Source organism: Meriones unguiculatus, chromosome 7 (assembly GCF_030254825.1).
Source record: "Meriones unguiculatus strain TT.TT164.6M chromosome 7, Bangor_MerUng_6.1, whole genome shotgun sequence".
NCBI classification, from domain to species: Eukaryota; Metazoa; Chordata; class Mammalia; order Rodentia; family Muridae; genus Meriones; species Meriones unguiculatus.
This window is the reverse complement of record NC_083355.1, coordinates 88,841,674-88,970,087: the sequence shown is the minus strand read 5'-3', so window position 1 is coordinate 88,970,087 and position 128,414 is coordinate 88,841,674. Positions and strand designations below refer to the sequence as shown.

The window sequence follows — 128,414 nt, the reverse complement described above, 5'->3', positions numbered from 1 at the left end:
TGGAGGAACAATACTGAGCTATTTATTTACTTTTGGTTTTTTGAGACAGGGTCTCTCTGTGTAGCCTTGGCTGTCCTGGAACTCGCTCTGTAGACCCAGGTAGCCTCAGACTCACAGAGATCCATCTGCCTCTGCTTCCCAGAGTGCTGAAGTTAAAGGCATGAGCCACCCCTGCCCAGCTGATGCAGGGCTTTTGGAAAAGCCACATAACCATAGGGTGTGTACTGGAATAAAAAAGGATACAGCAGAAGAAGTGGGCTTCATTCATCTCCTCTTAGTTCAGTACCTGCTGCTAGAATGTCACAAGCTCTCTTCAAACTGTCATCTGTGAGCATCCAGAGCCCTCTGAGTGAGAAGAGCTGGCTTCATTTGAAAATACCTGCATGTGGACACTCTTTTCAAGGACCTCACAAATGATTCAGTGAAGGCCCCAAATGAACTATGGATCAGTTGCAGTTTTACACTTTCAATTTATTCAACCAAGAAAAAAGGGGGGCTCAGCTGGATTTGCTGGAAATTGACAATCTGATTTTATTTTGAAACCACGGCTGGTAAATTGTACACTAATGGAGAGGCTTCAGCCAATGAGTAGACATGAAAGCAGAAGTGAGACTGTGCATACAGTGTCCATGTCCGAGACTCTAACAATATAGATCAACGAACGACTCAGCTCAGCTGAGGATATCACAACTCTTAACACAGGCAGAACTCTGGGAGAGGCTAAGATCTCCTGCTTGGCAGCTCAGGAGCCTTCTTTCAAGTATTCAGTCAAATACCAGGTACTGAGAAGAGACTTGCAGATATAAATGAGTGCTCAAGTCTGTCAACCTTAAGATAGGGACAGTTGATGGACTTGACCTAACCAAGAGAGGAATTCAACAGAGGTAAGACTGTCCAGACTGAAGCTGGAAGGAACATGGCAAGAAATGCACCAGGCTAGGAGCTAAGGATGGGTAAGGTGGAGAGTGCCAGGAAACATACCTTGATACCAGCATGGAACTGAATTTGGGACAATATTGAAGTCTGGACAAAGGTTCCAGAGACAGCACAGCCAAAGAGAATGACACATGCCTCAGATCCTACCACTTGGGAGGCAGAGGCAGGAAGCTTCTGAGTTTGAGGCCAGTCTCACATTGTCTAACACACACACACACACACACACACACACACACACACACACACACACACACAGAGCCTGGCTGACACTTTCATTCAGCCTTTGAGAACATGAGAAGCAGAATGCTGGCTCTCCGGGTTGCCATGGTTTTCGTGGAAAAACTGTGAGAAAAATACATGGGTGTTATTGAAGGTGCTAAATTTGTGGTAATTTGTTACTCAGCGTGGAACTAGAATCCACAATTTATAAACGGCTTCTCCTCCTCCTCTTTTCCCTCCTCCTTTTCCTTCTCCTCCTTTCTCTGTGCTTGGGGTCCAAGCACATCCTAGGCAAGTGCCCTACCATTGAACTACATTCCTGACCACTGTAAGTGGTAAACACACACACACACACACACACACACACACAAACAAACAAACAAAAACCAAACCAAAACAAAAATCCTTTTGTCTAAAAAAACCCAAGCCTTTCTACAAAGAGAAGCCTACCAATTACTTCGGACCAAACCTGCCAGACAGGTCCTTTGATACTCAGAGCATGGGCCATGGGCCATCAGCATTCACCAGGCCTAGTAAATCATTAGAAATGGTGCAACTCAGTCTGTGTTGGGATGTGCTGAATCAAAACCTTCACTCTAAGGTAGTCCCTGGTGGCCTGAGTAGATGTTAAAGAGCGAGAGGAACAGTTCATGTCTAAGTCAGAACCAAAGCTCTTTGATTCAGCAAAGCTCAAGTTTCTGGCCTGGCCCATCAGTTTTATCGGCTGTGTGACCAGAGACACATTGCTGGGCTGTGCTGACCTCCCGTTAAAACAGAGCAAGCGTCGCTGGCTGCGTAGGACTGTGGAGAGGAGTATCCAGCAGGGCAGTGTGTTTTAGCTTATTGTTACCCTAGCACTGAGTGAAGGCTTGATAACAATAAATGTGGATATTATTGGATTGGGCGCTAATAGCAAGGTCAATTAAGCATCAAAGGAATAGGCAAGCTGCAGCCGATGGGAGCTGGAAGCCTCCAGCCAACATCCTCATCTGGGACATACTGATGCTGAATCCTCGGGGACAGCAGAAGGCCATGACCTTAGTTTCCTGCCTCCCCCAACATCAGGCAGGGTCAGTCATGCACAGCCCTCAGAAGCACCTGTGGCCCTCTCCCCCACATCCCCTGTCAGCATTAATTCTCCTGGACTTGACCCCACTTAGCTAATGAGCTCTGTGCTTAGACCATGGAGAAGACTGTCAGAAGCCCAGGGCAGGTGATTTGTGTCCCTGAGCTCCAGTGGCAGCTTCCTCACAGAAAAGAACAGTGGATATGCTCGGGGGAGTCGAGCCATGTGGCTAGTTTCACAGAAATCTGAGATTCTGTTTTGTTTTGCTTGTTTGTTTTAATCCTGAAGAAAGCAGTGACAATGGCATTTGTCTCACCAAGCATGAGAACAGACATTGAGGCTGACAGTTTCAAATGACCCATACATAAGGCATCAACAATTCATTCTGGATAGGCTTAGCTCCCCCCCCCCCCCGGCTTCCCTGTTCTCAGCAATGTTCCTTCGGCTTTATTATCTTCTCCCTCCAAGCCAATGAGATCTCTATGGTTCAGTATAAGTAATGAAGATGATGTGGATAATGACAACAGTGCTCCTTTACAGAAGGCTCCAAGTGCCAGGCACTGCTCATGCATTATTTACAGTCCTTGTAATAACTCCAGGAAATAGACATTATGCTCCTTTTTAGTCATGGAAGGAAAACTGTTGGGCACAGAGAGGGTGAGTGGCTTGCCCAAACTTACACAGCAGATAAAGTAGCCTTGGATCCAATCCTGCGTCTCCTTGACTCTGAGGCCTGTGTTCCTCTCTGTCTCTACTATTTCCCCTGACCCTTTGTCTAGGCCTTAGAAGCCACTACCCAGTCAGCTCTTGAATTACCTTCTCCTGCCCTTCCCAGGACTGCGCTGCCTCCACCTGGCTGGCTCCTGGACACACATGGCACTCACCTACTTCAGGTTGGCCCACATACTCCCAGGCAGAAGTTTCCTAATCTTGCTGCCCCCAAGAGTATCAGCAGTGGTGGGGCACTCCTTCAATCTCGGCACTCGGGAGGCAGAGGCAGGCAGGTATCTGTGAGGCCAGCCTGGTCTACAAAGAGAGTTCCAGAACAAGCCAGGGCTACATAAAGAACCCTTGCCTTGAAAAACAAAATGCTGGGCATGGCGGATTATGCCTGTAATCCCAGCCTTGCAGGAGGCAGAGGCAGGTGGAGTTCTGTGACTTCAAGGCCAGCCTGGTCTACAAAATGAGTCCAGGACAGCCAAGGCTACACAGAGAAACCTGGAAAGGAAAGAAAGGAGAGAGAGAGAGAGAGAGAGAGAGAGAGAGAGAGAGAGAGAGAGAGGAAAGAAAGAAAGAAAGAAAGAAAGAAAGAAAGAAAGAAAGAAAGAAAGAAAGAAAGAAAGAAAGACGGGGAAGAGGGAAAAAAAAGAAAAACAAAACAATAATAACAAAAAAGAACATCTGCACCTAACCAACAAGGCACAGCCTGGCGCTCCCAGAGTCTGGGAGTACCTGCTCTAGTCAGGGTTCTCTGCATAGCTGGGACCAACAAAATACACAGGTAGATACTTGAAAGGAAGCTTCTTAAGGAGCTGGCAAGCGCATTAAGGGGGCCAAGAAGTCATCAGCATGTTCATTCTCTAGAATGCTCAGAGCATGGCTCAGTCCAAGCCCAAAGGTATCCAAAGAAAGAAAAGTAGAAGAGCAACTTTTTGGTTGAAGCCTAAAGCTAAAATACCTACAGAAGGGTCTGAAGTACTGAAGTACTGAAGGCCTGAGGCTGGCAAGCCTGGATTCTGATGAGCAGGGCTCAGGCGTTCGGGTAAGGTACCAGCTCACCTTCCGTGCCTGCTCTCCGTGTGTCTACCTGCTGGGGGTAGGTCTTCCCACCCTGTCTGTTCGGATTCACATGCCAGTGTCCTCTGGAGACACCTCCCCACCTGCACCCTAAACAGAGAGCTTCCTGGCTTCCAGGTATTTCCTAACCAAGTTATGTGGCGCCTAAAATTAACCGTCGGCAACAATCACTGTGTTCACTGCTCTGATGAAATAATTGGCAGAAGCAACGAAAGAGATGAAAGGTTGATCTGGGCTCAGTTTGAGTAGAATCCATGTGGCAGAATTCATGGCAGCTGGAGTGTCTGACCAGAGCTCCTCATATCTCAGAAGACAAGAAAGGCAAGAGGTGAGGAAAGAGAGGAAGTAGCTTGGCTATTACCCCAAGGTCAGCCTCCAGTGACCTTCATCCACACAGCCAAGCCTCACATCTTAAAGGTCCTATGCAGTGGTTCTCAACCTTCCTAATGCTACGACCCTTTAATACAATTCCTCATGTTGTGGTGACCTCCAACCATAAGATTATTTTCGTTGCTACTTCACAACTGTAAATTTGCTATTATTATGATTTGCAATACAAATATCTGTGTCTTCTGATGTTCTTAAGTGACTCATACGAAGGGGGTTATGACCCACAGGTTGAGAACCACTGTTCTCAACACCTGTTCAAGCAGTTGAAGGCTAAGAAAAACATGAGCTGGGATGTGTGTGCGTGTGTGCGTGCATGTGTGTGTGTGTGTGTGTGTGTGTGTGTGTGTGTGTGTGTATGTTTGTTCTCTTTCTAGACCTACCTGCCTCACGAAGAGGGCCATATACATCTCCTGCCCTAGCTCATGATTGCAGAAAACTTACTCCAAGGTCTTTCTGCTCCTGCTGTGTTCTCTTTTGAATACATTTTCCTTTCTTTCAAAACTATATCTGATTGCTGGGACCCATCCTGCAGCTCTCAAAATGATGCTTTGGCCGGCAATTATAACTACCCCCTCCCCAACTGGCCTCTATGACCCTTCCAAATTCCAGTCCTATTTTCCAGCCAAAAAGTCTTCCATCTGTTCTTTGTGATTTTCTGCTGGGCCTTAGCTTCTGCCCCACTCTGACAAAAATGCTAATTTTCCATTTTCTCTGCAACAGTTCTGTACCAAAACAAAACAAAACAAAACAAACAAACAAACAAAAAACAGTTTTATACCATCCAAGAGGGGTTTCAGAATTCATCTTCTCTTCAGAAATGGCCCTGATCTTGCCAACTGGACCTAGTGTCTTTGATGTTCTGCTGTGGTATTTTATCCTTATTTCTTTAGTAACAATCATTCTATGCATTTCTTCATAGCACATGACAGTATTTTTCTCCCCTCTCAGAGCTGTATGTGTTTTTGGATTTGGGTGGTTTCTCTTTCGCCTTTTGATAATCTTACAGTTTCTAACAAAATAACTCCTCTCAGTAAGTGCTTGATAGAGATTCATGGATTCATCAGCTGGCTGGATGGCTGGATAGGAGTTCATAGGCACTGAGTTGCTGTCTGAGCTTTTACAGCCAGGGAGCCATGGCAAGAGAACGTTGAATCATTCAGGGGAACAGCTGTCATAACCGCAGAGGGGACGAGTAGTTGGAACAAGTGAACCAACCTAGGGATAAAATCAGGCTGTTTGTACTCAAGCTTTATCAGCAGAACACTTGAAAACATAGGTAACAGATACTCCAGCAGAATTAATCAAACCTAGCTACCATCATAAATAAATTGATTGGCTTAAATTGAAGGCAGGGGAGAGGAAGTTTGGTATAGCCAGTATCTATCTATCTATCTATCTATCTATCTATCTATCTATCTATCTATCTATCTATCTATCTATATTTGAATGCCTCACAGATGTGCCTATAGCCAATCTGATGGAGAAAATATATCAGTTAAAGTTCCCTCTTCCAAAATGACTTTAGCTTGTTGTTAGGCTGACAAACCAATCAACCAACCAACCAACCAAACAACAACAACAACAACAACAACAACAAAAAACCCCACAAAACCTAACAAGCACACAATCCAACACTTCCCCTCCTAATTCCATCTCCTCTCCTTTCTCCCCATTTACAACCCACTGAGAAGGCCACATTAGTGCCTCCTTTATGTATATGGGTGCGTGGCCATCCACTGGAACATCAACAGCCTACCGGTGGCCACCTGATCAAAGAGAAATGACCCAGCAGCCATCAACTGCTAGTAGTTCTTCAGCTGCAGGTAGGGCCTCATGACTCCTTACCCCATTCATGTTAGAACGTTGGCTGTCTTGTGCAGATAATCATAGCTTCTGTGAGTTCATGAGTGCAATGCCTGTGACAGACCTATAAGATAGCATTTCATAGCCCTCTTCCCCATCTTCTAACTTTTACATTCTTTCTCCCCATCTTCCTCAATATTCCCTCAGCTTTAGAGAGGGGTTTGATATAGACGCCCGATTTAGAGCTCACAGTCCGTTATTACAGCATTTTGACTACCATGGGTCTCTGTCTTAACCACTACCTATTGCAAAAAGAAGATTCTCTCGTCAAGATTGTAAGTAGCACAAACCTATAGGTTTAAAAATAAATAATTAGAAGGCAATCTGGCTATTTCCTGTTTTGTTTTTTGTTTTTGTCAACTTGACACAATTTAGAGTTGTGTAGGAAGTGGATCCTCAATGATGAAAACGCCTCTATTAAATTGCCTATTTGCAAGTGTGTTGGGCATTTTTTTGATTATTGTTTGATGTGAAAGGGGCCAGTTTACTGGGATGGGTGCTACTCCTGGGCAGCTGGAAGGAAGAGGCTTAGCCACTCATGGGAGCAAGCCTTCAAGTAGTTTTATTCCATAGCTTCTGCTTGAGTTCCTGCCTTGGTTTCTTGGCCTTGCTTCCCTCAGCAATCAAGCATGACTTGAGAGTTTTTTAAAATATATATATTATTTATTTATTAATTATTTATGTAATATTCTGCCTGCATTGTGCCTGCATGCCAGAGAGGACACCAGATCTTATTATAGATGGACCACCATGTGGTTGCTGGGAATTGAACTCAAGACCCTATTAGAAGTAGAGCCAGTGCTCATAACCTCTGAGGCATCTCTCCAGCCCCTGACTTGAGAGTTTTAAGATAAGATAAAGTTTTTTCCTTCATAAGTTGCTTTTGGTCATAGTGTTTTATCATAACATTAGAAATCCTAACTAAGGCAGACGACATGACCATCTAGCAAAACAACTGTACTGGGTTTCCCTCTAGAGCTATGCTCTCCCAGCCACTGGCTCTTGATCAAGTTTGAGGTAGTGGGAATCAACTTCCTCTCTGTCACAGGGCTCAAATACTATTAGAAAGTGACTGGTCACTCCCAAAACATTGGTGCCAATGGCCCTTTCTAGCTCTCTGCTTAGTTAGCCCTGATGCTGCCTTCATCTTGAAGAAGGCCTCCTAGGATTTGGAAGGGCTTTGATTAGTTATCAGGCTAGTTGCCTTTTTCTTCCCTTCTACTGGAACCCTGTGGCTTTTGTTTGTTTGTTTACCCTTTATCAGTATGTATTAATAGCACAAAATAATTGTTTTTTTTATTATGATATTTCTACACGTGTATATATTTTGGTCAGATGCACCCTCCCATTACCCTTCCTTGCTTCATTCTGCCTCCCGATGATCCCTCTTCTATTTTTAATATCCCCTCTCTTTTTCATCATATTTTAGCTTTTTAAAATCTGTGTTCCACACTGAGAGAAGATATGTGATATTTGTCTTTTTAAGACTGGCTTATTTTGCTTAACACGATTATCTCTGCTTCCATATACTTCCCTGAAAATGACACCTTTATTTTATTTTTTATGGCCAAAGAAAACACTCCCATGGCCCTTTCTTAAAGGCAAGTAAGCGTATTTTTCCAGAAGTGTCTAGAAAAACCCACACACTTTAGTTATCTACATGTCACTATGAAAAAAATACCAGACCAAAGCTGCTTACGGGAGAAAGGGTTTATTTTGGCTCATAGTTACAAAGGGGATGCAGTCATCATGGCAGGGATGACAAAGTGAAGGGAACACAAGCCCAGATGTTCATGTTGTATCAACAGACAGGAAAAACAAACAGGAAGCAGGGCTGGGCTGCAAAATCTCAAGGAAGTACCCTCAGTGACGTACTTCCTCCATCAAGCCTCTACCTCCTCCTAAAGGTTTCATAACCTTCTCAACCATCACCAGATAAGTGTTCATACATATGAGCCTTGTGGGAGACATGTTACATTCAAATCGCAATACCACATTTGCTATTCCCTGGTCCAGTCAGCCTAGAGCTGCCTAATTCAGACCCTGTCCCAGGCAGCTGGGATTGGTTGGGACTCAGGCTATCAGGGAGGCCATCTTGGTTCTGTGGCAGAACCCATTATATGGATCCTTCTGGACTCATTACATAGGACACAGTGTGGGTGTGTGGGAGGGGGCTACACTTGTTCAGGGCTGCCTTGCCATCTGATGCTTTACCATCCAAAAACGTCTCATCACCACAGATCTTGCAATCATCTGCTGGCCTGAGTGCTTCTTGTCCAAATCTCCTGACTGGTCAGTAGGGTTTAATGAACACAGGCCTATTAGGTAGTGTTGCAAAGACAGAGAAAGAAAAGGAGACAATGCAGTGAGTTCAAAGTAAACAGAAATGTGTTGAGGGAAGTACCCGTCTTTTGAAGGCAGTACTCATGATACCAAGTTGTAGTGGCAACTTGAGTCCCTCCCTTCTTAATGTATTCCCATATTCAACTCTCAATTCCCTTGTCTCCACTTTTCTCCTTTCTTATTCCTTACCCTTTTCTAAGTTCAGGAAAGCTGTGTAGTGGAAATTAAGAATATAGTCTCTAAGGGCTGTGGCATAGGTCTGTGGCAGAGCATGTGCTTAGCATACACAAGACCCTATGTTCAACCCCAAGAGCCAATAAGTAAATACATTAAAAAATAAATAAATAAATAAAAATATAGCACCTAGAATCGGATTCCATGTGTGGGAATTCTTACTTTGAGCCCCAGCAGTGACTTTTAAACCATTATTTCGTTTTTTTTTTTTTTTTTTTTAAAGCTTCTGTTTCTCACTACTAAATCATACTAAAAGTCATGTCCATCTTCCTAAGATTTTTTAAAATAATGTGTGGATCAACACCAATTACAGCTGCTTGACCTTTCTTCCTTGTTATTGCCTGTGTAATATCTGTGTATGCGCATTCTACTGTGTGGGTGGTGTCTTCATCAATGGCTTTCCATCTTATTTAATGAGACAGGGTTTCTTGCTGGACCCAGAGCTTGCAGATTCTACGTCTGTTCTGTCCTGTGAACTCGATCTTTGCCTCACAAATGCAGGTTTTACAAGTGGCAGTCATGTTTGTCTGATTTTCATGTGGGTTCTGGGAATCCAAAATCCATGCTTGTGGGGCGAGCGCTTTACACCCAGAGCCATGTCTCTGGCTCCATCTATTCTTCTCTATTCATTCTCTTTTGATTGTATCAAACCTTCACTCTCTTCCGCGCTGTACTCCAGAGTTAGAGACACTAGGGAGCAAGCAGGGTTAAAGTATGTGCAGTTAAACATTCTTCTGAGGAATGGAATAGAACCATTTTAGTTTCTCTACTTCACTTCATTTTAATTGAAGTATTTAAAGGATGCTATATGAATATATCTAAGACAGAGATGGAAATGCACAAAACCAGTTGAGAGGAACACATGTGTGGTACATATGCAAGCAGAAGAATGAATGTTCTGTTCTGTGTAAAGAAACTCTCAGCTATTTCTAACTTTGTCTTGGCCTAGTGTGTTCAGCTAGTTAGTTAGTGTAGTTTCTATTGAGATCAAGACTATGGCTTCTGTTCCAGAATGTGACAGTCCTACTTTTATTTTAGACCTACAGTTCCTCTCCTGACCTTGACAAGCTGCCTGTGTCTTACAAGGTTATATGTTATAAGAAGTTTAAACCAGTGGCAGTAGTGGTGCCTTTAATCCTAGCACTCAGAAGGCAGAGACAGGCTGATCTCTATAAGTTCAAGGCCAGTCTGGTCTACAGAGTGAGTTCCAGGACAGCCAATGCTACACAGAGAAACCGTGTCTTGAAAGCAAACAATAACAACAAACTACAAAAACAAAACAAAGGAAAAAAGAAGAGGTTAACACAGAGCAAACCTACTACATTTGGAGGGAACAGCACAATAGGAAGTATATGATGTCTTTTGGATGGGTGTCAGGCATGTTATTTGTTTTTGAATAATATATAGTCTATGGTGGTAAAAATCTTTAAAATTTGATTGAATTTGGGGTTACCTAAGAGATCTACCTCTTGATGTATCTGTTGGGACATTTCTGGGAGGATTTCCTGAGGAGAAAAGACTTACCACGAATATAGGTGCTGTCGTCCTTTAGGTTGAATAAAAGGAGAATCCCAGATGATCCCTGACATTCTTTTCTCTCTGCTTCTTAATTAGCATCGAGGACCAAGCCATTTGCCACCATGCCTTCCTAGCCGTGGTGAACTGTAGTCCTCTCAGTGATGAGCCATGGAAGCATCTCGCTCCCTTTAAGCTTCCTTCTGCTAGGTATCTGTACATAGTAATGAAGGGCTAAGACATGAGTGCAGGATTAATGGAAAACCAGCGGGTTAATGTCAGCTCCACAGCAACTATCAACCTGTCAGAAAGAGTGCCACACTCTGTTCTGTGTATGTATAGGAGGCGCTGGGATTCAAGGGCAAAACCTCGTATGCCATAGACCAGCACTCTATCACAGAGCTACATCCTGAGCTCTGTTGCTGTCTTTACTGTTCTAATTCTGCCTAGAGAACATGTGAGGAGTGTCCTCTATCCATCTGGATTAGGAAAATAGACAGTAATGCTTCATACGGGAACTTTTGTTGCCTCTCCTCTTCCTAACACAGCTTCTCTCGAATAGCAATTAGGGAGCTAAGCAACTATCAACCGGCCAGGGAGCTGAAATCAGAGCCTGACTGTGCGCTGCACCATGACCCTGGTCTTCCAGACACTAAAATGGCTAGAAGGGTTGGGTTTAGAGAGAAGTCATATTCCTAATCCAGATGGATAGGGGACATTCTCTACCTTCTGTCTGTAACAAAGAAGCTGTATTGGTTTATGTATGTATGCATTTCACAGCAAGTTAACGCCTTTAGTGAGCTTTACCACGTTTACACACACACACACACACACACACACACACACACACAATCCTTATCTGTTGGGACTGTATGAACCTCAAAACTAAGCTAAGCCAGACAGAGTAGCGTATGCTTGTAATCTCAGCACTTGGGAGGGAGATGCAGGAGGATCAAGAGTTCAAGGCCAGCTTCAGCTTCATAGTTGGTCAAGCCCAGCCTGGGCGACATTAGGATCCTATCTGAAAAACGAACATGGGAGTTGAGGAGATGGCTCAGAACAAAAGGAGGAACTGAGTTCAGATCTACAACATCTATGTGAAAATCCACCTGTGCCTGTGAGTACCTGTAACCTCAGTCACAGAGAGACAGAGACAAGAAGAGCCCTGGGGCTTGCTGGACAGCAATCACTCAATTGGTGATCTCTAGACTCTGTTACAAAAAAAAAAAAAAAAAAAAAAGTTTGGAGAAGTTACTGAAGAAAAAACTTGATTCAACTTTAGACCTCCCCACATACTTATATATGTGAGCAAACAAATGTACCTGAGCACACACACACTTGAACTGAGCTGCAAACATACATCCCTCTCTCTAAATAATGGAAGAGTTCCCTTCTCCCCTAATGACAGTTAAACTTAGACAGATCTTATTCAATCTTATTCTTGTCACATCTGGGTAGAAAGATGGACAGGCCACGGTGGCCTGAACTGGTTTGGAGTGCATGAGCAATAAGACAAAACTTTCTCATCAAGTGAACTTTTAGGGGAGAATTCCCTATTTTACCACCTTATGTCTAGGTATAAGTTATGGGAAGGGGCATGTAGAGAAGTGTTTTCATGGCCTACCTATCAATCAAAATAGAGAGCCACCCAAACTGCTCCTATACTCAGACCTCAAAAAGAGACCCAGACAGTAATCTGAGGGCCTCTGTGCATTGTCATTCATATGCCCACTACTCCCTCGCAGCTTTATTCTGATCTTCTTTTTTTTTTTTTTATTAATAAAGACCAGAATATACTTTTTGTGTTACTTCACAATCTATGTGGCGTTTATTCCACTATTGAATAAAACTTTAAGAATGTGGAAATGCTCAATCCAGATAGTGACCCCATCTACTGATGGCCCCTCGGTGCGCTCACTGCAGGCTACGAATACAAGGGTGTCCAGCCAACCAGAGCAGGAGCCCCTGAGTGAGACTGTGGAAGAAAAAAAAAAGTATTTCTAGAAATCATATCCAAATGACTGTCAGGTTGAAAGGGGATGAGTGCTGCATTTTTCTCCTCCTGGATTTTTAAGATGGTCCTGCTTTGTAGCTCACATTGACCTCCAAGTTATACTTCTCTTGTCCCGGTCTCCCAGACAAGTGCCAGCATGCCCAGATGGGAGTGGCTGTTTCTGCCTGTCCCGCTGGAAAATGCCATTCTGAGCTTCCATCCTTTTTCATGCTTTTCCTCCAAGCAACCTTCCTTACTCAGCTCTCTTGAGGTGGTAGGTGTTAGAGACGGTCACTTACAGGTCTGCCAGTAGATTGTACAGACTGGAGACATCTCTGGGATGAAGCAGGGAAGAGGACCAGGTAGGTGAACACTACTGGGCTTCATCCTTTAGCCTTCATCTTAAATGTCAGTTCCCGAGTCTTCCATCTAAATTGAGTCACCCGTGACACACTTTCTTGGAACCCCCCAGGCCTTTCCAAGTAGCACTGATGGAAACTTGGCAGGTAATCAATCTCTTCCATTTGATTGGCTTTCCACTCTTGGCTTTGAGAAAGCTTTGTGATTCTATTTCTACCATCCCAGCTGATCCTCCTCAGCATTATTTCACTGGTTTCTTATCCCTCCCTTCACTCCTTAAGTGTTCCCCACCCCCATTGAATCTTGGGCTTTTCTCTCTGTGCTCTGTCTCTTGGGGTCTCATGCAGGCTCACACCTCTAAATACCATCTCTGTTCTTATGGCCTTCCAGGTCATGTCTCTGGACCCCATCCCACCTATGCTGCAGTCTTCTGGATTGCCCACAGTAGGTAATTTAGGCTAATAAGGGCCCAGCCCAGTTCGTTCTGCCTCTAAAACCAGCTCCTCTGTTCTGCAGTGGCAGTGGCAGCTCCCCCATCGCTCAGATACAACCCTGATGGCATCTGGGATCCTTTTTCTTCCCTTGTTCACTTGTAATTTATTGGCAAGGCTTGTCTACTCCACTTTGAAAACGTATCCATAGCTCACCCACTTCTTAACACACCATTTGCCTGAGCCACTGTCACATTCTGCCAGGGTTATTGCGACAGCCTCCTCCTTAGACTCTTGACTTCTGCCCTTGGCTTCCAGCAGTGAGAGTGACGGTATGAACAGAAGGACAGATCATTTGATCCCTTGCTTAAGCTCCCTCAGGGCTCTCCTTTCATGGCCTCAGAAGTGCCAGTACTCTCACTGAGCCTGAATCACCCAACCCTTGCTCACACTTTCCCTCCATGCTAAGCCGCCGTGGCTTTCCACTGACCACCTCCTTTCCTGGATGTTCTACATGGCCACAGGGCTAGAACAATCGCTCCTTTTAGGTCTTTAGTCATAAGACACCTTCCAGCTGATAGTAGTCCGTGCCTGAAGTCCTAGCTCTAGGGAGTATGAGGTAGGAGGATCATGGATTCAGGCCAGCCTGGGCTATATGGCAAGATCCTGTGTTAACAGACAACACCAAAACAAAACAAAGCAGCAAGAGCAACGAAAAAAATCAGGTCTCCATCTCAAGGAAGGCTTTGGGGCTTTCCTGTCCAAAACAAACCATTCTTACACCATTTACAATCTCCTTTTAGTTTATATTTTATGTGTATGTGTGAGTGCATGTTCATTACATGTATATAAGTGTCTGCAGAGGCCAGAAAAAGATGTCAGGTGCCCTGGAACTAGAGTTTTAGGCCATTGTGAGTCACCTGACATGGGTGCTAGAAACAGAACTTGGGTTCTCTGGAAGGACAGCAAGTGCTCTTAACAGCTGTGCCCTCTTTTCAACCCCTAAAATCTCCTTTTTGATTTGCTGTTAACCCTCAGGATTTCTAAGTATGTGTAGTTTACATATTCATGTCTTTCATAAATCCTCCACAATAGAGTTTTCTTATATTTTGAACATGTTATCCCAACACATCTGATATATCTTATCGCATGTTGGCTTTTAATATTAATATTTATTGAATGGTGACTATGTATATTCTTATGACCAACTGATCAGTGTTTCTGATTGCCCACGTGAGGTCCACCAGGAGATCTAATATCAAGCCTGATTCATCCTAGTATTCCTCTATCTGAGCAAAGGTCCCCGATTGGGTCATAAAGAGTCAGTGAGTGGTTTATTTTTTAACCAAACAATTGGAAATAATTGGCAGAAGGAGTTGATTGGAATGGAGAAAGATCACCCACCATCAACCTCACAGTTACAATGCTGTGCCAGCACCCCTTGCAACAGCCTCAGTGTCCCTCAGGGGTTTTGCGGTAAGTCATTCTTCTCAGATCCTCAAAGGCTGTCAAGTCGAAATAGACACGGTAAAGCGTACGTGGAGCGATGTGAAGCCAAGCTTGAAGTTTGGCTCCTAAAGTCCATGTGGATGGCAATACTTATGCATAGGAAAAGGTTCACTGGACCCCTTACATCACCCGCATGCTACAGATCACACCATTTTATGCGTTCTGTGCCATCTCAATAAATTCAGCACAGCCAGCTTTTTCTCTAAAGTTTAACAGATGGCCTAGGCTGTTTCTTTGGTTGAGAACCAGACGAAGCGGTTGGCTTGAATTTAAGGGCCATATTGTAAGGATGGGGGTTGCATCTCTATGTATACATTCATCTGGGTTTTCTTTCGCTGAGCAGAGTTGAATTCAAACTGCTTAAATGTTTGTGTACTGTAACCGCATTGTGCCATTTGGTATAGTGACTGTTGTCAGGTCCCCTTCACGTTTGTCCTGGATGGAAGGCCTCACGAGGGGAAGGAGGTGGAAAACAACTATTTTGGAGCTGTTGACGCAGTTGGTATGACAACTAGCAGAATGTCAACCACAATGATTCTACAAATTAAAAAAAAAAAAATCAGTCCCAACTGTGCACAGGTTGTGAATCCCTGCGAAAGGAGGAACAAGTGTGCAGCCAGCGCCAACTCTACGATGAGTGTAGGCACTGGGCGTGCATGTTGCCTCTTTGGAGTAGTTCACAGCAACCCTTTGAAGAGGGTGTCAGAATCCCAGACATCCTGTGGTGATTCTTTGCAACATCCAGGCAGGCGAACAGGCTTGGCCCATTGCCTGAAATAAAAACACAATGAGCCACAACACAATGATGACACTCTGAGCCCAGTATCTGAGGAAATGCCCTCCTCATCTTCCCTGGGCTGTCTTTCAGTCCACACAAGTCGGCCTTGCCGGGACGCCTGGAGACCTCTTTGTCCACCCCACTCACTAACGAGAAATAAGACAGTAAGAGTAAAGCGACTTGATCCAAGAGTTCTGCGTTATGAGCCTTGCTTTGTTGGTAGAGTTGGGAAGTTGAATTTCACTTTCACTGGAACTCATGAATTAGCAGGAACCACTCAGCCAAAGGGCTGGAGTCTGTGGTCACTTCCTATGCTTCTCTCTTGATGAACACGTTCTTCACTTAGTGGCCTAGTTTCCACCTTGAATAACTGCTTTTCTCTGGTCAGTTTTCCCTGGGAGGACTCCCACTAGACCACCATGGCTTGGAACAAGCATCCTGGAATATTCCACATCTCTCACTTTGTGTTCTTCCTCCTGCTTTATATTTCCTTTTAGCTTTGTTAGGTAACTTTTTATTTTTTTTATTTTTGCTATCTCCACCTCACCCCAAATCATATTTATCTATTGCCCATCCCCCACGTAGCCAATATTTGTTTTCTTCGTCTTAGTTACTTTTCTCTTGCTGTGAAGATATAGCATGACCAGGACAAAATATAAAAGAAAACATTTAACTGGGGGCTTGCTTGCAGTTTCAGAGGGCGAGACTATGGCCATTATGGCAGAGAGCATGGCAGCAGGCAAGCAGGAATGGCACTGGAGCGGTAGCTGAGAGCTTACATCTCATCTAAAAGTTGGAGTTGGGCAGCAGAGTGAGGGACTAAAGCTGGTGTGGGCTTTTTAAACCTCCAAGACAGACACGTGTTCTCTGACATGGCCACACCTCCTAACTGGTGATTAGGAGTTCTCCCTGTAGTGAGAATTTTGGTCTCTTTAAAAATACAGAAATGGTATAAGAATATGCTTTCGTTTTAATCCCAGGTGTGGGGATATGGGGCTGTTTTGCAGCAGCTGACTGTGATTTGCCTCGTGCTCTAGCTGGTTTTGCCAGCTGCGGGTGTGTGATATTTGGAATTCTGGGGATTTTTCAGAAGGTATATAAATGCTAGGGCCCCAAGAGGCAGGGTGGGTTGTTGGTTGATTGTAAGTAGTCATGCACAAAGAAGAAACAAGAGGAATTAGATACCCTAACAGCAAAGATCAAACTTTCCCCAAGGAGCTCAGCACCCCTAGTCAGCAGGAAGTAGTCTAATGATAACAGCATCCTCTTTCCTCTCTATCTTTTTTTCTCTCCTATCTAGTGTTAGGAGTTGAGGGGTGGAAAAAAAAAAGGAATCCACAAAGTAGCAGACACCGACCACATCTTCCCAAACAGTCCACCAACTAGAGATCAAACACTCAAAATACATGAGCCTATGGGCACCATTTTTATTCAGACCATCACAGCATACCTTTCTTTTTTAATCTACTCTTCCTTAGGAACCTGGTTCATCTTACCACTGACCTCTGTGTTCACAAGGACCAAAGGACTCCAAGTTGACCACACTGATAATGACAGAGGAAGAAAGAGGTGTGGCATTTTGGTAATTCCCATTTTCATATCACGAAAGTGGTTCTTGGGATCTTTCATTAGCTTTCCTCATGGGGCCCAACTAGTAAGTAAGTAGCATTGCTGAGAACTGAGTCTGGGACAGGTAGGCCCCAAACTGCTTACTGATTCTATTTCATCCCACTACTCAAGATTTCATTCAGTGGCGGTATTGGTTAACCATCATGATCAGCCATTGTTAAATGTGTGACTAGATAGAGCCACGTATGAGTCCTCAGGCTCTGTGTGCACGGGTGGACTCTTGTAGGAGTCACTATGAGAGTCTGGAAGGGTTCCCCCCAAATCATCGATGGTATGTATTGCAAATGCTTGGTCTGTGCACAGAACCATGCAAGACTTCAAGAAGACCAGCTCATTCAGTCAGATGACACGTAAGAGACTCCATGGGTTGTAATAGGCAGGGTACCTCCTGGTGATACAAAGTTCACTCACAGCGGGCAACTTAAGTCTTTCAACTACTAATCTTATAAAAGTGCCGCAGAGGTCAGAAAAGAAGAGTGCAGCTGTATAAACCCAGCAGGTGGGGTGAGGCCAAGAGCCATGTCACAGCTGCCTGAAGAGTGGGGACACACCCCTCTCCCTACTGGAGTTGTGGTCTTCAGTTGGGAGAAGCGGCCGACCATGGTGACCCATCAGAGAGGGACACCACGATAAACAAGCCATTCTTTCTGCGTTCTCTTCTCCTGAGGATGCCGCCAGTTAGCCCCAAGCAGAAGGTTTTCTGCCCGTAAAAATCGTTGCCCAGACGTAGCAGGGAATGAAGAAAGCTAGAGTGCCACTCGAGGCAAATGAAAGGTCTCAGTGTAGATTGACACACTACTTAAGTATATTTTAGAGATGGCAAATTACAAGAGTAGTACACCCTCATTATGCAGTATCGTTTTTATACACCCATGACCTCCTTTTATTAGGTCAGAGTCAACTGATAATGGCCCACACAAGATATTGAACTAGACAGACTTTCTGGCTCATACTAAGAGAGTGGCGGGTGGAAAAAAACACGTTTCAGTCACTCAAGCAGTGCTCTTGTTCTCTCCCTTTTCTGTTGTGTGGCTTCACTCCACTCTCATGGAGTTTTCTCAGTGCCCAATTCCATCATTTTACAAGTCTCTTCTCTTTCCTCTCACCTTTCTTCCAATCAAAAGGACGGCTGGACTCACACATCCGTTCACACAGTCTTGGGAATACTGTATCTGGCAGGGTTTCAAGGATTGTTTTTTTTCCTTCTCTCTCTTTCCTCTCTCCAGAGAGAAAAACAAAAGGGTAAGTATGTGGGGAGGGATTGGATCAGAACATTGTCTTTCTGGAATCTGAAGCTCTTTCTGGATTGCAGAAGTCACTGGAGAGAAACAATGTGCTCAGGGACGGGAAGAAAAGCTCTGGCTCCCATCTGTCCCCAGTCATCCAGAGAGGAATTTTTTTTCCATTGTCAGACAGGTTGCTACTCACCAAAAATGTTGCTTTTCTTCTCAGAAATCATATGGGTAAGGCAGGGAGATGTGACAAATTCACACAGCACCGAGCCAAGAAGGCAATGGTAAAATTCAGGGGAAAGGCAGAGGGAGAGGGAACTGACCTTTGGTCAGGATCCAGAACATTCCCTGGGTTCTGGCTTAAGCATGCAGCTCATGAAAGACTCATCCTTCATTGCTAGGAGTCTGTGGGATTGGGTGAGCCAATGTGATTTCCATTTTCAGCCAGTGGGCAAAATAAAGATGGGTTTTGTATAGACAGAAAGAGCCAGTTAATGAATGAACAAGACACTCACGTTGGCTTCTCCTCTAGTATGAAAGTGTGGGTTTAAGTGCTTGAGCATTGCTGGCTGGCTGTGTGCACAGGACAGATAGACCTGTATGTGCCTGCCTCTACGCTCCTGGATTTGTATTCTTGGCATTGTGAGGGATCCTCAAGAACATTCTTCCTCGATGGCTGCAGTTCTCAATCTTCCTAATGCTGTGACTCTTTCACACATTAATCATGTATTATTTTGTTGCTACTTCATACCTATAATTTTCTACTGTTATAATTTGTAATATAAATACCTGATATGCAGGATATCTGATATACAACTCCTGTGAAAAAGTTGTTTGACCCACAGGTTGAGAAATACAGCGCTCCTGGCTTCTGTGTAAAGCACGGACCAGGCTGGTTGGCAACTATGGTTCCTATCCACATTCTTTCCTCTTATAGGCATTTAAGTATACTTGTAGGTTCTTGCATTTCCTTTCTCTTTCTCGCTCTGTATTATTTAAGACTATTAATACATGAGTTGAATGAAGTTCCCATTGAAAGATGTGGACGTCTCACTGGCTGGTGGTAGTGCACGCCTTTAATCCCAGCACTGGGGAGGCAGAGGCAGGTGGAGCTCTGAAGAGTTCCAAGGCAGCCTGGTCTACGGAGAGAAACCCCGTCTCAGAAAACAAAACAAAACAAAACAAAACAAAACAAAACACCCATAGATGCTGAAGTCTTAATCCCCCGAATCTATGAATGTATCCGTGTTTGAAAATGATATTTTTTTTGGTCTGGAGAGATGGCTTAGTGGCTAAGAGCACTGTCTGCTCTTCCAGAGGAGCTAGGTTTTGGTTCTCAGTGCCCACATGGTGGCTCACAAACACTTGCCATTCCAGTCCCAAAGGATCTAACACCATTGTTATGGGTTCAGGAATAGCCACACACTGGCCAACTGGATACCAGACTCAGATTGATGGAAGTTTATTGGCCGCTAAACAAAGAAAAATATTGACCAACCAGGGACACAATCTGATCTCTGGAGTCAGAATGTGACATTGTTTGCTCCTAAGGCAGGTTTTTATAGGAAAAACTGGAACCAAGTAGCAACCAGGTAACAAAACTGTAACCAGGCATAAAAAACAAACCATAACTAGGTAAAAACCAGGTAACAAAATCACAACCAGGTATCCAGGTGTATGGAGCAACATTACATCATTTTTGCTAGCTAGACAAAGGGTTTCTAACTGACGGTTCTGCAGTTGGGGGACTTCATAGAGTGTCCAGGTAACAAAGTATACAAAATTTGAGAAATGAAACCATAGAGACATAATCATTAGAAGGCAGAGCCTGAGAACTTGAATTTAAAATGGCTTCTGATATGCTAAAGGCAACACCAGGTGTTAACAGAAGAGCTACAATAATGCTAAGAACTAAAACCGAACTCAAAGAGGGTTATAATTCTGTAAAAAGTGTAAGCTGACTGCAACAACCATTTTCTGGCCTCTATAGGCACTGCACATACATAGTACCTGGCCAGACATTCATGTAGTCAAAAACACCCATACATATCAAATAAAAATTAGTGAAGCAATGAAAATGGGATCTTTATAGATAATTAGGTTATGATTAGATCATCAGGAGTGGCACTAATCCTATACTAATGATGTCTTTACAAAACAAAACAAAAAAAATTACAGAAATTTGGACAGAGGAACAGCAACATGAAGCCATAGACAAATGTCCATCGCTATAAGCTAAGGAGTTCCCAAGGCTATAAGTGCCAGAAAAAAATGCAAGAAACAGATTTTCAAGGCCCTCAGGAGAGACCAGCCCTACCAACATCTTGATTTCAGACTTGTAATCTCCAGAAGTACAAGGTACAGTAAAATATCTGCTGGCGAAGCCACCCAGCTTACGAGTACTTTGTGAAATAGACCCAGGAAGATAACACAATGGATGCTGATGAAATCCATCGCAGCCTTGTGTCTCCGGGACAGAGACCAAAGCTCAAACAGTAACATGACTCATGGAGTCATAGAACCAGTTGGAACCAGACTCTAAATTTCCAGATTACCTTTGGCCTGTGGCTGGTCTTATTAATCTCTATAGACATCCATCGATGACTGAGAAGGGTGGGGAAGTGCCACCCTGCTCTGTCATGTTCAGTCCTCTGCTTGATTTTAATCATTTTAAACAAGGCTTTGTTTCTTTAGGTGGAGCAAGCGTGCTTGCGCTATGGCTATCAGTGTCAATGAATTTGACTTGTGTTCAGTGACTAATTGGTCAAAAAGCCATCAGACTTCAATGAGGTTGTGGTGAGTTGTTTATCCAAGTTATTCCTTGCATATGAAAATGAGCAGCACGTGGGATATGTCTTGAGAAGGCCAAAGACTGAGGCTAACGTTTTGGTGAAGCTGGAGTTCAGAGCCAAAGTCGTAAATAGTCACCTGTGATGGTGATCGTCAACTTGACCGCATTAAGAAACACCCAGTGTATCAGTAAGGAGCGCCTTTGAGTGTGGTTGTGTCTCTTTCCAGAGAGGATTAACTGAGAGGGAGAAACCTGCCCTGAATTGTAGGTGACTTCATTATGTTTGTTGGGATTCCAGGCTAAATAAAGAGGGGGAAAGGAGAAAGCCAGCGTCAGCATCTTCTCCGTGGCTTCTGATCTGTTAAGATGTGAGGATACTCCTGCCGTCACAACCTCCACCACACCTTCCCCTACATGATGAGCTAAAATAAATCCTTTCCCCCTACATTGCATCTGCCTAGTATCTTGTCAGAGCTCTGAGAAGAAGTAAGCTAGTGTCTCACTTGCCCCCTGTTGGCAAGTGTTGGGTGTGACGGGGGAGCGTCTCTGATACAGTCTTTATGGCTGTAGAATTAGTGATTACCATCCTGAGCAGGAAAGAGCTCAGTCTGCTTACACTGTTTCCCTTCTGCTTCTCCCAGGACCTAACCTGCTGCCTATCACTGCCCTTCCTGGGGAAGAGGAGGATCTATTCATCCATTGACACCTGACTCTGTTTTGATCTTGTGTCTCTCTATAATTAACCTCCCTAGTCTCCATCTGACATAAAGAGAACCAGGGCTTTTCTTTCTTTCTCTCTGGGTGCTAGGAAAACCCAAGTTCCCCCCCCCCCCACACACACCTGCCCCAGGTTTCTCCACATACTGGTCCCAAGCATCTGGGTCAGGCTGCTTGGAGAAGTGGTTAGTACTTGGATGTGAGCTGGGAGAGAAAGGCTGTAGGTATTAACACTGATAGCATCATTTTCTGAATCGGGGGAATCAAAGGAAAATGCTGCAATCCAGGCATTTAATTTCAGTGTAAACTTGGGCTGAAAGGACCGGGGTACAGAAACATCACAGCTGAGGGCAAAGGCTGTTTGGAGATGGTCATTTGTTAGCTGGCTTGAATTTTGCTTTGAAATCTGAGAAGTCTAAAAAGGAATTGTGTTGAAAGAGGGAAGTAGGAAGAGACAAGAAGAAGAGGCCAAAGCTGCCCTGTCTGCTCTGCTTTGGTCCCCTCTGGCTGAGTGTAGACAGCTAAAAGCTGACCTAGTTATTCCAGAGAGATTTTGTAAGCTATAGACGCCCAGAAAGCTGCTTTAGGAAGAGCTACACTATGATTTTAAAAGAACCTGATGTGTATTTGCTTTTTGGGGCCCTTCTTCCACACACACAAGATAATTTTAAAATGTATTTTATAAAACTATATTTGTATAAAGGTGACTATATTAACATTGCATCATTTTAGTCAACTTCCAGTTGCTATAGCAAAGTACATGGAGTCATCAAATTACAAAGATAAGAGGTCCTCTTCGGGCTCACAGTTTGGACATGCCAGTCCATGATTTCAGCCTGAGGTTAGACAGCACATTATAATGGATGTCTTAGGGTCATTATCAAAAGCAGATTTGGGGAGGAAAGGGTTTATTTCACTTCCACTTCCTCATCATTTCACAGCCCATCACTGAAGGAAGTCAGGGCAGGAACTCAAGGCAGAAACCTGGAGTCAGAAACTGAAGATGAGGCCATGGAGGGGTGCTGTCTACAAGCTCCTCACCGTTGGCTCGGCTTTCTTATCTTGTCCAGGACCATCTGCCTTGGGGTGGCACTTCCCAGAGTGGGCTGGGCCCGCCCGTATCAGTCATCAATCAAGAAAATGTCTACAGGGAATAGCCTAGGGCCCCACTCTCTTCTTCAAAGGCCTGTTCCAGTGACCTAAGGCTCTGCCATCAGACCCCACCTCTTAAAGGTCCTCAAACCTTTAGCACCTAGGCCTTAGGGAAACAGTCAATACCTGAAATACAGTACTTACTAAACTTTTTTTTTTACCCGGAAGTTGATGAAATCCTTCTGATTTTAAAGTATTTCTGTGTCCCTGAAAGAATTGATGGTCCTTGTGCAATACCACCATAACCACCAGAGTCAGCCCAAGCTGAGCAGGCAGAGAGCCAGTCAGGAAGGAGGCCACTGCCACAGCCTCTGATCGAAGTCAGGTCTACTCTGCCACCTCCATCATGAAGGACGTCAGAGATGCCACCATGGCACAGACCTGGACACCCTCCGGATGAGTGACATTGTAGACTCAACACACTTGCCTAAGTGGGGATGAAGGCGGGAGAGGACAATCAGGAGGGACAATTCACGAGAGCTGTCGTTTTGTTTTTAAATTAAGATATTTAATCTGATTTTTAGTTCTTCGTATCTTTACCCTTCCCTCATGTTAACTAACATATATTGCTGCAGAGGACAAGTGTAGTGTTTCAGAAGCCAGTGTCCCTCTGCCTGGCACTACTGTTTTGTTTTGTGTGTGTGTGTGAATGTGTGTGTGAGTGTTTGTGTGAATGTGAGTGTGTATGTGTGTGTATGTGTAAATGTGTGGAGATCAGGGGATACAGGGAGAGGGGAGACTATTCTTTCCTTCCACTGTGGGATCCAGGAACCAAGCTCAGGTCATCTGGCTTGGGAAGCAAGCACTTAAACTCACTGAACCATCCCCTCCCTACACACACACACACACACACACACACACACACACACACTTTTTTTTTATTAAGGTATCATTTTTGCTATTGTAATAAGTGTCCTCCTGTCCTAGTTTCTTTTCTATTGCTGTGAAAAAAAAAAAAAAAACCAAAAAACCTACAAAGGCAGCTTTCGAGACAAAAGGGCTTATTTCAGCTTGCAAGTCGAGGTCACGGGTCATCATCATAGTGAAGAAGTCAAACCAGGGACTTCAAACAGCTTGTCACATCACACCCACAGTCAAGAGCAGAGAAAAAGAGATGCACACATGTGCATTTGCTTTGCTTGCTCGCAGTTTGTCCACCATATACGGTGAAGGAGCCCTTGTCTGGGAAACGGTGCCACCCAGAGTGGGCTGGACCTTCCCACATCAAACAGCTTCTTTGTGACAGCTCCCCACAGGCATGCCTGCAGTCGACGATGTGGGCGGTTCCTCAGCGACGCTCTCTTCCCAGGTGATTTTAGTTGTGTCAACAAATTAAAGCTGTCACACACACCCCACTCGTTGGTGGATGCATTCTGCAGCCTTTATTCCTGGGCAACAGTAATGGGAGGTAGGGTCTATGGGATGTATTTGGGTCATGGGAATGGAGCCATCACAAATGGACCAATACCTTCCTCCTGGAAATGGGCTAGCCACCACCCTCTCCCTCCTTCACTAGCTTCTGCTTGTCTTTTCCCTACCCACCATAAGTTGAAGGTAGATGTGGTGCCGTGTTCTTTGACTTCCAGCCTCTAGGACGATGACTCAAAATAAACTTAAAAAAAAAATCTATCTCTCTGGTTTTCTGTTACAGCTATAGAAGATGTATAGGACAGATTTATTTATAGTAAAATTTATTCATAGTGAAGATCATTTTATTTAGTGTACAGTTCTGAGTTTTAACGAAAGTCTGTAGCCATACAAGCCCTGCTGCAGTCAAGTGTTATAACTCATCCTGACTCTCCAGCAGCCTTTATAGTCAGCCCTTGCTCTGGTGCCAGCGCCAGACAACTTATACTTTTGTAAGCATGGCACACCAAGGGTATCACACAGCACGTGGCCTTGTAACTCTGTCTTCTTTCACTCCGTAGGATGTATCTGATTCATTCAGGTGCACGGTTTTTGCGCTTTTAAAAAAAATATGGTTATATATGAATGGAATTGACCATATTCGAAGTTTTGAAATATGTCATTCAGTGGTATTAAGTACCGCTGTATCGGGACTCTAAGCCATGCTTTTTGGAGTGGTGTAACATCCAGTCCACAGCAGTTGACTTTCAACTAGGAAGTCCACCTGAGCGTCGCTGTCCAGAGTTCCTGCTACCCAGGCACTGAGAAGGCCTGAGTGGCACTGTCTAGGATTGGGATCAGTGACTGCACATTCAGGATGGCATGGCTGGCTAGAGTTTCTACCTCTGTTTCACCTCAGGGTCAAGACTGCACAAGTCATCAGTCACGTAGTCACACCTCCCACCCTCCCCCAGCTCTCTTGTCCCCAGTTTGACTCTCGTCACAAGCCCAAAGGCTCCAGCTCTTTAACTGCATGGTTGGTCTTTTCCTGTGTGAACAAACGTCATCAGTGTCACTTCGTTAACATCAACTCAGACGAGGTCCCAGAGGCCTCCAGACACTCAGATCACTTCGCAAGTTCTGAAGACTTAGTTTCCTTCCTGGGAATCAGGGAGGGAGAAGTTCAGATGGATTCTTTTTAATGTACACCTAACAGATCTGTTGTGAGAATAACAGGTTTATGCGGGCACTCTTCTGTTACATGCTTAGTAGGTATTCAATAAAGGATCCTCCTTGGATGCTGAGTATGGTAGCTTATAAGCCACTATGAAAAGGTCTTTGCGTAAGACATTTTTCCGTGTCCAGTATCATCTGTAAAAGGACAGACAGTAAAGCCTTCTGATGAGGAGGTGGATATTATCTTATAAATATCTCCTTTTGCCAAGGCTGCTATTTATACGTGAAATTGGCAATGGAGTCTCTTTTCAAATAAGACCTTTTAGCTATGAGAGAGATGACTAAATAGAAAGAGACTGCTGGGCTTGCTGGTAGACACCTTGAACCCCAGAACTTGGAAGTCACTCACAGGTGGATCTCTGTGAGTTTGAGAACAGCCTCATCTACATATGTGTGCATGTGTGTGCGCGTGTGTTAATGACTATGCTAAAGCTGAGATGTCTTTTAATTCACTAAGTTCAGAGAAAGTTGAACGATGTGTGTTCTTATCAATGACCTTTTGTATCAGTGGAAATATGGTAAAAAAAAAAAACCCATTGAGTTATTTGCATTGAAAAGCACGTACCCGGTGCCAGCAAGACAGCTTAGTGGTTAAAGGTGCCCTTGACAAGCTTGTTAACCCAGGCTCAATTCCTGAATCCCATGTGGTGGAAGGACTCCCAAAAGTTGTCCTCTGACCTGCACACACATGACTACAAAAAAATAAATAATTTATTAAGAAAAAAAGCCACCTTACATCTGAGCATGTAATAATTTCAGACACCTAAAAGCTTCCAGGTTGGGGTCCTTGATTGTGGAAGGTGTGACATGACCACATTTGTAAAGTCTTTTTTTTTTTTTTTTTGTAATGAATGCATTGCCTGCATTGCTAGTGATCTTTCCAATAACATATCAACACAGCTAATGTGAGTGTGCTTGTGTTTGTCTGGAAAGATGTTTGTTTTTTAGAAATTGCTTTATTGCGCCTTAGGGAGGCTTGATGACTTTAAAGATTAAAGGGAACTGCCAGCAGGGTGGAGATTCAGGCAGGAGTTTGGTTTGAGTCCAAAGACAGCAGCTGTCGAACCAGGAAGAGCCAGAGGAGGTTTGGAGGCAGTGTGCTGTAGAAACCGTTTTTTGCCTGGGAAAGGGTAGGGCCTTCAACAGATCGGGTGAGGCCTACTACAGGCTGGAGAGTAATTTGCTCCATTTAAAGTCCACCATTTTCAATGGAAAGCTTATCCCAAACCACCCTCACAGAAATGCCTGGCTTGCCTTGTCCAAGTCGGCAGATGACTGAAATCTGTATCTCCAAAGTGTGCTCACCAGGGCGATGTGATTGGCCCAGAGTGGTCCCAACCAACAATAAATTAGAAAATAAAAAGGAGGAGGAAGTATCCCAGATGCTCCAGGAGATTGCGCTAAGATGGGGGAATGAGGATGGTTCATTACATTTCTTGAGCTCCTGGCTTGAGGACAGGCCTGCTTCGGAGAGGAACTGGGGGTATTGGGGTACACCGCAGACTCAGGACTGCACAGAGCAGTTATCCTGGGACTCGAGCACAGCGCCCAGGTAGAAGGATTTCCCTGACAGGACAGAGCTGAGAACCGGAGATTTGAGGCTTCCCCTGTAATTTAACATTCAGCAAACCTAAAACGGAAAAGGTGGGAATGAGAGGAACGCTCTCATTCTCAGGATCAGCTAAGCTCACGGGGGCCCACAGAGACGCTTGCGTGGGTCTGCGCTCCGTCCTCTGCATGGTGTCTGTGGGACTCCTAATAGTAGGAGCGCGAGGGAGGGGGGTATCTCTGACTCTTTTGCCTGCTCTTGGGACCCCTCTTTTTCCTCCCGGGTTGCCTCGTTCAGCCTTGATTTCAGGGTCTGTGCCTGTCTTTACTGCATCTTTTGTTATGCCGTGTTCACTTACTATCTATCACTAGGAGCCCTGCTCTTTTCTGAAGAGAAACAGAGGAGCAGAGAAAATCCTGGAGAGAAGGGAGGATTCGGGGGAACTAGGAGGAGAGGAGGGAGGGTACGATGGGGATGTGCTGTATGCGAGAAGAATTAAAAAGGGAAAACTAAAAAGGAACACGAAAGAAAATAGAAAAGTGTCACCAAGAGGCTTGTCACAACACAGAGAGGCGTGTTCGGATCAAAGCCTGATCCTCTTAATGCAGAAAACATGGGCTTTTTACTCAGCCTTGCCAGACAAGCTGACGTTTATATTTGCCGTTTTTCTGATCTTTTTATCTTTTACCAGTGTTTCCTTTCAGGCTCTGATGGAAAATTAGCTTCGGCGACATTTTGCTAAATGGATGAGCTTCAGTGAGCTCTATTAAATCAGCCTCATAACTCAGCTGCCTAGTCCTTAATCACGTATTCTGCTCTGTCCTGCGTGGTTTCCCACTCGCCTTCTTCCAGCATGGTGTTATCCATGGCTGAACACCGTGCCCTTCACTGTAGCCCTCAGTGTGATGGCACAGGCTTGCTCCTATCTCTCCTCGTTCCTTCCTCACCATCTCTCCCTTCCAACATCCTCCCTAGAGCAGACTCTGGTTTAGACACTGCTTGATGCTCCCAGACAACACTCTGGGTCCAAATCTTATCTAGACACTTTTCATGGGTGACTCACAAGACTTGGGGTGCTTCCAGGAAGAGTGACAGAGGCGAGGTACTCCTGGCCCAGGAAATTCCAGTGGAAGATGTCAAAAGGATGGGGCTGTTGGAGGAGATGGAGAAAGTCCGGGCTTGTGGTGAGAAAGTGGTTAGGGAGGCCTCAGGGATAAACTTGGACAAAACATGAAGCTGCTGGGAATTTCTCTTCAGATACCCATGCTCTTTTCAGTTCTCAGAAACGCTCCAAAGTTTCAAAGTTTGTAACTTGTAGGTCAAAACCCCTTTGGGAGGTGGAATAAGCCTTTCACAGGGGTCACATATCAGATAGCATCTCAGACAATTATATTATGGTTCATAAAGTAGCAAATGATGTGGCAACGAAATAATTTTGTGGTTGAGGGTCACCACAGCATGAGGAAACTGTATTAAGGGGTCACAGCATTAGGAAGGTTGAGAAACATTATTCCAGAAGTCTGTTCTCCAAGCCTGCAAAACCTGGATAGGCAGTGAGATTCTGGGTCTGACTGTCCATGCTAACATTTGTTCAAGCTTACATTTAATTAGCTCTGAACCAATAACAAGAGGGCAAAAGATGTGAACAGATACCTCATCAAAGAAGACAGGAGGATGACAAAAAAAAAAAAAGTACGTGAAAAGCTGACAGATCTCATGAGTCGTTAGGAAAATGCAAATTAAACCCATAAGAGCTACCACCACATCGTTAACACATAGTATACTACATGGTATCACATAGCATATCATATTACATAGCCTGATCACATTGAAAAAGGGGGAATGCAAAATGGCTACTTTGGAAGGTTGGAAGGCTTAGTCAGTTTCTTTAAAAGGTAAATACTCATGTGCCATATAGCCTGGCCATCCCACCTTCTGTGTAAATATCCCAGAAGAAATGAAAGTCCATCATAAAAACAAAACAAAAAACCTGTTTATAAATGTTTTAGCAGCTTCAGAGCCTTGGACTGTAAGTAGCCCTCGATAGGTTGTTGCCATGACAAAATTCCTCAAGCCGTGCGGCTTAAAGAATAGAAATCGTGCCAGGCTTAGGTGGCTCATCCTTTAATCCCAGCACTTGGGAGGCAGAGGCAGGCAGATCTCTGTGAGTTTGAGGTCAGCCTGGTCTACAGAGTGAGTTCCAGGACAGCCGGGGCTACACAGAGAAACCCTGTCTCGAGAAAGCGAAACAAAACAAAAACAAAGGAATACCACCAACCAACAAAAACCCAGAAATTAATGTTCTCAGTTTTGGAGTCCAGAGAGTTCAAGACACTCACTGAGACTCTGTTGTGGAGCCTCCTCTTGGCTCTGCAGACGGCTCCCTTACAGGGTTGTCCCTCTGCGTGTGATCTGGGAGAGTGACAGAGCGTTTCTCCTGGCTTGCTCCTGCAGCCGTACGAGACAGAACCAGGCTACCGAATGACATCAGCTGAGAGGAACAGCTGATGGCAGCAAGCTCCGAGACCTCACGCCAGCAAGTGAGGTCATCTTAGACAATCCTGTTCCAGTCTCTGCGGAAGACAGTGGACTCATGAGTGATGCTGGCCGAGACTCAAGTACAGAACCATAAGCAAGTACATGGCCGTTCTAAGTGGTGATGTGCAGGGAAGCATAACTCCTACGGGCCAGCCATTTGTGGAGTCAACATTAGGTTCCCAGGAAGACTCTCAGGGAGTTGTGTCCGGCATTCTCCCTCTAACAGTGGGCAAATTGCTTGCCGTCTGCACACCTCAAATTAGTTTGCTTTTCTCTTATTCTTGATTTGGTTTGGTTTTGTTCTTTCATTTTTTAAAATTTTTTAAGATTTATTTATTTTATTATTTTTATATGCACGAGTGTTTTGCCTACCTGTGTGTCTGTGAACCACATATGTGCCTAGGGCCAGCAGAGGTCAGAAGACCACATCGGATCCCCTGGGACTGTCCTCTACAGAGGGTTGTGAGCCACCATGTGGGTCTGGAAATTGAACCAGGTTCCTCTCCAAGAACAAAAAGTGCTCTTAACCACTGAGCCAATTCTCCAGCCCCTGCTCTTATGTTTTGATAGGGCCTCACTATCAAAACTAGGCCTCACTAGGCTGTGTAGCCTAGGCTGGCCTGGAGCTTCCTATGTAGCCCAGGCTAGCCTTGACCATCCCCCTGCCTCAGCCTCCTGAAGGCTGTGATGACAGTCATGTGCCACTATACCTGCCTAGTTTACGTTTCAAACAGGAATGTCATAAAAAAATAACAAAACATATTATTTCTGTAGAATGCTTCTATATGGAGCTGAGTGGGAGTAAGAATTCCGGCTACACATTTAGTAAGTGTGTCTATTTCCATAGCTTTGGCTAATAAGGTTTCTTTGTTGGGCCTGTCCTTAAATAGACTCACTGTCAGGCTGTGCTGCTCTGACTTGCAGACGGTTCCCAGACTCCTTGTGATCGCCTCCTCACCCCTCACGTGCCTGCTCCGCTTTCCTCTCCCCTCCCCGTGTCCTTCCCGACATCTTTGGGGCAAACCGCTGCAGCTGATGTGTGCGCTGCCTCCCTCCTCCACACTGAGGAAAGCCTGCATCTTATTTCCGTCTCGGGCTCCTCAGAAGACGCTGAGGGTCGCTGGTGCGGCTGGTAGGCTGAATAAATTCTCCTGTTCAGCTGCCAAGAAGGGCTCACCCAGGGTAAAGATGGAATTATTTCACTAGAGGGAGGCTTCCGCTGGAGCGGCTGTCTGGGATGGGCTCAGATCCTGTTTGGAAGTGTCCACGTGGGCTCTTAGGTGACATAGAGTGAAAGCAAGTGACAGCCCACTGCCCCGGAGGAATTCAGCAAGTGGGGCAAGTCACATGGCTAGGGTTGATCTCATCCCTGGTATGTGCTTTACTTGGGGATAGGAAGAGAGGAATATTCACTGGGGGACCAAGAGTTCCCAACATGTGATGTAGATCTAACGACAACAAGGAAAGGCCACCATAGTCAGAATTAAGGCTAGAAGCTCTCCTGACCTAGCACCGGTCCCTGGAGTGAGCTTTGGCGCAATCACCACGTGTACAAGTACCACAAGGTAGAATTTCAGGAGCGCAGGAATCTGGAGGTGTGATCCCCCCATACACACACACACACACACACACACACACACTGTAAAATCCATGAGCTGAAATGGCATGGCGAGTGGCCTTTCTCTCTGTTCCTGTCATGATTCGGATACAAAGTTTCCCACCAAAAGGATCGTTTTGAAGCTTGGTCTCTTGCTAGTGAGTTGGTGGATACTCTGACTGAGGGGTGATTGCATCGTGAAGGCTCTGACCTCAGCAGGATTCATAATTTGATGGCATTGATGGGACACAATGGGATTGGGGAAAGAGGCGGGTCACCACTGGAAGACTCTCTTACTCTTAGCTCCCTGCCCTCTGTCCTGCCTGCTCTGCTCTGCTCTGCCATACCATCATGCTTTCTTACTGTGAGCCCCACCCCAATGGGCTCCCAAGCCAGTTACAGGCTCAGACCTCTGTAGCTGTGAGCTGAAGTAAACCTTTCCTCCTTTGTACCATTTCTCGTAGCTTATTTGATGCAGCAACAGAAAACTGACCAGCATCATCCTGTACACCGAGACTCTTCCCACTGGTGAAGAGTGTGGGGTACGGAGCTGAAGGTTCAGTGTACAGGTCCATGTTTCCCCAGTTACTTCCGTGAAGACAGTTGCAAGGCTTGATGGGAAGAGCTATCTGTGCATCTTGCTTAGAACAACGGCTGGTAGAGTGTCAAAGGTCAACAAACTTTGGTGTCATGTGGGGTTTTCCTTGTTAAGACATCCCTGTAGCTCTGTAGTTCAGGCTGGCCTGGAACTTCTACTTCAGCTTCCAGAATTCTGAGGTTGCAGGCATGAGGCGACACTCCTTGCTGGCCGTTTGTTTCCACACTGTGGGCAAGGTTGGCAAAGTCCCTTTAATTCGGCTCTGTCCTTGAGGTGGCAACGGCTGATCCTTGGGCTTTCTCTAAACAAGGCATGTGGGTTAGCGGGACCTGCTGCTTTGCCATGACCTCCATCCACAATATGTACTAGTGCCCAGGATGCTGTGTCAGGGCCTGTTCTGTCCTGGGTACGCGCTATGACCCTATGTCTCTATCAGCTTATCTAAAACCACCAACCAGGGGGAAACTAAGATGTTCTTCAGCCTCAAGGTGGCTCAAGATGGCTCTCATATATAGCCGAGGATGAATTGTGATGGCTCATCTTGTTTGTCAAACTTAATTGTACCTGAAATTAACTGAAACGCAGGCAGCTGGACACACCTGTGAGGGATTTTTCTCATTGGGATCATTTAAGGTCAGAAGATCCACCCTGAATCCGGGACACACCCTCTGGTGCAGCCTATATAAAGGACATGGAAGAAGGAAGCTTTTGCTTTTTGCCTGCTTGCCCTCACCCTCACTGTCAAGTTTCTGTCCCTGGGCCATTCCTTAGCTGGTGTTACAACCTACCTCTTCGGGACTGAAATGTAGACTGAAACCCACAGCTCTCTAGGACTTCCCTGGAACTCCAGGACCAGATTGGGACTGCTGAGATATGCAGGCCCATAGACTGATCCTTGACTCGTCTACCAGCCATTGCTGGGCTACTTAGACCAGAGGCCATGAAAGCATTCTAATAAATTCATATGGTTATTCTGTCCTTTCTGTTTCTTTAGAGAACCCTGACCTAATACAATGATCTTGAACTTCCAATGTCTTGCCTCTACCTCCAAATGCTGGGATTACAAACATGTACAACTTCTAGCTTAGAAGTAGCTTGTCTCCTCTCTCTCTCTCTCTCTCTCTCTCTCTCTCTCTCCTCCCTCTCTTACTCTCTGAGTCTCCATTGCTCGGAGGAGTTGTGAATTTCTTGGCTTCCATGACTATGGGCACACACCGTCACACCCGTCTTGACCCTGCTTTTTAAGTCCAGCTTTGCATTCTGGGTTCTGACTTTTTTCCCTTTGGAAATGATCACAGGTTGCTTGGCAGAAGAGAGAACAGGTGCAGAAGGGGCTGATGGTGTGTGTGGGGGGGGATCCATACAAATAACAGACTCACTGCCCTGAAATAAGCTTCAGCCTTCAGCCAAGTGCCTTGTGTAAATTTCCATAAATAAAAATTTAAAAACATGGCAAATATAGATCCATTAAAGGGTCTCAAAATAGAAGCCTGGATGTGGCTGCAATTTGGGTAGGGGCTATGATACAACATGGCTCTTCCATGCTTTCCTTTTTTATTTCCACTTACGAGTGAGGATTTTTATTTGGTGTATAAAAAGATTCTTTGGTTGGAAATAGCTTATTGGCTTATTTGTCTCAAATAATCTTTATCTTTTGAGTGATGGCTATAGATTTGGAGGAGCAAGTGGGCCCAGGAAAGGAGTTACTTTGCCTCAGGGGCAATGGGAGGGGTCAAAGTTCAAAGGGTTGCGCCTCAGCTCAACTTGATTCAGGTTCCTTCTAAAAAAATTTTGATTGACCAGCATGGGTTTTTTGTGTGTGTGTGTCTGTGTGTGTGTGCGTTTGTTTTGTTTTGTTGGTTAAAGATTTATTTTTGTGTGTAGGAATGTTTTGCCTGTGCACTGTGGGCATGCTTGGTAGTGCCCTCCGAGGCCAGAGGAGGGTATTGGCTTAGAGGGCACAAAGGTCTTTGTGCTCACAGATAAGCACTTGGGGGACCTGGATGTCAGCACTCAGGGTTGGTCCATCAAGGGAAGGAATGTGATCCCTGTTACCTGCCCAGAAGTCTGGAAGTGGACAGGCTTTCTAACCTGGTGACTTTTGTGCTATCTTTGTGGTTAGAGACCATTTCTGGCATGGGATCTTCCCCCAGACCCTTATTATAAATTGTTTTTTCTCAGCCAATCTGCAGAACCTATCTCTACGGACTTTACAAAGACTTCCAATGTTGTTACACCTGAGCTTCATCTTGCTTTGTTCCTCAAGGGGATCTGTGTGTGCTTTACTGTGCATGTAGGACTGAGTTAATTATCACTGGAAGAGTTTTTCACCAAATTGTCCTGTGCTAAAATATGCCTGAGAGTCAAACCTCAGAAGTTGGACCCAGCACAGCTACTGAGTCATGGTGAACTGAACTGTCATTTTGCCTCTTGCAGCTCATCTCTCTGAAGTGCATTAAGGTGACAGATCCCCATCACTGACACTCAGTGTGGGCCGGAAAAGATAGGAAAATATTTTCTTTAAATAAAAGAGGAGGATAGGAAGTTATCTTGGACTCTCTTCAGAAGGACCATAAGGATCCTCTGGGTACATCTTGGCAGGGGTCAGTCAGGCCGAGGGGTCAGGTGGCTTCCAAAGCTGCCCTGAGGCTGCCCCAAGCACCCCCACCTGCACTCATGGCCTTTGCCCATACTATACACTGGGCTAAAGAATGTTGATCCAATAAGGGACAGTAAGCCTTTAAACTATTAATGGGGCAAACCCTAGCCCCAGAATCAAGGGGGAAATAAATCTCAGCATGCATTGATCAGTGCCTCCTTCATGGGGAAATGAGACAGATCCAACTTCTATTACAGGAACAATTGCAACTTGGACATTAATCAGTTAATCCTTGGAATTCCCCTATTTTTATAATTAAATAATTATGTTCAATAATTTTGTAAATGAAAAGGCAAAAAATAAATTTCAACTGTTATATGATCTCAGGGACATAGATGTTACTATGAAAACAATGGGGGCCCTCCAGTCAGGGCTCCCCACTCCCACTATGCCTCCTCAAGGACATTTCATTATTATATTTGATTTAAAAGATGGAATTTTCTCTTTTCCTTTACATCATGATGAAAAGTTTTACATTCTCTGTTTCTGCTTTAAACAGTCAACAGCCAATGACCCAGTATCAGTGGAAAGTTTTGCCACAAGAGATAAAAATATAGCCTCACTATATGTCAATATTACTGTACACAAAGCACTTAAGCTGGTGCTGATTAAATTTCCGGGGGTATTAGTCATTCATTTTATGGATGACATTCTCCTCTCATGTTACCCTAATCGATACTTAAGTGAATGCCCAACTTTCATGGTAAATAAACTGAAACACAAATTTTTAAACATAACTCCAGATAAAATTAAAAAAGCATTCACCATATATTTATTATTAAAATATATTATTATGCAACAACAAATTTGCCATCACCCTCACAGCTTAAATCTTCCCAAACAATGTACCCTCAAATACATAGGAAAAAAATTGGGTCCATGTCAATTGGGTATGTTCTTATATGCCTCGTACTACCAAAGATTTAGCTGCTGCTAAAACAGTAGGTCATAGGATGAATCGGCTACTTCCTTATCAGTTACTTATCCTGCCTTTGTTCTCATCACCCACTGGAATTATAAATCAACAAGGTATTATAGAAATGTATGCATGTCATAGCTTTCCACAACAATCTGTAACTCGGTATTTACAAGAAACTATAGAATTAATAATGATGGGAAGGGATGTCTTAAACCACTTACCGGTAAGGAGCCACCAAAATCATTGTGCCGTTAAATAAACACAGGTTGGTTTGTTTGTTTTTAATAACTGCCAAACTGTATTTTGTCAACTCTCCCCCCCTTTTAAACAATTTATTCATTATCTATCCCGATTTCCCTCAGCTCTTCCCAGTCCCATCCTCCATCCCTCTTCCTCTTTATCCCCTTCCCCTAGTCCACTGAAAGGGGGAGTTCTCCTCTGCCATCTGCCCATAGCTTATCAAGTCTGATCAGGACTGCCTGGATCCTCTTCCTCTGTGACCTGGCAAGGCTACATCACCAGAGGCAAGTGATCAAAGAGCAGGCAATTGAGTTCATGACAGAGGCAGCCCCTGCTCCCCTTCCTCGGGAACCCACAGGGAGACTGAGCTGCCAATTGGCTACATCTAAGCAGGAAGTCTAGGTCCTCTCCATGCATGGTCCTTGGTTGGTGCATCAGTCTCTGCAGGATCCTCTGGGCTCATGATTTTTTAGCTTTGTTGATCTCCTTGTGGGGGCAAGTTTGATTATTTGTTCCACAATGATCATAATTGGCAGGTAGCATTAGCACATTACTTGGGATCTATAAATAGTCATTATTCTAAAGCTCCCCTTTTAAGAATATTTGAAGATAGTCCATGGGCATTACTTAAAATTACATCTAAAAATCCTATAGAGATAACTTTTAATGTGTTTACAGATGGCCCTTCAAAGGGAAAGGAGCTTATGTTTTATATATAAATTCCATATCCTTCACACACACACAAAAAGCTTGTATCCACCCCTGGTTGAACAGCTCAACAGTCTAAACTCGCTGTAACCGATCAGCTTTTAGCAGGCTTTCCATTTGTGCTCAAACTGCTTCTCTTTTGGAAACTGCAAGAGTTAGCCAGGCAGTGGTGGTGCATGCCTTAAATCCCAGCACTCGGGAGGCAGAGGCAGACAGAGGCAGACAGATCTCTGAGTTTGAGGCCAGCCTGGACTATGGAGTGAGTACCAGGACAGCCAGGGCTACATAGAGAAACCCTTTCTGGAAAATCCAAAATTAAGAAGAAGAAGACAAAGAAGAAGAAGAGGAGGAGGAGGAGGAGGAGGAAAAGAAAGACTTAAACCCAATCCAACTATTAAAGCTATTTCACAATTGTTTCTGTCCCTTCAGACATCTATATAACAATAATCTCAATATTTTTTCATTACTTATTTTCATGCTCCTTCTCATCCGTTCACACCCACTAATGCTCAAGCCAATGCATTGGCCTTTTTTTCACATATAACATTCTTATTTCAGTCCCCTTGGGAAATCTCATGAACTTCTTTATCAAAATACAAAGATCACTGCAAGTTTAATTCTTTCTACCTCATGAACAAGCTCAACAAATCATTGGAGCCTGCCCTTTCTGTTCTTTTACCCCACTGCCACCTGCTGGTGGAATGAATCTTTGAGCGTTAAAATCTAATGTCACTTGGCAAACAGCTGTTACTCATATTCTGAATTTTGATGTTTAAAATATGCTCATGCAACAGTTGATACTTTTTAAAAATATGACTGTTGCTTCTGGTCACATAGTGATGCCATTATCATTTATTACACACCTTTCCCTTTCCAGGGAAAACCTTCCAACTAAAAACTGAGAATGGTCCTGCTTATACCAGCAAACGCTTTAAGAAATTTTACAATTACAAAATATTAATCGCATGACTGGAGTCCCTTACAACCCACAGGGTTAAAGCTATTGTGGAAAGACACCATGAAATACTTAAACAACAAGTTTTAAAAATGAGAAGGGGGAATATGCACCCACCCAAATCCCCACATGCTGGGCTATATTTAGCCATGCTTACTTTAGGTTTGGGGGTTTTTTTTGTTTGTTTGTTTGTTTTGTTTTGTTTCACTTTAAAGGATTCTATGCTTTCTCTGTTGCCCCAAATAATTTTTCCCTAAAGGAGACACAGTACGTGTTAAATGAAAGCTCTAGAGACTAATCAGTGGAAAGGATCCGTGTTCTTCTACCATCAGGGGAGGTTTACACTTGTGTCTTATCAGAAGATGAACAAAGCCCCAGATGTTTTCAGTTCCCATACATCTGAGCAGGTCAGCATCCTGGAGAACACTGGGCAAATGAAGCATCTGAAGGAAGACAACAAACACGCCAAGAGGAGATATCCCAAGAGAAAGAATAAGCTAACGACTTGGGGAGGCATCAAGACTTTAACGCATCAAGATGACATCTTGGAGAGACAACAAGGACCCAATGCTACTGACCCCAAAATGATGTTACATTTATTGACTATATCATATGTTAACTCTCAGCTTGTCACTGCAGGATCCAAATACTTTACTTCTTGGCCTGTGTTTCTTTAATGTGTCAGATTTCTCTCATATTATCAATGATCAAATTGATGATCTGCATAAATAGATAAACACAGTCTCTCAAGTGACCTTTGAGTGGCCATCATCATTGAGATGCCTTTCCTCTTTCCTTCAGCAAACAGATGGCCTCTTTGGGGATATTGTTTCTAGCAGGCAGGGGCAGACATGATTCAGATCCTGGAAACCTCTGCTTCTTGCTTCCCTTCCTCTCTGGACCTCTGCTCCATCCTCCTCCTGCTGCTCTCATCTGGCAATCTTTGGTTTTCTTCTCACCCAGAGTGAGACTGGATTCCCTTCATCCTGTTCCAAACCCAGAACAAAGGTGTCCAGGAGCTCACCTGATTCCATCCCATTCTCTCAGTTGCATGCGCTTAGTTAACCAAATGGTCAAAATGGTCGGGTACCATGGGGAGGTGCCTCTCCTCCCTTGTGGATTCAGCTGTAGGAGTTGTTTTTGTTAAAAGATTTGTGCAGACAGCTCAGCCAGTGTTTCCCACAGAAGCCGTGTAAAGAGGTCATATCTGCTTACATTTGTAGAGAGCCTCACAAACAGCGCACACCCTTCATTTCATTCTTAGAGTAACACTGAGAAGTGAGAAAAACAGGTATTCACTTGTGTGAGAGTGATTGGGTTCTGCTATATTGCCCAGGCTGGCCTTAGCGTCTTGTGGCTTGAGCCTGGGAGTTTGCACTGTGTTCAGCTTGTAGAGTTCTTCCTTCTAGGTCAACCTTATTCCACTCCTTAGGTTCTTCTTCTTAAATCTCTCCCTTCTCTCCTTGACTTGAATTTTGAGAAAAGAAATCACATCTCACTAACCTTTGCCTCTGGGCCCCTCTGCTACAGTCTACAGTCTACCGGCTACTTCAATGCCCAGTCAATGTTGGGCATTGATTAAGCTGAGTTTCTGCTTTCCAGGTGTATCAAGTGAGGTCTAGAGTTTTAAGTGTTCATTTCAGCACAAACAGCCAAAGAGACAAGATCCAGTGGTTACATAGTGGACTCCACAAGGTTCCAAGCTAAGGAGACGTCCCACAAGGTCCCTGACATCTCAGTAGGACTGGGTGTGTTTGCAGGAAGCAGGGAAATTCTAACTGGATGGTGTGAGGGGACTGGGAGATGCAAGCCTGCTGGCGAAGGTGCTGTGGCCACATCTGGAGTCTGGTCTCAGGGCGCCAGCAAAAAGTCTCTGTGAAGTCACAGTCTCTCAGGCTTCTTTTCCTTGGTAGCTGGCGGCATCTGCTCCATTGCTCAGGCCTGGTTTTTCAGAGACAGGCAAGACTTTGAGTTGTGATCTGGTAGAGTTCTTAATGCAGGTCTGGATGGAGCCACCTGCGGGAAAGAGATTTCCCTGGCTATAGGGACACAAGTCAGGGCGGCATCTTCTGGAGTGCTTTGCCCTGCACTGAAAGGAGTCCTCCCGTCCTCTCTCTGTCTCCCTGTCTCTGTCTCTCTCTCTCTCTCTTTGTCTCTCTCTCTCTCTCTTTGTCTCTCTCTCTCTCTCTCTCTCTCTCTCTCTCTTCTCTTTCAGATGTTGAGTCCCCATCTCAGATCCTACTAAGGTTAGAATGTATTTACACATGAAGTTTCAAGTGTCATATCACAAACAGAGAGAAGTCGAGGCAGGGGAGATGCCAGCAGGATGGGGGAGAGGGGAGAGTGAGGATGAAGGCTTCAACACCATGAAGACTCCCCTGGCTAGACTGGTGGAGGGTCCCTCATCACCAGTAATTCTACGCCCATACAGACCATAGGCTCCCAGAGCTCTGAGAAACAGGACCAGTGTTTTCAGAACAAATGGAAGGAGCCAGGGTGGGTGATGCTGAGGGATCATCAGGATAACGGCTGTTGTACTATATTCTACTTTCTCTCTCACCTCCTGCACCCCCTCACCCTCAATTGTCTGCTGTCACGGCCTCAGGAACAGGTACAGCAGAGTGAGAGAGGAAATGTGGTGAAGACTGAAGAAAAACGGAACATACCCAGGCTCAGGTGAATCCCAGGAGCTACTCCAATTCCTCACCCTGTGTGGAAAGGGAGGGAGGGAGCGATGAGAAGAGTCACCGTAGAAATAGCTGGAGTGACAGGAGGCAAGTGTGTGCAGTGCAGGTTATTAATAGGGGCGAGAACATATATTTACAACCAGTGACCTCGATGAAGGGCAGAACAGTCACCTAGATGTATCAGAGATCCACACAAGAAGACACCCGCAAGCTTGCAAAGTGAGCTTTCTCAACCCATTAGGCTAAGGGGTGTAGGCAGCAGAAGCAGGAGCCTTGGTGGTTGCTTGCTCAGGCTGAGGAAGAAGAGGAGGAGGAAGAGGGGAGGTGCTAGTCTCTCATAAGCTTAGCCTCTGTGGTATTCTATTGTCCCTCCTACCTCTAGCCTCACGGAGGAGGAAACTGTTCCCTTTACTTGTTTCATCCTGGGGTGTAAATGTTTTTATTTCCTCAGGTGAGGGGATGAGATGAGAGCCATACCCAAGCCTTACAAGTACATGGCTGTGCTAAGCCCAAAGCATTTCTATCTAACTATCCCTAAGCCTGGGCTTATGCCTGGAAGTTTCTAGCCTTTTGTACAATCTAATTTGAAAGCCCTGACCTTAAAGGCTTTAGCTTTCAGCCTCTACCTGCTAACTTAGGCCTAGGATGTTTTCAGCCTCTGAGACTACTGCTGAATAAACTCACTCTTTCTAGTTCTTTCTGAACTCTGGCTGGCGGGTTCAACTCGGTTTTTCTAGCTCAAAACTCCTCTCCAAGCCGACTGATTCAATCTATCTTCTCTCTGCTTCTCACTGAATTGCTCTGCTTGGGAAAACTGCCTCTGAACTCCATGAACTGAAACTGTATGAACCTGACTGTACTCAAATGAACTGTAGCCAACTGTCCTGTACTCCCAAACTATTCTGTACTGTCTCCATGAACTGTCCTGTTTACTCTGTGCTGCTCTTAAATAGCTTCACTTTCCTGTCTATTCTCCTGAGAGTTAGGTGTATCCTATCTCTGACTCATTCTGTCAAGTCTTTCTTTGGTTCGTCTCTTTGTCTGCCCTTCAATTAGACATCATTGTTTGGGATTAAAGTTGTGTACTAAATTCTAGCTAGAGGGATTAAAGGTGTGTTTCCCAGCCAGAGGAATTAAAATTGTGTACTAAGGGCATGTCTGTATTCTGGCCCTGTTGGCTCACTTAGACCTAAGTCTTTGGATGTGATCCCTTGCCATAGTAGCCATGTTCTTCTACACTGGGGCTTGGAATCTTTGGATCTCTAAACACAAAGGCAATGAAACGCAAACTCTGGTGTGCCTCCCAAGAGTAGCTAGAGAGTGTGAGGGGCAGGCAAGATCACTAGTCAGGAGCATGAGGCCCAGACAAATTCCACAGGTCCCAGCTTGTCCCTATACTGGTAGAATTTTAGGTGCTGAGGACCCTAAGGCAGGAATGGAGGGCTGGGCCTGGGGTGTATGGTCTTGTAGGCTTGGGGGGCAGGGAAGAGAAGGTGGGTTGTAGGAGGGGTAAGGCTGATAGGTGTAATGTCACAGTTGGCAGCTAGGCTGGCTAGGTTTGTATTAAAAGGCTGAAGAGCAGCCTAGTTCCTCACATCCATGTGGAGTCCTGAAATAGGGGCCTCCACAGTAGATGGTGATTTTTACACAGAGCTCAGCTGTGGCAGGTTGAGCTTCTTGTGCCTAAACCTTAGGACTTTGATCAGAATTGCTGAGTCCCTATTCTGGTTGCAGAGCATGCCACTCCTTTGGCTTAATTGCTCTGTGTCACGGTTTTAATCAGGGTTAATAAAAATACTTGCTGCATACATTTTTAGTGACTAGAAAAAGTATGGTACCAGCCTGACACATTGACTGGGTGTCCCCCAGAAAGTTATTTTTGCTGTTATTCTCCTCCAACTCCAGAATTTTTTTTTTCCTACCAAGAGAAAGCCAATAGGTAACAGGAGACATATGATAAAGCTTGGCTTAAGACAAAAGAATACTCACCAAGGGCATGCATTTGTAACCTGTTTCTGCTGCTATAACCAAACACTCCAAGCTAAGCAAATTTATAAAGAACAAAGGTTAAGTCAGCCCAAGCTTCTGAAGACTGAGAAGCTCATGGTGAGTGAGCTACATCTGGTGACTTTTCTGGCTTGTAGGGACTGTGCAGAGTCCCAAGTCGGGCAGGGCGTCAGAAGGGGAAGGACAGCAAGCGTGTCACAGAAGAGCTGGCTGTGACAGCAAAGCCACTCCCCTGGCAGCCCATTAGTGTCTGAGTGGATTAACCCACCCCTCATCTCCAAACGTGACTCTGGGGAGTAAATTTCCAACATGTGAGTTGGTGGCGGGGGTGGGGAAAGCTTGAGTCAGAGGCAGGCACCCGTGGCTGCACGTGTGCTTCTAGACCGCATAGCAAACCCTAGAAGAAGCAGGCGAACCCCAGCAACCTGGCTCCAAAGCCCATGCGTGGTTGGTATCTGTGATGGCATTTTTCTGACTGAAGATACTAGAATTCTGGTTGTCGTTAGATTCGTGGTAGTTGACAGGAGAGTGGTTTTGTGTTTTAACTAACTGAGAGTTATGCACGCCTGGTCCTCAGGAAGCCCAAAGTCACTGTGCCATCCTGGGGAATACAGTGAGAGAGAAGATCACACAATTTGGAAGTAACTGAGCCTAACCTGGGCAACAACAAAATGCAAGCACAGAAGGAACACGGGCCTTCGGATCTTTACATCTCCATCCTTAGTAAAACATGAGCCACGGGGCTCTATCCAGATGTCCAGATGATAGACAAACGTCCCGAGAGGCTAGCCACTGTTAGAAGACTCACATAGAAACGGTTTGAGTGAGAATGGTCCCCATAGGCTCATATATTTGAATACTTGGTCTCTAGTTGGTGGAACTGTTTGGGAAGGATCAGGAGGAGGTCTGTCACTGGGGATGAGCTTTGAGGTTTAAGAGCTTTCTCCCTTTGCTGCATGCTTGTGGGTGTAAGCTCTCAGCTACTGTTCCAGTGCCATGCCTGCCAGCTGCCATACTCCCCTCATGATGGTATAAACGTTAACCCTCCAAAGCTTTAAGCACCACATAAAAGCTTTCTTTGATAAATTGCCTTGGTCATGGTGTCTAATCAGAGCAATGGGCAAGTAACAAAGACACATGTCATCCAGGAGAGGCAGAGACATTCATAATCACGTCGTTGGGTAGACGTTTGGAAAACCACACGTTAACATGCAAAGTATGTTATCATTTGAGCCTGAAAATCTTCTTATCATTCTTGTGTCCATGGTAGTTTTATGAAGCCAGAGTCTTTCCTGATTGCAATGTTACGATTCAACAGTCCTTGGCTGAACTCCAGACCTCTATAATCAACTGCCTATCTGACATGCTCAGTTCCTGTATTAAAAGGTCACTTTGTCAAGAGGCCTTTTATGGCCACTCTGAAAGGTAATGTTTTATGTTCTCCATGCCCACATTTGTTCCTCTCTAACATTTACGTGTCTCCCTTTGGGACCTTGTGTGTCTCCTTTTGGAATATGAGCTTTATGAGTTGTGTGTGTGTGTATTTTGTTCACTATTCTTGAAACCACGTGCTTTTGTATACACTGTACTCATGTGGATAAATATTTGGTAAGTAAATGAATGGGCACAATTAAAAGATGGGAGACCCGGGCCCAGCAGGTACAGGCAGTCAGTACTAAGCCGGACAACCTAAGTTCGATCCCTGAAAGCCACACAGTGGAGAAAGCTGACTCCTGCAGGATGTCCCCTGACCTCCACATGTGAGTGCAGAAGCTCATAAATAATACATGGAGACAAAACAAAACGGAGAAACCTCAAATTAGCTGGTGACACGTTAGCAAGTCACCTAAACTGCCCGTATTTTTGTTGTGGTTGTTGTTGAGATAGGGTTTCTCTGTGTAGCCTTGGTTGTCCTAGACTCACTTTGTAGACCAGACTGGCCACAAACTCACATAGAGCCACTTGCCTTTGCCTTCTAGAGAACTGGGATTACAGGTGTGCGCCGATGCACCTGGCCACTGCCTGTATTTTGGTTTCTTTGCATGAAAATTTGCATATTTAGCTCTAAAGCTCTCTTCAGGCATATCCTGAGTTGAGCTGAAAACCTGGGGGTGGTTGCCAGAAAGGTGCAAGTGCCAGCAGTGTTTACTGCCTGTCTAGAACTTGATTTTTTTAAAGAATTTATTATTATTTATACAGTACTCTGTACTGCATGTGTGCCTGCACACCAGAAGCGGGCACCAGATCTCACTAGAGATGGTTCTGAGCCACCCTGTGGTTGCTGGGAATTGAACTCAGGACCTTTGGAAGAGCAGCCAGGGCTCTTAACCTCCGATTTCTAACGAACCGAAAGGGTGCCATCTAGTGACTTCTAAAGTTGGTAGAAGAACTTTAACTGGAAAACTTGAATCCAAAAAACCCAGAGACGTGCCATACCTCTCAGCGCCACACGGCGGCGCAGTCATTCATTATTGTGGCTATGTCGTGGTGATGCTGTGCCAGGTTCATTACGAAACAGCTGAGGCCACCCTGAAATACGAACAGGGACAACTGTGAGACTTGCTGATTAATCAGATTACATCGGTCTGTTAAACAGCAAGTTAAAAAAAAATCTTTAAATTGATGTTGCCTCAGATAAGGCTTATAAGCATAAATCTCATAACCAAAGAGGGCTTTGATGCTTAAACTAACCCTCACCCTCCAGCCCCCCCCCCCCCCAAACCAACATGATTTAAAATCAAGGCAGAAAAAAGCTGAAAATTCAAAGGAAGGTCTTTCAGAAGAGGGCATCGGATCCCCTGGAGCTAGCGTTACAGGCAGCTGTGAGCTCATGAGTTGCCTGGTGTGGGTTCTGGGGAGCCAGCTCTGGTTTTTGTCGACAGTAGAGCAGCACACACTCCGAACCGCTGAGATCTCTCTTCAGCCCCCATCTCTTTTTAAATTTTAATTGACAAAAAAGTTCAGATACTCAGGATGAACAACATATCTTGCGATTTATAGAATATAGAGACAGGGTACATCAAATTAGTAAATGTAATTTCTGCCGCACACGCGTGGTGCCGCCGCTGAGGACACACCATACCCACCAATTTCCAAGTATAAAATGTATTTGTTGTTAATTACTGTTCAGCTTGCTTTACGGTAGATCGCTTGCTCCTTTCCCTCAGAAATCTTGTGGGCTCTGAGCAGCATCTCCCTGATCCTCCAGCTGCTGTTTTACTGTTTCAGGAACCGAACTGTTTCAGGGTCTGCGTGTAATCCAGATCATGTAGGTGTGCGTGTTTCGGAGTCTAACATACTTTTTCTACTTAGAGAATCTGTACATTTTAATGTAGACACTACTAGATAAGGCAGGATGAGGAAAACAACTGCTTCTAAGCCCCTTATCTGGATGAAGGAAACTGCAGTTCACGTTCTGATACGTTCCTTTCAATAATATCGATGAACATTATTTCCCACAAAATTACAAGTATGTTTCCTCTGGGTTTATTGAATTTAAGATTCTGGAATGCAACCTTGTTTTCACTTTGTGCGATTATTTCTTCAGGCATTTTATCTTCTTTACAATTACGTACAGGGAGGAATTCTTCACTGGACTGTCTCTCGATTTGGTTGGACCTTTTTGACTGAAGAGCTTATATGAAGTTTTGAGTTTCATTTCACAGAGAGCTGTCCCGGGGGCTGGCTCTGTCGAGAGTCTGGATGAAGCTGCGAATCTGTGTGACACCCACTCCTTGATGAAAGGCTCTCATCATTGGTAAGAAGCAGCTCTCCCAGGAAGGGACAAGCGAGGCAGCTCTTGTAATCTGTTTCTTTTCTGAACCAAGGTCTTCAAGGGAGAGAGCAGAGAAGAAAGGAGGGGAGATTGGTTACCACATTGAGGATCCAAGCAGCATTAATTCTCAGCACAGAAGAGCGAACACACTATCAATTACAATGAGATCTATAAGCGCTGTCCAGAGACCTCTTGGGAGTCCAATGACCCTTTTACAGGGGTCACCTAAGACCATCGGAACACACAGATATTTAATAACGGTTCATAACAGTAGTAAAATTACAGTTATGGAGTAGCAACAAAAAAGATAATTTCATGGTTGGGGGGTCACCACAACATGAAGAACTGTAGTAACGGGTCAAGGATCAGAATGTTAGGGAGATCGAGAACCACAGATCTACAGAAACCCCATGTTATACACCTGCCTTTTGTTAATAATGAAAAAACTGGGGAAGCGGCTCCCTGGATGCATTCCTCTTCAGCTAGGAGTCTGAGCCAGTGTCTGTGAGGCGCTTAACTTCTGTCCCATCACCCTGCTGTACACTCTCCCAAAACATCTGCCTCAAGCCACACTTGATATAAAGCAGAGTTTCTGAATTCAGAGCTGGGAGCTCCTTCCCTAAGGTGAAGACTAAGGGATGTATCATGGACTGTGTTAGAACTGCTCAGTGTCTGCTTGAGGGATTTAAGCATCAAAGTACTCATTTAAAGTTGAGGGAGGGGGCTACAAATCAGGACATACAATAAATAAATTGTAAAAATAATAAAATAAAATAAAAACAAAACATTCTTCCAAGCCAGGCACCGTGGCACACGCTTGTAATCCCAACACTCAGGGAGGCAGAGGCAGATGAATCTCTGTGAGGCTGAGGCAAGCCTGGTCTACAAAGGGAGTCCAGGATAGCCAGGGCTACACAGAGAAACCCTGTCTTGGAAAACACTAACAAACAAAAACCCCAAAAACAAACAGGCAAGCAAGCAAGCAAACAAACAAACGTTCTCCCAGTACACTCCACTAGTGGGAATGTAAATTGGCGCAGACCCTATGGAAATCAGCACGGAGGTTCCTCACAAAACTGAAACTAGGGCTGCAGCTGTGACCCAGGCAGTTCGCACATCCTGTTTATGGCAGCGTATTCACCATAGCCAATTACCATAGCCTACGTGTCCATCCTCAGGGGAATGGATAAGCAAAGTGTGGGGTATGCACGCAACAGAGTTCAATTTAACCATAAACGAAATCAGGTTGTTTTTTTCAGGACCTGAAAAAAAAGCGGTGAGATGGCTCAGTAGGTAAAGGTATTTGCCATGCAAATTAATGACCTGGGTTCGATCCCTGAGTCCACATAAAGGTGGGAGGAGAGAACGGGCTTCACAAAATTGTCCTCTGACCTCCATGTATGTACATCTGTGCGCACACACACATGCACACACACACACACACACACAGACACTAATAAACAAAATCTTTTAAAAAGTTTGCATCATTTGCTGGAAGGCTTAGACAAACATAGTCATATTTTTTCACTTACAGAGCCTACACTTTATATAGATATATCATACCATATATGTATAAACACACGCACACACAAATAACATGAAGGAGAAGGGCAATTGGGGAAGGCAAACTAGAGGGGAGGGAAGAGTGAAGAGAAGAAGGGGAGGGATGAGGAATATGGTCAAAGGCAAATGTTACAGACGTCTACGAAGCTACTATGAATACGTGCCAATAAACATTAAATAAGATGTTCCCAGAAAGAACCAACGGGAGGGTGGCAGTCACTTACTGAACTGAATTCTAGGATCCATGGGGATAATTAGGTGCTAGACTCTGTGCTAAGTAGAAATCACACATCATGTCTCTTCATCAGTCTGGGAGGCCAGAGAAATCATGTTATTAGCCTTGAGTTTCATGTGAGGGATCTGGGACACAGGGAGCTTACCTTGCCTGTAAGCGTCAATCAGAATTCAAATTCAAGACCTCATTCTCTTATGGGCCCTTCTCTTTCCTCCCTCCCCTTCTTTTCATTTCTCTCCTCATGCCCACCTTCCTTATTTCTCAATTTTAATTTAGTTTTCATTGTTTGAGAACCACCTCAGCTTAGCTCCTAGTCAAGACCCACTACATTCTAAGGTGCGTTTGAGGGTGGACACCGAGAAAAAGAAATATGGCCGCTGGCGCTGAACAGCATCCTTTGGGTGTCTTCCTTGTTTAACTCTATAACATCCATACAAAGTGTGTTCTGCTACTATACCAATGAGAAAACAGCTTCAAAAGCTTGCCCTGCCATTTTCTTCAGTGAGGTAGCCGGGGGAAAGGTGCCTGTGCTCAGCAAAAAGCCTTCATGGTGGGACAGACAGACACAGACAGACAGAGACACAGACATACACACACAAATGTAGAAGGGGGACTAGTTGAGAATGGGAGGAGAACAAGAGAAGGCAATGGGGGTTGATGATAAAAATATATTATATACAAGCCTGAAAGTGACATAATGAATCGTATATATTTAATGAAACACACATATAATTATTTAATGAAACATATATAATTAACACAATAAAATATAATTAATAAAGATAATTATAAAACCTTGTCTTGTACAAAGTCAGATTTTTTTTTCAGACTGCAGTCAGGATAATCGCATGATCTGATTTAAGTCTAATGCCGACTGAGTCACTGACGGACACTTGTCTTCTCCCTGATTGGTGCTATTCTTTCCAGTGTGGTAGAGAAAATGTTGCTTTTCTGAGCAACATTCATCAACCCCCAGGTGAGGAGCCTAAGGCTGGCAAAATCACAGTCACTTTACCTCAAGGCCCTACTCATAACTTCCTGGTGATTCAGCTAGGCTGGTCAGACAGGGAGGAGTCTGCCCATCTGTCCCCCAGTGCAGGGCTTACAGGCACACACAGCCAAATCTAACTTTTTACCTAGGTGCTAGGGATTCGAACTCAGGTCTTCCTGTCTGTGGAGCAGGCACTCCTACGCACTGAACCATTTCCTTGGCCCGGTGATAACCTTCGTCTGCTCTACAAAACCCAGACTTCCTAGGCTTATAGCCAAGTCAGCCATCAGGTGTGACTGTCCAGAGAGGCGACTAGCCCTGTGCCAGGCATTCTGAGATGCCAGGAATGCTGTGAGAAACAAGTCAGACCGGTTTCCACCCGTGCATCAAACACCTTTGTCATGAAATAATTTTAAATGATCAATTAAATAATTATTGTGAATCAAATAATTACAAAGCCTTCTGCAATCTGGTCTCAATAGGTCTCCAGCATTTTTTCTTATCCTTTCATGCCATCAACATGGGCTCACTGTCCCACCATTTCTCACCTCTCTCTGCTCCTTCCCTCTTTCCTGCTCCACCCCACACCTCTCTGGGCCAGTTCTGTTTCTGCTTCTACCATGAGGCCCTGCCAGGCAACTGTGGTCTGAAGGATCTTCCCCTGGTTTGAATTCTTAGCACTTATCCATTTGATAAATATTTACAGAGTGACGTGTTGGAATGTTTGGTGAATGACTCTTGATGAGGTCCTAAGTGCACGCTGAAGTGTTAAATATTTAAATTGATCAGGGAGTTAGCTTTCCTTATTCTTCGGGAGCAAGGATTGTTCTTTTCTGCTCCACGGAGAGGAGGTGTGTGGAAATGGGCAAGCAAAGGAATGAAATGACAATTTAAAAAGTCCCAGTTAGGCATAATCCTACTACTTGAAGACCCACACTTAACTGATTTCTTCTTCCTACAAATATTCTATGCGTTTTGCTCACATTTCTGGTGCCCGTGGAGACAAGTCAATAGACTGTCTGATCTCCAGGAACTGAAGTTACAGGAGCTGCCAGAGTGAGCCATGGGAACAGAACCTGAGTCTTCTGAAAGACTCTCGATCACTGAGCCATCTCTCCAGCCCCTTGTTTTTTCTTCCAGTTTTGAATTTTAATTTATTCATTTTATATCCCAGTCAACCCAGCCTCCCTCCCTGACCCTCCTTCCCTTACTCTTCACGGAAGGGAGTGAGCTCCTCCCAACCACCCACCCCAGCCTATCAAGTTGTGTCAGGACTGAGTGAAGCCTCTTCCCCTGTGGCCTGGTGAGGTAGCCCCACCAGGGGCGAGTGATCGAAAAGTAGGTACCAGAGTCCATGTCAGAGCCCCATTCCCTTTACTAGGGAACCCATAAGAGGACCGAACTGCCCTTTGGCTACATCTGTGGGGGGGAGGGGGGACTGGGTCCAGTCCATGTGTGGTCCTTGGTTGGTGCTTCAGTCTCCACAGGACCCCTGGGCCCCGGTTACTTGGCTCTGTCGGTCTTCTTGTGGAGCTCCTGTCCCTTCTGTGACCTCTCCAGCCCCTCTAGTATGTTTTGTTTCTTCAGCTGCTTGGTAAAACTCCTTTTTCACACATACGAAAATTTTATTAAATAAAATATTTAAAACACTGATTATTTTCCCTCTCCCTTACTCTTGCTGGTGGAGTGGTTTCATCTTAACATCGGAGAATCTACACAGACTCACGCTTTTCCAGTTTACTGGCCCTCCCTAGACCTGAACATGTTGGACCCTCCTATACATAACTTGAACATGTTAGGGAATTTCTTTCTGGGACTCGATCCTCGGGACCTTCTGGATTCTCTTTTGAACAGCACATCTCATCTTCTTCCTAAGCCCTTACATGTGCAGCTTCTACATTCACAATGTAGTCACAGTCGCCGGCAAACCACTGCAAGTCCGACCTAAAATACCTTTCTTTCTCTCCACGCTCCTTCCTTCAGGGAAGGGCCAGCAGCAGTAAATGTTAACTGCCTGCCCGAGGTCACATAGCTGCCTGGCTATTTTCCCAAATTGCTCCCGTTTGCCTAATAATGAACCTCAAATTAAAATCAAACGAAATTAATAGTCTGGCCGGGCACGGTGGCACATGCCTGTAATCCCAGTATCCAGACAGCTGTGGCAGCAAGATTGTCAGTGTGAGGCCAGCCTGGGCTACACAGTGAGATCTTGTCTCAAAAAAACAGAAACAAACAGTGAAACACTGGCCCTTGCTAAATAAACCACATCTATTCCCGTCTTGGAAAGCGTAATACAGTTTGGTAGATATCACGGCTGTTTTGAAATATAGAAGTCATCGCTATGATAAAAGCATATAAGATAGGTTAAGGTCCTCTTATCTTGTTCTTTCTTAATCTTGGGAGGCGGGGGAGTGTAACAAAAGGACAAAGCATAGGTCAGCTCTTGCCCAAGAGTGGCAGCACCAGCCTTTACTCTGTTTTGGTCCTTGACGTGATGTATAGCCAGTTATCAGGGTCCTAGACACAGCCGACTCCACAAGGCAAGAGCAAACCAGCCGGTTTCGCACGACTCCCCGAGACTGCGGAAACCCCACTAGGTGACTTCCCCTTTCGGAATTCTAACAACGACGGCCTGGAACGTCTTCTCGCAAAGCGTACGCAGTCTTCATTAAGGCCAGCAGAAAAATCCCAGGAGTTCTTCTATCGTAAGCCATGAGGTTCCTGGATGCGAGTGTGCGCGTGGAGGCGAGAGGGGACGGAAGCCGGTCCCCACGGTCGACCAGGGGGGAAGCCGACCCAAGAGCCTGGTCATCCGAACCTGAAACTGGCGCAACCCGTAGGACCAAACGGCTCAGACAAAGACGAAAGCGCTCCGCGACCCGCTCCCGCCGTCCGAACGCCGGCTCCGTCTCACCTTCCGGAGCTACCCAATGAGGCCGCAGCCTCCCCCCCAGGAAACGGACAGCCGCGGCGGGCCAATGGGAGGACGGGCTGGCCGCGGGGGCGGGCCCATCCCGGAGGCCGCGCCCCCGGGTCCGCAGGGCTGGGGCGGAGCCAGACTCGCGTCAGGTGGTCGCGGGCGTGCGGGGGGCGGGGCGCACGGGGCGGGGCAGAGAGGGAGCGGCCGGCGGGCGGCGGGCACCGGCTGCACGAGCAGGTGGGAGCCGCCGAGGGGCGAGGCCGCCCGCGGGGGCGCCAGGCGGCGGGCACTGCGCCGCGCCCCTGTCCGCGGTGCGCGCTCACGGTGCGCACCGGGCGTCCTCGGCTCCCTCGCGCCCCGCCTGCTCGGGCCCTACCTGCGGCGGCCGTCGGGGGCGCGGAGCCCCCAGCGCTGCCGAGCCGCATGAACAATAGGCGGCGGCGGCTCCCGCGGGCGGCCGCCCCGCACCCTATGGACCGGCCGCTCCATGGAGTCCTCCAGATCGCTTCTCGGCTGCCTGGCGAGCGCCGCTGCCGCCCCGCCGGGGGAGGATGCCACGGGCGCAGGGGCCGAGGAAGAGGAGGACGAGGAGGAGGCGGCGGCCGAGCTGGGATCTCACGCCGCGCTGCCCTACTGGACGGCGGTGTTCGAGTACGAGGCGGCGGGCGAGGACGAGCTGACCCTGCGGCTGGGCGACGTCGTAGAGGTGCTGTCCAAGGACTCGCAGGTATCCGGCGATGAGGGCTGGTGGACCGGACAGCTGAACCAGCGGGTGGGCATCTTCCCCAGCAACTACGTGACCCCGCGCAGCGCCTTTTCCAGCCGCTGCCAGCCCGGCGCGGAGGACCCCAGCTGCTACCCGCCCATTCAGCGTAAGGAGAAGGCGGGCACCGGAGTCCGGTGGGGAGGGGAGGATGAGGCCTGGGGTGGGCGAGGAGAGGTCAGGGGTGGGGAGCGACTGGCCCGGGCTTGGGTGGGGAAGCGGGCTGTAGGGGCTACAGAGAAGCTCCAGAGCCGCAGGCCCTGCCGGGCACACTGGTCTTCTTCACCTTCCTCGGATTCGCTCAAGTATCAACTCCCGAAACCCCAGCACGAGCCTCCGTACTCCCCACCTCCCCTTCCCCTCCCTCCTTGTGCCCCTCCAGATCTGGAAAGGTTTCTGGGGAGCAGGTGGTTACTGTCATCAGTAACCTTAGTTCCCCAATCAAGGACCTGGCGGATCTCTTCTGTGGCTTGTCCCCGCCTCTTAAAGGTATTTGTCCAGAGAGAAGTGGAGGTGTCTCCCGCCTGCCTGGGCAGGCTCACAAGTCCCGGAAGCTTGTGTGAACTCAAGAGTCAGGTGCCTTTGAAATCTCGTGTTGATTTCTTGGGCTCTCGTACTGTATTTCAAAGTTGTACCTTGAGGAGTCTCACCGCAAAATGTGTGTGCAGAAGGTGTGCGTGTGGGGGCAAAGCCATGAGTGTAGAAATAATTAGAGGGAGAAAGTATGCCTGTCCCTCGTGGGAGTTCAGGATCAGCAGGTACAGTGGTTAAGTCCTTGTACACAGCCTAAGTCCTCAACAGACATATGGTTCAGACAACGCATTTTTTTTTTTCATCCTAGATCCTTCCCTATATTTGGCATTGGCCAAATCTCAGAGGGGCCAGGCCCAGGGTTCCCTCCTAGGGTCTTTCTCCCTGTGTCCTGGTTTTCACCAGTTTCCCAGGAACCCCCTGTTCCATGCCCGTAATGAAATTTTTTTCATTTTTTTTTAAAGGAGTTAAATTGCCATTGTAATTCCTTAATCACTTGTACATATTTGGTTATTTTAGAAGATGAGAATCCCTCCAAGTACAGTTTATAGCATTTAATAGTTTCCATAATTCTAATTAGAAGGCATTCTTACTATATTCATAGTAATTTGTTTCTTGTCTTATGTACTTACATACTTTGCATCCTACTTTATAAAAAGTAAGTCGTTACGAAGGGCTAACTTGTAAAAAAAAAAAAAGGAAAGGGCTAACTTTGAATATTTAGTTTTAAATTTTCATCCGCAATAGTTATCTTTCTGACTTGTTTTTACATGAACAATTATATTATTTGAAGATAAATTTTAAATGTAATCATAGCTTCTTAATCCCCCCCGCCACCCTTTGGGCTTTTGACTGTCAAATTGTTCAGATCTCTAGTTCTCCTTAGACGTCTCCCCTTTCATTCAAAGTTTCTTGTTTATACATTTTGATGTTTATAATGCCTGGGAATAACAAGTCACTTTAGATTGTTTCTAGGTGCTACATATTTTTGGCACACTTTGGCAGTACCAGTCCTGCTTTGGTGTTTGGAATTAGTCTTGGAGATGAACTTGGTTCTCTGTGTAGCCCTGGTTGTCCTGGAACTTGCTCTGTAGACCAGGCTGGCCTTGAACTTGGAGATGCACCTGCCTCTGCCTCCTGAGTGCTGGGATTCAAGGCCTGTGCCACCACTGCCTGGTCCCAGTGTGGTTTTGAGTGAGATTTTGAGACTCTTTGTGGGCGGAGTTCTGTGATGTTTTTAGGGACAGCCAACATGAGTGTACAAAAAGTCCACGAGCGGCCCTCTCCATTTCCTCAGCATCTTGTGCTCCGGCTGTCATCGCAGTCAGGAGCAAACATGACTTCGGTTAAAAGAACCTTTCCGCTGAGTGCCAGACATGTCAGCGGTGTGCTTCGTTCAGAGGTGAATCCCTGTAACGTGGCCAGGATTTCCCTATTGTAATAGGCAGTGCCTTGGCTAGGGTGGGTCCTGAATCTGGAACCCAGATGGGAGGATCTTGTGCTTGTGGAAAGAACTCACCTGAGGAGCTTGGCATTGAAAGTTCCGGTAAGTGCCCTAACTTCACCTTGTGTGTGACTGGCATTATTCTTGATAGCTCACAAAGCTCCAGCCAGAAAGCTCACCCTTTAGTACTTGGTTAAGTATGTTAAGTACTATGTTAAGTACCAAGGGCTAAAAGGATGGTAGGAGGGAGACCGGTGGAGTAAATATGAAATTTCAGTCAGTGCTTTGGAAAGGCACGAGTGTCTCGCTTGGGACTTCTGTTAGTGTCACTCAGAAAATAAAGATGATTGACAAAACTTTGTCCCCCAGGACTTGGAATAGTAAAGCCACTGACATTACTTCCCCCCGAGTTGCCCTTTTGAACTTCCCCTCTGGGGCTCACTGCATGTGATGTGTTCAGGGTTTCATATGGAATACCTAAGTCTAGTCAAGCAGGGAGAGTCAGGTTTGCTTTTAAGTGTCATTTTCAAGTGAAAATTTTGCTTCAAGCTTTGTTTCAGAACAGGAGGGGAAATTAATCTTTTCGTCAAAGGAAATAGGTACTAGTGATATCATAAGCCATTTTACATTCTGTTTTTATCCCTCCACTGTTAGAACCAGGGGTTGGCTCTCCACGGATGACAAATCTATATAACCTGGGTGCTCTCTCATCTTTTTTTTTAAAAGGTGAAAAAAATGTAAAGCCCCAGGTAGTCACCCTGGGAGATACATAGCTGTTAAAGTGTTTCTTCTATCCTAGTGTCAGTCTGCTTGCCACACAGAATTAAGGTCACCGTTAACTTATATTTGTTTCTCCTGAATCTACCACAAACGTAAGGATGCAGTTTTAGATATGCACAAGGCTTGTGTGTGTGTACATGTGTGCATGGGTGTCTGCAGATGCACATGCTCATGCTTGGAGGATCCTGGCCGTGCTCTGATGATCTCTGCCTTGTCGCCTTGAGTTGGTCTCTCACCGGTCCCGGAGCATTTTCAGCTAGACTGAGGTCCCAGTGACGCCCCCCCCCCCCCGTCTGTCCCCTGCGCTGAGGATACAGGTGTCTTGGCCGTGCCATTCCTTTCATGTGGGCGCTGAGGATCTAAACTCCAGTCGCCCAGCGAGCTCTCTTACCCACCAAGCCATCCCCCACTGAGCCTAGGTTTTTGTTGTTGTTTTCGTTTCTTTTCATTTCCTTTTCCTTTTGACACAGGATCTCACTGTGTAGCCCAAGCTGTCCTTGAACTTAAGATCCTCCTGCATCTACCTCCTGAGTGCTGGGATCACAGCTGTGCATCACACATTTGGCTTTGTAGGTAACACTCTGAAGTGAACAAAGTATACCATTCCCTTGCCCCCACGCCTCCAGGATGGGCCTGTGCAGTCAGTCTCCAGAGCATACAATCCGGAGGAAATAATATCTTGACTCCAACATGAAATCAGGTTTTGTTGTTGATATTCCTGGAAATAGCCTCCCCCAGAAAAAAAAATTTAAAAAATGTACTGAATGCAACCTGATGACCTGATTCTTGCTTAAAACTAGGTCTTGATTGGAGCAGAGAAGGAAAGGAGAGCCTGCATGCTCTCTGCAACTGAAGGTCTACTTCCTGGAAGCCCATCGAAGGGACTTCTTAGCAGGGAGAGAAAAAGAAAGTCCTCACTCCCCCTTCTGGGTTGTTTTTGTCTGTTGGAAAGCTGAGTTCTGTACTTTTCTTGCTGGCTTCCTTATGCTTCTAGGGAAAAGCTGAGCTATTGGGAAAAGCTGAGCTCTTAGCTTCCACACTGAGAGGTCACCACTTTTCCTTCCACTCCAAGGGTTTGTCTCCGCAAAGCTGCTAGAGGAGCTGTCCTTTTCAGCACCCTAGACCAGAATCTCATCTTTTATACTCTCAGGCGGTTAGGTAAACATTGAACACCTACTTTGTGTTGAGAACTGTGCTTCAGAGCGGAGAAATGGAGAGTCAGTAAAAGAGAATTATTATAGTTAATTAATGCAAAGACTTTGTTGAAGAAATAGGCTGATCAATACAATTCTTTGAAGAGGCATGGAGCTTTTCACCAATGTAAGGGCTGGTAGAAAAAATAAAAAATAAAAAGAACATTCCTTGCCTCCGAAGACCAAGTAGACATGTATTTTTCAAAGGGGTTTCTAATCTCTCTCTGCTGCCAGCATGTTTTCTCATTCATGTGGATGACATCAGGCAAAAGTTAGTAATTAGTCAGGATTCATTTTTAGGACTCAGAAACATTGAAGCTATTTTAAGCAAGAAATGGATTCAGCACAGGAAATTGGGTGCTTGCAGAATTGTTGGCTTGGAGAAGAGGCTCTTCTGGAGAGCGCTCTGGGCAGTGCAGGACTGAACCACCAAGACCTTGGTATTGTTCTCACAGACAACGCTCAGCATCTGGAGCTGCCTCAGGAACATCCTGCTGTGTCTGCAGCCCGGAGGATGGCAGCCACTTCACTATGGATCATTTATTTGCACAGCTACAGAGCTGGTGACTGGACGCTGACATGCTGCTGCAGACTGCCATTCTTGCCAGGAGAGGCAGCCAGAAAATAGTCTCCATTTCTCTCTCTCTCTTTTTTTTTTTTTTTGCAAATCTTGTGTGTCTCTTAATTTACATCCAGTAACTCTGCAGTAAGGGATCCTGGGATTTGTAGTTTCTTAGCTTTCTAACCTCTGGTACTAAAAGGTGAGGTGCTAGAAGGATATTGGGATAGGTGCCGATTGCTACTCTGCAGCTTCTCCCATGTCCTTTTTTTACCTCAGGAGGATCCCCCTCCCCAAGAGACACTAACTTTCCCCCTCTTCTTTATTTCATGTTATCAGGGACTAAAACCAGGACAGTGTAAGTACTAAGCATGTGCTTGCCTGCTGCACTTGGAGTTCCACTGCATCCTCAAGGGGTTAATTAGCCGCAGTGAACTTTGGGGATCAAGATGGACTCTCCTTCTTGTGTACATAATATAGTCCATCTGACTTTTCTTGAGGGTTTCCTTGGTGTAGATAGACAGTTGCATTGCAAAATACAAGTGAACACTGGAAGACTGAAAGTACTATAATTAAGCAAGAACAAAAATCTGAGTGCCACTAGCATCTAAATGAAGAGTGAGGTGTGATGGGGCCGGCCACACAAGAACAGTCATCCAGTTTGCTCTTGCCAAAATCTACAAATGCATCTTTGTTTTCCTAGGTTTGGTTTGGTTTTTCCTGGTAAAGCATGTGGTTGTTCTCTTCCGGAAGTCCTGCCCACCCCTTTTAAACAGATCTAGATTGTTTATGCCCTACCTAGGCACCCACTAAATATTTGGCCCAGTGAGCACAGTGGTGGCAGACAGAGTCTGTCCTGTGGTTGTCATAGAGTCACAGGTGATAGGCAGTGAATGAGTAATTAACTAGTGATAACCTTGATGAGTCTTGCAGAATGGAGTTAGCTGCAAAGGCATTTGATGAGCTTGCCCACATTTGGTCTTGAGGTTAGGGGAAGTTTCTCTGTGAAGTTGGCATTTAAGTTCACATGTGAGGGATGAGTCTGAATCAGCTGAAAGAGAACAGAAAACAGGGCTTTAGGAGAAACACATGAAGCAGGACTGTGTTCAGTTCTTAACGTCAAATCTAGCCCGAGAGTTGTAATCACTGGCACCTGTCTGTGAAAGCTTTTGCCAACGCTTCTGAAAGTGTATCCAATACCTTAGGCTCAGATTCTAGACCTCAGAGGCAGAATGAATTGTTGAGGTGACTGTCAGGGATTGGCCTCAGGCGCTGATGTTCCTCACGTGGCTCCTTTCCTGTACCTCTTGGGAACCAGACCCTGAGGGAACCAGATCCTGGAAGTGTTTCACATGGATTCAGTTTTTTCCATGTTCAGTATCTCTGAGGCTCAGCAGGTTTGTGTCACTGCAAAGGCCCCCTTAATGGTTCTTTCTTTTGAGACAAGGTCTCCATTTAGATCAAGCTGGCCTCAAACTGGCTGTGGAGCTTAGGTTGACCCTGAACTTAGGATTCTGTCTCCATCTCCTTAGTGCAGGATTACTGGCATGCACCACCATATTGCTTTCTATAGTACTGTGATTAAACCCTGAGCTTCACGCATGCTAGGCACTACTGACTGAGCTGCATCCCAGTCTCTTAGTGGCTCTTTGCTTCAGGCCAGCAGTTCAAAACCTGAGTCTCAACCCCTTTGGGAGTCAACTGACCCTTTCATAGGAGTCACATATCAGACATTTTCATTATAATTCATGATAGTAGCAACATTACAGTTATGAGGTAGCAACACAGATAATTTTATGGCTGCGGCCAGCACAACATGAGGAACTGCAGTAAAGGGTCGCACATTAGGAAGGTTGAGAACCACCGCTCCAGATTTTCTTTTCCATTGTATTTCACATGGCTTTCAGAGTCGGTGTCCTTTGTAAACCACAAAACTCCCCTTCTGAAGGGTACGTACGTGGCCCTTGTTTCTTATAGAGTGTTGTTAAGCCTTTCAGAATTGCTCAAAAGCTTATTACCACCAGGTCACCCCAACAAGCTTGAGTCTTATCTGTCTTATCTCATCCCAGTACGCACAGTCCAGCTGCTGCGGACTTCCTGATGTACTTCACATGTCTTGTATCCTGAGACCCCATGTTCCTGCTCATGTCCTTCTCTCTGCCTAGACTGCCCTTTACCCCATCCCTTTCATTATTTGTTGAGATCCTCTTCTCCTCTTCTAGGGCCCTCTCACATATCCCTTTCCTACTCACCTCCCCCATCCCGTTCTGCTGTGGGAGTCAGTGCCCTTCTTTATTTACTGATCATATTTCTACAGAAGCTGTTTGCAAACCAACCTGTGCGCCTGCTTAGCCCTGGGTTGTTGCTTCCCACCACTAAGAACAAATGAACCCAAGCGATTTTCAAAGAAGGCTGTCCCAGTATTCCCTCGAGTTAAAATGAGGTAGCCGGCATACAAGATTCTTCTGATAATCCTAGTAGGATGTACTTTACAGTAAATACCCATTGGGCATCTATTATTTGCTAGTCATTGAGAATAATGCTCACGGAGCTAACCACAGTCCCTATAGCTTATGGAGTTTTCTTCTTAGTGGGGAGGCAGAGAGGCCCGTTTACCTATGGTGGCTTTGTTTGCCCATCCAGTAGTTGGTTATATGGTGTTCAAAGTACATTGCTGACTTTCTGTTTTATTCTTTCAGTGTTAGAGATTGATTTTTCGGAGCTAACCCTGGAGGAGATCATCGGCATTGGGGGCTTTGGGAAAGTTTATCGTGCTTTCTGGGTAGGCGATGAGGTCGCCGTGAAAGCAGCTCGTCATGACCCTGATGAGGACATCAGCCAGACCATCGAGAATGTTCGCCAAGAGGCCAAGCTCTTTGCCATGCTGAAGCACCCGAACATCATTGCCCTCAGAGGGGTGTGCCTGAAGGAACCCAACCTGTGCTTGGTCATGGAGTTTGCTCGTGGAGGGCCTTTGAACAGAGTATTGTCTGGGAAGAGGATTCCTCCGGACATCCTGGTGAACTGGGCCGTGCAGATCGCCAGAGGGATGAACTACCTACACGATGAGGCAATCGTCCCCATCATTCACCGAGACCTTAAGTCTAGCAACAGTGAGTTTGGCGAGCTGGGCTGGGCTGGGATGTGAAGAGCAGCCACACCCTCACTCTGTGGCTTTAGTAGGCATGGGTCCCCAGTGGAGCCTATATCAAAGCATTCTACCACTGAGTGATGATGTGGAGAAAGAGGAATGAGGCGCCTGAGCAGTCTGGGGTAATTGTGAACTGATAAGAGCAGGCAGAGTTGCAGTGTTTTAAGTCTGATATATTTATTTCCTGCTTGTGAGAAATGTGTATGTAATCTCCCAAAAGAAGATATCCCCTTCCTCAAGTAGCAGAGAAGGCAAACCTCTACACCTGTCTACATTTTCACCTCCACATCTCAGCTCACCGGAGAGCTGAGAAGAAGGGTGTGTGTTTAACTGTGTCCCTGTTCAGGTGGCAGTGTCAATTTGGAGAGTGTGACCTGTCTGGCATTGTTTTAGACCTCCTGTTAGCCCAGGGGTGCTATTAATGAATTCCATAACTAGTGTGTAATTGCAGGGAGCCGAGAAGTAACTGTGTATTAAATACATGGAATCCATAAAGTGGCCTGTAAAGTCAGTGTTAGGTGTAATTAAATGGTAAGCTGGTAGAGACTTCAGTCTTGCACGTGGGCTGGCAGAACAGCTAGGAATTTGCTTCCTGGTGCTCTCTCTTGTCCAGGCTGACTGCAGAGAGGATGCAAGTGACTAATGGTTTGTGTGTAAGATTTTGAGTACTATGTTCCCGAAAGGAGGGTATTTCAGGCAGAGAACTTTGGGGCTGACATAGGCTCTTGGGACTCCTCTCTGCATCTGTCTGTTTTGAGCCCAGTTCTTCAGACCTTGTTTTCATTTGACCTGTTCCTAACATGAATCATTTTTTTCGTCAGTGCTGTTGTAAGTCTGCTTTCCAAAAATGAATTCGCAATTTGTTGTAGAGAATTAGAAAATGCAAAAGAAGGAAGTGTTTGCAATTCTTTTCCTTAGTGAGAATGGGTATTTTTGTTTGTTTTCTTTCTTTTTGGTTTTCTGAGACAGGGTTTCTCTGTGTAGCCTTGGCTATCCTGGAACTCACTCTGTATGTAGACCAGGCTGCTTCAAACTCTGGATTTGCCGACCTCTGCCATCCAAGAGCTGAGGTTAAAGGTGTGCGCCACTGCGTGCCCAGCTGAGGACGGGTGTTGACATTTAAGAAGTGTGTGTGTGTGTAGAAAGAGAGCTATAGAGAGAGACACTATACTTTGCAGTTGCTTTTAAATGGCCTTTATTTTCGTTATCCCTTCAGTCTGAACTTTCTTTCCTCTTAATAGAAAACATCCTCTTTTCGAAAATATAAACAGGTATAGAATTTAATGGTGGGTGTGAAAGATTTGAGTTATATGACATAAAATCTTACCTCCCCTTTTTTCTTTGCTGTGATTTTATGTTGTTGTTTTTTTTTATCCTTTCTCCAATACTCCATTATTTATATATATTTATTGAATTAAAACTTTTGGTGACTGATTTCAGCCCAGAGGTTGCTTTAGGCGGTGGGAGAAGAGGCAGAAGATGCATTGGTAGAAAATGTGATGTAGAAACTGAATTCTCTAACTTTTTCTTCTCTCCTTACCATTCTGGAAGCTAGGTAGGGCACGGTGATGTTACATAATTCGGCCCATTGAGAAATCTGGGCCAGGATAATGGAAGTGTCAGAGTTTAAACTTTGACCATAATCTGAAGCTACATGTAGAAGGTTTTACCTTCTACAAGATTATTGTTGTGAAAAAAAAAAAGGCTCTTGTGAAGACGTTGCCTTGCCAACTTGTGCTGTTTGTAGGAGAGGGCTGGAGTCTTTGGGTCACTTTCCAGGAGCCAGGGCTCTGGTTCTGTCTGTCCTTGAAAACAGAGAGCTTTCAGGGAAGGCGTGAGCTTCTGCATAGGGAGTGTCTGAAAGGACTTTGTGCAGGCATAACTGGGATTGCCCCGTTGGTGCCCATGTTGGTATAGGCTGTAGATCTTACATGTGAGCAGTAGTTTGTGGAAGGATGTTTGCCTGGAATTGTGTATGGCAGCATGAGCCCAAAGGCAGCATCACCCCATTGTAGTCATTTCAGAAATGGTATGTTGCCCACTTTGTTCATTGCCTCCATTTTGGGAATTGTGACTTCTTCATGTTTTTTAGACATGGGGACACTCTTCTGTTTTCTCTTTGTTTTTATTAGGGCTTATGGAGGGTTGGATATTTGGCAACTGTCATATGAGGGCAGAATACCAGAAAGTGTATGCTAGTGGAGCTTGAACTGGTCAAGAACAGAAGATGGCTGTCTGTGTACAGAGGAGAAGGTAGCAGTGGCATCAAGTTGTTAAGGTCCTAGTAAAAAGTGGCCGATGAGAATGTTTTCCTAGCTGGGTCACCTCCTGCTCGCATTTGCTGTTTACTGCCAGTGGGCTGTGTCGGGGTAGAATGTCTTTTGTTAGTATGTGATTGGCACTGGGTGTAGGTTGGACTCAGTGAATGGCAGCAACTGAGAGATAGCCTCAGCTGCCTTTGAAAAGAAGTCTGAGGGTTCCAGGGCAGCTGCACAGTGTGCTCAGGGCTCCAGGCTCCTGTTTCTTCTGTTTCATCTCAGCACCTAGCTTTCATCCTCACTATTTCCTTCTAGTCCAAGATGGCCATGAAGGGTACCCATTATTTGATTGAGGTACTGGCCTGAAGGAGGAGGAAAAGAACAAAGGGTCTGCCTCCCTCAGCTGAGTCCCTGCCCGATAGCTGCCCAGAAGCCCCATTTAAATCCGCTTTCTTGCATTAACGGGCTTGGAAATAGAAAGGTAGCCCCACTAATAATCAGGGTCTCTTACCACAGATGAGCGTAGAAGAGGCAGACGGCAGCCTTTGCGGTAGAGGCTTCATATAAGGAAAACCATTATCTCAGATGTTTAGTATCCCACAGCCAAGGAAGTTATCCAGGCCCTGAGATGGAAAACTTAGGCCGCTTTTAAAGTTAATGCCCATGTGCTTCTTTACTATATTACATCAGCAGCTTGAACATCATGCTGTAAAAGTACTTGTAAAAAGCCACTGCCTATAAACATGGATCTATGTCTGCTTCAAACTGGGGAGACCAGTTACATGTTACCAGAGGCACTGGGGAGTGTTGGTCTGGGAAAGGAAGGCTTGTCTTTGGGGTAGGTGTGCATTTAGCAAAATCGCAGTTGAATAGTTCCATAAAAAGTTGCAGGGTGTAAGCTGGTGAAATGGCACAGCAGGTAGTGGCACCTGCTACAAAACTTATGTTACATAGTTGGTGATATAGCTCAATGCTAGGGCTTGCCTAGCAGGTCTAGGCCTTGGGTTCAAGCCCAGTCCTGCCCAAAATAAAAGTCAGATGAGACGCTTGAAAAAGCTTTGAGAAACATAAGGACTTACAAGGACAGGTACTGTTACTACTTTATTTTAATTTAATAACATTTTCCTTCTCTTAAAACACACATACACACACACACACACACACACACACACACACACACACACACACACAAAGATCTGGAGAGATGGCTCATAGGTTAAGAGCACTGGCTATTCTTCCAAAGGTTCTGAGTTCAATTCCCAGCAACCACATGGTGACTCACAACCATCTATCTATATTGTGATCTGGAGCCCTTTTTCTGGCCTACAGGCACACATGTGGGCAGAATAGTATATACTGAATAGATCAATAAATCATAAAAAATCTTTAAAAAATACAAAAAAGCAAAGATTAAAACAATATGTTATTAGTTTTTTTATATGTTTATGAATTTTTAAAATGCCTACCTTTCTTATCCTTATAAGCATACTGCTTGGTATGTGCTTTTCTTCCTGGTTTTGTCAGTTTGTTCCTGGGCCCTAGGCTGATGCTTGCCCACTCCTGTTGGACAGCAGGGGTATCTCCCTGGTTTTTTTTTTTTTGGACAGCTGGGCATCTCACTGTTACTTTGCATGTCCCTTTTGTAAATATTTTTAATTTTTTTTATATTTATGAATAGTATCAGCTGGCTGGGCCATAACATCCACATTTGGTATTCAAGTTTGATTTATCTCCTCCTGTGCCTTCAGTAGGACTCAAGTAAGGTTGGTTTTGTTTGTTTGTTTGTTTGTTTGTTTGCCTCAGTTTTTAACATAGAGTCTCCTATAGTCTAGGATGGCCTTGAACTAGCTCTGTAGTCAAGACTAAGCAACACATTCTTCAGTTCTTGCAAAGGTGAGTAGAAGTGTAGTTGGCTTGGTTTGGGGCTAGTTATACTTGTCCCCCGCCTCCTTTTAGACGACAGCTTGACATTCTTCTGAGGTTCTTGCTGGCCTGTCCATCCTCTCCCCGGAGCTGGTCTCTGTCCCCCAGCACACACCCTGTCTTTTGCTCCCAGCATAGGTCCAAGAGCATGCCACAGCTCTCAGCATGTGCATATATAGAATGAATGAATGAATGGTTAGTTTAACTGGATTATTTATAGGTTCTTTTTGTTGTGTTTGTTTTTTTAGAGACAGGGTTTCTCTTTGTAGCCTTGGCTGTTCTGCTGTTCTGGACTTCCTTTGTAGACCAGTCTGGCCTTGAACGCACAGAGATCTGCCTGCCTCTGCCTCCCCTAGTGCTGGGATTACAGTTGTGTGACCCTGTGCCGGGCCTATTTATGGTTTCTTAACATGTAGAAATCCGTTTATCCAAGGGTGTTATCCACACCGCACTTGCAGAGTTTGCTTTTAATTCTCACTGTAGTCCCCGGGCCTTGACCTTTTCTGTCCACGTGCAGCAGACTGCTCTGGGTGCCTGAGGGTAGCATTATGCAGCGTATTCACCCCCACTTTGAACGCCTCTGCCTCCTGTCTCCATGTCTTCCTAAGTGCCAGCCTGGCTAACCTGCTGTCTACATGGGTCAGTTACTGCATGCAGGGCCTGCTGCTACAGCTGCTACTGCTACTGTGACGCTGGACTTGCTGTGAGTCTGCTCTGGCCAGCCTCAGCTCGTCATACAGACCTGGAGATCACTTACCAAGCCCTTCGGACCACCCACACCCTGATGTTTGACTGGCTGCTTCTCTTACAACTCAAAGTTCATGCTCACACACCCACGCCCCTTTCCTGTTCATGTTTCCTGCCGCTTTTCTTGGGGTTCACAAGCTCAGGAAGATGAAGATGACCTTTTTATTTATTTTTATTTTTTCAGCGTGAGGACTCAGCTGCCATCTCTCTCTTGGCCCTGGAGTATACCTGGGCCAGATTTTAGCCAAAGTGTCTTCCCAAGTTTCTGTGTAGGATCTTCCATGGCTGAGAGTTCTCTGGGTGATTCACAAGCCTTGACTCCAGCATTTTGTTCCTAAAGTCCTGATAAGTGACATTCTTGTCTATAGTTGGAGCAGGTAAGGCATAGGCGCCCTGGATTGGGCCAGTATGGCCTCACACTTTTCTGGAAGAGGATGAAGACTATTCTTAAAAGCCTGGCAATGGTGGCACATGCCTTTAATCCCAGCACTCAGGGCAGAGGAAGGGGGATCTCTGAGTTTGAGACCAGCCTGGTCTACAGATTCAGTTCCAGGACAGCCAGGAATACACAGAGAAACCCTGTCTTGATAAAACAAACAAACAAACAAAGCAGATTTCTTGTAGGTGAATAAAGAAGAAACCACAACTGTCTCAGAGTGGATATAGGATTCAGCAGTGTATTATGTGCAGAAACCAGCTCTTCATCTTCTTGAGAGGTTGGCACTAGTAGCTTTGTATATGCCTCAAGAATGCTTACATATGCAGGCAAGGCAGCTCAGTATGTACATGTGCTTGCCGCCCAAGCCTGCCCTGAGATCTACCATGTAAAAGTAGAAGGAGAGAACTAACTATACACTTTTCCTTTGCCCTCTCTATGCATATGTGGTATGTACAGGTGTGTGCCACACATACACACACACCATATACATACAAATATATAATAATAAAATTTTAGGAGAAAAACAAAAGAGCACATCCCCAGTGAGACACCCCAGTGTGACCACACTCATGTACTTCAAATCTCTCTCCATTCTTCTCTTTGGGGTTCATTGCTACACTCTATTACCCTCTTTTAAAGAGTCAGAAAATACTACATTTTTAGGATTTTACTGGGAAAAAGTATACAAATAGTAAAAAACAAAACAACAACAACAAAAAACCCTTAGACTCCTGTAACCATAGGAGGCTGTATCAAAGTTTAGCTAGTTGCTACCAGGCATGTCCCAGAGCCTTGTGTTAGGCTAATGGGAGGTACTTTCTATAGCCAAAAAGCATCTGGAATCTAATAAAGCCAGAGTGAAGGAAACGACAAGCCAGATGAACATGACTGTGCAGAAAAGAACAGTGTGGCCAGTGGCCTGACTGGCAGGGATGCTGATTTCCCCTTTCCCAGTGTTTCCTGGTGCTCTGCTGTACTGATATGCCTGCTTACCAGCCCATCTAGCCTCCCTGCCTGTCCCCCCTCCTTTGCTTTGGTAGCTCTAGAGACTGAACCCAGGACCTTGACTTGTACTTTCCCACTAAGCTCATCCTGCCTTTCTTTGGGTGTTATCAATTCAACAGTAAGCTAGAACACAAGCTTAGGCTCTGCACTCAAGGAGTCCCCTACAGGGCCAGAGAGGAGCACTTTGATTAAAACAACTCCCACTAACGTTTAAAGTCAAGGCGAGTCAGTGACAAGAAGGGAGGTGGGGACATTGGTACCATGAGAAAGATGACCAAGGCACATGCCTCAACCGGGACATTGTGGGATTTCCTAAGGACATTTTACAGGAGAGTGATCTGAGGAGCAGTTGATGACTAGAAAGTGGGGAGAAATGTGACTAAGAAGGTTCCAGAAAGAGAGACCTCCACACCCATGTTAGACTGTGACTTGGGGAGGCTTTCTCTTTGGCTTCTTTTACTTCAGTTCTTGACTGTGACCATGAGAGTTGAGGAACTACTGGGCCTCAGCAGTGACATTGAACTCTTGGGACCATCAACTCTGTTTCTCTAGACCCCTGCCTGTTTTTCTTTTCTGCTTCATTCTTCAGAGGATTCCTTACAGTTTTTTACAGCAGGGAAGGAAGTAGTTCTAGACCTTGGGCATCATTTAGGGACTAGCAAAGCCTGCGCTGGAGTTGGGACAGAAGGTTGCCTTGTGTGGAGGACCATGGGAGGGATTTCTGGGCTGTGATTGGGGATTACAATTTCAGGTGAATCTTCAAACTCTTTCCCTTGCCTCTCTGTCTTCAAATTTAAGCTACTACTGCCTTGTAAGTTAAACATGTTCTTTTCTAGTCCCATCCCTATATTCTTTATAAACAGAACGGGCAGTAGGTAGTGATGACCACCATTTTCAGATGGCTTATGGTCTCATCATTGATCAGGGTCAGAATTTATAATAAGACAAGAGCCTGCCCTTTTCTCTCCTTTCCTTCACATCTCTTGGATAATTTTCTATCCTTAACTTGGTGCTTCACTTTATTATCTCTGTGACGACCCTCAGGGTTGCTTGTGGACACAAAGCCATGAAATCAGCTGTCTGGTATAATCAGAAAAATGTAGCCTCTTCTGTAGGCACAGAGAACACAGCTCTTTAAAGGGAGTTCACTGTGGGAGTCTGGAAGCCTCCTGTAGAACCACACTCTGGCCCTCTCACAGGATTGTTAACATAGGGCCGATCTACCCTAGACCTCTGCAGTTTTAGGTTTGTTTTAGGGCTAGAAGGTTTAGGTTTTATTAATACAAGTATTGGAGATGGTCATCGTTAGACCTTAAATTGGGCATTTGTTTTAGAGGTGGCCTGGGACAGTGGAAGGAACTCGAGTACCAATCGCATCCTTGAGATCAACCGGCTAGGTATTGTTGAATGCAACTTTCTAAGTTTCAGGACACCTTAAATTCCCTCTGTGAGAGGTTTGGATGAGACAGTGTCTGAGGTCCTTCCCAGGACTGGAAGTGAATGTCAGTGTTGTCCTGGGTGCGCAGTGACTACACGTTTTATGTGTATACAGCAGACTGCAGTATGCCCAGATTCCCCTGTTTCAGGACCCCTTGCAGGTTTTGGGGCCTCCTAAAAGAGACCCTTTGCTGAATTGTTTAATGGAGAAACAGTTGACTGGAACCTGTGTGTGCTCCTGTCCCCATTGCTGCTCAGGCTGTGACAGATGGCCTTGCGGAGACAGAATATGCTCTGGTCACATGAATCATGATGGGATTTACAGCAGACCAAGGACAGTTGTCATCCTGAAAGCAGGTCGCAGTTAGCTGACTGCCGCTTCTGTTCTTGGAGCTAAGCAAGGGCCATCAGTGGCTCAGCGTGGCTCCCACTTTGACTTAGATTTGCCCTTTCCACCCGAGTCAACACTCAACACAGGCCTTCCTCACACGGGGCTCAAGACCACACCCATGTTTTTAGTTGTGTTTTTTTGTTTGTTTGTTTGTTTTTGTTTTTGTATCCTCACCAACATAGTATCAGGAGGACCTGGGGCCCTGTGCAGGGCACTGTAAGAATAACAGAAATTAGATATATTAAAAGCTGAATTGCTGGTTCCTTCTCTTTCCTGCTTCCCCAGGCTTTACCCTCTTTCTGGGAGATTTGGAGGTTTTGATGGAAAGAACAATGGCTTGGGAGTCAGACAGATTTGGAATCCTGCTTAACCTTTTTTTTTTTTAAATCAGCTTGACAGAAACTAGGGATGTTTGGGAAAAGGGATCTTTCAGCGGAGGAAATGCCTCCATCAGGCTGGCCCTTAGGCACATCTGTGGGCATTCTCTTGATTGATGACTGATGTGGGAAGCCCCAGCCCGCTGTGACTGGTACCTCCCACACACACACACACTGGGGAGGTGGTGCTGAGTTATATAAGAAAGCAGGCTGAGCAAACAATGGATAGAGTAAGTCAGTAAGCAGTGTTCCTCCATGAACTCTGCCTTAGTTCCTGCTTTCAGATTCCTGCTTTGAGTTCCTGCTCTAACTTCTCTTAATGATAGACTGTAACATGGACCTGTAGCAAAGAAGGCTTTTCCTCCCCAGGTGGTTTTTGGCTATGGTGTTTATCACAACAACAGAAAACAAACAAGGGCAGACCAAATCTTAATACCTAATACCGCCCAGGAATCTTACCTATAAACTGTAGACAATACAGAAGACAGTAGTGGGCTGGAGAGAGAGATGGCTCAGAGCTTAAGACTGCTCTTTCAGAGGTCCTGAGTCGATTCCCAACAACCACATGGTGGCTCACAACCATCTATAATGAGATCTGATGCCCTCTTCTGATGTACAGAAGACAGTAGCAGTGTGGAATAAGATAGACTGAACCCAAAGCAGGCACCACGTTCAGTAAATTGTGCCGTTTTTCTTTTCTTTTTCCAGGAAGTGAGAGAAACTCACCCCATCTCTGAGCATTCCAGGTAGACACAGGGTATAGTTGTCCTTGGCTGTGGACTGCTTTACTGGAGTCAGGCCCTTCCTCCCTTCTGAGCTGGCTGGGTTAGGTTTCACTGCCACACAGAGGCAAGCCAGTTGCAGAAGCTGCAGCCTGATGATGCTGCTTGGTCCTCTTGTGGAAGAGCCCCATGGTTCTTGTTTCTTCTGGATTCAGCCTTAACCCAGAGTGCTTGGTCCCATGGAAAATGCTCTGTTAGGATCTTTGGTCTGATAGAGTGGGACAGCTGGCCAGTTTCTGGTTCTGCTAGACCCTCAGTTGGTAATTAACATACTCTCACTCCTAGAGGGAAGGCAGGGATCTTGGCTCTGCTGCCCCTCCTTCCTTTGCTGCTGCAGTCTGTTACTAAGGTCAAAGAGAATGCCTCTTTTTACATCTGGCCACCCCATGTAAGCCTGTTCTACAGTCTCTCTTTAAGACTTGGAAATAATCAGGGTGGACTGAAATTCTCTATTTCTTTCATTATTTTTGTGGTCTTATTCCGGAAAGGAAGTCTAGTGTGTTTGGCTATTTCCATCCCTGTGTGTAACAGCTCCCCAAGTCTGCAGTGCACAATATCTACTAGGTCCCCCAGAAATGTTTGTGGTTTTAAGCACTGGAGAGTCCAGTCCTGTGTTTTCCCCTGTGTGCTCAAAACAGGGGCATCCTTCAAATTTGTTATTTTTTTTTTAGAGCCCTGTCTTAGGCTGTGAACCCCCTTTCCTGTGGAGATGACTCACATGAGCTGTCACTGAGTCTGGCTTTGTGTCCCCTCTGGCCCTGCTAGCTGAGGACATAGTCCATGTGCCTTGTTTTTGCAGATGTGAACTAAGAGTAATTGTAACATCCCCTTTCACAGGATGGAAGTGAGGATAAAGTAGGACTGCCAAGGTAAGCTCGCGGCAGTACCTGACACTCAGGGAGCACTGTCTCTCCCCCACATCCTCCTCAGCTGCTGCCCTTGCTGTCCAGCATTTAGCCCACACTGCATGCTGGTGCCTTTGGGATTTTGTCGTGTATTTGAGGTTTTCTGTGCTTTGGTGTGCTCTTTCCAGTTTCACTGTAGATTTTAAAATTTCAAAATGTGATATAATCCTCACACAGCTAAAAGACAGTACAAAAATTGACACTGCCGTCCCTCCTAAGCCACAAGTTCACTTCTAAGGATCAAATGGCAATCAAGTTTCCTTTTCTTTTTTTTAACTTTTTATAGATTCATTGTGATTTTCACATAATGCGTCCCAATCCCACTCATCTCCCATACCTTCATATCCACCCCTCCACCCTTACAACCTTTCCCCATCCCCAACAGAAAATAAAAGAAGATAGAATTAAAGGATATTGTCCTGGAAGCATAGTGTGTCACAGTGTGCCACAGTATACCATTTTGTCCACACATCTTTACTTGCTGATGTTCATTGCAATGAGTCATTGGTCTGTTTCAACGCCCCTGGCTCCTGCTACATTGTCAGTACCGGATCCTCATGGGGACTCCTCCGATACCCTGTTGTTACCCTGTGTCATGCCGATCCTGCTTTGGATCTGTAGGAGTGGCCCTTTCACATGCTCCAGCAGTGGCTCAGATCTGTGGGGTCTACCATAGATCTACCCCAGCTATGGATCTGGGCCTAGGAGGTAGCTGAGTTGGTCAAAACCCACCATCCTTCTGTGCTCATGCCCTCAGGGCTGCTCACTTGCCCCCGTGCCACCAGGGTCAGCTCTACTGTGCTGCCCAGGTGAGGGGTGGGGCCGGCTCAGCACAATGCCTCAGGTGGTAGTCTAAAGCTGGGACATCAACTCTGGCTGCCATGGGTCCATGGTCCCAGACATGGTCCCCAGCAGCATCCTGGGTCTGGATGTCCCCATGGCCTCTCAGATCAGCATGTCCACCCTTAGCAGCACGGCCCTCAGACATCCTCATGGTCTTCAATGGCAGTACAGACCACGGACGGACATCCACTTAGCCTTTGGTGGTAATTGGGCCACAGACATCTGTACAGACCCCGACGGCAGCAGGACCACGGACCCAGACAGGTCCTCCTCATCTCTGCCTGTTCCATATCACCATTGAGTCTCCAGTTCCACCCTTCTCCATAGTGTACAAACCCCTTGCCTTTGCATTCTCTCTCACAACGTAGTCCATCTTTCCCACCTCTCCATCACATATCACACGTTTGTCGGTCATAGTGGCACCTGCAGCAGGTGCTTGGGAGTCTTTCTTCCAGCCTCCCTGGGTCTCTGTGGCCTGGGTAGGCACTTGGGCATTTTTCTTCTGGCTGCCACAGGGTCGACCCCTCAAGTTTTCTTTTTGTCTCCATTTGATAATTTTTTTCTATGATAATATAAGAATCGTAATAAAATTCTTTAAAAAATCATCTTTGTTATATTCTTCTTATAAGAATTTTTAAATCAGAATTATTGACAACAGAGGCATTACTGCTTTTCCCTTTTCCTTTCCCTCTTCCCTAGTATTGTGCATATTATGTAGCAACTGGCATACAGCAGTCCTGGTGTTTAGCATCATCGGTTCCAGGGTCTCAAGAAATCTTACTCCCACCTCTTTCCCCTAGTTTCTTTCTGAGTAGACTAAACTGCTTCTATCAAGTTGCATTTGTTCTTCTTCAACCTCTGTCTGTCTGTCTGCCTGCCTGTCTGCTGTCTGTCTGTCCCTCTCCCCCCCTCAGTTTCTAGTCCTGGCTAGGCTGGAACTCACTATGTAAACCAGGGTGACCTTTAACTCACAGAGATCCACCTGCCTCAGCCTCCTGAGTGCTGGGATCAAAGGCGTGCGCCACTGTGCCTGGCTTGAGCCTTTGCTTTTGGTTCTCTTTTCATAAATTTTCCAAGAGCCTGGGACTCTGAGGAAAGTGTTTCTTGGATTGCCTTGTGTTGTCATAAGCCTTAGTGTTCGCCTCTCGTCCTGCCCACAGGGCAAGACTGTCCACGCTTCTCTTAGAGCCATCGGGCCTCAGGGCACCCATCAGTGACTCATCCTTTATCTGTGAATCTTTGTGATGTCTTTCCGGTGAATGTGCCTGTGAAGCAATGTAAAAGCCAAAAATGTCGACATGAATCCAGTGGGCAGACACAACTGTCCATATCTTTATGTGCAGTTCTCCTGTTCTTGTCTGCAGGCCTCATCTGCCGTCTAAGTCATAGTATACTTGCTTCTGAACACTTGCAGTTTCTGGTTTCTGTATCCTGTTAATCTGAGGAAGAAGAAGAAAAAGACCACAGGAAAATGGTGATAAGTCATAGTTTGCGTCATTCATGTTTTCTGATAGGAGTAGTGTATGGAGCCTTGTAGCTGTGATCGAAGTGACTTGGCAAGGTCATGCAGGTGGCATTCCTGGGTCCCTTGATGGTACTTTAGATTATTTTAATTAATTGTTGTTATTAATATTGCGTGTTTGCCTGCATACATGGGTTTCTGCAGAGGTCAGAAGAGGTTGTTGGAGTCTCTGGAACTCCGGAGACTCACAGATGCTTGTGAGCCTCAGCATGAGTGCTGAAAACTGAACCCGAGACTTCTGCAAGACTCTTCACGGCTGAGCCATCTTTCTAGCCTCATTTGTTTGGCATCACAGTCCTGTTACCTTGCCTGGAGCACAGTTAGTTCCAAAATGTTGCTGGTGATAATGAAAAGAAGATCCAGACCCCACCCTAGGAATTAGGATGCATAAGAAGGCCTCAAAAGGCCAAGGTCAATGATGGAGAATGAAGCGTATGTGTCCTTCTTGGTCACTAACACAAAGTTCATCATTTTTTTTTTATTGTGTTCTATGGAAGGCTCATATGTTCACAGCTCTTGTGGGTGGTATGATATTTATGAAAAAATGTTTCATTTGTTCAGGCAGTAGAGTCCTGGTTACCTATACACAGGGACAGGAATGCTGGGGCAGAGGAATAATTATCTCTCAGCTCTTGGTTCAGTTGTATAAAAAGCTGTTTCCCCTCTTAGGTAGAAAACCTGCCTTTCTAATTACAGTTAGTAATAAGACTGGCTTGCTTTTTTTCCCCTACACAGCAGCTGGTGAAAAGGGAAAAGAGACCCATCAAACCCAGGGGTTGGCTGTGAACTCCTACTGCACAGGCAAGCTTTACTCATATAGAGTTTTCTTCAGAAGATGTGATATTATTTTGATTTTCTCTAGCTTACACACACTGTATAGGAAAGGCCTGGAGATGGGGAAGAATAACCATATTTGTGGGATAGCCTGGAGATGGGGGTGAAGAATAACCCTATTTGTATTTGGTTCTTTAAGATATTGCTTGAACAGCTAGGTATGGTGGTACATGCATGCAGTCTTTGCACTTAAGAGGCAGGAATTCAAGGCTATCCTTAGTTACCTAGTGAGTTCCAGATAAGCCTAGCCCACATGACACCTCATCTCAAAGCAACAGGAACAATAAATTTTAAACAAACATAAACAGGTTGCAGAGAGAGAGAACTTAGGCAAAGACCAAATAAGCCAGAGAATGAGAATGAGCCAGAAGATTAGAGCAGATTGCTAGAGTTAGTTTGAGGCCAGACAAAGCAATTCAGAGGCTGAGAGAAAAGCCAGATTGTATAAGTTAGCTGGGAGAGGAGTTTGAGCCAGAACAGCACAAACTCACAGAGTTGAACCAGCCAGCCCAGAGCTCACTAAGAACAAGAAAGGGTGAGCTTTTTAAGGAGTAAGTTTTGGAGGCTGAAAACATTCTAGGCCTAGGTTAGATTGTATGGAGGTATGGAGGATAGAAGCTTCCAGGAGTAGGCCTAGGTTAGCAGACAGAGGCAGTAATCCTCTGAGATTACAGTTAAAACAGGCGAATAAAAGTTTTGTTTTGTTTTAAAACAAGGCAGGTTTTGTTTTTGTTTTTTTCCTCCCACTGGATTTATAAATCCAAGTATGGATTTATAACCCAAAGCCAGGCCTTAAGTACAATTGGAAAGGAATTGGTTGTCCCAGTAACAGCTGTTGCCAGTATTGTACAATTGTGCATGACTTGCTGTCAGTTTGCTATTGTAGTTTGTAGGGTTCCCATCTGGGTCAGATTGTTGATACCTTTTGTCCCTCAGCAGCCTGCTTGTATCTTCTGGCACTAAGATAGCCAGGCAGCAGGAAGAAAGCTCCTGTCTCTGTCCCAGCTTGACTTCTTTATTCTTGCAGTCAAGGTGTAGAGTGTGTGAGGCAATGAGATCTAATTGTCTAGTTCTGGTGGGTTACCAGGAGCGGTGGTGGGAGCCCCTAAGACTTTCTCAGTCATACCTGGTATTGGGATTTTTTAAAATAATCAATGGCTTTTAGAAGCAGCATTATAATAGAGCCTTTCAGAGTATCTATATGTGTATGTGTTTATATACATATCTTTTAAAACTGTGTTATAAGATACTGCATTTTGTTATGACATTTTAAACATATCTATTTTTAAACTAAAATGGAAATTCATCATTCCCTTTCCCTTTTCTCTCCCAACTTCTCCTATGGCCCACCTAAACTTTATGGCCTCATTTTTCTTTAATGACCCTAGCCACTGTGTATGTGTGTATATATCTATACTCATATGTATACACCCATAAATATGTAGCTAAATCCTGCCGAGTGTCTGTGTAATGTTGATTAATTGGTAATTGGTATTGGATAACCAGTTAGGAGGCTATCCTGGGAAAGACTCATTCTGTCTCTCTCAGCAGTCACTAGTTGCCTGTAATTTTTTTTAGTTGGGAATGGGACCCTGTGAGAGTTCCTCTTTCCACAATGGCCTGTCTCTTGGTGTTGTCCTTGTTTGAGTCTTGTTTAGGCAGCCAGATTATTTAGATATTATGGGTACAGCTTCCCTGTCATTCCTAGGAGGCACAGTCTCACAGCAGATTTCTTGGTCCTCTGGCCCTTACCTACCTTCTTACCACTCTTTTTTTTTTAAGATCTATTTATTTATTTATTTTATGTATATGAGTGCTTTATCTGCATGTACACCTGTACACCTGCATGCCAGGAGAGGTCCTCAGTTCACATTATAGATAGTTGTGAGCTACCATGTGGTTGCCGGGAATTGAACTCAGGTCCTCCGGAAGAGCAGCCAGTGCTCTTAACGGCTGAGCCATCTTTTCAGCCCTTCTTACCAGTCTTGATGAGTGGTGGGGAGCTACGTTTACCCGTGAGCATAAGGCTGAATATGTAGAATGCAGTTGCTGGTTTAGTAAAGTGGTGGCAGTAGGTTCTCCTCAAAGATCCAGAACCTCACTAGCCCCAGGCAGTTAACTGGGTTTCCAGCACCAGGCGTGATTTCCCTTCTGTTGAATGGGCCCTAAGTTCAGTTAACACCTGTTGGTTATTGCCAAGTTAAGAGTTCCACTAGTGTTCCTTTAGGACTCTCTTGTTACGCTGTTATTGTCCCTGTGACCTTTTTTTAAAAATATATTTTTCTATTTGTTTTGCTCTGCCTCCCTGACCCTCAAAAGAAATATTTTAAACCTCTCCTTTTCACCTGGGAGTTCATTCTGGATGGGGAAGAAGGCATTAGAACATTTCCGTAGCAATTTTTGAGTACATTTGTTAGGTCCACCTGCATTCCTGGATATTCTACCTTAGCAATCAGTATGATTTTGAGTTTACCCAACCGTGCTAATTGGACATGTTGGTTACTTACTATATGGGAGATTGTTGCTCTAGAGATGGGGCCAGGCCATAACACCGAGGGCCTGCCCTCCCTGCTCTAAGGATTGCCTTTTGGGGAAGAAGGCTTGTAAGAGTATGTTTGGAGGGAGACTGGAAAGGTGTTATACAAGCTTTGCCTTCCTTCCCAGTAGGCACGGAGATGTGAGAAAAGGCAGAAAAGCCACCACGGCATAGTGTGAAGAGCAGAGCTTGAGGCCAGTCTCCCTGCGCTTGTTTAGAGAGGATAAGAATGATTCACAGGGAACTTCACTCTGGATGTCACATCTTTCCACAGCCGCTGAAGACACACTGTCATTTAGAATAGCTCCCAGTATGTGGTAGGCCTCCAGCCTTTGCATCTGGGCCTCCTTGCCCCTGAGGTCTGTGGTGTCTGTGGTGTCTGTGGTATATGATACTGCTTCCACAGCCTTCAGGTCCTTTCTCTTCCCCATATCCTGGGTGATGTGCAGGTGGCAGCCTGGAGGTTTGCACTGTGTGTGAGTTATGGTTCTTAACCAGTTGATTACCTGGAAGTCTTCATGAAAACCGGGTGTGCTTGCTGTTGCCCCAGTGTTGTAGGAAGTACAGTGTGTCATCTGTCATCTACATAGCATAGACATTACTTCCATCACGTTCTTTCTGTCCTCTGAGCATACTATGTAAACACACCCCAGACAAACAGAAAACTATGTGTCATAGCACAAAATAGTTTGCCAAGGATATATGGCCTTGGAGTTAGCAGAAGGAAAATTCAGAGTAAGGCCTTGGTGGAAGAATTAGGCCTTAAAAAATGGGGTAAGATTTGGGAGATATAGGTAATAGGGTGTAGGCAACAGGGAAGGGGGCTTGCCCCAACCATGATGGAGCCAAGTGTTCATTGATGCCATGCCACAAAACAGGAAACTCTCAAACATGAAATATTGAATATGACCATGATACTTCCATATAGGTAAGTCTTCGTGCAGACTATTTCAGTGTTGTGGGTGCTGAATCAAGCAGTCTGGCCTTGGGCAAAGCCCTCAACCTCTGAGGGCCGCCCCTACACTCCTTTTTTTTTTTTTTTTCTGTAATGAGGACAGTGCTACTATTAACTCAGCATTGTAATGAGAAGTAAATGAAGTTATGGATGTAAGCTATTAACATAGTACCTGACACCAAGCAAATGCTCCCTTATTACAGATTTTATTTCTAAGAACAGATAGGAGTAAACTTTCAAATTGTCATCTACTGTTTTTATTACCATTGCTTCAAAATCAGCCAGCCAGAATAAGAGCCTTTTATTATGCTCTTGGGCCCTAGGGTCAGGAATTTGTAAAGGGCTCAGTAGGATGTCTTATCCCTACTTGGCGTCCTGGACTTTGGCAGGAAAGACTCAGAGTGAAGCCACAGGTAGACACAGGGATTGTCATCCATTTGAACATTGTTTCCTGTCTGCCTGGTGCCAAGACTGGGAGGCTTTGAAGGCCTTGAAGGCTATGAAGGATCATGGCCATGGCCCTCTCAAGGACCTTCACCTTCTGTGATAGCTCAAGGCTGCAAGCAAAAGTGTACCCACGAACAAGGTAGAAACTGCACCGTCTTTTCTGACATGGCTTAGAAGCTGTGCAGTACTGTTTCTACACACTCCGTGGTTACAGGGAGCCTCAGGCCCAAGCGGAGTCCAGCGCAGAAGACCCACCTCCCAGCAGAAATGCTGAGGTCATACTGGAGAGAGCACAGAGGGCAGGAGATGCATGAATGTGAAAGTGCATTCTTCTGTGCTCACAAGGAAGCAGGGCTTGCAAGATCCCGGGGAGTCTGTGAGCAGCCACACACCAAGTGTCATGTCAGGAAAGAGGAACATGCTGACCAAACCATCGAGGATCCACTTTACTTCCTCTTTCTTGGTTATTCTTATCCTGTTTATAGCTGGGTGTGTCCAGGCCTGAAGAGTTGAGCTGCCCCTGGTCAGTTTGAGCTGGTAAAGTGGGAGAAGGAAGCAGGACAGGAAGGTGTTTGAGGTGATTCTTTTTTTCCCCTTTAAGACAGCGGCTGCCTGGAAGCCACGCTTCTGGCTTTCTGTTCCCCACTAGTGATGTCTGTGTCTAGCTGGGCTCAGGGCGCAGGCCCCAGCTGTGTTATCTGGGCTTAATTTACACAAAATGGCAATGACTGTAGATGTCTAAATTGACATCTTTTGAAGAGGTTGTATTTTAGGATGAGAGAGAGGAGACGCGTGCGGGGAGACTCGGCTGGACAGCTGGCTCCTGCTTTTCTGTTTGAATCACAGGCAGCTTTTCCTCAGCAGTGTGTGAGCCGAGGGAAAGGGGTACACTGGCCGAGGAGGAGATGAAAGTGCAGTCCCAGGAAGCTGGGGATGGCCAGTGTCACTTTTCAAGGCTGATGCATTTTGACACCTATAAATATATCAGTTCCCTATCTCATCTCCTGCCCTCCAGCTCAGTAGGGCTGTGGAAATCCACGTCATGCTCTTGAGTCACATGGCGAGCACAGGTGCTACACATGATGAAGGCACACACTCTCTTCTGTTTGTTTGCCCTGCTCTGGTGCACATGTGTGCGCTCTCCATGGCACATATCAGACACAGAAGCCCCAGTATCCAAATCCTGTGAAGCAAGTCTCAGACTGAGTCTTCCAGGAGCTTCCCAGGCTTGGGAAGCTTGATCTCTGTATATGAAATTAACTGTTGATCTCTTTTTCTGCTCAGCCCCATCCTCAACCAGTAGTTGGCCTCGGCCATTTTATTACTTGCTGTTCTCATCACTGAGACAAAATGGCTGACTAACGCAGCTTAAGGAATGAAGGGTTTGTTTTGGCTTACGTTGAGGATGGCATGGCTGTGAGTAGCTCCAGTAGCAGCAACAGGGGCCTGAGACCTCTGCATGCAATACATCCAGGCAGATGTGCAAATGCCACAGCCCATCTCATTTCATCTCTTTTCCTTGTTATTCAGGCCAGGACTCTAGCCTATGGGATGGTTCTGCCCACATTCAGAGTGGGTCTCCTCAGTTAAACCTCTCTGGAGACACCCTTACAACACCCTGAGGTGTGTCTCCTAGGTGATTCTGAATTCAGTTAAACCAACAGTGAGGATGATCCATTCCAACGGTCTTCTATACAAATGCCTGTCTCATTGCAGCCATAGTGGTTACACTGAAACATGGATGTAATCACTTCTCCTCCCTGCTTAAAGGCTCACACCAGTCTGGTGTAAATTCTAAGCTCTTTGGCATGGTTTGTGGTCCTTTAGTCCTTTCCCTGTCCACTCCACCTCCTACTCTCCTGAAGGATTGAACCCAGGGCCTTGCATACTCTACCACTGAGCTATATATTCCTCAGCCCTGCTTTTCATTTTTTATCTTGATACAAGCTGAGTTCCCCCATCTGGCCTTGGATTTGAGACGCCCCTAACCCTAGTCTCCCAAGTAGCTGGGATTACAGGTCTGCACCACCAGGCTCAGCTTCTCTTCTTCACAAATGTTCTGCTCTTGATGCAAGGGGTTACTTGCTGTGTGTCATCACACTCACCTTACCCATTGGGATGGAATCACATGATTCCCTCTGAAAGATCAGAGTGGCTTTCTCTTGATTCTCCTGGACCAAGCCCCATCCTTTCTTTGCGGCTCAGAGAGGATATTTGTCTTCCTATCACTCCTTCCTCTGCAGTTCAGTTTCCTCAGTACCTTCCACGGTAGCTGTTCAAACAAGGGCAGATCACGGATGAGGTAGACTAATGTCATGAGAGGAACAGGGCACCCTGCTTCACAACTTCCTACTCGTGAAACTTAGGGGAATAACTAACTGCCACAGCTTCATCCACAGATGCAGTTTAGAAAGTATCTCTCTCAAGGTGTTCACGTGAGTAAATTATGTGAAGATGCTCCACATGGAATAAGTGCTCAGTAGAGAGCAGTGATGGTGATGATATGACTGCACAGCCAGCGTGAGCGGGAGAGGACATGTGAGAACAGGGGCTGCTCCTTCCTGTTTGCCTGTAGGGGTCATCTGTAGGTCCCTCTAACCTCTCCTCCCTGTGCCTACTGCTGATCTTCCAGGGGCCAGACAGCTGCTTCTTTTACTTGCTGGTCTGTGAGTTCCCAGGGATGAGTATTGTCTTGAGAGGAGCCTTATATTCTTAGAGTTACAGCCTGGATTTTTCTCTTGGTTTTAGTTCTGATCTTGGATAGGGACTGTATTTTTAGAGGCTCTAGCTAACCCCAGAGCCCTTTGAGCCCTGGTTTTCTCCTGGATAAGGAGGGGGTGCCATGCAGTTTGCAGGGTTGCTGAGAGGCTCTGCAACCTCTCATAGTGTGACATAGTGTGGAAATGAAGTTCCCAGACTGCCCCCGTGATGTAGAAGGCATGCAAGAAAGAGTAGCTGCTGCTATTATTGTTAAGTGACCCCTTCCCAATTGAGTGGACACTGCAGTTAGGCAGGGTGGGGCTTTGACTTTTTAGTCATTACTTTTTGAGGGCAAAGCTGAGTAGGTTAAAGGTCAGCATGCTAAGCAGATGACTTCCTGGGTAGAGGAAGGGCCTGTGCTTCAGGGCTCTACCCAGCTACCCTGGTGACTTCTGTTAGCGTAAGGATAGCTGTCCAACGTCACCCTCCTCTTCCAGCTCTTAGTATCTTTCTGCCTACTCCTCAGCATAGACCCCCAAGCCTCCAGGGATGATGAAGGGTTTGATGAAGATATCTCAGGAGGAAAAAATATTATATGACAGAAAAAAAAAAAGGATGGGTGAGGCTGGGACATGAAAAAGGAGGAGGTGGAGGACATGGCTACTTCTAAAGTATGAAGTTGTTTTTTATTGTAGACATGAGGAAGCAAGCAGGCAGTGGAATAATCCAGACTGAACATGGCCTGCAGACTAAACCAGACCATGGGAGGAGGAGGAGGAAAGCAAGAGAGGAGCCACTGACCAAGAGAGGTGGCCTGGGCCACGAGGCCAAGAGACCAGTATAGCCAAAGGCTGGGGTCAGGCTCAGAAAGGGAAGCAGAAGGCCAGCCCCTGTGAGAGAGAAGTTTAGGGAAGGGGCAGGGTGAGGAGTGCTGGGAGGAACCACATTTACTGAGATTCGGGGAGGAGCTACAAGTACTGGGTGATGCTGGTCAGCATCAGCTTTGATATATTAATAGGTACTTTGGCCGTTTGTCCTGTTTTCTGAGACCTAACAGGATGGATAAGTTTATCTGCCTCTTGTGAATGGTGTATAAACTGATTGTTCCATGGTATGGTTAAAGGTGGGGAGAGATGGGAGTGGGGAGAATATGAATGAATAGGAGAATATATAGCCAACATAGCAGGGTTGAGGAGAATGAGTAGCTGGGGGAAGGAACGCCTATAAGCTGGAGGGAGTTAGGGCAAAGGAGGTGAGGAAGGCAAGGATGTTAGAGCATGGACTTTGAAATGTATAACAGGTGCTTGTGTTACTGAAGGAGCCTGGTATGCTTTGGTATAGCTTTGGTATGCTAGTAGGCACCTCAGTCCCTTCTCCTTTTTAGAATTTGGGGAAATGGAGTTTCCTTTGGACCTGATGAATGGAACCTCTCTGGGTGGAGTGAAGGAGGTTTCTTGCTGGGGTGGGTGGGCAGTGAGTAACATTTCTTCCAGGGTTGGCTGAGGCTGGTGGTACTCAGTGGGGCTGGAGTCCGGAGGCCTGAGATCTGATGCCTGCACTTTGTGTTTGTGCTGTGTGCAAGTGTCAGTGGTTGTCACCACCCTCTCAAGGCCCTTCCTGCTGTCTGAAGGTAGAGGTCACTGGTTAAGACACATTTTAGAAAAGAGGATGGGTAATTTGATGGTGATTTGTGCTGGCTCTCGGAGGGCAGTGGATCTTGGGAAAGGGTAAGCGAGACAGGAACTGAGGAAGCCACAGGACAGGGCCTTAGAGGTCAGTCTTTTCTTGTTGTTCCGACAGCCTAGGGTCTGAAGAACTGATGGGAGAAGATTCTGGAAGTCAAGAAAGAGGAGGCCCTGGATTGATAATGTCTGTTTTGATTCTGAGCTGTGTTGGGCCTGCAGGTTGTACATTCCCATCACAAGAGGGACATTCTCCTAGGAAACAGAGGCCTTCAGGGTCCTAGGAATTCCTCGGCTTTGTTCATTCTTATCCTTGCATTTGTGAGCATCTTAGATTTGGCAGCCAGCACAACACTGATGTTCTGATGGTTTGCCTGGATTTGCCAGGGAGAGCATGTCATGTCGAGTTTGCAGGGTCTAGCCATACTACTCATAGCAAAACTCAGATCATCTCTAATGGCTTGACACCTGGTGTAAGAGGATTGCTTGTCCTTCCCATCAGCTCTGTTACTCTAACTCTCAAGCTATGTGGTTCAGCACATATTTGTCCAGAATTGTGCCTGGATGCCAGTAAGCGTTTACTACACCTGGCCAGAGATTCCCAAACACTTCCTTCTAATCTAGGTATAAAAGGCTGGTACAGAATAATACTCAAGTAGTTTGGTTTTAGGCTAAGATACTCCCCCCTTCCTCCCCCAAAAAAGTTCCAGTGGAAGGAGCTGTGTCGTCAGGAGTAGAATTAGTGTTGTTAATAATTTTGGTAGCATCTCTGCTAGTTCTCTTCCCATTTAAACACAGGTTTTCTTTCTTTGCCCTCTCAATGAGAAACACCAGTCACCTAGACAGTGCTCAGCAGAAAGCCACCTGCAGTGCTGGTGTGTCTGGCAGGGATGCAAGCACTCGTTTGTTTAGATGTTAAACTTTAGAACATAGTATAGGACGAGGTCCCTGCCCAATTATATATGATCTGAGGCTGTCCCGTGACAAGAAGGTGGCTCCAGTGCTACAGAGAAAATGAAGGGATTGTAGACATAACTGCTCAACATTTGGCCAGTGTGGAGGGGCATTGTGGAGTGCTGGAGGAGCCAGAGTGACATTCCAGGCCTGGCTCTTCCTCCTAGATATGGAAAAGCTGCTTAACTTTGAGCCCCAGCTTTCTTGTGGGTAAAATGGTGATGCTATTCAGCTTGCAGGAATGCCAAAAAGAGTGGCTCAGGCACCATGTATGTGGAAGCCCTGTGCTGCAGCTGAGATATAGAAGGCATGCAAGAAACAGTAGCCACTGCTGTTATTAAGTGACTTAAAATTTGATACTAATAGAACTACATGTAGAAATGTGATGAGTTTGACAGTATGGATAAACATTTAGATTTCCATTACAGAGAGATCTCCAGCGTTAGCATTTCAATGTGTGTCTTTCAGGGGCTTTTCCTGTGTGACAGAAGACAGACAGACAGAATAGCCAAAACCTAAAGTGAACTATTATTTTTGCATACTCCTGTTTTATTATAATGTAGTTACAGATAATGTTAAATTGCCTACTGTATTGTGTGTGTGTGCGCTTGCTTTTATATGTGTGAATGCAGGCACATGTGTGTCATGGTGCACATTTGTTTGTTAGAGTATAGCCTGGGGTGTCAGTTCGTCTTATTTGAGACAGGGTTTCTTTGCTGCCTTTCTCCTGTATGGGCCAGGCCAGCTGGCCTTCTAGGGATCCTCTTGGCTCTGTCTCCCATTTTCCCACAGGAGCCCTAGGATTAGGGCTCACGCGCTCACACTGTGTTTCTCGCTTCTCTTGGGGATTCACACTCAGGCCCTTCTACTTTCATGGCAGGTGTTTTCACCCACTGAGCCAGCTCCCCAGCTGCTACCTTATCTTTTGGACATAATTTTTATTGTAACTCAAGGCTTTGCGCACACTAAAGAAATGCTATGCTACTGAGATGCATGTCGATCCCTGATTAAAAAAAGAATTTTAAGAAGCACATAGATAACCTAGGTTAAAAAAACAAAGCAGGTCACTGTCGACTAGGTATCTGTTTCATGTTACTAACATAGTCTAATTAAATGTAAAGTTCAAAGTGGCAAAATCTCTTTAAGGCAAAACAGAAAAGTAGCCAGACTCAGTGGTATGCACCTGTATCCCCTGCTACTTGGGAGTCTGAGGCAGGACGATTTCATAAGGCTAGCTAGTGTTCAATGGTTAACAGTGAAAGGCCTTCTTAAAAAACGAGAGAGTCGGAGCATGTCAATTCATGCTTGTAATACCAGTACTTTAGAGGCAGACATATCAGGAGATCAAGGCCATCCTTGGCTATGTTGTGTGAGTTAAAGGCCAGCCATGCATGCATGGGCTCCTATTTAAAAACAAAACAAAACAAAAAACCAAATAAACAAAAACAGAGGGAGGGCTAGAGACAACCAAAGCATATACGTGGCTTACAATAGATAGTGAAGGTCTCTGACCTTTTTTTTTATTTTTTTTATTTTTTTGCTGGTTAGTCATCTTTGTGAGTCCTAGTTCAATTTCTTTTTTAACACCCAGTGCTTCGCGTGGGGCCTGATTCATTTGGATTTTCAATATACAGACTTTTTTCATGTAAAAAGGTTTATATCAAAACTTATTATAGAACGTGACATAATACTTTAAAAATATACAGCGGAAGCATATGTTTCGGGTTGGTTCATTTCACAGCAGCACAGAGGGGCTCTGCTGATCTCAGTTCTGAGCTCTGGTACACTGGGATGCTGCTTTTGTTTAGTCGTGGAGTTTTAATCCATGCATGGTTTGAATGTGAAATGCCCCTCGCAGGCTGGTGTTAGAACATTTGGTTCTCGGCTGGGGGTGCTGTCTGGGGGAGCTACATGGAGTGGAGATGGCAGAGTTGGGACTAGAGACATAACCAGGTTCCGGCCCACACTCTGTGCTTCTGCGTGCTGATCCTGTGTTAGCCATGCCTTGTACTCCCACTGTGGTGGGCTCATCCCCTGAGCCGTGAGCCAGAATGAACCTTCCCCCAGAAGTTGTTTCTGTCCAGTATTCTGACACAATGATGGAAAAAGTAAGGACACAGAACATTAGTCCTGAGAGACAGAGCTGTTGCTATGATGAGCCTGGCTGTTCAGTTCAGCCCTTGGAACTGGTTTGTGGCAGGAATGTGGAAGAGTCTGAAGCTGTCGGCTGCAGATGCTGTAAGCAGAGCTTAGTGGGATGTTCTGAAGACCAGAAAGTAGATAGAAATGTAGACAGCAGGACAATCTCATGATGTTTAGAGGAGAACAAAGACTGCATTTGTGGTTAGTGTTTTTGTCAACTTGACACAAGCCAGAGTCATCTGGGAAGGTAGAATGCCAATCGAGAAGATGCCTCCATCAAATTGGCCTATAGAGGGCATGGCCCACTGTGGGTGGGCAGTTGGTCCTGGGTTATATAAGAAAGCAGGTTGAGCAAGCCATGAAAAGCAAGCCAGTAAGCAGCACCCGTCCATGGCTTCTGTTTTGATTTCTGCCTCAAGTTCCTGCCCTTCACCAGGGACTGTGAGCTATAAGATGAAATGAACCCTTTCCTCCCTGTGTTGCTTTTGGCCGTGGTGTTTATCACAGCAATAGAAACCTAACGGGGTTGGTGCAATATCTTTGTTCCATTCACGGCTCTGCTGGCTGTGCAGTATGGTCCTGGCTTGATGGTCCTAAGATGGCAGCACTCACTCTCCTTTTCCAGGCCACACAGTGCAGGGGTGGGTGAGAATCAAGGGCCAGAGGCCCTCAACTGCATCGCACTGTTGGTTAACACTGACAGTTAACTGGCTATCCTTGGAAGAGAGAGACTGACTGCATTGTGTTGTAAGTCACCATGCCCTTCTGGAACCGTGAATAAGTGGATCCTGTTACCATGCGGGGAGAGAGAACAAGTGAGGTGACCAACAGTCGGTCACAGATTTCAGGCTCTTCCTGTCATTAATCCCAGCCCTTCCATAACAGGCTGCCAGGATCGCTAGTGCCATGCAGTCCATTTCTGCTTTGTTTTCAGTTTGGCTTCTCTCACCAGAAGTGCTGACTCCAACCTTCTGCTTTAACCCTTACCTCGCTGTCTCTGTGCCTCTCTCTTTCATTTGTTAGCACCTCTGGAGTTGGAGGCCAAGGGTTGTTCAAGCTGTGGATGGGAAAAGGCAACAGGCAGGTGGGTCTTTTAGGGGCTGTGATGTGCTGCTGAATGGCTATATGCGTCTAGAGAAAGTGTGTCTAATTCTTCTGTGGTGTGTATGTGGTGGTGTGCTGAAGTGTAAACTCTCATAAGTGTTTCTATTAGGGCTGCACACTATAGCATGGTGGTCTGGAGCGTTGATTGACATTATGTCTGCATTCTGCTTTTCCTGTGGACCAGCCTGTTTGAATTCCAGTCTTCCACATTTGAAAGTAGGCTTAGTAAAATGCCCTCCTGTTTGCTGAGATGATTCAAGATGGCGATGGGTGTGAGTCATGTAGTGCAGAACCTGGCACGGAGGTCTCGTAACCACTAGCTGGGGTATGCTTTCTCTTCTAAGTTAGTGCACACTGTAACTTTCAGTAGCATCCCAAAGATGCTTCCTAAAGCAGAAGGGACATAGTTTAATAAGTTAGAAATTATTAGTATAGCCTCTTCGGTGATTAATGGAGGGCCCTAGAACAAGTATTTTCAGCCCAGTGCCTGAAGAAATTTAAAAGAAGCATCCTCTGATGCCTTGATATATATATATATCACAAACATGTCTCCTGTCAAGTATCTTGTGCTCTGTGCAGGAGAGGCCATTGTGGTTCAGCTTTGTTCCTGCTGAGACCCAGGGGAAGATCATTGCATTGAGTGCTCCTGGCCTTGCACTTATCTGTTTGCTTATCTATTCCAAGAAGGGGTGGATCCTTAGGGCCCAAAGACTCCATTTTCTCCACCCTTCCATGGGTCTGAGTGCTTGTGGAGAAGCCCGGCTTTGCTGGCTATGCAGGTGAAACTTGGTGAGACTCTGCTGACGTGAACCCAACCAGGGCCCCAGCTACTGCTGGCATCTCCCGGCCATGCTCAGGTCGCACCACACCTCTGCTGGAGCCTGGAGTCAGGGAGTCTAGGCAGTGAATCATTTGCCCAGTAAGCAAGTCTGGTCTCTCTTGGCCTTGCCTAAAGAGATAGAGTGGGCAGAGGGCCAGGCCCGGGGGAGCTGGGGGATGTGTCCTGGTCGTGCTGTTGTGTCTGGTCGTGGCCCCTGGCCAGGCTCTCCCGCTGTGCTCTTGCTGAGTCAGGGCAGAGGGGCTGCTCCGTGTTAGCAGCAGCTCTGTGGGCACTCACGACTCCTGGCAGTGGCTGTGGCTGTGGGTCTAGATCATCCCTCTTCTTCCCTTGTGCAGAAATGAAGTTCTCAAATGTCACCTTAGGGACCCTAAAGGCTGCAATGGCGAGGGCATGGGCTCTTTGTGTCCCTCTGGCATAGAGTCACTTCCCTAACATCTTTACCCTTGGAGTTTGGGTTTTTCCATTCTTATTTCAAGGCAGTTGGCAGAGCTTGACTGAGCCCTAGGAAGACTGATAGTGCTTTCAGGGAATTACAGAATGTCAGAGGTAGAGAAGTGGAAGTCCTGGAGAGGATTCCACAGGGGTAGCTCAGCTCTAGGGTGGACCCAGCATCCTGGGTCCATGTCTGTTTCTGTTTTCCTCTTCCTTCCTGGTATGGCTCAGAGGGAATTCTCCATTAGGTAGAAGAGACATTGATGCTGTGAGTGTCTTCTTTCCTCCCTACCGCTTTCCTTCCTTCCCCCTTCCCTCCATCCTTCCCTCCCCTTCTTTCCTTTTTCCTCCTGCTATAGAAGTCATGTGCCCGTATGAGGAGGATGGTACCATGACACCTCTTCTACGCTGTCTCAACAGTTACTAACTCACAGCTCTTCTTCCTTCTATCACGCTGATCATTTCTACTCTTTACCATTTTGAAGGAAACTTTAAAGGAAACTTTTCAATTCACGTGTAAATATTTCAGTGTGTACCTTTAAAACCTAAGGAGTTCCTCTTTGCACACAAGCACAGCTATGTGCTGAATCACAACAGAGAGCCAAGGATGAGCCTGACTCAGCAAAGTACTCTAGAGACTAAAGCACTGACTGAAGAAGCCCTTCAAGAGAAAGGAAAGTGGCAGAAAGCAAACAAAAAGACAGGGGACAGGCATTAAACCTATTCTACAGAAGCAGCTGTTGCCAGGAGCATTTGTGCTTCTCACCACCCCCCAAATGAGAAAAGGAGAAAGAACTTTTAGAACTTAGAAAACCATGATGGGGAATAAAAGCACAATAGAAGGGTCAGAATACAGAGCAGCAAAGCTCAGAAAGAAAAGGAGAGCAAAGAATATGAAAAAAGTAAGTGAGGAGAGAGAAGGAGTGGCTGTCGAGATAGCTTAGCGCATGAAGGTGCCGGCTGGTAAGACTGACGGCCAGAGTTTGATCTGCAGGCCCAACATGGAAGGAGAGAACTGATTCCTGCAGCTGTCTTTGAATTTGCACTTGCATGCTGTAGCATGAGCATGTCTACACATGTGTGTATATACATATATATGTATATATATGTGTGTGTATATACGTATATATGTATATATATACATATATATATATATATTTTTTTTTTTAACTGGAGAACTAGTTCATGAAGCCCATTACCAAGCTAATAGGTGGTAGAGCCTTTGGGACCCAAGGCCGGGCTGTCAGAAGTAGATGGATAAGAGCAGGATTTAAAAGGCTGTAGCTCAGCTTCAGGGTTGTAACATGAGGACCCACTGCTTCTCCATCCTCTGCAGTGAGCACTATGCCCTCCCCACCATGGTGGACTGAGGTCCTCTAAAATGGGAAACCTGTATAAAATTTTTTTCCATCACATTGATTTCTGCTGTGTATCAAGGCCACAGGCTGCTGAAGTAACTGGTACAGCCATGCCAGGCAAAATCTCCGAATTATCCCTTCTTCTGTAACTTCTACCCAACAGTGCACCAAGGTGTGTCTGTCAATCATGGGGAACCCCTGGCTGAGGTGTTACTTTCTCTGACTGCTCATCCCCCAGTACTTGTCAACATTAACATGGGGAGGCCACAGCCAGAGCAAATGCACAGGTACACCTCACTCCATAACTGGCTAGGCAGGAGGCAGTCCTTGCCAAGCGCCTGGCCTTAGGCACGGTTTCTGGAGCAGAGTGTCAAGGGCTGAAGAAGAGAATGAGGTTTTTACCCTCCAGGAGTCGGATCCCATGGCATTCCAGAGGAAAAGATGATAGACACTTCATGCCCTTGCAGGGACTGTTTAGACATGTGAGCTGTTCAATTGTGTGCAGTTGGTTTTGGCTGCCGAGGAAGAAATAGTAGTGGGAGAGCAGAGAGCAAAAGTTAATCGGCTGTAGCATTGAGGAAAAAGAGTTAAGCTTAAAGAATTTCTTTCTTGCCTCTTAATCATATAGTACAGATGTTAGAGAACAAGGCTATGGGGGAGGGGGATGTGGATTCTACCCCTATCCCCACCGGTCTCCAACTGAACACAACTGACCCAATCTTTTCACATCTCTCCTGACATGGATGAAACAGGGAGGGTCATCCTCCTGCTTCTTAGAGATGAGTAAAGGACTCTGAAAGATGATGTCAGTAAACAGCTATGTTCAGTTACACATACAGCATATGATCCAAACTGAGTAGCTGTCCTCTTTCATGGATAGCAGGAATTTATTACAATGGAATATTATTAGCCATTAAAATGAATATGGTACCAACAGAAGCTGTAATGTGACAAACCTTGAACACACTAAGTGAAGACAGATACTGTACTGTAGCATTCTGTTTTCTGAAGTATTCACAAGAGGTAAATACACGGGCTCAAAGCAGATGTGGAGGTAGTAGGGCCTGTGAGGAGAGAAGGTTAGGAATTGGGATCTTTGCTTAGTGGTTACAGGGCTTCCTTTTGGGTGATGAAAATGTCTTGGAACAAAGGGAGGTGGCAGCTGTGCAGCGCTGCAGATGAGCTGCACTCTGCTGGATGTTGCTGTACGGTGCTTGCGTGTGTGCTTCACATTTCATCTCTACTAACTCGTGTACAACAGCAGTGCAAAGCGCAGCTTTCACAAGTGTTTGCTTTCCTCACACTTCAGAACGCTGAGCTGCCGCCTGCTGAGGCAGCAGCTTGTCCAGGTTAGAGTCCCACTTTTTGATGAGGGTAGGCCCTAGGTCACGGGTGGGGGGGAAGGGGTGTCCAAAAAGGGCAATTGTGTGAGGTCGGCAGAGTCTGGGGGGGCGGTAGTGAGCAGGGGCACTGACCTATAGCTCGCTGTATACCCCATGCAGACAGGCAGCCCATGGCTGATTCCTGCTCCATCCATCTTGCATCTCACTTAAGCATCCAACAGACTAATATGAAGTGTCATCTCTCCCCTGGTTGCAACCTATCCCAGCCATTTAGGGTTTGGGTGACTGGACCCCACTTAGTGTCTATTCATGGGCTGCTCTGGACAGTCAGTGGCTGGTGGCCTTCTGGAGTGGGAATGGGGAGTTTCCTTAGTGTCACTTACATGGCTCTTTTGAATGTCTGCTTTTGTGTTGTTTCTGTCTCAGAAGATTCTGGAGGTTTCCTCCCCTCTCCCCCCTAGATGGAGGAACACTTTTTTTCCCTCTTGTTTTTATCTGTTCAGGCACCTGGCTTGGGGAAGCCAGGGTGGGGAGGGACACGTCTGGCGTAGAGAGGGTGTGGAGCAGGAGGCTTAGTCCTTTAGGTCGAGGGTGGGGTTGTTTTCTTTCCAGCCTCTAGCTCTGTAGCTGCTGGTAATCCTGGCACACTGCTGTTTTTCCAAGAAGCACGTAGGACCTGGAGCTCCTTGGGCCACATCCCTTCAAGGTGTGACAGTTAGTGGGTGGGAGTTGGAATGGAGAAGAGGGGTGTGCCCGTGTCTTGAAGCACCTGTTCTTTAATTGAAGAGTCTTTGCTGTCAGGGTCTGCAGTGTGAGTGAAGCAGGCACAGGGAGGATAGCGAGACGCCGCCAGGTCTGCTGGACGCACAGAGCTGCGAGTTAGCGTGTACCGTTTGTATTGTTTTCCTGGAGCTGTCTGAATCCCTTTGAAAACTTAGGCTGTAGCAGGTTTCCTCCTCACAGGGGTGAAGGGGGCACCTTCCTTCGGGCTCTGATCGCCCACTTACACAGATAGAGGCAAGGCTGTGTCCAGCCAGTGAGGCTGTACTCACAGAAAACCTTTGAACCATCCCACTTGGGACAAGGAGGCGTGCCCCGAGGTGATTCCGATAGCTTCCTAGTGCCTGACTCATCAGGGTTCCTAGTTCAAGTCTGGCCTCATAGTCAGCTTGGTTTGGGGTGGGTTTTAGCTAGATTGTCGCCCACCAGGTCTACATTGATGGCTGGGACCACCGTATGGGTGTGGTGGCTACCTCACTGTCATCCTAGGAGCACCAGGCTGCCTTCCACACTGCAGTGCTATGGAGTCATCCCTGCACCAGCTCCTCCTCCTCGAGTATTCGCACTGAGGATATCATGAGTGTGCACATGTGTGTGTCTCTGACCTTCCCGAGCTCGTCAGTCAATCTCAATTGGTTGGGGTACCTGCCTGGATTATGACAAAAATCTCCAGAGCCCAGTAGACAGGCTTTCTTAAGAGCATCAGTGTGTCCAACCCACAGCGTATGGACCTCATATGTCTAAGTGAGCTGTGAATGTGGTCCAACATTAACTGGTAAACTTATCTTAACACACGTTTTTGTTTGTTTTTATGCTTTTTTGCAATATGTATCTCCTGTAACTCAGGTGTATGAACTGAATTCATGCATGTTGGGCGTGTTGAACATGAACTGTGTAGGTACTTCAGTGCCACAATGTCAGAGGTAAATGCGATGTGGCTGTAACGGGGTCACAGAGCCGTCTAGTCCCCGTGCCCTGTGAGTGGGTATAACCTATGTGTGCTTTGATTCGGGGAGCCCAGGTGGCTGTTCCTCAGAAGGGTCCTATGACTCACAGCAGGCTCTCAAATCAGGCTGCCTGGGATCCAGGCCTGAATTGTGACACCATGATGGCAAGACAGGCCGAGTACCCCTTATCTAACATTTGTGGGACCAGAAGAGCTTCAAGGTTGGGGTCCTTTTAGATTTGGAAGCACCTGTGTAGACTTGACCTCTAAATAGTTTTTGGATAAGGGATGGTCAACCTGAAATGCCAACCTTGTAAGGGCACTACAGGGACTTGAGAAGATGGCCACAGAAATATCCGGTGCAGAATGAACTGTTGTGGGGTTGGCATGGCGTTTCTGCCATCGCAGTGGTATCAGAACAGCAGAGTCTGCAGGAGATGGCAGGTGGACAGCAGAGGCCCTGCGACTAATGCTTGTCTGGTTTCTCCTGTATTGCTTTCTTCACTCAGTACTGATCCTGCAGAAGGTGGAGAACGGAGACCTGAGTAACAAGATTCTGAAGATCACTGACTTTGGGCTGGCTCGGGAATGGCACCGGACCACCAAGATGAGCGCGGCGGGGACGTACGCTTGGATGGCACCCGAAGTCATCCGTGCTTCAATGTTTTCCAAAGGCAGCGATGTGTGGAGGTAAGGCGTGGCCTCTGAGTTCCCAGGTCTGTTCTGCTTCACATTTCAAGACTTGGAATTAAGATTGCATAGACCCAAGGCACCCCATGTGGGGCTGTGTGAGCTCTCAGACTAATCTGTACTGATTTTCGTGTTGCTAAGGGATGCTGTGGCGATGACTTCATCTATGCAGGCACTTCATGGTCTAGATGGCTCCTCAGGAGAGCTCAGCAGCTTCCTGGGGCACCATGGACTTCCGTCTCCGATCTTCAGGGTGAGAAATCACCCTGCACCAAGCAGCAGTTTGGCTCAGCTACCTGGCTTAGCTTCAGCAGCTGCTACTGCTGGACTCAGGGAGGACTTAACCTGGTGTCCTCCCTGTTAGCTCTTGAGCCAGTGGGTTCTCTCTGTGCTGTCTTTTTCTTGATAACTTGGAAATTATCCTTTCTAGTTTTCTGGTTATTCTTTTACCCAGGGCTTCGTGTGTTGGACATTTATCTAGAAATGGAAATAGATGGGTCCCCAGCGGGCCCTAAGAACTGTGAAGTTACAGACTAGACATGGCCAGCCATCTTTACCAGCAAGTGTCAACCCAGGAGGTCCCAAGGACATAGATCTTAAAAAAAAAATCATGTTGCCATTGAGGGAAGATAAGCTGCTATAGGATAGATTTTTTTTTTTGTCCTGTCTGAAGGACACAGTGACACCACATATAGAAGAAAAGACTGTGGGGTATCTGTGTACCCCAGTCTAGGATTGGTGCTTCCTGCCATGTGGCAGAGAGAGCACAGGTACCTGTGTTTCTGTTTGCATATGTGTTTGTCATTCCTGTATCATAAAGTACACCCTTTATAGTACGTACGTCAGTACATTTCAGCATTCATAAAACTGACTTCAGGACTGGGGTGTGGCTCAGAGGGTAGAGTACCTACCTAGTGTGCACAGGACCCTGGATGCAGAAAGTCCCAGTATTCAAGAGGTGGAGGCAGGAGGATCAGACGTTCAGCTAGTTGAGGCCAGCTGGGATACCTGAGACACTGTCTCATAAAAACAAAAACAAAACCCCTACAAAACCTAAACAAGCCTAAGTGAATTAGTAAGCTGAGCACCAGCCACCACTGTCGCCTGCTTTCTACACTGCTGTAACATGTCTCCACATACCGATGATTTACAGAGGTAGAGATTGTTCTTTCATAGCTCTGGAGGCCAAACGTGTGACTTCTGTACAGCAGGGCCCCACCCTCAAGACCCTAGAGGAGTCCCTGTCCACTATGGATTCTGAATTCTAGTGCATCAACAGATAGCTCTGGGGCCACCATCCAATCCACTACAATCACTATTTTCAAAAGATGTCTCTAAACCTCAGTGAATCTGCATGCCTTCTGCTTGTCATACTCCAGTCAGACCTGCTTTCTGTCTGTGGATTAGCCTCTGTCGCCACAGTCACATCAATGGAATCACACAATAGTTGCTTTTCTGTCACTCATAATGTTTACAAATTCACTCATGTTATAGCTTTGTTAGAAATTCATTCTTGTTATGGCTTTTTAGTATTCCATGATACAGGCAGGCCATGTTTGTCTATTCAGTCATTCATTACATGATAGCGTGTGGCTTTCACTTTGGGGATGCTATGAATAAGGCTGCTGTGGACATTCTTTTTTGACCATATGTTTTCCATTCACTTGAGCATATTCCTTAATTGCATGACTGCAGTTAAGTGTGAGTGTGACTTTCTGAGGGTCTAGCAAATGGTTTTGGTCACAGATGCTCCATTTAAATCCCGTTGGTCCAAGACTCTAACCCCTCTACTTCACACGTGTTTTAGTTACAGACATCCACTATCCTCGTCTGTGAGGCTGTGTTTCACCGAGGTGTTACTTTGCATTTCCTGAACAACTGCTGAACTCTGATCTCTGGTGTTCACTGTGTGTTGTGTGTCTCATTGTGTATCTTCCCAGGAGATGTGTCTGTTCAACTGTTGCACCAATTAAAAACTGGATTGTCTTTTATTTTTGAGTTTTAAATATTTTAATATCAAGTATATTTTAATACATGATTTTTTTTTTAAGACAGAATTTCTCTGTGTAGCCCTAGCACTCACTCTGTAGACCACACTGGCTTGAACTCAGAGATCCACAAGCCTCTGCTTCCTGAGTGCTGGGATTAAAGGTGTGCACCACCATTGCCTGCCTATAATATGTGATTTAAAAATATTTTCCCACTCTGTGTTTTTTTTGTTTTTTTTTTTTTTTTTTTTTTTTTTTGGCTAATTCTCAGTAGTAATCTTGGAAATCCAACTGTTTCTTAGTCTTCTCTTATCACATGACTTTTGGTGTCATCCTAAGAACGCATCACCTCAGACAAAGCTGTGAAGATTCTTAGCTCTGTTTATTCTAAGAATTTTATAGTCTTAGTTTTCACCCTTAGATTTCTGATCCATGTTAACTTGATTTTTATGTGGTGTGAGGTGGAGTCCAAACTTTATGTTTTCATGTGTGATCACTTGTGTCTGGGAACACGCATTGCAGAGACTGTTCTCTTCCCATTGAAACACCATCATCCCTGCCAGAGCCAGCTCCTGAGGAGTGTGAGGGTTTATTTCTGGGCTCACAGTTCTCTGCTAACATGTCTGTGTCTGCACCTAAGGTGGCATTATCCTTTCTTGATTAATGAATGTGCAGCTTTGTGGTAAGTTTTGAAGTTAGGATATGAGAGTCCTCCAATTTTGCTTTTTAAAAATTGTTTTCATCATTCTGAGTCCACTGCAATTCTTTATAAATCTTGGCTTCATCTTGTTCATTTACAAAATAAGCAGCTGGTTTTTGTTTTGTTTTTCTTGTTTTAAGACTAGTCTCTTATCGCTTAGGCTGGCTTCAGATTAGATGTATAGGCAAGGAAGCTCTTGACTTCCTGGGCTTCCCGCTGTATCCCCAAGTATTGGCTTATAAGTGCCACCATCTAGGATGACACTTAGGATTTCCAGATGAATTGTGTTTACTCTATGAATTATTTGGGGGACTATGCACATCATAGTAATTGGGTTTTCCAGTCCAGAAATATGAGATATTCTCTTTTGTTTAATTCCTCTCAGTGTTGTTTTCTACTCTGTTTGTCCACTCTAATCTCGCTGCATATTAGTTATAGGATGAGGTACCTAGTAGGGAGTCAGTTTTCCACCTTGTAAAATGTTTGACCTGATAACCAACTGCTGTAGATCTGTAAAAAAGAGCAGTTCCATTGCAGCCGAGCACATGCAGTGTCTCCCACACTAATGAGATTGACACTAATTAGGCCTCATTGATGTATCAATTAGCCTGGGATTACAAGGAGACCCATTGGTGTGGATGCGTACATAAGAGAAATGTATTTCTGCTTCAAGGAGTAGTCCAGGCTGCTAGGACGGTTGTGCCCCACGAGACCCAGCTTCTCCAGGTTCCCCAGGTTCCTTGTCCCAGCCGTTTAATCTGAGCTACAGTTACTTCTGACTTATAGTCTGCAGGAAAGGAGAGCAAGCTTAGTCGTGGCCAGACCTTGCCTTTGCTTTGGAGACGGTCTGCGTGTTGTACACAGCTCCTCTGTCCCGTTGCCTGCACTTGCTTATCCGCTTGGCCCCGAAGAGACACCAAATGCAGCTTTAGCTACTGTGTGTCCAGCTAAAACAGGAAGAAAGCGATTGCTGGAGAAGTACCGTCCTACCCTCAGTCAAAGCCACTGGGCACTCTCCCTCCCTTTCCTCTCTTTACAGGGTAACATGGTTACTGTCCTGTCTCGCTTCTCTCAGGTTTTGTTCTCTACTGGGTTGCTTCTGTTGGTGATGATGTGATGTGGACAGAATCTCACGAGGTTCCATGCCTGTTCTTGGTGGGAAGGGAGGGTGAACACCTAATTCAGGGTCTGACAGGAGTGGCAGGCAGGACAGAACAGGACTAGTGCACGTATTTGTCTTCCATACGGCAATAGATGAGACTCAACCTTTACGTAAATACCCTGTTACAAGTCTCAGATTTGGGTCTTATAATTACTGCTGTTGGAAGCGAGTTGCAGGAGCTATAGTGAGAGGCATCCAGTGAAATTATTTAGCTCCCTGACTGGAACCGGTCAGTGGAAAATATCTTGGATATTATCACACGGTCTACCAGTTTCTTAGAGTTACTGCAATTACTATGAAGTACTGTGACCAAAGCAACTTGGGGAGGAAAGGGCTCATTCGGCTTATGCTTCCACATCACTGCTCGTCATCGAAGGAAGTCAGGACGGGAACTCAAGCAGGGTAGGAACCTGGAGACAGAAGCTGAAGCAGAGGCCATGGAGGGGGTGCTGTTTACTGCCTTGTTCCTCCTGCTTTCTAGAACTCAGGACCACCAGCCCAGGGATGGAACCACCCACAGTGGGCTGGGTACTCCTTCATCACTAATTAAGAATATGCCCTACAGGCTTGCCTATAGCTGGGTCTTATTGGGGCATTTTCTCAATTATTGCTTCCTTCTTTCAGATTAACTCTAGCTTGTGTCAAGTTGACTTAAAACTAGTCAGCAGGGCCTGTGATTCCTCAGGATGCTGGAGAGATGGCTTGGTGGTTAGGAGTGCATACTGCTCTTGCAGAGGATTTGGTTTAGTTCCAGCATCAACATTGGGCAACTTACAACTGCCAGTAACTGTAACTGGAGAGGGTCCAGTGTTCTCCAGTTTGGACTTTGGAGGCACCTTCCCCTGTAATTAAAAAGCTAAGTAAAAATCCTTTTAAACAATAAAATTGTTCTAGGACTTAAGCCCTTGCCCCAGTTTGGTTGATGACTGCAGCTTGACAGCATAATGCACCTGCTTCTTTCCAGCTCCTATGCTATGAGATTTTTTTTTTTTTTTTTTTTGAAGATGTGGTTTACTGACTCCTTTACATGGGCCTTCACCTCTCACCATTCAAGCACACTCTGAATGGGTCAAACAGATCTCTGATCTTTAGGAAAATACCTGTTTCTAGCTATTCAGGCAGCAGTATTCACTAACTGTATATTCTCGCTCTTCTGCCTTGGGCAGCCTCCTTCAGAATGACTGGCCCATTGTGGCTCAGATCTAGCAGGTGTCCCAGCGAGGGTGGGCACATACATGTCCAGGACCTTGTAGAAAGCTGTTCCTAAACTGATTTGTGATTCTCTCACTTCTGCAAGTGCCATTTATTGAATCTTTACTGTGTGCCATGCATGGGCCACAGTCTCCATTCTCCTCCTCAACTCTTAAGCCTCCAGGCAGAGCAGATCACAGACGAACCAGCAAGCGCAGTATGGCAGAGCTTTCCTCATTGATGCTGTGGAGGGGAGATCCCTGACACCTTGCAGGTGGCCTGAGACATCTTCCTACCTAGTAGGCCTAGTGGGAAACCATTAGAGAAGGGGTGCTGGGACACAAACAGGACACATTTAGGTCTTTGTAACACTGTATTTAGGGCCAAGACACCAATCATCATTGCCTGGATGGAGGACAGGACTCTATGGGACCACGAGTTTTAGTTTACCCTTGTAGAAACGGACATTTACACTGAAAGCAATCAACTGAGGATGTGAGTTGCTCTGACTTAGGAATCTGGCTAGAGGTGCTGAGGGATCTTTGAGGTTGCATGGTAAAAGCTTTCAAGTGTGACCACTGTCTAGGTAAGTCACAATCAAGGTTTGGCAGAAGTATAGCTTCTCTTTATTTTTCAGCCGGTCCTGTTTCTCCTTTTTTCCCTTCTCTCCCTGCTGGGGGTGGAAGCTGTGGCCTATATATGCCAGACAGATATTTTACCACTGAACTGCATCTTCAGCTCTAATAGTATACTTCTTGATGATGTTTAGGGATTGCAGTAGCACAGCCAGAGCATCAGACCATGCATGAACTCATTCCCATACCTGCCCAATGTGTGTGTGTGTGTGTGTGTTTGTGTGTGTTTGAGAATTTCCTACATGAGTACTGTAGTTACATTCTTCCCACCCCCTCTCTCCCTGTTCAACTCCTACCATGTCCCTCCCACTCCCTCTCAGATCTGTGACCTCTTTCTAAAGGATTATTGTTTTACACACACACACACACACACACACACACACACAACTTACTGAGTTCATTTAGTATTGCTTATATATGCATGTTTTTAGGCCTGACCACTTGGGATTGGATAACCTATCTGGGCACTTGGGAAAACAATTCTCCCTCCCTCATTCAGCAGACATTGACTGTACCTCTTCATCTAGGAATAGGGGCCCAGGAGCTTTTCACCATCCTCTTAGGCATGTCAACTGGTGTCATCAGGCAAGTCTTGTATAGGCAACAGTATTGCTGAGGATTCACAGTTGTAATTTTCCTGCCTGGAATACACTGTCTAGCTTTAGGGGTCCTGGTCCTTTGACTCTTAGAATTTTTCTGCTTCCTTTTTCACAGTTTTTGCATGAGTCTTAGGTGTAGGGGCTATCTTGGGGATATACCACTTGTAGTTGGACACCCCACAGTCACTTACTCTGCATTTTGACCAGATCTCTGTAATAGTCTCCATCTCTTGCAAAAAGAAGATTCTTTGCTTAGAGATGAGAGCTGCAGCTCTCTGTCTATAGGCACCTATTAACTGAGCGAGAGGCACCTATTAACTTGAGAACGTGAAGACTAAAATATAGTACTGGATTGACAAATAAACAGCTACAGTGCACGGCAGTCAGAACTTACTAAGCCATGGCAGGCTTTCCAAGTATCTGATGGTCTCGCCAGCCACCAACTGAAATCCAACTTCTCTAGAGAAAAAAGACACATTCTACGACTGCTGTGACCTGTCAAGATTCATAAAGAAAGTGACAGGATCTGGAAGCCTTAATAGAGTAAAGCCAGGATGGCTGGACCACCCCAAGGGGCCATTTGTAGGCCCTCAAACCCAATACTCCGGCCTATAGGCTGGTGCACTGTTTGGAGTCATGCTAGGTAACTCAACGTGTATTTGAGAGCAGACTGTGCTCATTTGTCTTTACATGCTGACCCTTATCCTTGGAGCTCTGACTTTCCTCATTCCCTTAGCAGTCAGGAATTAGCTCAAAGGTTACTTGCTTTTCCCGCTCTGGTCTGCTTTAGGGGTTCCACCTTTGTGCCCTAGTATGTCTGTTGTAGCTCATCTCTGAACCCTAGTTGTCTTTTTCTGCCTCTTACTAATTTCTGTGTAGAAGATACATGTCTTTTATCCTGTTTTTCAGTGTCAGGAGCTGGGGTTTACATAGACCACCAAACCCATTCAAGACCACTTTCTTCACTTGTAAAGTAATCCTTACACAGATTCAGGATGATGTCATAAAGTGCCATACTCCCTGCACATGCAAAGTACCTTGAAAGGCTCTGGGTGTGCTGGCAGCACGTCTTTAATCCCAGGAGGCAGAAGCAGGCAGATTCTTGAGTTTGAAGCCAGCCTGGGCTACAGAGCAAGTTCCAGGAAAATCAAGAGCTACACAGAGAAACCCTGTCTCAAAAACAAACGAACAACAATAAAAACAAACCAAGAAAACAGTTTGGCAGAGGGGCACAGTAGCAGAGTATTTGCATACCATGTGCAACCCTGTAGGTTCAGTCTCCAGCGTTGTGACAATATGAAGGAAAACAAGAGTCTAGTGTGCTGGCACGAACCTAGAATCATAGCGCTCAGAAGACTGGAACTTCAAACAGGAAGTCTGAAGCAGCCTGGGCTACATAGCAAGGTCCTTTAAACAAACAAGGTATCCTGATAAGTATATACTGGGCTGTTTCTTCTTCTTTTTTTCTTCTCCTCCTTATTGTTATTATGAATTATTATTTTGCCCTTACAAAAATTTTAAATTACATTTACTTAAATATATATATATATATATATATATATATATATATATGTATATATAAGTGTTTGTGTATGTGTGTACCACATGCATGCCTGGTGTCCACGGAGGTGAGAAAGGGATGTTATATCCCCTGGAACTGGACTTATAGATGGTTATTAGCCACCATGTGGGTGCTGGAACTGAACCTGGTCCCCTGCAAGAGTAACAAGTGCTCTGAACTACTGAGAAATCCCTCCAACTCCATCATCATCATCATCACCACCACCATCATCATCATTTAATTAATATGGCCTTTGCTGTAACTGCATACTAGTGAGGAGCGTTACAGTAAATTTGAGGCTGGTGTGGTGTGGAACCTTCCTTCTGGGTGTTCATAGCATTACATTTTCTGTTCTAACTTATTCCTGGAAGGACAGAATGCTGTGTGTGTGTGTGTGTGTGTGTGTGTGTGTGTGTGTTTTCTTCCTGATTTTGATTGTGGATCCATAGACTAATTCTTTCATTACACTTTGTGTTCCACATCCCCTGACTGGTAGAAGATGAGAAATGGTTTCTATGAACTTGCTAGGTAGGAAACACTGAAGTTTTCACAGATAGGGTGCTGCTCTGCTATGCTGACCCAGTCTGCCCCGTGGAACTTTCCACACAGTGCTAGACAGAAGCCTCTGTGAAGGTCCTACTTGTACAGATCTGGAGTCAGAAATATATTTAACCCAGCAGACATTTAAAGAGATCTGCAGAAGCAAAAATCCATGTTGAGTAGATGCTCACTGTTTTTTCTAAAGCTTAAAAAAACTATATCCATGACAAAGTTGTCTAAAAACAGAAAGATTCTGTTTGGGAGAGTCTCTTCTGCAGGCATATTTCATTAACAGTAACAGTAAGCCATGCTGGTGCACAACTATAATCCTAGCCCTTGGAAGGCTGAGACAGGAGGATTAGGAGTTCCAGGCAGAGACAGGAGGATCAGGAGTTCCAGGCAGAGGCTACGCTACATAGTGGGACCCTTGTTCTAAAACAATAAAATTGCTGTGGCCATTGAATACTTATTTTTACTCTTAAAGACTCATTGGATTTTATGACACCTTCTGAGACTGATAGTGTTATTGCTTCCTACAGAGGAGGGATTAGAGGCTCAAAAGAAAGTAGTGATTCGCCCATGGATTTATAAGTGAAGAATGACGGAACAAGACCGAAACCAGATGTACCTGGCTTCAGAGTCTTTGCTTTGTTCTAGTAGGCTTTGTGGCTTTTCTTTATATTAGTGTGTCTATTTCATCAGTCTTCCTATGGATTGAGGATGGTGTGGGATGCCGGGGAAAACCTTGGTAGCTCTTTTGGTGAGATGGTAGCTGTTAGTTCTTACTTAGTGTCTGTCTCATTCTTCTTGCCAGCTATGGAGTGCTGCTGTGGGAACTGCTGACGGGCGAGGTCCCCTTCCGAGGCATTGATGGGTTAGCAGTGGCTTATGGAGTGGCCATGAACAAACTCGCCCTTCCTATTCCTTCTACATGTCCAGAACCTTTTGCCAAACTCATGGAAGGTAAGCAACTCCTGGTCTCAGGAAGACTGGTGGCCGTTTACCTCTACGCAGCGCGTGGAAGAGACTTTCCAGTGTCATGAGGTCTGCTGCAGAAAGAGGACAGGGAATATTAGCCACCCAGGGGGCAGAGTTGGGAGAGCTGTTTCTAGTCAGTGGCCACACCCTGCCAAAGCAGGTTCTTTTCTGCAGTGACTGTAGAAATTAGTAACCAAAACCTGCTATCTTGTTTTTCAGTATCTTATCTTATTATGTAATACAGAATAAGCTACAGTGCCCTTCTTCCCAGACCTGAGTATCTTGTATGTAGAACTGAAGGTCATGTGGGAAGAAAGGGGTTCTAAGACCACTGTGTCGAAAACATAATATTGCGAGGAATGCAGAGCTAAGCAAAGTGAGCAGGGAAAGTGCCTACTGTATTGTGACCAGATGGCGACTGGGCAGAACTCACTCTCCCTGACTCACCCACCCTGACGCTTTTCTCTTTGCTTTCTTATCCCACTGAGATGTGAGGGATAGTAGTTTGTGTATGTGTTGGGATTTGGGGCATAGTCCCCCATGGCTCACTTGCATCATGTAAGTGGACAGGTGGCAGCAGTGTTAGCACAGAAAGCTTTGTTCTCGCTTTCCTTGCAGAGTGTGGGGTAAGTGCACATTCCAGTGGAGTGTCTGACTTTTGGTTTCTCCTCTTCATGGTTATGATGACAGTCTGCCTTACTGCCTGGGGATTCCCTAAATGCAGGGCTCTATTTTCTTTTCTTCTTCTTTTTGTTTTTTAAGATTTATTTATTTTTATGTGCATTGATGTTCTGCCTACATGTATGTCTGTGTGAAGGTGCCAGATCCTCTGGAACTGGAGTTACAGACAGTTGTGAGCTGCCATGTGGGTGCTGGGAATTGAACCAGGGTCCTCTGGAAGAGCAACCAGTGCTCTTAACCTCTGAGCCATCTCTCCAGCCCTAGAAGGAGAATTGAGGCCATTTTCCGGTAAGTGGGGCCATGAAATATCACGAGGCTTCCGTTTGCCTCTGCCCACTCATGCTTCCTCTTTCTTCTCATTTTCCATTCAGACTGCTGGAATCCAGACCCCCACTCACGTCCATCTTTCACAAGTATCCTGGACCAGCTAACGACCATAGAAGAGTCTGGTTTCTTTGAGATGCCCAAGGACTCCTTCCATTGCCTGCAGGATGACTGGAAACATGAGATTCAGGAGATGTTTGACCAACTCAGGGCCAAAGAAAAGGTAGAGAAGAGGAAAGGGCATGCCTTGTCTTAGGAGATGTGCTTCACTGGTTCTTCTGGACTCAGTGTGCCCAGCCTCTGACACCACTACCTGGGCTCTGCTTAGTTGTCCACATCCCAGGGTAGAAGTGGGAAACTGGCATTTTTCATGGTTTTATGGAACACGTTCCAAGCTTAGATCACTGGGGGACTTCAGCCCCCCTCCCCTGGCTTGCTGGAGTTCTTCTTTTGGGTTTGGTAGTCATTCCACAGTGGCCCCTCTCTTTTTCTGTGGTATGGCGCTAGCAGCCAGTGTCCACACATGTGAACTTGATTGTGTACAGCTTTACGTCCTATGTTGTCTGGGCAGGGCCAAATCCAGGGGCCTGGGGGTGGTCATATAGTCTTGGATAATTTCTGTTTTCTCTTCTCACTCTATACTATATACTTTGGGGAGTTAATAGTAGTGTGATAGCCAGACATGTTGGCACATGCCTACAATCTTAGCCCTCTGGAGGCCGAGGAAGGAGGATGGCAAGTTTGAGACCAAACTGGAGTACATCGTAAGTTCTAGACCAGCCAGGACTATAAAGTGATTTCAAGACTAGCATAGGCTATAGCGTGAGACCCCGTCTCAAAGGATTAAATGAATGAAGGAATAAATAGCAATGTGATCATTTTTTTTTTACTATGTTATTTTATTTTATTTTATTTTTTTCTATAATTTTATTTTTCTCATTAGTTACATTTTGTTAATTCTGAATCCCAGCTGTATCCCTCATTTCCTCCCCAATCCCACCCTCCCTCCCTCATCTCCTCCCTGCCCCTTTCCAAGTCCACTGATAGGGGAGGACCTCCTCCCCTTTCATATGACTCCCTTTTGTCAGGTATTTTCAGGACTGGCTGCAAAGTCCTCCTCTGTGGCCTAACAGTACTGCTCCTCTCTTGCGAGGTGGGGAGGTCAAAGAGCCAGTCATTGAGTTCCTGTTAAGCAATGTGATCATAATAGAATCTAAAATTGTATATGAGTTAATGTTTCCCTTTTTTTTTTTTTCTTCACTTGAAAAGTTTAATGAAAGCTCTTTGTCCTGATGGTGTGTATGGTGGTATGAGGGGCAGGTGTGATTGTAGCCATCTCACAGCTGATGGCTCGTGGCTTCTGCCTTCACGGAGCTAGTAAGTGAGGAAGTAGGACCTGGGCCATCTGATTCTGAGCCCTATGTTCTTTGCAGCACCATTGTTGTCCCCTACACAAATAGTTTAAAAATAATTTCTGGATTGAATTCAAAGAGATTAGTCTCCTTTGGAGCACAGTGACCCTAAGCACAGTACTGTTTGTGGCAGGTTGTTAACGTGACACAGTGGCCACGGGAAGCTAACGCGGAATCTTTAGGGGGGTTTCTCTGGGTGAACCAGTGATGGAGTTCCTATCACTTCTGCTCTTCCAGCTAGGAGGACCTCCACAGTGGCTGGTTTTTGTTAGGATTGCTAAGTCACCGATTCCTGACCACTCTTTTTTCCAATCATAGTATAATTTACAAATCACACAAGCCAGCAGGAAAAATAAAAATTGGATCTTGTCAATAAGTAGTTTCAGTAATGCACCCCCACCCCCCCATTTACAGTTTTGCTTTTTGTGGATTGGCTTTGCCAGTGTCAACTACAGTCCAAAAATGTTAAAGGGAACATTGCAGAAGTAAACAGTTTCATGTTTTAAATTGCATGCTATTCTAAGCATCATGATCCAGTCTTGCTCTGGTCTTCCTGGGGACCGTCATCCTCCTGACATTTGCACACTACCCAAACTAGATAGTATTGATCTTGGGTTTCTTGTTGGCTCTTGTAAAATGGCAATTCTGTGTTCAGGCAACCCTTATTTTATTTAATGAAAGTCCCAAAGGATTTGGCTTTTAGTGTAATATAGTTACCATTATGCTATATTATTAGTTGTTAATCTCTTATGATGCCTAATTTATAGATTAAATTTTAAGATGGAGGTATTTTAGGGGAAGACACATAATAGAGAGCTCAGGAGAATCGGTGGTTTCAAATGTTCCCTGTGGGTCTTGGACATACTCCTCAAGAGTAAGGAGGCGCTACCATTCCAGAAAGAGTGTCCAGGCTTGCTCCATGGCAGTAGCCTCGCCAGCTGTATTCACAGTATGGCTGTCTCTCCCCCTTGGGCAGCATGAGAGGGCTTTCCAGGTTGTCTCACCGCAGACCCTCCCTGCGCTGAGACCCGCTCTTCCCTCTGCTGGCTCCCGTGCCCATAGGAGCTCCGCACCTGGGAGGAGGAGCTGACACGGGCTGCACTCCAGCAGAAGAACCAGGAGGAGCTGCTGCGGCGAAGGGAGCAGGAGCTGGCTGAGCGGGAGATCGACATCCTGGAACGAGAGCTCAACATCATCATCCACCAGCTGTGCCAGGAAAAGCCCAGGGTGAAGAAACGCAAGGGCAAGTTCAGGAAGAGCCGACTGAAGCTCAAAGACGGCAACCGCATCAGCCTCCCCTCCGGTCAGTGGCAGAAAGAGGAGCTGGTGTGGCGGGGGCTTGTGGGAGTTAGGCCGTGTTCGGAAGCACGGACCTGACTCTTCATAGTAACGCCTGTTGCGATGGGTCATCCTGCTCAGTGGATGACAGACTTTCTGGGGAACTCTTCGTTGTGAGTGACCGCAGAGTGTGTAGCCATGGCAAATCAACTGGGCCCAAGCCGCTCAAAGCATGGCAGCCTACAGAGGAACTCTTCACAGTAGTCAAAAGCTGTGGAAGGATGAGTAACAGCTGGGGCGAGGGGGTTCATATATGAGGTACCTTAACCCCGCAAAGTAGTTTGTCTCAAGTTTCTTTTAATAATAAGTTCTCAGTGTGTTTAACATTAGGTTAACATGCAAAAATCCCTTTTATAAGATTCATCTGTGGCCTCTCAGAGGCACATTGGCTCCATAAAGGTATATATTCAGTACTGTTAGCTGGGGGGAAATGTAAAGAAATAAACTAATGAAGCCAGTCCTGATGAGACCTGATAGACTAGGTAGGGTCAGGTGGAAGGGGAGGAGGACCTCCCCTATCGTTGGACTAGGGGAGGGGCATGGGAGAAGAAGAGGGAGGGAGGGTGATTGGGAGGGGATGGGGGGCTACAGCTGGGATACAAAGTGAATAAACTAATTAATAAAAATAAAATAAAAATTTAAAAAGTATCAGAAACATACACACACACAAAGAAACTGACACTGTGGATTAGAGCCTTGATGGAGTGTAATGTGCCTGAAGGGGCTGTGAGTATTTCTATAGATTAAAAAAAAATTCTTTGTGTTCTACATCTACAAGGCCTTGGTAAGCGAGCTTCTTAGAGCTTAAGGAAACTAAGAAGAATGGCACAGTCAGAATGGCCATGGTGACCTTTTTAAGCCTTAGGATGATGGCGTAGGCACAAACAAGGGGATTAAGTCATCAACCTGAGTGAATGTGCTCACAGGACTGGGAATGTCCACTACTGTCATTGTCACATATGATTTGGCTGTTTTTTGTTGCTCTTGTTTGGTTTTTTTATTTTGCAAGTAGTGTGGTACCTTTAGGTACATTTGGAGCGTCTAGACCGTACCAGGACACTGCTATGCGCTAGCAGTGCGGATATGAAGCTGCTATTCCCATCTGCAGGGAGAGTTTAGTCTAGTGGGGAGACCTCAGTGCCTCTCTGATGGATGAGAAAGCTGACACTCAAGAGCTGAGAATTTCATGTTCTTCACGCTGGGTCAAAACTGCCTTTAAGGTGTGTGAGAATTGGGGTCGTGTCGCCATTTCTGTTGAAAATCCCCACATTCCCACCATGGACTGGTTCTTAATACCCTGCTCTGCCTCCACTTTGCGAGGAGCATCAAACACTCCCTATTTGGTACCTAAAAAGGACATGTGTGGTGACATCATCTGAAACATAATTTCAAGCAACATTTCGTAGAATAACTTTCAGTCCGTAATCGCATCATCTCTATCCATCAAATAGGGAGCTTTATGAAGATGCCATCTGTGTGCTCATTTTGTCATATGTCCTTCTGGGGAAAAGAGATGACTATGAAAGAAAATATTTCCCTGATAAACAAAGCTTTTCAGGAAATAGAGGCTTACCCCTCAGGCCTGCCAGAAGAAGACATAGATTCCTTCTTTCCTTCTTTCTTTCTTTCTTTCTTTCTTTCTTTCTTTCTTTCTTTCTTTCTTTCTTTCTTTCTTTCTTTCTTTCTTCCTTTCTTTCTCTTTCTTTCTTTCCTTCCTTCCTTCCTTCCTTCCTTCCTTCCTTCCTTCCTTCCTTCCTTTCTCTCTCTCTCTTTCTCTCTCTCTCTCTTCCTTCCTTCCTTCCTTCCTTTCTCTCTCTCTCTTTCTCTCTCTCTCTCCCTTCCTTCCTTCCTTCCTTCCTTCCTTTCTTTCTTTCTTTCTTTCTTTTTCTTCTTTTTTTTTTGTTTTTATTTTTCGAGACAGGATTTCTCTGTGTAGCCTTGGCTGTCCTGGACTCACTTTGTAGACCAGGCTGCCCTCGAACTCACAGAGATCCTCCTGCCTCAGGCATGAGCCACTGTGCCCGATTCCAGTTGACATAGATTTCTTGCATGAATTTGACTGTGTGGTGACCCTGATGCACACATTTTGTCTCTCCCCAAGCAGATTTTCAGCACAAGTTCACCGTGCAAGCCTCCCCAACCATGGATAAAAGGAAGAGTCTGATCAGCAGCCGCTCGAGCCCTCCTGCAAGCCCCACCATCATCCCCCGCCTCCGAGCCATCCAGTGTGAGACAGTTTTCAAATCTGAGGCCAGACACACCAGCGACACTTGTCCCCTGCTCTGCTCAGCGGCCAGCTAATCCAGGCTTGTCCCAGCCGTAACTTCTGCCACCTTCCCCAGCAGTGTGTACACACGTGCTTGTACATTTGCAGACCTCAGCCTTCCCGCTCCGTGTCCCTATGTTCGCTGTCTCCTCCACCTTGAGCCCTCTGTTAGCTGTCAGCACAGGGGGCTGTGGGTATGGGAAGCTTTTCAGGGAACTGCAAAGCAATTTGGAAACTGGGGTGATAAAGGCACAGATTGGTGTCCACCGTGAGGACCTCCATACTGTCCGCTTTAGTGGGTTTTCCTTCTGTTTGTACTTCCCAAGCTGAGGGTCACCAAAGCCTGGGTCCCGAGAAATCTTGTCAGAGCCTTAGCATGGGCCAAACCTGGACTAGATTTATTTTTACTGTAGTATTAAAATGCTTAAATAAATTGTGTGTGTGTGTGCGCGCGCGCGTGTGATCTGTGTTGTTTTTGGAGATAGTTATCTTACTCAACCTTTGTTATTCACAGTGACACCAGGAGAAAGTAGTAAAACCTGGGGCCGGAGCTCAGTTGTCCCAAAAGAGGAAGGGGAAGAGGAGGAGAAGAGGGCTCCAAAGAAGAAAGGCCGGACGTGGGGACCAGGAACACTTGGTCAAAAAGAGCTCACCTCAGGAGATGAAGGGTAAGAGGCAGCAGATGTGAAATTCTCTCCCACTTAAAGACTGCCACAACATTTTAAAATATGATAGGAAATATTTCAGTTTCTCTCTTGTGTGTTTTAATATGTTCTAGAAAAGCATAAGGTTTTGTTTAATTTTTTTGAGACAGACTAGCCCAAGCTCTCTATCCTCCTGACTCCACCTCTTGACTCTGGAATTGCAGATTGGCACTGCTACCACTAAGCTCCTCCCGACCTTTCTAGAGAGTTTTCCAGTTTCCTTCCTAGATCCTGGGTTCCCTTGTAGGGCAGGAATCATCAAGCTTTTTCCACGAAAGGCTAGGTGACATTTTAGGCTTGTGTGTCTACATGGTGACAGAGAAATAAAAGCTGCCCTGGACTCGGAGTAGCACAAAAATGAATGAGCACTTTGGTCATGTTCCAGTCAAATCTCACAAAGACCAGTGGCAGGAGGGATGAATTCAGTCTGTGGATTTGCTGCCCCCTGCAGATGTTCTTCTCAAAGCAGCAGACAGCCCAGAAAGGACGGACATATAGGAAGTCGGGCTAAGTGGTCTACTTAGACCTGAATCTTCCTCATAGAAGAGCAGGGTTACCAAGCGTGTTCCCCTGAAACGGAGGCAGGCACAGTAACTCAGTCCTGGTCTAACTCTTTCTCCTTCACCCCAGGCCACACCCTGTCCAGGCCGAGGGTCTTGGTGCCTACATGCGCTGCATCCTCACTATAGGCTTGGGGCCTGGGGGGCAAATTCTTTGGGTCTCAATTTTTCGCAGGCTAGGCCTCCTAATATTGCAGAGAGGGTCTTGGATGTGGACTCGGCTCATGTTTTCTCACCCCCAGAATGAGCATAAGACGACCCAGCATGTGGAGTGCATTTAAGGGTTGTCAGGCTCATGGCGACCATTCATAATTATCCTCTGGGGTATGCTCTCTCCCTTCCACGTCATCTGCCTAAGACCCAAAGTGTGAAACCTTTGTTTGTTTTTGTTCTAGAACACTTCCTGGCTATTCTAAGTGTGAGGATAGCAGTCCCATCACCATTTTCAATAACTTCCCATTGGTCACTGAATAGGGCCTCCAAACCTGTCAGACTAGCTTTGGCAATCTCTTGAGTACTAACATTTCACATTTAAAGTCTTTGTTCTTCATGTCTGAGCTCAAGGGAAAAATAACAATTTGATTTATTTTTTAAAAAGTATTAAAAAAGCCTTACTGTCCAGTAAGGCTTTGGCATCACTAAGTTCCTTTGAGTGGAAAATATACACTTACAGGACAAGCTACTCTGCTGTGTGTGTATGCAGCACTTAATGGTCTGGGGGTGGGGAGGTGGTGTCAGCAAATCTACAGAACTCGGGAGAGTAGCGGAGGGTCAAGAATCTTGCAGTCTGTCCTTCATGTCCTGAGAAGCTCAGTCACCCTGAATCACTGGCTGTTTCTGACATTATTATAAATTCTAAGGGTAACCAGCCTAGCTATGGATTCTGGTAATTAATTTTTTAAGCTGATTTTTCAGTGAACATACACAGTAGTGGGTTTTATTGTGGCATTTTCATAATATAGATCATTGTGGATTTTCTTACTCCCTGACTACCCTGCCCCTCCCCCATGACCTCTTCATGCAGGTCGGTCCCCTGTTCTCCTCGAATAGGAGTCTCGTGACTTTTCTAGTTCTGATTCACTTAAAGTTTTATTTTGTTTTGCCTTGATAGTAAATTAACCTTCTTCCTATACTACAAAATGTTAACTTTGCACTTTTCTTTCTTCTCACATAGATCTGTCCTTGCAGACTTTTGAGACAGTTAAGAAGTGCATGCCTTTTTTTTTTTTTTTCATTGTTCTCAATTCTCATTGAAGGAGTGAAAGTGTATTCTAACAAGCTTGAGTCCAGATCTCTTTGATTTCAGAAATGTTAGAGATCTCTCCATGATAGTATTTCTAATTTTAGCACCTGTTGACTGAAGAAAATTTATAACGCCAAAGCCTGGAATTCAGTAAATGTGAATTCCCACCCCCCTTTCATCTAACAGTGCAAATCTATAGGAAACAAGTTCACTGTTGGCAGCTTGGACATTTTTGGTTCACAGCCCTTGCAGTTACCCTCTGACTCTCCTTAATTGGAAGGGCCTGGCCCTGAAACACCTCCAATATGGCCATCTTTTCCTGGGGTGGGTTTGCTGAGTGGACAAGCAGAGGGCAGCTGGCCATCTAGCTGGTCCAGCCTGTGCAGTTTGACTATGGGAGAGGGTGAGCTGGCTTTGGTCTCCAATACATGTTGCTGATTCTCTTTATTCATTGAAGATCCCCCCAGAGACGGGAAAAAACTAATGGCTTAAGTACCCCGTCAGAGTCTCCACATTTCCACTTGGGGTGAGTCTGGTCTCTACCCATCCACAAGCTGTATTGGTAGCAACTGCCTTTCCATTTCTTTGTTCTCATTCCTCATCACTGCAAGGGACGAGCTTTTTTATTTTTATTTTTTTTAAGAGCAGTGCACCTTGGGAAAATTCCTCTGTTGACCCAGCCCCTTTCACACTGTTTCTAGAGAAGGCCGTTTGAGTGTGTGTCCTTGAGCACTGGCTTCTATTTTTTAATGTGGGCTGTCTTTCGGGCCAGTACAAAAGGAAATATAACACGGCAGCTGCAAGTCCTAGGTTGTGGGTTTAGCAGCAGGCTTCTTTAGCTCTCTGTTCTGTGCTTTAACCTCAGTGTTTCTGACTGCACTTAAAACACAGTTCTAGGGGCTGAAGAGATGGCTCAGGTTAAGAGCACTGGCTGCTCTTCCAGAGGTTCTGAATTCAAGTCCCAGCAACCACATGATGGCTCACAACCATCTGTAATGAGATCTGGCACCCTCTAATAAACAAACAAACAAATAAATCTTAAAACAAAACAAAACAAACCACAGTTCTGAGGCGAAGGACAAAGTTGAGCCTTCTTTCTCCCTCTGGTGGCTTGGGACCCTGAGAGACTAGGCTCTAGGTGAATGGGTCTTAGCATTTAAAAACAAAGAGTCCCCTCTGGTTGACTGTCAGGTTTTCAGTGCCTCCATAGCATGCCCATTCCTCAGTGCTCCCTTTTACTGTCCTCTAGGGAAAGATCAGTGCTTCCGGACCTCAGATCCCCTTTTGTAAGGGAGCTGCTGGGGATCCATTCTGTCTCTGGAGAGTTACCAGGCTTGCCCAATGAGCTGATGGCAGGGATTTGAAATCAAGCTGCTGTCCTTTGTCTCCATGCCCAGACAAATCAAGGGCTTGAGTACCACATAGTGTCTTCCCCATATAGGTCTGTCCCAAGTGCACTGGGTTGGTACAGCTTTGTTCCTTGATTTTTTTTTTTCCTTTCAAAGAGTGAATGGCTTTGGAAGCTTAAGCATGCGAGATAGAAGCTTGGAACGAGAAGCTGAGAAACATTATAAGTGGAGTGGCCGGGGCCATTTCTGCTGGCTCATCTGCCCCATGCTTGCCTTGCATCGCAGGTGTTTGCACGGAAATACTTGTGATGTTATGAGTGTGTTGTGTTCAGTTCCTTCGGGTTGATTGCCTCTCCCTTAAGGACGGCTCAGACAAGACCTTCCACAAGCTCAGTTCTTACTTTTTCTGCCTGCTTGTCCTCCTGCTCACTCGAGCTTTCTAGGATTCCACAGCATGTGAGGGGCTGGGTTAAACCTCTCCTTTCCATCTCCTCTAGCATGTGCAATGGTTTGTGAAGTAGGTGGGCTCAGGAAGAGTTATCTGATCCCCAAGGCTTTTTGGTGTGATTAAGTAGACAGACATGTTCTGAATGTCCATGGAGCCTAAAGTAAGGGAAATAGCCAGTGCTGACAAATCTCCTCCTCATTCCTTCAGCCTCAAGTCCCTGGTAGATGGATACAAACAGTGGTCATCCAGTGCCCCCAACCTGGGGAAGGGCCCAAGGAGTAGCCCTGCCCTGCCTGGTTTCACCAGCCTTATGGAGATAGGTAAGTAGAGCTTTTGCCTTGGCATTTTCCTTGTTTCCTTAGAAAATTCTTGGCCAGACTTTCAGAATTGTTTAAGGATTCCTAATATTACCCACTGGGGTTTTCTCATGTTTGTTCCAGACCTTCGATCCCCTGCTCTGTCTCTACCATTTTATCAGGTCTTCCTAAACCACAGTGTTCTTGTATCGTAGAACCCAGAGCTTCCTGCCCCAAGAATTCAGCAGTAGTCTCCCTGGGGCAGTGTGCAAGGATGAGGACTTGAACCAGATGTTTCCCTCTTCCTAAGCCTTTCCAGAGTTACTCTCTGGCTACTGAATGGTGTGGCTGAGCTCTCCAGATACTCCCCCAGTATTCTTTTCTCTGTATATTTCCAAGTCATAGTAGGCCCATCAGTAGCAGATTGGTCTTCACCAATGTAAAGGATTCTGATTTCTTTTTGCAGACCAAACTTAAGCTGTTTTGCTAAGTGTCGTGCTAGAAATCCAAAGCCTTTCCAGTTTGAAGGTACAAGAATATGGCTAAGGGTGTGGCCCAGTGGTAGCATACTTGCCTAGCATACATGAGGTTGTTTCTAGCATTATACACAAACTCCGGAGGCCTTAAGAAGGGAGCAGAAAATTAGCAGATCCCCTTTTCCACAGTAGAGACTTGAGCTCTGGAATGCAGGTGAATTTCCCATGTTGGTCTCAGTTGAGTGTGGCAGAAAAGAGTCCCCGTTGGCTCAATGCCCAGTTTTATGTCCTGCATCTCTGACACAATCAGACCAGCCAGAATTGGGAGAAGGACCAGACTCTTCATTCCGTATTTCTCTGCCTTTCCCTTGCTTTCACAGAGGATGAGGATAGTGAAGGCCCAGGAAGTGGAGAGAGTCATCTACAGCATTCACCCAACCAGTCCTACCTCTGTATCCCGTTTCCTCGTGGAGAGGACGGGGATGGCCCCTCTAGTGATGGCATTCATGAGGAGCCCACCCCGGTCAACTCAGCCACCAGTACCCCTCAGCTGACGCCAACCAACAGCCTCAAGCGCAGTGGGACCCACCACCGGCGCTGTGAGGTGGCTCTGCTTGGCTGTGGAGCTGTTCTGGCAGCCACAGGCCTAGGGTTTGACTTGCTCGAAGCCGGCAAGTGCCAATTGCTTCCCCCAGAGGAACCTGAGCCACCAGCCCGGGAGGAGAAGAAGAGGCGAGAGGGTCTTTTCCAAAGGGCCAGCCGCCCTCGTCGGAGCACCAGCCCGCCTTCCCGAAAGCTCTTCAAGAAGGAGGAGCCAATGATGTTGCTAGGAGACCCCTCTGCCTCCTTGACACTGCTGTCTCTCTCCTCCATCTCTGAATGCAACTCTACCCGCTCCCTGCTGCGCTCTGACAGTGATGAGATTGTGGTGTATGAAATGCCAGTCAGCCCAGTTGAAGCTCCGCCCCTAACCCCATGCACTCATAACCCCCTGGTTAATGTCCGAGTGGAGCGCTTCAAGAGAGACCCCAACCAGTCCCTGACTCCCACCCATGTCACCCTCACAGCCCCCACGCAGCCCAGTGGTCATAGGCGGACTCCTTCTGATGGGGCACTTAAGCCAACAGCAGCCCCCCCAGCACTAGCCAGCAGGAGCCCCTCCAGCAATGGGATGAGCCCCAGTCCTGGGACAGGTGAGTTCTGGCCACTTCCTCTTTCCTCTTTGCTTCTTTTGTGGCCTGCAGGGAGTTAAGATGTTTGTAGGTGGTTCATTTCCTCCTTTTACTTCTAGATTTGAATAAGCCCCATTTTTTTTTTCTCTTGCTCAACCATGCAAGAAATATGATCTGTAATTGGCAGGGTGTCCAGAGCTGGCTGACTTCTTTCTGCCCTGTACGATGGGCATCTTCTCCTGACTGTTGAAAGGAGACCGGCTGGTTATAGGAAGAACCAGACATGGGCTTCAGTGGTGTTCTGGGACCCTGCTGTGGAGCAGGGCAGTGGTTCCAGCATCCAGGGACAGCAGGCAAACTTCTTGTTCCCTAAAGATTCTGCAGCTGCAAGGAAGGACTCTTCACCACACCTAGGAAGGGTGTTTTCTGCCACATACTTGAGCCCTTGCCATTATAGCATTAGTTTAACACATGCGTAAGGCTGCCACCCAGCCATCACATTCATTATTACTAACCCTTGAGTCACACCTGCCCCTTCAGACCTGGGACATGTCCGGTGGATGGCTGTGCGCATGCATGAGCTCGCCTCCAGCGTCTGACCCCAGGGACCCCTGTGACTGCGCACATTCGGCTTAGAATTCACTGCCACATTCCTTGCTCCCAAAAAGACCTGAATGTGGCCAAGAAACATCCCCCAGTCCAGTGAGAGAAGCAGAGGTGGCCACACCTTTTGGGTGAGATTTAAGTGTGTGAAGCAGTTGTATCACAGCATTTGTTTGACTCTTCTTCCTGTAGGTTTGTTTGTTGCGCTCAGGTGGGTGACCTCTTTGGGAATCGAGACTGCATGAATCATCTTTACATTTTTGCTACCTAGCTCATTTCCTGCCGTATGGTTATGTGGATGAGCACTGAATGACAGGCATTCTCTCTTTTTTTATAGTATAAATTTTTTATTTATTATAATCTATTCACTTTGTATCCTAGCTGTAGCCCCCAACCTTGTCCTTTCCCAATCCCTCCCTCCCTCTCTCCCTCATCTCCTCCCATGCCCCTTCCCCAGTCCACTGATAGGAGAAGACCTCCTTCCCTTCCATCTGATCCTAGCCTATCAGGTCTCATCAGGACCATTTTTCATAGTCTTCCTCTGTGGCCTGGTAAGGCTACCCCCCCCCCCCCCGCAGGGGGAGGTGATCAAAAAGACAGCTATTCTCTTAAATCAGGGGTCAGCAAACTGTTTTGGGAAAGGATCAGATGGTAAATATTTTGGGGTCAATGGGTTGTATAACCTTTTTTATTTTTAAAAAAAATCAAGTGATAATCTTATGTATGGGTTCTTTCCCAACATCTGCCTTAAAATTAGTTCATTATACACATACCCCCCCCATGTTAGTATTACTTGATCCAAGACCACTTGGTTTCTAGTTCAGTGCAGCCTCCCAGCACCTCCCAGCACACTACATGGCACAGCAGGGGCTCCATAAACATTTGTGTCATTCCTTCTGTTCCATGTGCCTAGGCATACGGCAGCATGGGGAAGGGGCATATCTCACCTAGAAGTAATGCCATTATCTGATGTCTTGCCCATTGTCTCCCTGACCAGGAATGTTGAAAACTCCCAGTCCCAGCCGAGACCCAGGTGAATTCCCTCGTCTCCCTGACCCCAATGTGGTCTTTCCTCCAACTCCAAGGCGCTGGAATACACAACGGGACTCTACCTTAGAGAGACCCAAGACCCTGGAGTTTCTGCCTCGGCCACGTCCTTCTGCCAACCGGCAGCGGCTGGACCCTTGGTGGTTTGTGTCTCCCAGCCATGCCCGCAGCACCTCCCCAGCCAACAGCTCTAGCACGGAGACACCCAGCAACCTGGACTCCTGCTTTGCCAGCAGCAGCAGCACTGTAGAAGAGCGGCCTGGACTTCCAGCCCTGCTCCCCTTACAGGCAGGGCCACAGCCTCCCGCTGAGCGGACGCTTCTGGACCTGGACGCAGAGGGACAGAGCCAGGACAGCACTGTGCCCCTGTGCAGAGCTGAACTGAACACACATGGGCCTTCCTCTTTTGAGATCCAGCAGGAGTTCTGGTCTTAGTGTACAAAGGGTCAGGGTGGGCAAGGGGGAAGACGGAGGAGATAGAGGGAGCTGGCTGGCACAGCCCTATCTCAGTTAGGACCCTGGGATCCAGACCTCCTCCTTGCACTGAGAATGCACTTTGAAGATGGGAGGGATGGAAGCAGGGAAACTTCAGAGGGTCTCCTGCCCTATAGGATCAGTTTTTCCATGTTCACTGGAGGGGCTGTGTCAGCTCTGGCTGTGTAGGAGAGGGAGGGGTCCATGCATGTCTCCACCCTCTGGTCTTCCTCACCTTTGGGGTGGCACTGCAGAGTCATTCAGCCAAATCTGTCCACTGCCTCTTCTCAGCCAGATCTGTCCTGAAGTCCTTTGTCAGCCCGGAGTTCTGCACACCAGTACTGATGTTCTTTGATTGATCTGGCGTGTCTTCCACTCCTCCCATGGCTCAGTATCTCTTTTGGTATGCAACGAGTGTCTTGTGTCCTAATTCATTTTGTGCCAATGATGGGAACAGGTTGGCCTTAGGGCCAGAGGCTTGACAGACCTGGTACTACCTACCTGTGCAAATATCAATAGAACCGAGGGTCCAGGGAAGGAGGAAAAAGGAGACAGCCAGGGAAAATACTGTCAGGTTGGGTGGGGAGGGTCCCTTGGTTTGGTTTGGGTTTGGATTTTAGAAACAAAGGCAGAAATCAGCACCTGTTGCATAGCTCTGTCTATCCCTTGGGTTCAGGTCATGGTTGCACCAGGTTTGAATATAAGCATATTCATCTCAGGAATCACTGTCCGGGAGACACACTCACTGACTCCAGTTCTGAAGTCAGGGACAATGCTTACATTTGTCTGTCTTGTTGGGCCTCTGTTCTTTCCACCAGTTCCTGGAATCTGTGGGTTTTAGGATGTGTGATTCACAGGTATACCTAAAGTGTGCCAGAGTAGCATATGGGGTGGGTCCTGGGCCTTGGGGTATGGAACTACAGGGATTTCTTCATCGGGCTGTCCATTTTGTGATGCCCGTGAAGTAAATGGAACCCTTAGTATTAACTTTTGGGTACAAGGGGGGCAGTAGCATGATACAGTTCTTCCGGCGCTCAGTGGCCGTTGATGTACAGTGGCAGTGAGGGCCCTTTGGACACTGACCGAGGCCACTTCTGTGTCTGTATACAGAGAGCCTTGCGCTCGGCTTTGTGAGCTGGGTATCTCAGTGGTAGCCAAATAGAGCAGAGAAGCTCGTGCCGAGTTGTCTGGTGTCTGTTTCTTGAACTTGAATACTGAACTTCATCTAAAGCTTTCTCACATATTTTCTTCACTGTCTACTTCCTCGGAGCCCTCTGTGACGCATGTGCCCCATGGCCCTGTGTGACAGTAACAGCTCAGTTGGGGGTTACAGTCCCCAGTGGTGTTGGAGTTGGTCTTTAGGCTCTCTGGTTTGCCACCTGGACGCCCAGAGGGGTCAGTGTGGTACATGTGGTATAGGTGACAAATTTCATTACTGCTGTGTCTCTGTAACTGATAGAAACCCTGTCCTGGGAAGCACTTAAGAGATGAGGTTGGTTTCCCCAAGTTCTTTACTTTAAGAGTTTGTTTGTCCTTTGTCTCGACCCTATCCCCACCCCGCCTCCAGTTTCAGGCAGGGAAGAGGTGCTGGTGGTGTCAGCCAGGGTTTTGCTATAATATCCCATCTTTCCTCTTGGTTCTGTGAGAGGAGAATGTAAGTGATTACTTTTGCCCCCACACTCTGACCCCTTGGCTAGGAGAGGTGAGCTTGTGGACCCTCTCAGTAATCCCAGCCAACCTAGTGATAAGGCCCTTGTTCTTGACAAGGGCTAGACTCTGTTGTATGCCCTTCTTTGAATCTTTAGAAACCCCTGTTCCAAGCTGCAAAGACCTCTGCACACCTTGGCTGCATTAACGCTTTAAGGTAGCTTGCTCCAGCCCATGCTCCAGCCCATGCTCCAGCCCCAGGCAGGGTTTTTTTCCTGTCCATATTTGACTGTGGCCATCTTTCTGGGAAAGATATATTGTTACAGATGTCGTATGCACTGTTTGGCAACTACATTCCACTGAGTGACTGGTGGAATCTAGTTCTTACTTGACCACCCAGCGCTCAGACAGAGGAAGACTTCACTAAATAAATGATTGTGCCTGGGAGAAGTGAAAGTGGGGCTGCTGTGGAGATGCTGTTGTGGAGTTATTATAGGGCAGGAGTCAGATTTCTCATTTAGCTTCTTCAAGCCTGTGTGGTGCTGGGCCACTGTCTGCCGCGAGCCTGGAGATGGGATGAATGCTAAGAGGTCACCGTTTGTGTGATGTAGTTTTCCTTATCTGTGATCATGGTTACAAACAGGCCTGGTAGCCATGAATAAACCCACTTGAGTGACAGTAGCCAGCTTCTCCCTTTTCTTTCACTTCTCTTTCCTCAAAGACTTGGCTGTCTGCTTCAAGTGGGTGTTCGCTACCTTCAAGATTCAGCAGGATCAGATGCTGCTCTTTTCTGCGTGTCCCCTCAGGACTTCAGTTCCCAGTGCTTATCCTTAGGATCCAGGCTGTTGCTAGGAACTGAGGAGGTGCCTCCTTTGTCCTTACAGCTATTTCTAGGGAGCTGTGGTTGGTGCTCTTAACTTGGCATTCTTTGACATCCCTGTGATCTGGGAGGCATCATGACAATGATCGTGTACATTTGGACAGCCCAGAATAGGGCTAGCTTTCCCTTCCATCCCTTACAGAATGACACCATTCTCCTTCACATTCGATACACTGGTTTCAAAAACAGGGAGAAAGACAGGCAGGCAGACAGACAGACAGACGATGTTTGGATGATTGAGTCTAGCCACTAGGCTCTGAGACCACACAATTTGGCCCTACTCCTCTGTTCTGCTTTTATTGCATGACTTTGGTCCTGTGTCTTGCCCTTCTCAGGTTTCCTTGTAAAAGCCTTCATCATATACTTCCCTTGCAAGGGCCCTGAAATGCTGTGGCTCCCCACCAGCTTGAGGGGCAGCTTCTCCCCCTGCAGGATGAATGTGCTAAAGCTGACAGCATGGTTCTCATCACCTTTGCCTCAAGGCATCTTGCCTTTTTTTTTTTTTTTTTTTTTTTTTGGCTCCTGGAAAATGAGTAATTTGGAGTTGGTTTGGTTTAACATGACTAATGGGCACCCAGGCCAGGCACATGCTCTTCCATCACATCATGAAGCCCAGGTGACAGTAGCATCATTTTCTAATTCCCTTCTCACACCTAACCTGGCCAGCTGGGTGTCCTTACCATTTGTGTCTTGCTGAGGACACGGGAGCTTGGTGGCAGCATCTGAGTGGCAGTTTGCCATCTCTGCTTTTTGAGGATTATCCCCAGGGTCAGATTTGGTAAGAATTTGAAACCAGGCCAGGTCTGGAAGAATCTTTGGGAAAAGGGTCCCTAACCCATAGGATATCATGTCACAGTATGATATTCCCCACAGAGTCCCTTTACCCTCAGGCTATTGCTCAGGGACATGAGACATTGCAGGGTGTCTAAACCTGCTCCATGCTTTTCCCCCCACAGGCTCCATGTGGTACACATTGCTTGCCTCATGAGAAGGACCATTCTTAACTCAAGAGGTTCACCTCTTCTGCTCTTCCTCTTCTGTCCCTGCCACCCCCACCTACCCCCATAGCTGGGTCTCCCATATGCTAAGCAAGGGCCTTCTAATATCAAGCTTTTAACAGATTAAAGAACAATGGTCCCTGAAGGCTGGGTGGCTGTGAGTGGATACCTCAGGGTATAAGTGTCTGTCTGTCCAGTGGTACCCCACCATGGATGCGGAACCCCTGACCTTTTTAATCATATGTTTATTTGATCATGTGCCTTTGGACTGGTGTGTGAGGAATGGCACAATCCGACAGGCCGGAAGCACACAGCTCTGCCTCTGGAAGGCCTGGGAAGAGAGGCAGGTCCTGATTGTTGGTGAAGTACTGGACTTCCTCTAGGGACCTATCTAGACTGTGGAACTGGGGCAGAGGGAAGAGCAGCCCTCAGGGAGTTGTGGGTGGCATGAATCTGGTGACTTAAGCTGTCCATTATTATCAAGCTGAAATTTGCCAATATCTGGCCTTTAGAAGCCTTCCTGTGATCTGGGGATGATGCTCACCAACCACCCTTTAAGCCCTTTAGCTTAAAAACCTACCATCTTAGCCAGGTTCAGGGATGCATTCTTGGGAACCCATCTACTCAGGAGGCTGAGGGAGGGCAATTGCTTTAGCCCCAGTTGTGATATCAGTCTGGGGCAATATAGCAAGACCCCGTCTCTTCAGTGTGTGCTGCCAGAGCCCCAAGACCAGCACAGATAGCTTCACCTTGAAAGAGTGTTTCCCTTGGTGGAAAAAAGTGTGAATGTATGTGTGATCAGAGGTCAAAGGCCAACATTGGCCATTTCATATGGCTCAATCCTGTATCCCTTGCCGTCATCCTTGTCTTGACCTGAGAATGACTTCTTGTCAAGATACAGTTGTTGGGAACACATTTCCAGATGGCAAATCAATATTTTCCTAGTTCAAAAGTTGTAATAAAATCCACATATAAAAGGAGAAAGGCCCTTCTCTCTGGACTCTTTGCTGGCATTGCTGCTTGGAGGCTCACCATCTCTGGTGCTGACTTGGAGGGCAGGAACCAGGAGCTGGATTCTTGTTTGATTAAGGCTATTTAATACATACCTAACTAGTCTAACCCAGACCTGGGTTCCTGGTTGGCTCTGCAAGCCAGGTGAGTTTCTTTTGCTTTTTCATGAACTGTTTCTAGGTTTTCCCATTCATTGCATTTGTCCATTTCTGGGTGTGGACCCTGGAGGCACCTGGGTCTCCCCAAGCTTCTGGGGAAGCCCTGGACTGCCTTTTCAGGAAACTGGGTTCCCCCTTGCTTTCTTACTGCCTTGGTCCCTGAATCCCCTTTGAGTCTCCTGTTGGCAATGAGAAGGTCCTGGGGACTGAGGGAGGTTCCCTGAGCTGGGAGCTCCATGCTGCTCTGGTTGCCTTTGGAAGCAGGCCTGCCTTGCCCCTGACCCTCCAATGGCTCTGACCCGCCCACTCTTTAATTGTCAGGCGTTAACATGACAGCTAGATGGTGTCTCAGGATGGGAAATTCAAATACAAATCTAATGTTTGTATTTCTTCCAGGGACAGGAGGGGTGGAGCCCCTAGTCAGGGGTCAGAATGGCTGTAAGGGAAACCTGACAATATGAAGACCCCACGGGAGGAATTTGTCCTGCTTTGCAGTCACTCAAGACCAGGTTTCCAAGGTTTTCTGTTGCCCTGATTCCTGAAATCTTTCACACTTTGACACCTTCACAGACAGCCCTAAGGCTGAGCACTGGTCATGTCATGGATGTTTTTTTTTATTATTATTAATTTTATACTTTTTAGAAAATTATATTGAAGAATGGTTTAGCCTTGACTGGTGATTTTTTTTTTTTTTTTAATCTTCCTCTTGAAATTTGTATCCACGGCAAGTGCCTCACTGTCCTCAACCTGTTCTGAACCCTGCCTGCCTGTCTCCTGGCTCTCTAGATAGAGTTGTGGCATTTGACTTATTCTCATTACCACCACATGCCTCACATTCTAAGTGTAGCCTGTCACCCCCTCGGAGTGCTTGCCTGCAAATACAGTGAAGAAGCACCCATTTTTTTTAAACATCAGCACTGTAGCTGGGGTGACTTTCCCCCTTCCTTCGTGTTCTCTGCTGCCTTTTAGGCTCTCAGAAGCCACTCTCTGGGTGTTTGTGCAATCCAGGAGAAGGAAAGCAATGCTGTAAAGAGAAGCCTCTAGATTCTCTGGGGATTCTAGGAGAAGTAAATAGACCTCATTCATCTCTCCAAGATCTCAGAAGTGAGTAAAAGGAGGCGCTCCTGCTCTGCCCCACTCCCCGCACAGCAAGCCTTCTAAGTAGCATCTCCACTAGAGGCAGGTTCACTGTTACCCTCCTCCGTTATCATTTCACTCACGTCATTTATTCTACCTCTAGTTCTAAGGCCATGTCTGCTATGGCTTTTATTTATTATTTTTTATATTATTATTTGAACAGGGTCTCATGTAGCCCAGGCAGGCTTCAGACTTGCTAAATAGCCAAGGATGGCCTTGTACTCCTGATCCTCCTGCCTCTACTTCCCAGATGCTAAGACTGCAGGCATGCAACCGTTTTCCTCATTAGTGTCAGAGTGAGACGTGGGTTTATCCCAGATACGGAGTTGAGCGATAAGTTTCAAGGAACAGCTGGATCTTCCACGTAAGGAGGCTCTGGCTGGAGCTTTATGGGCCCATATCTTGTGACTTCTTACAGCACTACCAGGGCTGGCAGGTGGTACCTGCCTCCAAGGATGAGAGCAGACTTGTGATGTTCGTCCTGCTCGACTAGAGTCACAGAGCTGGGAAGCAAGTAGCTGACGGCTCTAAGGCATGCCTCCAGCCTGTGAGCACGTTTCTAGAACACTGTTGAAAGGCCTCAAGGTGAAATTGGCTCATCTTGGGCCCGTGTAGGTTATGACATCATCCTTTTCCCAAGGAGTTGTGTTCCCTGGCTGACCTGTGATCTCCCCAGAGCTCGGCAAACTTCATTTTTTTTGCCAATGGCAGCTCTTTCTCCTTCACCTTCCTCTCTCAGTTCTGCAGGGATTCTGATCTCACTGGGGTTGTCTGCTCTGTAGCTGTCCTCCCTCTCAGCCCCGCAGAAGGCCCTGGGTCTCTCCTGTTCCACTGATGGCTACGCTGAAGTTGCTCCTCACTGTAACTCCACTTTCTTTGTCCCTAGTTCTTTGAGCTTGGAATGGAAGCCTATCATCCCAGTTCATGTCTTCTAGGGAAATCAGCCTGTTGCCCTTTCGTCACCTGGAGCCTTGGTACCCAGCTAGCAAAGCAGGGAGGTAGTGAATTCACTAACGTTCTGCTTCCCCTGGCCCCTTATTTGTCCACAGCCACACATACCCCCCCGCCCCCCACAGCGGTCTGAAACTCTCTTCAAGGTCTCAAGGAGAGGCACTGGATGGGCTCTGGTTTCCTGAAAAAGCTCTCTTGGGGCTTTCTCTCCATTAGGGCCCTTGAGTGTAGAAAGTAAAGTGAAAGTTGTTTGTTTTGTCCTTCGGTATTTAACTACAAGTTTCCTTTCCTGCAACAGTGTCTTCCCCTCTATGTGTACCCCGAGTCCCTCCTTGAGCCCACATTTGCTTTGAAATTTAAATTATTGAATGTTGTCAGAAATATTTAAAGATGAAAAAGTCCTGAAGGAAGCTCACTGTCAGGTTCTTTCCTTTGGCTTTTTCTTTCCATTTCTTTCAAGGTACTGTACATTGTTGACAAGGGATGCCAAGCGGGCTTGGTTCGGTGGCTAAGCCTCCCACTGTCCTACAGTGTAACCCTGATCTCAGCCTGGTCCCCACACCAGAGCTCTCAGAGACTTGAATAAAACTGTCACGATGGTTCACTGTGGTCCTGTGTAACTTGTCCTAACCCATTCTCACTTCAATTACACCAGCCGCCCAAGTAATTAGGCTGTTCCCAGGGAAATGTTAGTCACAGGAAAAGAGTATGGAGAGATAAGATTCTGTAGAAAAGAGGCCTCCTGAGGGTCCTTGAGATCCCAGACTGACCGTCAGAACCTTAAAAAGAGGGATAAAGATGGGTGGCATCTGCTGGGTAGGTGCAGGGGCAAAAGTTGCACATGCAGGAGATCAGAAAAGCCTCCATTCACTCTTCCACCAGGTGGGTTCTGGGGAATCAAACTTAGGTCATTAGGCTTGACAGCAAGTACCCTTAATGTTCCAGCCATCTCACCAGTCCAAAGAAATTGTTTAATAAAATAAGTTAGTGCCGTGATGGGGTGCTGTGTGGGTGCTGTGTGGGGTCCTGTGCACTGGATAGAGCCTGAGCTGGTAGCTTACAGCTTCATACAGATGTCCCTAAGAGCCCTGAAGGATGAAGGGAGGCTGACAAAATAGCTCAGTCGGCACCTTGCAAGCACCAGGTCCTTAGTTTGATCCCCAGAACTCATAGGAAAAGGTGAGCACGGTGCTATGTGCTTGGAATATCAGTGCTGGGGAGGCAGGGGTAGGCAGGGCTCACTGGTCAGTCAGTCTGCCTATCTGGTGAGATCAAAGATCCAAGCCAGCGAGAGTCTGTATAAAAAAGGGGAGGGAGGGAGGATAGCACTGGCACCTGGAAAATTATACCCAGGTTCCCCTGGCCTCCACATACATATTTGTACACACACACACACACACACACACACACACACGAATGGGAAGGGAAACAAAGGTGAGGATGGGGAAAGGGAGGGAAGAAATGATAAAATGGTCCCCTCTCATTAATGTCTTTGTTTCTTGAGACTGAGCCTCCTGTGTAGCCATGCCTCCTCATACTCCTGCCCAGCCTCTTAAGTGCTGGGAATAGCAGCATGCAGCCCCTCCCCCTTTGTTCTGAAAGTAAGCTTCGTTTCACCCTAGGTTCAGAAGTCTAGTTGTTTCATTGACTGAACCATTATAGAACCGCTAAGAACATTCAAAAATAACGGAGGAAACAGGGAAGTCTGGGAAGTTAAAAGGCAGGGTGTAAAACACCATCAAGAACAAAAGCCAGATGTGGTAGTGCATGCCTATAATACCCCCATTTTGGTGGAAGCTCTCTCCCCCATCCTGCTGGAAGCTCCTCCTCAGATCCTAGTGGAAGCTCCTTCTCCCCCAAATTCTGGTGGAAACTCTTCCCCCCTTTGCTGGCGAAAGCTCCCATCCCATCCTGGTGGAAGCTCCCCGCACCCCATCTGAGTGATAGCTCTGCCTACCCTTCTTTTTTTATTTCTTCCTCCCCAAGGAGAGGTGGCCAGAACATGAGCCACCAGCAAATGGTAAAAGCAGTACCTCGGGAGGACATGTGAGCAGAGAAAGTTCTGGGGAGGGGAGGGGCTGGGCGAGACTAGAGGCCTCAGATGGGGTAGGAATGTCAGGGGCTGAGCTCTTAAGACAGCCCTAAGCATACAGCCCTCCAGAGAGGGCTGGGCCCACCCTGCCACACCCTGTTTACCTGACTAAGGACGTGCTTCATTCAAGAGTGATGTCTAATCCCATGAGCCCTCTGTCCCCACCCGATCTAGTCCAACCAGCTGCAGTTGGAGAACATGTTTTTTTGGCACAGGGAAGTGAAGCCAGGAACATTTGTTTTAGCACAGGGAAGTGAGGTGCTATACAAGGTAGGTGCTCCACTGCTGACAGCATTCATTCTCCACTGCCCAGTCAGGACACCCTTCTGTGAGGCACTGGACATTCCTTTGGAGGAGTGGGACCTATGATCAGCTTTAGGAAATTTGGGACAGGTCACATCTAATTGCATGACACCCAGAGTCTGTAGGAATGGATCTGTTCTCCTCAGCATGACCTGTGGGGCCCTCCCAACCTACCTTCCCCAACTCCCATCACAATTTCACTGTCTCTAGCCCCTTTCCCATGTCTAAATCTGTACTTATGTTTCTTATAACTGGATTTTCTTGCTTGAGAGTATCTGATGTGCACTCGTGCATGTGTGTGTTTGGGTGCATATGGAGTTCAGAGGACAATCTTGTCCCGCTGTCATCTTCAAGGAGCTGGGGCCGTGGCCTTGCACCAGTTGAATATTGAAAAGCCCTGACTAGGGGTGGCTGTCGAGGGAATGAAGAAAGGACAGACTGGTACACAGAGGATGTGGGATTAGGTGATCTGGGCCCTGAGAATGAAGAAGCGCCAGCACCCTGGAAACTCAGTGTGTTTTTCATGTACAGCTCAGCAGGGAGGTAGGGTCATTGCATACACCTGAACAAGGAGGCGGGACTATCACATAAAGATAAACAAGGAGGCGGAGTTATTATCTATGACTGACCGAGGAGGAGGCAGGCATGGCTAACCTCTGTAGGGGAACATTCTTCAGGTCAGAACATGGCAGGGGGTGGGCTGGGGGGGGTGGTATTCGGATAGTGGGCATTTTCTTCACGCACTCAACATTTGCACTCAGACCAGAGAACAATTTTTTTTTTTTTCTCTGAGCTTCCCCTGGGGCCAAAGCTTGGTCATCTTTATAGTTGTGAGGCATTGGATCCTCACCATGGCCACGGGCATGTCAACAGTATATATTCACTGAGGTCTTCTCTCACTCCTCACAGTCTTAGGGTCTCTTCATGAACCTACAGCTCACTGATTAGGGTAGACTGGCTGGCCAACAAGCTCCAGCACTCCTGTGTCCACCTCCCCAACACTGGGATTGCAAAGCATGTATTACTTTTGCACATGCTTGACTGTTCTGTGCATGGGTGCTGGGACTTAAACTCAGGCCTCATGCTTGCAAGGCAAGGGCTTCACCGTCTCCCTTCCCTAGCATCTAAGAGTATTGTCTTCCCTGCGACCTCACTTTCCGCTATCTGACCATGTGTCTGAGCAAACTGTAGCCCAATTAAACAGTCCCCAAATTAAGTGGTAGGATTTGTAGGAGGGAAGGCAAGGAATTACTGCAAAAGAGAAAGAGTGAAAGGCTGAAGAGAGATCCACGTCTGCTCTTCAGACGATAAGTCTCCCCAAGGTACAGTGAAGATGCTGACCAGACATCATGGGATGGTCCCTGAGGGTCATTAGAGAAAGTTTGGACAGTTAGGAAACACAAATTTCCATCTTGTGAGCCTTAACCAAGAAAAAACTCAGCCTCTGATCCTCTCATAAATGTGTGCTGACACCCACTGCAGTTTGGGATGCCCCCTTGAAGTCATGCAGGTTGTATTAGTTGCTTTTCTTGATGCTGTGACAGACTATTTGACAGAAACAACTGGAGAGGTTACCGTGACTCATGGTTTGAGAAGGTTCAGTCCTTGGTTGCTTGGTGCCATGTACTTGAGCAGAGTAATGTTGTTGTGGGAACATATTGTTGAGCTGCTGTACCTGTGGTGTCCAGAAAGGAGAGAGAGGGCAAGGGCCTGGGGACCGGGCAACACCTCCAACCATGCCATGATGACCTGTTCCTTCTGCTACCACTGGCTCCCAAAGTTTCCACCATCTCCAAAAATAGTGCCACTATCTGAAGAGCAGCCAAAACATAAGCCTTTTAAAGATACTTCCTATACATACCATAACATTCTGTCATTTCCTCCCAGGGTTACACCCATCTCATGACATGGGATAAATGTAGTTTATGTCCAAGAGTGCTCAGTCTTAACAATTCCAACATTGTTCAAGAGTCCTAAGTGAAAATCTTTCCTGAGACTCAAGGAAGTACATACTTCTAAGAGATGATGGGGCAGAGCAGCATTTCCATCCCAAAGGGGTGAATAGGAGGAAAACATGGAAGCATCCAGCCAAAGCAAGACCAAAGTCTAATAGGGTAAATATTAAGTTCTGCAGCTCCATTTTCAGCATCTGGGTTACATAGCAGCATGATAGAAACTCCAAAAGGGTTGGGCAGTTCTGCCCAATGGTGTTCATTGTAGTACACATGGTCTCTCTTGAGCTGGCTCCATTCATTCCTTGGAGTTTCCTGTTGTATGACTTTTCTGGCAAAGATGGGAACAAACTTCTTACTACAGATAGGGAACCAAGGACAGATCAAAGAAATGAGTCCACCAGAGGCCATCTTGTTGAATCGGTGAGCTTATTGGAGTTACTTACAAGAGCATGGAAAACTCAAACACTGCTGTATCGGCTAAAAGCCGATAGCAGATGGAGTGCTGACTCACAAGTGCTGTGTCTCTGGAGGTCTCTGTTCTGCAGACTGCTCACCAGTTTCAAGTCCCCTCTCTCCTCCGCCATCTTTACTGTTTATATAACTGGAGAGGAAGGTGTTTTGTGAGTCTTGTAATTTCTGAGACTTGTGAATTGTTCATTTCCTAAAACTTCAGGATCCTTCCTTTGTGGTGCAATGTTTGATTTGGAACTCTCTGTATCTTAACAACCCTCCCTCCAGGAGAGAAATGTTTCAATATGGAGGATACTGTCCCACAGGCACCCACATGTTTGGTATCTCCTGTTCTCCGGAATCTTCACTGCAGCTTTGTCTTCCCCTTTCCCCACTCATGCCTTACTCACTGTGTGCTGCCTGCAAGGACCCTCATCCTGCCAGTTTGTCCTGCCAGGCCTTCTTTTGGAGTCTTGGTGGAAGCCTTCATGGTCCCATAACTCTGAAATTCTCTATATGTGCAAAAATCAGCATCACATGGATAACACCAAGGTCTATCACCAGCTCAAACGGTCTCTGTGCCCTCTTGGACCAGAGAAGCTGGCAGCTGAATCTGGGAAAGTGCTTACCGAGGTGACTTCATACAAACAGGGAGCCCTGGCTCTTTCTGCTCAAAGCTACATCTCTCAGGAGACTTAAAACCTTACCTGGACCTTATTTTTTTTTTCTTACTTTTCATTGAGTCTTTCATATCATGCACTCCAATCCCATTCATCCCCCCTTCCCTTCATATCAGCTCTCTGCCCTTTCAA

At 46.1% G+C, this 128,414-nt stretch overlaps 1 protein-coding gene and 1 long non-coding RNA gene across 3 annotated transcripts; one reads left to right on the top strand and one right to left on the bottom strand.

Annotated features, from left to right (window-relative positions):
- Nucleotides 1-35,347: 35,347 nt before the first annotated feature.
- Nucleotides 35,348-44,523, bottom strand: LOC132655271 (uncharacterized). The gene is made up of 3 exons (XR_009593024.1): nucleotides 44,432-44,523; nucleotides 39,968-40,009; nucleotides 35,348-39,317 (listed from the first exon to the last, which is right to left on the bottom strand). It is a non-coding gene; the product is annotated as an uncharacterized LOC132655271 (long non-coding RNA).
- A 7,150-nt stretch (nucleotides 44,524-51,673) lies between these two features.
- Map3k9 (mitogen-activated protein kinase kinase kinase 9) lies at nucleotides 51,674-123,404 on the top strand. 2 transcript variants are annotated; one of them, XM_021653933.2, is made up of 12 exons: nucleotides 51,775-52,351; nucleotides 59,449-59,862; nucleotides 92,093-92,273; nucleotides 101,464-101,612; nucleotides 102,680-102,855; nucleotides 105,107-105,347; nucleotides 107,487-107,609; nucleotides 108,163-108,316; nucleotides 110,613-110,681; nucleotides 112,160-112,272; nucleotides 113,105-113,917; nucleotides 115,497-123,404. In XM_021653933.2, exons 1-12 carry the CDS (start codon nucleotides 51,967-51,969, stop codon nucleotides 115,979-115,981), a joined length of 3,303 nt encoding a protein of 1,100 aa, XP_021509608.1. In that variant the 5' UTR covers nucleotides 51,775-51,966; the 3' UTR covers nucleotides 115,982-123,404. The 2 variants fall into 2 exon arrangements, with proteins under 2 accessions (XP_021509618.1, XP_021509608.1); XM_021653943.2 differs by lacking the exon at nucleotides 110,613-110,681 and having other exon boundaries at nucleotides 51,674-52,351.
- The last annotated feature ends 5,010 nt before the right edge of the window (nucleotides 123,405-128,414 follow it).

Bases quoted from the DNA above. Each gene is read 5' to 3' on its own strand.
- Map3k9 (XM_021653933.2), top strand. From the start codon at position 51,967: ATGGAGTCCTCCAGATCGCTTCTCGGCTGCCTGGCGAGCGCCGCTGCC. The intron at 101,613-102,679 runs GTAAGCAACTCC...TTTTCCATTCAG, and splicing joins TTTTGCCAAACTCATGGAAG to ACTGCTGGAATCCAGACCCC. The intron at 110,682-112,159 runs GTGAGTCTGGTC...TCATTCCTTCAG, and splicing joins TCTCCACATTTCCACTTGGG to CCTCAAGTCCCTGGTAGATG.